Source organism: Adiantum capillus-veneris, chromosome 30 (genome assembly GCF_014529385.1).
Source record: "Adiantum capillus-veneris isolate H3 chromosome 30, ASM1452938v2, whole genome shotgun sequence".
Taxonomy (NCBI): Eukaryota; Viridiplantae; Streptophyta; class Polypodiopsida; order Polypodiales; family Pteridaceae; genus Adiantum; species Adiantum capillus-veneris.
Window position 1 is genome coordinate 47,508,061 of NC_140960.1, and position 144,179 is coordinate 47,652,239.

At 43.6% G+C, this 144,179-nt stretch overlaps 2 protein-coding genes across 2 annotated transcripts; one reads left to right on the forward strand and one right to left on the reverse strand.

Moving 5' to 3' along the window:
* The first annotated feature begins 12,121 nt into the window (after positions 1-12,121).
* On the forward strand, positions 12,122-18,055 carry LOC147417901 (uncharacterized). The gene is made up of 7 exons (XM_086506554.1): positions 12,122-12,364; positions 14,401-14,447; positions 14,540-14,743; positions 14,826-14,941; positions 15,035-15,142; positions 16,174-16,267; positions 17,564-18,055. Exons 1-7 carry the CDS (start codon positions 12,286-12,288, stop codon positions 17,678-17,680), a joined length of 765 nt encoding a protein of 254 aa, XP_086362680.1. The 5' UTR covers positions 12,122-12,285; the 3' UTR covers positions 17,681-18,055.
* Positions 18,056-49,854: 31,799 nt separating this feature from the next.
* Positions 49,855-106,673, reverse strand: LOC147417902 (pentatricopeptide repeat-containing protein At2g04860-like). Its single transcript, XM_086506828.1, has 2 exons — positions 106,284-106,673; positions 49,855-53,774 (listed from the first exon to the last, which is right to left on the reverse strand). Exons 1-2 carry the CDS (start codon positions 106,449-106,451, stop codon positions 50,145-50,147), a joined length of 3,798 nt encoding a protein of 1,265 aa, XP_086362954.1. The 5' UTR covers positions 106,452-106,673; the 3' UTR covers positions 49,855-50,144.
* Between the last annotated feature and the right edge of the window lie 37,506 nt (positions 106,674-144,179).

Below are 144,179 nucleotides of genomic sequence, written 5' to 3' on the forward strand. Positions count from 1 at the left end.
GAAATCTTTGCAATCTATGACTCCATATGAAGCATGGCATGATATAAAGCCATCTATTCATCACATGCACATTTTTTGTTATTTAACTTATGCTTGGATGCCACAAACGCAACACAAAAAATTGGACGATAAGGCTGTTGAATGTATTTTTGTTGGTTACAATACTGAAAGCAAAGGTTATAGGTTATACCATCCACAAACAAAGCGTATCTTGGTTTGACGAGGTAGTGTTTGTTGAAGATTCTATTCAACCCTTGTTGTCATGTACTAGAGACAGTAAGGTAAGCTCTTTTTAATGGTGGAAATTTGAATGTAAATTTGAATGAGGCAAATGTACAACCTATGGGGGTTTCAGAAAATGCTACAGATAAGCCTATTACCGATGCATATATACATGATGTACTTGATGTGGAAAGGGTTAAGAATGAGTAGGCTAGATGTATGTCAAATTGGTTGGTGCATACTTTGCGTGACAGTAAATTGGATGCACCTTTATCTAGTCGTACTTGTTCATGTTCTTGCCATGCATCTTATGTATCAGATTGTTATCTTTGGCTATTTCTAGTTTATGTGATGTAGAGGAACCTCTGTCTTTTGATGAAGCACAAAATCCAAAAAATTGGATGGCTACCATGTAATCAGAATATGATGCACTTATAAAAAATGACACATAGAATTTATATGATTTCCAATTGGGAAAAAGGCCATTGGTATGAAGTGGGTTTACAAGTTGAAATGTAAGCTGGATGGTGAGATTGATCGCTATAACGCTCGACTTGTTGCAAAAGGTTATGCACATCAGAAAGGCATAGATTATGAAGAGACTTTTGCTCCCACTTGTCGTATGACGACTATGCGTTTTCTATGTGCATTGGCAACTCATTTTGGATGGGATGTACATTAATCATAAATTGTTATTGCTTTCTTGAATGGTGACATATTTGGGGAAGTTTATATAACGCAGCCTCGCGGTTTTGTCATTAAAGGGCAAGAAGATAAAGTACGCAAATGTAAGAAAGCTTTGTATGGGTTGAAGTAATCTCCTCGTGCTTGGTATGAGAAAATTGACACTCATTTGGTTACAAGACTTTCGTAATAGTCCAACAGAAAGCACTTTGTATATAAAGTGTTAGGGTGATGTACTTCTCATCATCGTTCTTTATGTTGATGCTTTGTTGATCACTGGACCCAATGAGACTCATATTGATGAATTTAAGGCTGATTTGAATTACTTTCAAGATGAAAGATTTGGGGCTATTGCATCGTTACTTGGGCATATAGTTTAAGCAGTGTGATGGTGGTATTGCCTTGTGTCAAACATGTAACATTTAATGGCCTAGTAACTTGTGTGTAGCGAAATTAATATGAACATAGTGGTCATTTCATTAGAATAGATTCCTAATGAGAATTACAAGAGTGCTTGGGTGGACAGAGCAACAAAAAGCATAACACCTAGTTAAATAGCATGAACAATACTTTCAAAAGAGAGAGAAATTAAGCTATTGACAACAGTTGAGGACCGCATTTACATGGAGCCGATCCCCCCTCCAAAAGGCTTTGTATTATGGTTTCTCCCATCAAGAGAGACATTGTACAATACAATTCTTTGTGTTCCTTCAAGACTAGCTAGTGCAATGAAGATGAAAGCTTCATGCACTAAGCAAACACACTTATCAAACACAACATCAATTCTCTCCGGTCTCAGACCCAAGACCTCACACACCTTCGAAGATGGTGAGAGCTAGCAGGGTATGAGGGTAGATTGAGACGAAGAAGGAGTATTCTTACGAGAAAGATGTACATCACCTCACATAATCACTCATATTAGCATAGCTTAGCTTAGTAATTAGCATGGTAGAGGAGATGAGCATGCATTGAAGCTTGGCTCTTGGTTGGATTTGCATCACAAAGCCAAGAGTTGTTGGTGTAGGCCTCCCTTCTCACAAGCTTGGAGTAGGTGGTAAGCTTTCCATTAAAGCTTGAGAAGGAGAGAGAGTCTTCTTTACTTCACACACGAGATTGTGTGAGTGTGTGTGTGATAATGCCTTGCCAAAATCAGCCCCCTCTCTCTCTTGGCCGACCCCTCTTGCTATTTGCACATGCTACAGTCTCATTGGACCTCCCTAGGGCTAGCCAATGATAATTAAGCAGTATAAGTGATAGCCTTCTGACATGTGTCCCCCTTCCCCTTTTGTGAGAGCTTTATGTAATTAATAAATGCAACTAAACTCTCATTGGACCCCTTTGCCTCCTGGCCGATAGGAATCAGGCAAGCCATTGGGTTGTTGAATGCTCATTGGACCCCTTGGGAGACTGTCCAATAGTCTTCTAGAGAGATTAATTCTCATTGGTTCTTTTATTAAGTGTTTTTAAATTAATTAAACTAGATTTAATCTAGCCTAATTCTCATTGGTCCACCTCCAAGGCCATCCAATAGGAATTGGGTACACCCTATGGGCATATGGGCTAGGGAGCTGACATGTGTCCCTCATTCCCTTTGTGTAAAGGGAGCTTGTGTGTGTGTGTGTGTGTGTGAGTTTCTCTCTCATCCCCTACTCCCAAGGCTCGCCCCCTCTTATGTAGGGATTGATAAAGACTTTTGGGACACACGCAAAGCATCCAATTCCCCCCATGCTTGACCTTTGGACACAACCTTTGAATTTTGGAACCCTAGCATTTTGGAAGTCTTAATGGTCTGAACCTTAGGGTCTTTTAAGCCCATTGTTGTACATGGCTCTTTTGCAAATGGCCCCCCCTTTGGATCGCTATTTTCCCTCCTTTGGATCCCTATTGTGGCAGGTCTGCTAGCTTAACCAATATTCTAGCTTTTTCTCCGCTGGCACTTCCCCATATTAAATGATCAGTTTAACATGAGAAAATCATTTAGGAGAATTAGATATTGATTATTATGACATTACCTCTCTCTTGAAATCATAGTCGTCCTCGACTCTGGGGTAGAGAAGATAAAGCATATTCATTAGTCCCTTTCTTAGTGGGTAGAGGATCCCTATGTTACCCTACGACATCATTCCACAATGGATGACTAGTCCATTTGGCGCTTGAGAGCCTGAGGCTGCTGCAAGCATGTCTGCACATTAGTCCTATCAATCTTCCATAGTAGAGTGACAAGCTCTACTTGGTGTTTGGGAGACGTCGTCTCCGCAAACTTGATCTAAGCATGCATACTACTTCATTTTTGTGCACAATAAAGAAAAAGAGAGTCTTATAAGACAAAAACTGTGTTCATTTTTAACATTTTGTACATTTGCTTACTCTTGGGAAGCATTGTAAGCATTGACAAGGTTTAGGTTATCCTTTAATTGTATGCCTTGCATCCATCTAGCATCTTCAAAAGGATAATTCTTAAACTTAATAAGATATCATTGGATAGTCTTACCGCCTCTTAGTACCTTGTCTTCATGTTGGAGAATGGACTCGGGTTGCAGCACCTCTTCTTGATCCTCGATCTCCGGTGGGTCTTCAGTAGTTGGTTCTAGAGGTGGCTCTCCTTTGTAAGGCTTTAATAGGCTCACATGGAAAGCATTGTGTATGAGCCAATGATTGGGCAACTTGAGTTGATAGGCCATCTCATTGATTGGCCTAAGAATCTGGAAGGGACCATAGTACCTTTTTGCTAGTTTAGCATAGTACTTTTGGTGTCCCGTAGAATTCTTGCCCGTCGTGTGCCTTAATCGAGCCTTGGGAAAGGCTTGGGCTCTTCTGTGCTTGTCAGCAACAACCTTTTGTCTTTGTTGTGAGATAGAGATAGCATCCTTAATCTTTTGAAAAGATTCTTGTAGGTCTCGGCTATACTCATCTGCAACGAAGATCTTCCCATGTACCTTAAGTAGCAAGGGACTTTTTGATCTTCCCTCAATTACCTCGAAAGGTGCTTTTCCTGTGGAAGTATGTACAGTGTTACTATAAGCATACTCCACTAAGGGTAAGTACTTCTCCCATTGGGATCTTTGATCTACTTCCGTTACATAGGCTTTTAGTAGATCGAGAATTGTTAGGTTAGCTATTTCACTTTGGCCATCCATTTGTGGATGATAGGCCAAAGAGAAGTTTAGCCTTGTCCCTAAATTCTCAAAGAGACCCTTCTAGAAATTACTGGTCATTCTAGGATCTCTATCCGACACTATGGAAATTGGCAAGCCATGGTACTTGAAAATTTGTGAAATGAAGAGGGTTGCCATTTGATGAGCTTTGATAGTCTTTTTGACAGGTATAAAATGAGCTTGTTTACTGAACCTGTCTACTATCGTCCATATTCCCATATCCCCATGGATCGACTTAGGCAATCCAAAGATAAAATCCATGGATATGCTCTCCCATGGTGAATTAGGGATTGGCAAGGGTTGAAGCAATCCAGGTTGCTTCCCTCTATCAAATTTTGTCTTTTGGCATACCACACATTTAGAAACATACTCTTGTATGTTCAATTTCATGGTAGGCCAATAGAAATATGTTTCAATTCCCTTTAGGGTAGACGGAATCCCACTATGCCCCGCGTAAGGAGGAGCATGAGATTCATACATTACTTTCTCACGTAGTGAGTTAGTAACGCATAGTCTATTGCCATAGAGAAGATAACCATCTTGTAAAGTAAATGGTTCTTCTTTCTTCCCTAATGCAAGGGCTGAAATCACATCTCTAAAATCGGGATCAATAGCATACTCATCTATCATTGAAGATAGATCGTTGTGAGTTGCTATGGAAACCGCATTCACTCTCGGCCGTCTTGAGAGTGCATCTGCTACTTGATTATGCTTGCCAGCAATGTGAGCAATATGAAAATGAAATTGCGAAAGGAAATTTGCCCACCTCATTTGTTTGTCGAAGATCTTGGTCTGCGTCATGAAGTACTTAAGACTTTGGTCATCCATTCGCAGAATGAAAGGAGTCCCCAATAAATAGTGCTTCCATTAGTCTAAGGCATGTAGAACTGCAAGGAGTTCCTTTTCATATATGCCTGGAGCTTGCTCAACAGGGTCGAGCCTTCGACTTTCATAGCCTATGGCGTGCCCTCTTGAAGCAAAACAGCTTCAAGGCAATCACCACAAGCATCACATTGGACCTTAAATGGTTTTGAGAGATCCGGTAGTGAGCACAGGTTGAGAGATAAGCTTTTCGAAAGCATTGTTCTCCTTAGCAGACCATGTATACCTAACGTTTTTCTTTGTTAGGTCATGTAATGGTCCCACAATTTGTCTTTTCTATGAAGCATCTATAGTATGCACACATACCTATAAAGCTTCTTAGTACATGAAGATTCTTTGGTTTAGGCCATCCTTTTGTTACCTCTAACTTTGATGGATCCATTTGGATGCCATCTTGAGAGATAATGTGACCTAATACTGAATCTCTTGCAAGAAAAATTCACTTTTCTTTCGATTAACATAAAGTTTATTCTCTCTTAAAACTTGAAATATTACCTGGAGGTGTTGCTTGTGTTCGTCTAATGAATTAGAGTAGATGATAATATCATCAAAGAACACTCCAGTGAAGGTTCGATGATGCCTGAACAGCTTCTCCATCAAGCGGTTGAATGTGGCTGGTGCATTGGTCAAGCCAAAAGGCATGACAATGTATTCGTAAAGACCAAATGTGGTGCGAAATGCGGTCTTTACAATGTCTTGATCAACTATCCTTATTTGATGATGGCCACTTTTTAGGTCAATCCTACTGAAGTAGGTCGATCCTTGTAGCTTATCAATTAGGTCTTCTACCCGTGGAACGGGAAACCTATTCTTGATAGTGATCCTATTTAGTGCTCTATAGTCAACACACATACGATATGTGCCGTCCTTCTTTTGCACTAATAGCACAGGTGAGCAAAATGGAGATGAGCTAGGCCTAACCATGCCCTTCTCAACTAACTCATGCACTTGCCGCATAATCTCCTCTTGTTGAGCTTGAGAAACTCTGTAAGGAGGTTTGTTAGGCAGTGAACTTCCTGGAAGAAGTTCAATTGCATGGTCATCATTACCTCTTTTAGGAGGTAGCTCCCAAGGGATGTCGTCAATAAAAACATCTTGAAACCCCTTGAGAAAATTGGATAACTATAATTCCTTTTGGTTGCTTTTATTTTCTTTTGCTAAAGCATTAGGTTCATTTTGAGAATCTTTAACAAAAATCATGTATACGGAAATAGAGCTCTTTATTGACTTGTTGAAAGCTGGTGTATGTACAATGGGGATAGTGTTTCCCATTTCCTTAGCATCTATATACATGTCCTTTTCCCTGAACTTAAAGGAGATTCTCCTTTCAGGGAATTTAACATTGGCAGCCAGGCGATCAAACCATGGTGCCCCTAGGATTACATCCTCATGCTTGAGAGGAGAGATAAACAAGTCCTCTTTGTCCGCATAACTTTGGACATGGAGCCTCAATTTCGCGATTAAGGGAGTGACTAAAGCTTCCTGCCCCTTGAAAGCACTGTCTGCGAGAACATCTCCCATATCGTAGGCTTGTATGCCTAACTTGGTGGCCAACTCTATAGATATAAAATTGTGAGTAGAACCAGGGTCAAAGAGAATAAAAGCATCATGGTCTCTTACCTTTCCCCAAGCATGGCATAGAGGAGATCCATTGTGGTGAGTTTGGTGAGTCTCCTCCTCTTGGATTTCAACCAAGGTAGCTCTAGGAGGATCATGGCGGGTGTTCTATTGGGAACAAGCGCTCTACGCATGCCCTTGTTCGCCGCACTTGAAACACCGGTTATCCTTGCGATAACGCTCAAGCTCTTCAGGAGAGAGTTTGTTTTTACCTTTGTAAACTCCCTTCTCTTTAGCTTTGTTGGAGTTGCCCTTAGGAGACTTTTGGACATTGTCCTTCCCCTTAGGCTTGTTGGAACCCTTGTTTTCCGTGGGCTTATTATTTCTTTTAGCCCCCTTTTGGAAATTGATTCGAGAGGCCACCATAGTATGGTGTATTACCGTCGATATGGTACGTGGCCTTTGGGAGTTGACATACTCCACCATTTCTTTGGTTAAGCCCACACAAAATTGTTGATTTTGCTCTCCAAAATCCAACTTTTTGAAGACAGTGGTTTTGAGTTGTAGGTCCCAAAACTTGTCTACATATTTGTGGATGGATTCATAGGGAGAGAGCTTTAAGCTTCGCCATTCGGTGAGTACTTTGTCTTTGGCATCGATGGCCAAAAACTGCTTCATAATGGAAGCTCTTAAAGCTTTCTAGGTTCGTGGAGCTTCACCGTTGGCTCATAGGCTAGACCACCATTTCCTGGCGGACTTTTGAAAGTGCATAGCTACATGGCGTAGCTTAGAGGAATCCGTGAAGCCCTCATCTCCGAACGCCGCATCAAATTGTTGGATAAAGGTCAAGACTTTGTCCGTAGCACCAAAGGTGCCATCATAGGTAAGGAAAGAGATGCTCTTCCCTTCCTCTTTGAACTTCTTCAGCTTGGACGACCTCTTCCATGCAGCATAGGATTTACTATGGCCTCTTCTTTTTTATGGTTCAAAGGTTGCACCATCACTTTCTTCAGAAGGTGAAGAATTTGAGGAAGGTGGAGAAGAGGGTGACCTCTTTCTCGCCTTTTTCTTGTCTTGATCTTCATCGTCTTCACCATCACTTTCATAAGAGGAAGAGGATGAAGAAGATGGAGAAGAGGGTGTCCTCTTTCTCGCCTTTTTCTTCTCTTGCTTTTTGTCATCCCTCTTTGAATTATGGTGTGGAGATGGTCTTCTCCGTTTTGGAGGTGATGGAGAGCGTTTAGCCCGCTGTCTTCGTGGAGCCATCTCCGCCAAGGTGACGGGAGACTCACTTCTTTCTTGTTCATTCTGTGGAGGCTCTTGAGTTCTCCTTTGAGAAGGAGATGCATCATCAAGAAGTAAATTCTTGAGCCCTTCGTATGGATTCTCTTCTTCTTCCCGAATCGGAGAGAGACCTCTTTTGGAAGTCTCACAAGGAGGCTTCCTAGGTGTTCTCTCGTCATGGTGGGGAGCTTGGAGCATCCCATGAGCACGGAGTTGCCGCTACACTTCACTTTGGAGAGATGGATTGCCCATGGCTTGTTGAAGCCTAGAAACAAGATAGTTAACAAGCATTGGGGCATCATTAGTAACTTGCTCATTAGCAAAATCAAAGTTATCAACATTAATTTCACTCTCTTTACTATTGTCAACCGTTATAACAACTTTTAGGTGTAAACTTTTTAGGTGTACTTTGGCACTTCAAGCTCTAGTTCCTACTCCTCTTTACCCCTTTAGAAAAAGCACTCAAGCTACTGTACCCGTGGCTCGAATATCATTAATTGCAAGGAATAGAAGAGAGGGTCATTCAACACCAAAACAGCACCGGCTCCTATCAAGCTTCTAATAGCTCAATAGTGGTTAAGCCATAGGCAAAAAGCCATAGGCAAGCCCCGTAGGACTCCACTATCAAGACCATAGCTCTCGACGGTGATGCCCCGTTAGCTGCACGAAGGCAGGTGCACTGCAAGGCTGAAAAAACCCTTTTCTACTTACATGCAATTAATAATACCAACCATTTATAGCTAGCTTGAGGACCTCCCTTCTTAAGCAAGAAAAGATAAACCTTGTGCTCTGATACCAATGTAACATTTAATGGCCTAGTAACTTGTGTGTAGCGGAAATCAATATGAACATAGTGGGCATTTCATTAGAATAGATTCCTAATGAGAATTACAAGAGTGCTTGGGTGGAGAGAGCAACAAAAATCATAACACCTAGTTAGATAGCATGAATAATACTTTCAAAAGAGAGAGAAATTAAGCTATTGACAACAGTTGAGGACCGCATTTACATGGAGCCGGTCCCCCCTCCAAAAGGGTTTGTATTATGGTTTCTCCCATCAAGAGAGACATTGTACAATACAATTCTTTGTGTTCCTTCAAGACTAGCTAGTGCAATGAAGATGAAAGCTTCATGCACTAAGAAAAACACTTATCAAACACAACATCAATTCTCTCCAGTCTCATACCCAAGACCTCACACACCTTCGAAGATGGTGAGAGCTAGCAGGGTATGAGGGTAGATTGAGAGGAAGAAGGAGTATTCTTACGAGAAAGATGTACATCTCCTCATATAATCACTCATATTAGCATAGCTTAGCTTAGTAATTAGCATGGTAGAGGAGATGAGCATGCATTGAAGCTTGGCTCTTGGTTGGATTTGCATCACAAAGCCAAGATTTGTTGGTGTAGGCCTCCCTTCTCACAAGCTTGGAGTAGGTGGTAAGCTTTCCATTAAAGCTTGAGAAGGAGAGAGAGTCTTCTTTACTTCACACATGAGATTGTGTGAGTGTGTGTGTGATAATGCCTTGCCAAAATCAGCCCCCTCTCTCTCTTGGTCGACCCCTCTTGCTATTTGCTCATGCTACAGTCTCATTGAACCTCCCTAGGGCTAGCCAATGATAATTAAGCAGTATAAGTGATAGCCTTCTGACATGTGTCCCACTTTCCCCTTTTGTGAGAGCTTTATGTAATTAATAAATGCAACTAAACTCTCATTGGACCCCTTTGCCTCTTGGACAATAGGAATCAGGCAAGCCATTGGGCTGCTGAATCCTCATTGGATCCCTTGGGAGACTGTCCAATAGTCTTCTAGAGAGCTTAATTCTCATTGGTTCTTTTATTAAGTGTTTTTAAATTAATTAAACTAGATTTACTCTAGCCTAATTCTCATTGGTCCACCTCCAAGGCCATCCAATAGGAATTGGGTACACCTTGTGGGCATCTGGGCTAGGGAGCTGACATGTGTCCCTCATTGCCTTTGTGTAAAGGGAGCTTGTGTGTGTGTGTGTGTGTGTGTGAGTTTCTCTCTCATCCCCTACTCCCAAGGCTCACCTCCTCTTATGTAGAGATTGATAAAGACTTTTGGGACACACACAAAGCATCCAATTCCCCCCATGCTTGACCTTTGGACACAACCTTTGAATTTTGGAACCTTAGCATTTTGGAAGTCTTAATGGGCTGAACCTTAGGGTCTTTTAAGCCCATTGTTGCACATGGATCTTTTGCAGATGGCCCCCCCTTTGGATCCCTATTTTCCCTCCTTTGGATCCCTACTGTGGCCGGTCTGCTAGCTTAACCAATATTCTAGCTTTCCCCCCCCTGGCACTTCCCCATATTAAATGATTAGTTTAACATGAGAAAATCATTTAGGAGAATTAGACATTGATTATTATGACAGACAAGTTACATAGAGACATTGCTAAGTAAGTTCGAACTCGAGGACTGTAAACCTATTGCTACTCCCATGGGAACAACTTTGAAATTGAGTCTTCATGATGCCAATGATCCTGTCATTGTCACTCTTTACCAAAACTGATGTTGGATGCCTTATTATGTATGCAACAGAGGCCTAAAATTCACTTTGCAGTTTCAAAGGTCATCAGATTTATGCTCGATTTATGCATAGCCCAGGGTCTAAGCATTTGCAGGCTGTCAAGAGGTTTTTTCGCTACTTGAGTGGCACTTTGCATCTTGGCTTGTTTTATCCCAATGGGGATCATTGTCGCCAGATTTACATGCTTTTTCGAACTCAGATTGGGCTGCTTGTTGTGACATCGAGTGTCCACGAGTGGTTTTTGTTTCATGCTCGTTAGTTCATGCATATCATGGTTGAGCAAGAAGCAACATACTATGGACACTTCTAGTTGTGAGGTTGAGTACAGGGTAGCCTTCACAACTACGATTGAGTGTGTATGGCTCAGACGCCTTATGGCTGGTTTGGGTGTTGGATAGGACACTACCAACATCATCTACACTGATAGTCAGAGCGCATTTGCAGTTGTGAGGAACCCCATTTTTTCATGCTCGCTCAAAGCACATTGAGGTGCATTACCACTATGTTAGAGAGAGACTCTCAGCAAGAGAGATCACCTTAGCTTATGTGCTGACATAGGACAACTTTTTAGATCTTTTTCACAAAGGCATTGTCTTGTGAGAAGTTCAAATCTTTTCACAAAGCTTTGGGTTTACTCCCCTTTGTGGACTGATTATGTCCTCAAGGCATGGCACTTCCCTATACTCTATGTTTCAACTCTCGTTCACTGCATCACTCCCATGGGGATTTGTTACCATATACATGTGTTAGTGATGTGTGTGAACACACTTAGGACTGCCGGGGCATTTTTTATCTCACTAGGAGGTTTTTTCCCCTATGCATTGTGCATACGCCCATCACTCTAGGGGTATCTCATCTTTCCATTGCACACTAAGTAATACTACTCTATGTTATGTGCCTTGAGCTTCTTCATCTTCTCCAAGCTGTGTGTGTTTCCCTTCAACCTATCTCCAACATGCCATGCTGAGGGAAATGGGACAAAAAGGAAGAGACATGGCCATTCCAGACTCTGAGCTTGTGTGTGTGTGTGTGTGTGTGTGAGAGAGAGAGAGAGAGAGAGAGAGAGAGAGAGAGAGAGAGAGAGAGAGATCACGACGTGAGTGCAAAGGAAAGAGGGCATTGTTTCTTCTTCACTAACACTTTTCAGCCTCAATTAGATCGGCTCCACCGTCCATTTACTCTTATGATTCGACTCCATGTTTATCAAATTGGTAGAAACACAATAAGTTTCGTATTCTAGTTAAGTACAATGCATTTCTCTACAACCTTAAGATGCGCATTCACCTGGATGTTTTCTAATTTTTTGTGAGAGAGCCATTGTGTTGTTGTTGCTTGCTTCAGCTTATAGTTATCGATTCCATTTCTGTCGAGAAGCGTCAGAAAGGATTGTTGAATCTGAGAGTTTGTGCTTGTGAAAGGACTATTACCTTCTTAAATATAAGGCCAAATTTTTATGGAATTCCACATTCCCAAACTTTAGTAAGCGTGTTATTCTAACACGCTTAGGTGCAGCGCCCGTTTTAGTAGCATGTCTCTTATTGTGAGCACATAAGAGGAGTCAGACAATTAGCCAACCAATTTCAGGAGAAAAATCAAGGCCTGGTTTTCATAGCCAACCGGCCGACAAGTACTTTGGCAATAGCTTGTTGTGCTCAAACCAACAGGTGAGCGGAGGCCAGAAATATGATCGAGGAATTTCCTAACCTGCCTTAGCTATCTTTGGCACGGGCAACCAAGCAAGACTAGTTTTTTCCTATTGTTCCTAAAAAGTTCGGGCGCCCGTTTGCGTGTGGACTCGCACTTTTTTCAGGATCTTCAACCTAAACCTCTTCTGCACGCTGTCTGTTTGGTCGAAACGTGGATTCGCAGCTGCTGCTGCAGGGTTATCGTTTATCTTTGGCAGAAGGCGTCTGGAGCAGGTGGGTTTCGCTCTTCTGGAGTGGAGTTAATGGCTCCTTTTATCGCGCCTTCATCCGAGCTTGCGCTCAACATTGGCGACATCGAACGAAAGGTGGACATGTCGCTGGGTAAGCCTCTCTGCGCTTTCGTTCTTCCTTTTCCGTGATCCTTTCCCTGATAAGTACTTTGCTCTTAGAATCAAAAATCCTTTCTTGGTTCCACGGTTCTTACGGAGTTGGGTTGAGCTAACTTCCCCTTGAAGATATCAGCCGTACATGATGGTATGACAAGGATCACTTTGCAGGAATTTTAGAAGATTCTCTCCTCAGGTGATCTATGTCAGGATAACGAATCTCTCGAAGTGTTGAAGGGCGAGAGCTTCTGTATCGGGAGGACACAAGTGATGATAAGAGTTCAAGGAGACTTGAACTCACAACCTTCTTTTATGAGGCACAAGTGATACTAGGCTAGCTCATTTGGAAGAATAGTTAACAAAGTAGGATGACAATTTCCAAATGGCATCAACATCATTGCATTGTAGTCATAAGTAAGCAGTGGGTGATCTAAGGCTACTAGAATAATACTATTAACGCCAAGAAATCGATAGAACCCAGAGATCATATCTATGTTTGTTGGGTGAATCTGACTCTATAGGGCTATCAACAAAGTAACAGAATTTGCCTTGCTTTCAAGAAAAAGGTCCTTTGGAGACCTGAAAATATTCAACATATGCTTCCCTGGAAGACGGCGTACGCACAATCCCTCAATAAACACAAGTGAAACACTCTTTTGAGGATAGGGATAGGGAACGTTGGTGCAAGATAGAACAGGAAGTAACTGGGGGGTTTTCTTGCTGTGGTGCACAGCACTCACGTGGTATCTGTAAGTCCACTACATAGTTGGGGCCCCTTGATTGCGAATATATGTGGCCATGTGAAGAACTCGTTATTTAGATGCACTTGCTGTTGATTTTTGCAAATGTTGAATCAGAAGATTGATTGACTTTTGGATGGAGGAATTTGGTCGAAGAGTTACTGCAAAAGTTTATGGTCAAGGAACTTGTGCAGTTTGCCCTAAGTCAAGTCGTTCTAGAGGATTTGTTTGAACATGTGGCTGCACATGGTTTAGGAATAGAAATTTCTGGTTAGGAATAGAAGAAGTGGGACTTGTTTGGAAAACGAGGTTAGAGAGAGGAATTATGCATAGTAAAATTTGCCGTAGATTCCGTGTGATAACTCTTGCCAATTGATCCACCAGATGTTTTTAGACGATTAAAATTGCTTCAAATTTTGTCGTGATGTATTTATGTAGGCTGGGGGTTTGAGTCTTGAGATAGGAAAGATATCTTGTAGGGGTTTGAGTCTTGAGAAAGGAAAGATATCTTGTACCATTGCGTGATAGGTATAGGATGTACTTGTACAAAGCGAGGAAGGTACTGACCTATGATACCACATCAACCAGCTTCGGTGGTGGTGAAGTTAGTGCACTCTAGTAAACCCTGGAAAGGATATGGATAGGATATGCTATTTGGGGGGCTATGAACTGCCAAGTCAGTGTACCCAGGGCTAATTTCTTCTTGAATAGTATTTGATAAGAGAAACTATGCCTTCACACATTGAGAGCTGGATGCCCTGACGAAGGTTAGTACCAGATTGTGCTGCAAAGTGGCCTCTAGGGCTCTAGTTTAGGGCTCACTCACAGCAGAAGGTGCAGCAACTTGAACCTTTTCTTGTTAAATCAGCATTCTAATACTGGGATAAAGCTGCAGCACAGAAAACAAATTCGCAGTTAATGGACAGGAAAATCAGGCCATAGGGAACTAGTGCCAGTGGATTTTGTAAGGCTCACAGCAATGATACTCTCCACCACTACCAAGATGACCTTACTTGGGACTCCGGCTGGACCAAGAATCGTCTTAGGACTAGCTATGTATGGCCTAAAGTTTAAGTCATCAAATTTTGTTTTGAACAGTCTATTGGAAATCAGCATGTGTATGCCACTTTTATGTTTCTTATACTCTCTGCTAACTACTCTAGTTGTCACTCAGCACTGGCATATCATGTAACTTCTCTGTAATCAAGTGCGTATATTGTAGACCTTACCTAAACTGAAGATTATCAATTATCACACATGTGATTGGATTGTTTGAAACTTTGTCTCACAGATGACATTATCAAGCAGTCTAAAGGAATGGACAAGAAACATACAAAGGTGATTTAGTTTTGTTGGCGTTCTGCTGAAACGTTGGATCATATTTGCAGTGGTGTGGAGGTGCCAAGCCTTATTCATGTCCTTATGGGCAGGTGAAGGATTGGAATAGGACAAGAAACATGCAACCTGCTCAGGCTTTACACGCTCAAAAGTCACAGATAGAACAGCAAAAGGGACAGAGGCCTTTTAGGAGAGGATTACAACAGAAAAGGGAACTGCAGCAAGGAAGAGTTCCACAGCAAAGAAAGGAATTGCTGCAAAGATTTGTAGCTTTGCGATCTTCTGCTCTTCGGCAGGTTTAACAAGGATTACACAAGCTTTGCCTTCATCATTCTTGCACGAAAAAGCTGTAATCTGACGTGTCCCGTAAATTAACAGGAGAAATTGAAAGAGGCAAGGTCCCGCACTGGAGCCTCCATGCTTGTTACAAGTAAGCCAGCAGGACGGCAGGCCTTACCTGGCAATGTTATTGCCCCGTTAAATAGATTTGGCAGGTATCTGATGACATCTACCCGGCTTGTGAGGAGAGTAGTTCTGTTGCAACCAGGACGGTCCTTGGCTTGAATTGTCATTAAATTTGATTTCAGGAAAGCATCTCAAGGAAGCACCCGGTTGATTGGTGCCACAGCTAGGCAACCAAAGATTATGTCTGCAGCCAGGAACACGAAGACAGTGATTGTGAATCAGTTGAGCATGTGAGTGGTTTTACATGTATCTGCGCTGAGCTTGGCTAGTGTGATGGAAGCTTATTTGGGGGTCGTGTGAGAGGGTTCATCTTACTTATTCTTAACGGCAGGAAAGTTGCATGATGCCTATGTCCAGAGAGAAGGGTGCAGTAGAAGTGAATGCGTCTGCGGGCTATGGTCTCTGACTGCAAAATTGTTTCATGAAAGAGTGGTGTTGTGCTGGAACATTTTGAAGCCAACGGAGCTCATTTCTGTGTTTTTGGAGCTTCTTATATGTGTTATGCTGGTGTTCCGAGCATAAATACTGTGCCTTGAAGACGTAGGCATATGGCCTGAGGTTTGTGCCCGCTGCAAGTCTGAGTTGATGTGAAAGGCTCAAACTTCATGCCAGAAGTCCTGAGTGCTGTTTGATGATGTACCCTCTCTGCAGTTGTTTCCATGCCCTTGCCATAGCGTATAGTCCTTCGACATGTTCAAAAGAACGAGCAGAATGACTGGGCTCTCTTTGTACTGAGTTGACCAATGCATTATGTGAATTGGAATACATCGTGGCCAGCTGTACTAGCATGTAATGCAGATAATGCGGAGATAGCCAGAAGGAGACTTTTGCTACAGGGTTCACGATCCTTATTTAGTAGTTTATGGAAAGAGTGATATATCGAAGCAGCACATGTGCTCCATGCGCATGATTATGCATTGACTTGATGGGATCATTTACAGTCTTCTTCAAAGCTTTATGCTTCTATGCGAGCTTGTCAGAAGGAAAGTGGCATTGATTTTTTGAGTTCCATGAGATGATGACCTCCAAGTTAGAGAGTTATTGGACAGGACATACACCCTGTTTCTTCTGGTTGAAATGTTGCTAAAAAGTATTTTGTGCTATGTTGGTTATGTTTCTAGATATACATGCCGAAAGGTAGATATTTTATCCTGGTTTTATTGTGACTTGGAGGTATCACGAGATCAGGGATGTCCTCCTGAGCGGCTGTTGACATGAGTTTTGATGTCTAGTATCTGAAAGTTAGCAACATTTTTTCCAGGGCTGGAGCGACGAGAAGGCCTGCATCTCCACATGTAGTTTCCTTGGCGAGAGGAGGAATGCCAGCTCAAAGACAGAATTGGCGTCCTAACAAGGCAATTCTACTTTTGCTCATCATTCATCTTAGTTGTGTGTGTGCATACTCGTGCATGTGCTCATGACATAGTTATATCAATAAATTGTGTGTTTTGTGCTCTGAAATAGATTTTACATTGATTCTCTCTCTCTCTCTCTCTCTCTCTCTCTCTCTCCCCCCCCCCCCCCCCCGGGTATATGTTTTCTTTCCAAGAAAAGGAGGCTGATTTTATTACTTGAAAGTCCCCCAGATGGCCCAAACGGTGCCTATTCCAAGGGCAAGACATCACTGTGTACATAGCAGGCTCAAAAGCATTAAATGGAAAACTGGAAAAACTAGATATAATGAGCCACATGGCCAGTTGGAAAAACTGAATGCCAGGGGGAAAAACCGTTCTTAAAGAGAGTAAAAAGTGACCTGTCAAGATAATTGGAGAGAGGATGACAACAGCCTCTGAAATATAGGCACTTCCACCAAAAGATCAATCAGATGAAGAACCTGAACCACCAAAAGCCACCAACGGTGAAAAGTGACAATGAGCTACAGCAAGAGCTCGGGGTCGGGCATTTACCCGCCAACTGGTAAGATTTGACAGTGAGACAATGAATGAACAGAAGAGGGAGAGCTGTCGATGACGAAGATGAGGGGGAAGAGACAACTGACATCACCCAAGAAACTGCAAGAGGATGTCACGAGGTGGGTAACGAAGCGCTGCACTGGAGCCTGGCAAGGAGCTGTCTGCCAGAAAGTCCACTTACTGAAGGTGGCTCCTGAAGACCAGAGTTGTGGAGGCTTTGAATTTAAAGACAACGACCAGGTGAAAATCTACTCCAGAATCGTGGTAGAGCGGGTAGAGAGCAGAGCAACCAAACGAATCAGCAACCAACGCACCATGACAAACCACCTAAACCAAAACAACAAAATCCGGAAATACCTCAACAAGAAGAGGAGGAAAGACAGAAACAAATCAACAGAAATGAGACAGCAGAGAGGAAAAGAACTAACTTTCCTCTAACACACACTCACCCCCCGACCCTCCCCCCCCTTGCTACCCTTACCCCTGAAAGCAAGCCATTAGAGTACAACAAAACAAATGCACTATGCAGAAAAGCCTTGCATTACTCCCCCTATATATTCTTCTGATATATCCATTTGGATTTGTAAGTGGCTCTTTATTTGTATTTTGAATTTTCTAATAGTTTTATTGAAAAGATTCGGACGTTCGACTTACATGCATAACTTGTAATGCTGAGTCTTTTGTACAGATGAATTCTATATGTTTAATTGTGACATTTTCTCTCGGTAATCTTTTCAGGCAGTGGCCAACGCATCTGTTCGAAGGCCTCAAACTTTGGATTCTCGCTTTGCCAGTCTTAGAGAAGAGCGGCAACTGCAAAGCCAGTTTGGTTCTCGTTCGGGGTGGAGAAGATAATTGGGTTCTGGATTAGTTAGTGATCAAGGCACGTGAGACCTTTGCTGCAGAGAGTGGAGTGCTTTGTTCAACACAATATTAGACTGCACACCGTGCTTCTGGGGTTGAAAAGTCCACATTGCTGTTGGATGTCTTTCGTTGTGTTTTAGAACTACTAGGGTATAGGAGAAAATGTACATATGGGATAAACAGACTTTCATGAAGGATTGGAGGATCAAATCGTATCGATCAATGGAGTTGCCCGGCACTGCTTTTAGTGGCAATGCTTTAGTGCAAACTTGTGCGCATATTCCTTTTTTTGCTTTTTAAAATAGAATTACTTTCTTGATCCTTAAAAAAAGTCAGTAACATGCTTTTTGTAACTCCTTAACTGAATACTCTTGACCCTTGTACCTTTTGTGTAACTTTTTTTGTGGTTTCTGTCTACATATTCTATTGCATGTATGATTGTGGTTTCTGTCTACATATTACATTGCATGTATGAAGAATTGATTGATACAGATTTGCACAGAAGGTGCCTTCTTTTTGTGGTGATTGTGTATGTGTTGTTGCCCCTTCCTGCTGCTGGGTAATGACAGTGGCAGCAGTCTGAATAATTGCAGTAGGTCTGTTGTTATGTGTGCGTGTGCTTAGTTATGCCCATTTTATTTTTAGCTAGGTTGTGGGTATTTGGTTGGGTTTGGGATGCGTTTTTGGGTTTGAGATGGGTTTGGGTTTCTGGGGGAGGGGCGATCTTGTAAAAGTACCTCGTTTGAGAAGAAAAAAAAGGTTGGAAAGTGGTTTATGAATCCGGTTCTAATTATATTATAAGCAAGATTTTTATGAGGGCAAGTGCCTCTAGCGTTTAGGTGTCCACATTGCGCCTCCCTATTATAGTTTATTTCAATATCACCAAAATATGAGTGAAATTGACAACTTCAATCATGACTAGAAATTTGTTGAGAGAGCCTGCTATCAGCCAACGATGCCCCCTTCCCTCGGACTCCTGGGAGCGACTCTTCAACAATTAGTTGCTGTCGGAGAGGTTGTTTTGAGGACTTATAGGACGTTGTAAACTGCCTATGCCTACCTACAGATCAGATGAGCTCTGTCGTTGTTGCATTGAGTAGGCGAGAGGACGGGCCTCTCCCGCTTCCCTCGTTGCCACGAAAGCATCATCCATAGATCCTCACAAATTTCTCCGCACATGTCATACAGTATATACTCTTGTTCAAAATCATAGGGACATGCTACATACCATGTCATACAGTATATACTCTTGTTCAAAATCATAGGGACATGGTACATACTGCTCAACTTCAGATTTAATCACAGGAATCTTGCGAGATTCCTGTTCTCATCTCACAATGTCATACTTTGCTTATCACTACCAATTCGAGGTCAGGTATCGCTATATCATAAGCAAAACTTTTATGAAGGCAAGTGCCAGCTTAGGGCCCCCCCACACGAGAGGGGGTCAGCAGTTTTCAAGTTACCCCCTCAACTTCACACAAAAATCGATTTCCTCCATAACCAATTCTTCCTCACACTCACACGTAGATAAAGTTGAAGGGATGTGGACCTTGAATTCGTGAAGTGATGGATGTTCACTTTTAAAATAAACATTTTCACCTTGCAAAAGTTTTCCAGGCCTTTAAATAAAACAATATACAACCCTTGTTTAATATTTCAAGGCAAAGCGAAGTGACGTTGGAGAATTCCAAAGCACATTATTTCACATAACGTGCCAGGCTAGGGTTAACTACACCTCTTTGAGGTGCAGTTGGCTTACCCCCCACTCAAATAACGAATTACTTTTCCCATCATGTGTGGACGTGAGTTGGAAGGTGTAATTTCGTTCAAATAACAAATTACCCCCTTGCGTGTGGGGGGCCTCTTACTATTGGGGTGTGTAGACTTCTATCCACTTTGCGTCTCCAATTATTGTTGTTTTTATCAATATCGCCAAAATATAGGAAAGTGTGAAATTGAAAGCTTTAATCATGATTAGTCTTTTTTGATATACTATACATACTACTAATAAAGAAATTCAGGTCTTTATTAGATGTCGCCCGAATATCCTCTCGACCCCATAGAAAAAAGTCCACGTCACTGCTCTGCAGCGCCCCACAGCGCCCCACAACGACCGTGCTCCCATCTCCTCACCTTGGTCATGCCTATTTTACGTCTGCACCTGCCTCCCCACTCCACCTTCCTCACTCCCTGCCTCCCCGGACTGGAGACTAGCTCGCCACTCTTCGAACACGCACACACACAGAGGGTTTTTTTTTGCGCAGGAAGGTATGCGCCAGGTAGTCCCCATATTGCTTTTCCTATCATCCGCTCGCTCGGGGGAGGGGGAGAGAGAGAGAGAGAGCGGGGGACGTCACAAGCCTCTTCTCTGCCCTGCAGAGACACTCACCCCACACCCATCAACCTCCCTCGACCCCTCACACAGGCTGCGAACCAAATATGGAAAGCGTGCTGCGTGCATGAATGACAAAACACGCGTACAGGCGCACGAGGGATAGAGGGTTGATGCAGAGTTAGAGGGCTCCCCCATACACCCTTTAAAAAAACAATTAAAAAAAGGCCCTTCTAAAGTTTGAAGGGCCTTTCCAAAATTTCATTGTGTGCCCATATGCCCTTTGATAATAGGTTTTCCAGTGGACTGTGCAAGGAATTTTAGAGCACACCTTCACTTTTGACTTGTTAACCTTCTATAGCAAGTTGTAATGGCGTTTTTGAAATGTAAGGGGTGGTAGAAGGACCCCCTAAAACTTTTGTGCTACCTTTTAGGTGAAGCACCCTTTACTTTTCCGTAACCCTATGAGGCTCAAATTATTTTTTTGCAGGGCCCTCTAATAGCACCTTTAAAGGGTCTATGGGGGAGCCCTCTTAGACATGTGGACGCGATGCACAAGGAAGGAGAGAGAGAGAGAGAGAGTGTCAAATGTATCTTCTGAAGATTCCACTGAATTAGACTTTTTTCAAAATTGAGCACACATACTACTACTACTACCTATACGTACATTTGAATTTACTTGCCCTATGAGGTTAGAACATTAAAGTTCAATATTTAAAAAAAGTTGTTGTTTGTATTGGCTAATGGCGGGTTCGCTCTTTAATATTATTTTTCAATTTCAGACCATGAGGTTAGAACATTAAAGTTCAATATTTTTAAAAAGTGCCACTATCGTGGCACTTTTTAAACCCTTCCACTTATTGTCCTCCTGCAAACGAGTGTCAGTTGAAGGCAGTACCACGCGCATGTCGACATGCGATAGACGACAGTGTGCGACGTCTGTGTGCACGTGTAGGGGGGAGAGAGAGAGGGAGAGAGAGAGAGAAAGGGGGAGGGAGGCTCTCCCTTACAACATCGTTGCATCAGGCACCATCTGTGCAAGAGAAGGAGAAAGAGAGCCTTAAACAAAGCAACAAACGGGTTGGAGAGAGAGAGTGAGAGTGAGAGACAAAGGGAAGGGAAAAAATTTGGGGGGCGGTTACTTTTTTATTTTTTTAAGAAATAGAAACTTCTCTCCCCTTTTAATTTTGCAAACTGAAATAGGGTTCTCCGCTGAGGATTGCCTTAGATTCCACATACACTCACCTCCACGATGTGGGTGCTCTATTTAAAAATGGGTCTAAACCACCAAAATCAATTAATTTGTCATAAAAATTCTCCTCGAATCTTGTGAATTCAAAAGGAAAAGGCTTGCAATCCCACTTCACGCGCATGTATGCCTTGGCGCTCTTTGCGCGGTGTCTTGCATCTAGCTCGTTTAATCATGCCCTCCCTCTCGAGACATGAACAGAGTTTATACTTATCGCCTCACATTATCACCATCGCCTGCAACACTCGGATGGCAGCTTGCCATTAGCACCTGAATCGGTCCTTGTGTTCTTCACTTGCCTTCACTGGCATGAGCGTGATCACTCTCATTAGCTTGCCTTCACTGGCCTGAGCGCCATTGCTCATCCCCGATGTAGGCCAAGGACAATCCACGGATGAAATTTTGACTGCAGTCTCTCTCTCTCTCTCTCTACGCCACTTGGCTCCAATTCTCGAAAAACAGGGCACCCCCGGGTCCCTTTTCCTCACTGTGTATTCCTACTATCATATGCATGTCAGCTGTCATTATAGCCTACTCGGTTGCTCAGAGGCAAACCCCCCCTTCGCCGCACTCGGCTTCGCTGCCTCACCTGGTCCTCACTAGCTACACCTTCTCTTTACTCCACCATTGCTCGCAGCTGTCACAATGCAGGGAAGCAGACCAAGCCCAACCTTACCATGCCCATTCAACACAAGGAATGGCAGACACATTATGTCAAACACACCATGCAAGCAAACCCCTTGGCCCTCAGATCGTTGCTCTACGACAACGAATCCCTGCCTTTTCGGTGCATGTTGTACCTATGTGCCTGGCAAAGCTCATCACCCGCCCAACTTTCACCCTTATTGCGACAAGCTGCAGCATGTTGCACTCTCAAACAAGGTGAAGACTTCACGGTGGCCTCAAGAAGGTAACAATTCTCAGTGTAATAAATTGAGTGATTATTAGAACACTTTTGACATGTTAATGGAGGGGTAGAGAGAGAGAGAGAGAGAGAGAGAGAGAGAGAGAGAGAGAGAGAGAGAGAGAGAAGTCAAATGGCACGGGCCATACGAGTATATATGAGAAAGAACCTTACAAATGTATTGGCAATCATGTGAAGAAGGTAACAATTTTTGATGTAATAAATTGAGCGATTATTAGAACACATTTTATGTTAATGGAGAGAGAGAGAGAGAGAGAGAGAGAGAGAGAGAGAGAGAGATACAAGGAGAGAGAGAGAGAGATACACATGAGCAATTATTAGAACACATTTGACATGTTAATGGAGAGAGAGAGAGAGAGAGATACATGACTGCCAGCACATTTGTAAGATTCTTTCTCATATATACTTGTATGGTTGGTGGTCTTTGGCTTCTCTCTCTCTCTCTCTCTCTCTCTCTCTCTCTCTCTCTCTCTCCACCTTCCTCTCTCTATAGCTGTGCGCGCTATCCTCTGTAACATCGGAGCTGCAAGACACACTGGGCGGTTGAAGGAGGTTGTGACACGTGTTGGGGGTCCTTGAAATCCCTCCCCCTTTTATAATAGTATATATATACATATAATGTATATTTTGTGTGTGTGTGTGTGTGAAATAGCATTTAACATTGCATACTAGAAATTCAAATAAATATTCTTCATAGTTTATTAAGCAAACCAGTGTTCGAGAAAAATGTGTCTCAGCTTAATATCGTGTCGATTTCAATTTCAAAAATGCCGATTGACAACACGAAGAAAAGGAGAAATTGACAACACGAAGAAAAGGAGAAATTTCGTCTCAAAACAGAGAAAATAGTATAAAAAACTAAAAAATAAATCTAATTTTATAAACCTTTATACATTCGAAAAAATGATTTTATAAACCTTTATACATTCTAATTTTATAAACCTTTATACATTCGAAAAAATGATTTTTCTCGAACACTGGCAAACCATGATGTGAACAATCAGCTTCTAAAATTATATGGTGTGAATTTTTTTAAAATGATTTGAAATGTCAACAATCAATCAACTTCTAAAATAATATGGTGTGAGTTTTTTACAAAATGAATTGAAATATCAACAATGAAAGTTAATGTGATGGTGACAAATTGGATATTGAGAGGTGAGGAATTGCACTTTTTCTCTACCACTCCCATATGGCCTTCTTGGTCAAAAAGCCAAGACAATGAGATTCAAGCCATCCGTGAATTGCCCACCCCGATAGGTGAGAGAGAGAGAGAGAGAGAGAGAGGCCAGTCGGGGTCACTCCCTGGCGTTGCTTAGCATATTTGGACTATTGTAGCATGCAGAGCAATGATAGAGAGATTCGTGACACTGGACAGAGGGCCTCTTGTACAACATCGCAACACACCTTGTCTCTGTTCCACGCATCTTAGCAACGTGTTTGACACACATAGCATCCATCATTTTCCAGCATACTACACCTGCAGCACGATTTGATTAACATCAAAAATATATCTCTCTCCTTCTCCCTCCGCCTTCCAAGCTACCATCTGTCATATCTCTCTCTCTCTCCCCTTGGATCTCTTTGCGTGCCTTTTCTTTACTTTCAACTTTTCCCTGAAGGCATGGTAGAATCTCCCCTTGATTTCTTTTAATAAACCCCAAAACTCAAAACTTTTCCCAAAAGGCATGGTAGAATCTCCACTTGATTCCCTTTAATAAACCCCAAACTCAAAATTAGCACGGCCTAGAGATTCCCTTTGATAAACCCCAAACTCAAACTTTTCCCTAAAGGCATGGTAGGATCTCCCCTTGATTCCCTTTAATAAACTCCAAACTCAAAATTAGCACGGCCTACTTGGCTCACTAAAAAAACAATTCAATTTCGTAACCCGATACCCACGAAACACCCCCCCCACCCCAATCACTATATCAGACGAGCATGGTCAAATGGGATCAGTGGTGGAGGAGGAAAAGGCGGGGCGCGTCAATCATGGACCGTCAGATCTGAGGTTATCTCGATTTTACCAATTTGCTAATTTGCCCCGAATTTATTAATCGGCTCACATTTACAATATGACATACTCAAATCCCCTATATTTCAACGTACGCATGAGGGCGTAGTGGTTAGTCCACATGGCTCTTGGTGGAGAGGTTGAGGGTTCAAGACATGGGGCGCGGATCCGACCCGAATTTACAAATGTGCCTGAATTTACTTTTCTCCTCGAATTTACCAAACGTCCCGAATTTACCAAATGCGCATATGACGACCCAAATCACCTTAGTCGTCGATCCCATTTGAGCATGCCCGAGCGAGAGTATGAAGGCCCCCCTCCCGCATCGTGACCTCACGAGTCTAGAGAGAGAGTATTTTGTGCAGAAGGCTCTGTGTCGTCGGGTAGCCCCCCCTGCCGCCGCTGCAGACTGCTGCTTTTGCCACCATCCGCTTGCTCGCCGCGTTTGCCTTTGCCCTTAGGAAGATGGTCGTGCCATCATCTGCTAGGCTTCAATAAGAGCACCTAGCTGAGGCAGAGAACCCTGTTTGGGGTGGGGGGGGGGGGGGGGAAGAGAGAGAGAGAGAGAGAGAGAGCAACTGATTCCCCTTCCCATGCTTCTTCACGTAGGCTGCGAACAAGAAAGCCACACACGCAGGCTGAAATATAAACCTTCCAATCGCTCGACACCTCCTGCTCCGACGTACCCATGCATGAGTCCGCGTGTGTGTGTGAATCACAAAACACGTGCACATATTGCTTGCGGCGGTGGCGCACTAGGGACAGAGGGAGAGGCAGAGAGAGAGAGATCCGTGGGTGCAACGCGCACAGGAAGGAGAAGAGAGAGAGAGAGAGAGAGAGAGAGAGTGTGTGTGTCAGTCAAAGGTATCGCCTCAACATTCCACATCTTTTTTCAAAAGCGAACACACATATACTACTAGGTTTGCAATCCCCGGGTTCAAACTTACATACTTACATAGCAACGTCTCTATGTAACTTTTCTCGCACAAGACAATACCACCATCACTATGTTTAAATTGTATACCCAATTAATGATGCAACAACCCCAAATTTTTCATGTTGAAAGTTCAAATCAACCTTAAATCCAACAATATGTGTCTCATTTGGTCCAGTGATTAGCAATCATCTACATAAAAAACCACAATGAGAAAGACTCACCCTCACGCTTTACATACAATGTGCTTTCTCTTGGTTTGTTACAAAAGCCTCGCTTGACTAAATGAGTGTCAACATTCTCATACCAAGCACTTTTCATCACAGGAATCTCATGGGATTCCTATTCTCATCTCACAATCTCATAATACGTTGCTTTTCTACTCAAAATTTTGAGGTCAGGGTCGAACCAAGGCAGATCTTGCATCACTCAATTAGCCATAAGTTAAACCACTCATGCAAACGTGTGAAGTGTGAGTGACATGTTTTTTTGCAAATATAAATGATTTGCCTCCATGTGCCCCTCTCCCTCGCATGCGGCCCTTCGACTATAATTGGCTATCTTGGCCTGGCGATGATGCTCTTGTTGACGAATGTCAAGGCTATACCTTCGACTATAATTGGATATCTTGGCTTGGTGATGTTGTTGTCGTTGACGAGTGTCTCGGCTTGGTATAGCCCTTTTGCTCTCTATTGGTAGCGATTTTCCTTGTGCACCTTTGCTTGCTCATATCTCATATCGGACATCTTCAAAAGATTTTGGCCAGTTGGTATTTTATGAAATGTGGAGATCTTACTTTTGGATCTAAGTTTCGGTATTAAAAAATTTGGAAGCAAAAGAGTCTCCCCTTGTCGTCATCACCCTCAACATCGTTGGCACTATGCAGAGCGGCATGCGGTGCTCCCCCCTTTCCCTCTCGATGTTGCACAATGCTGGTTTCACTTTTGAATGCACCTTTACTCCTCAATGTTGCACGACAGTACACCACACTCTGGTAGGGCAAGGGGCGTGGAATGTTGCACGATGGTGCAACCAAAGCTTGTTGGTGCTAGAAGTGGGCACATACATAGGTATGGATGCTGGCAGCTGCAAGCCGGAGTGCAAAGGCAGGTGTGGAAGACTTGGGCAGTAGCTATCAACGCGATCCAGCTCATTCCACATGCCTTGCTCTCTGGGGATGCTTCCTTGCAAAAATCATGTAAGAAACGCGTCTATAGAGCCGGCCACGCCTGCCTCGGCTCACCCTCCAGAGCTTCAAACTATAGCTTAGCTTTACCGTGCATCACCAATGGGAAAGTTTGCATTTTAGTGTCCTCAATCATCATTCGCAGAGACATGCACAATATAAAATCTACAAGTCATTCATTTGAATTCTCTTCATCTATGAAAATCGGACCATAGCTTCGTGTCGCCATGCTTTCCAACACAAAAAACCGCTTCTTTACGTCAACTGAGGAGCAATCAATGCAACTCCTCGGTGAGGGCACCATAAGATGGAGAGGAAGAATGGGGAACACACCCAACACACACAAAAATGCCCCGATATAGCTCACGGTATTCACAACACCCCTATCTTCTCAAATACACCTTTAAAAAAACCACTCACGCCAGCCAGGTATTGCCTGCATGCTCCACAAGCTCACACACCCTATGGAGCACTATATTAGAGCACACTATGGGGAACACACCCAACACACACAAAAATGCCCTGATATAGCTCACGGTATTCACGACACCCCTATCTTCTCAAATACACCTTTAAAAAAACCACTCACGTCAGCCAGGTATTGTCTGCACGCCGTACAAGCTCACACACCCTATGGAGCACTGTATTAGAGCACACTCATTCTGCACTGCTCATTCCACAACCCTTTACTCACACAACACCTCTCTCTCTCTCTCTCTCTCTCTCTCTCTCTCTGCAACACACAACACTGCCGGTTCGGTGTACCACACATGCACACGACATCATGGATGGCACAAGAGCAGTCAAAAAAAGAAGGGGTAACGGACATGAGATATGGCAATGATGCTTCTCCTTGCTCAATTTTTTTTTTTACAAGACTTGTGCAGGCCAAACCGTGGCCTTCTCTCTCCTCACTCAGCTCCACCGAACTCTCAATCGTCAAAAAGCCCCTCTTATCTTGCTTCACCTCCAAAGAAAACGAAGAAGAACCCCCTAAAAACGTTTTTTACAGCCTCTTATATAGGGGTTTGCAACCTTTTGGAAACTTACATTTGATTCGTCCATCAAGGCACCCCTACTTGGAATTTTTGAAGGGTCGGTTAACCCACTCCCTCTCTTAGCATATGAGTCTACCCTTTGATCAAGGGGGGGCAACGACGGCGTCTTCATTGCCGCCTTGTAAGCTTTGTCTTTATGAAATCTTTTTTTTCGGGGAGGGGGGGAGCCCACCCGATGTGAATGCGCCCCACAACACCCTGCCACATCATCACTCACTTCACATGCTTGGCCGTGGCCACTACCGCCCAAAACCTCCACCAAACGCCTCTGGCTCCACCTGTGCAGTGCCCTCACGGGCTCGCCATAGCCACGCTCCAAGGGGAGCTCTCCCCCTCTCCTCTTATGACCATATGAGGCCTCACGACCCATGCCATATACGCCGTGCGCCTCCCCCATGGTTCCGCATATGGGACAAGCACTTATTTTTTTTAAAAAAAACCTTCGTTTCTTCTCACTTCAATGCTCTACCTTGTGGCGCCCAATGAGCGGATGGTCAAGCTCTAAAGTGTCCTAGACCGCCAAAATTGGAAAAAACCACCTGACATCACCTCGCCGCCAACGGGCGTCGACTTTAACCTTCCTTATCTTGATGATTCAAACTCCGACTGATGTGTCGTCAGTTCCAGTTGATTCCACGTGATGCCCACTACCTTTGAAAACTCTGGTGGATCCAAGAAAATTCTAGATGACATGCCAACCAATGTTGTCAATTTGGCCCATAACTGGCTCCCGACAAATCTTTGACTAGCCATATCTTGCCCGTTCGGGTTTCGATTGATGATTCAAAAAGATCGGCATGTTGGGAATTGTGGGCTTCGTCCTATGGTGGTGTGTATCTCCTCTATCCTATTGGGATACATAAGTGGCATAGAAACATGTGATGCATAGGTGGCAAAGAAACATGTGGTTACATGTTGAAAAAGGCACCCAAGGCATAATGTCATTTATAATGCCATATGAGAAGCTTACATTAGCTCTATGTAAAGAGCCCTCTTGTACACATTTCACAATTGTGTGATAAATATGAGAAGCATATATATATATATAGCAATTATCCATTTTTTGTTGTCTACACTTGATTAACTTCTCGTGTGTAATTAACCATAGTCATTAACTTTAACACCATGAATGGTTCTCTCTCCAGTCCCTCCTAAATCCAAACAATTGGTATCAGAGCCAACGGTTCCCCCTTGGCCTAATCATTTTTGCCACGAAGCCATTAGGTAGAAACCCCTAATCTATCTTACTCTCCCTCCTTTTAATCTCCCAGTTGCATACTTCATGTTTAATTGGTGTCCAATTGGTTATCATGGGCATGTTCTCAAGTTTCAAAACTCTTGAGTCACTACTCACTGACCATTGGATACTCAAATAGCATTAGGGCTTGCCAATTAACAATCAAGCACATGCATTAGTATTTTACTTGCACTTTTGACATCATTTTTTTGTGTTTTATTGCGTCCTCGTTAGCCTCTCCTAGCACAAGTAGCATTCCCAAAGTGTGTGTGTGTGTGTGCTTTTTTTTTGGAAGGCATTAAATGCTCATGATATTTTTTGTCAAAAGAAGCCTTCAACACCCTTTTAAATTAACCACATAATCACCATGTACCTTTGAAGAGGGGTCAACCCATATACTCTTTTGCCTCTTTTAAAAGGCTCCCAATGCCCTTTTTTGATAAAGGCAACTTGCAACAAAATCCCTTAAAAAGAAAAGAAAAAAAACTCCAAAGTGTAACTCAAAGGAAACCTTCAAAATTTTTCAAAAACTCCCATCAAGCAATTAACTCTCAAGGGGGAGCACCCACGGCAAGCCCGAGCTCTCTCTCACCAAAGCGCAAAATCGCAGCCTTTCCACATAGCTCGCAAAAAAAAAAAGGTGGAAAATTCAAAAGGAGTTCAAAGCTTTCCAAAAGGCTTCAAATTCAAAAAGGACCAAAGGAAGATCCCAAGGGAGATCTCACAAACATCAACATCGTTCAAGCTCCAAAGCCAAAAGGCTTTGTGTCTCAAACTTCAAAGGCAATAAGCAAGCTCAAAAGCTTCCAACTACTAGTGAAGGGTGACTTCACTTCCAAAGGTGAAGAGGTACTTCACAAGAAGCATCGGCCAAAAGGAAAAATTCTCTCTTTTCAATTTCAACACTAAAAATAAACCGCATCTTTGCACTAAATAAGGTCCTAGGCAACCTGTAACAACAACCATGGCAGCATCAACACCATTAGGAATCCGAGGCCCAAAGTTTATTTAGCGCCAGAAGACAAAGATGAAGATGAAGAAGAAGATGACAATAGTCTTTTAGTTTATTACGACATTCTCTAGCTTTTTGTTTTGCCTTTCCCCTTCAATTGTATTTTTTTGGAGATAGCTTGGACTAGCTTGATCTCACTTTGATACATTTGTTTGAGGAGAGTTGTTTATTATCTCTTGGATTAGGGATAATTTGTCTCTTAGAATGGAGATGTTCTTTTGCTCCTAGATTAGAGTGTACTAGAGATGTCAATCTCTTCGCTTCCTTCATAGTCCAAACCCCAAGGGGAGGGTTGTTTAAAATTGTAGGCTTCGTCCTATGGTGGTGTGTATCTCCTCTATCCTATTGGGATACATAGTCCAAACCCCAAGGGGAAGGCTGTTGGGAATTGTGGGCTTCGTCGTATGGTGGTGTGTATCTCCTCTATTCTATTGGGATACATAGGTGACAAAGAAACACGTTGTCACATGTTGGTGGCAAAGAAACATGTGGTCACATATTGAAAAAGGCACCCAAGGCATAATGTCATCCATGAGGCCATATAAGAAGCTTACACTAGCTCTATATAAATATGAGAAGCATATATATGTGTATATATATGTGTGTATATATATATGTGTATATATATATATATATATATATATATATATATATATATGATGTAATTATCCACTTTTTGTTGTCTACACTTGATTAACTTCTCTTGTGTAATTAACCATCGTTATTATTACTTTAGCACCATGAATGGTTCTATCTCTAATCCCCCCTAAATTCAAACACAACATGCTCCACAACTCGAGCACTTTGCATCCACCTCCTCATACCAGCCCTAACCATCTGTCCCCACTTGCCCTGGCCGTCGGGGATCTACAAAGCATCCCAACTTTAAACCGCAATATCTTTCATCCTGTAGCTCCGTTTGAGGAGCCGTTTGGACTGGCTTCTAGGGTACTCCAAACACCACATTCAAAGCATAATTCAAACACTTTGGACATCTATACATACATGAAATGAAAGACCTCAAATGACAAACATGAAATGAAAGAACTGAGAATATATTTAGATTTAGATACAAGGTTCATATAGCAAGGCTCTAGAGATATTAATTTAGAAGTACAATTGGTACAAAGCCCAACATTGAATGTTCTTAAACTCAATAAGATCTACGAGATACAAGATCAAGAATATGGGAGTAGCGACTAGCGACCAACGACCCCAAAATAGGATTAGTAGACCTATTTATAGGTGTTTGGACTGTGCTCTGATTGAGCGGAACTATCACACAATGTAGAGTAATTGGTGGTAACTCCGCCAGGTAACTTGAGCATCTTCCAAGTAAATACTTCAGAGATAACCCGTCATCCATGGCCTAAGGAATGGTTCCCACCTTCTACATTCTCCTCGGCTTTATTAAAATTTTCCATGTACAAAATTTTGTTAGATATCACCTTTTTTGCTTACACTGGGTTTTTTTGGAGCTTTCTGTACTCCAAGTTTTTGAACAAGTTGAGTTGGTGGTTGTGTAGGTTTGACCACCATTTGCTATTGGGGAGTGCTGGAGGTCGCATTTTCCTTCTACATAATTCGATAAACGGCCTCTTGCTCCAGCTGCTACCTCCTATCAGTTAACATCTCTACCTCATAGGGTGTTAGGGCATGCATCTGGATAATATAATGTCTTTTTTCCCTTTGTCAGTCTTGCCTTGTCTAGCTTGTGGCAGATTGTAGTCTAGATCCACCAAATTGGGTCTGGTTGATTGGCTTTGAATAGAACTTCAAACATCTCTCTACATTGTGGCTCTGAACTGGCTTTGCTACAAGTTTCTTTTTAGCTATTCTCAAAGCCTTGACTAACAACTGAAGTAATTCATTTCTGTACCTTATCAATTGGATGACCAATGATTTCCATTGGGTCATCATGCCTCTAAAGTTGATACGCTATGAGAATGTGTCTTTCTTTTCAGTTTACTAAGCACTATGCCACCCATAAAGCACTACTTTGCTCATACCATTCTCTAATATGCTCAAGATATATCTCTGTAGATCGAGTATAGAGCTGGATAGAATCTAGGTAGTTCATCCTCCTTCATGGGTAAGGCATAGATCAATATAGGCGAGTTGACATAGCCTCAATATAGTTCAACACAAACCGATTTTCTTGATGCATCATCTTCCTGAGGACTCTAACCAAATGGAATAGACTCTCTAAGGCTTGCTCCTACTCTCTCATTATCATCTTGGTGAGCTTGCCTTTGCTATTGGATTCAATGTTTTCATGTAGGGTAACGGCTTTGTTGTCCAACACCCTTCTAGCAATTTGTAATTTTAGCAAAGTCCCTTTGAACTCAGTCCTATTATCCTACATACATTTGTAAGGTGGTCTATTGCCTAGTAGTACTTTTAGTTAAATGTGTAGACTTTGCACATTCATTGTTGTCATCTTTTGTATCTGAGGATTCCCACTAGTGTCGTCCTGTGTCATCATTTTTATTTGGATATTTGGTTGAGCACTTGGACCACATTTGATGAGGAGGCAATTGGCATATTTATTCCTCATGGTAGTTCAAAGCCTTCCATTGCTTCACCATCCTCTTGGTGCTGACAAATAACATTTGATAGCTCTCCAAATTTTAATAAGCATCTTTATCTTAAAGATAAATTCGGATTTGGAGTTGTTTTTCTTATCTTAACTTCTTACTCAGACTGAGACACTGATTAGAGTTATGATCTGAATTTGGTTTCATCTAGACTGCTTTCCCCTTGTCCCCACATGTAAAGACCATTCGATGCTGCTGAGTATGATCGATATGGTTTGGGATTTGGTCTGCCTGGCTTCCAAGTGTTTCATCTAGCTGATTATCTAGTCTCTGATCGATTGGTAGCTGGAATTGATCATATGTATGATAGCTTGATTCGCTCCTTGGCTTTGATCTGGAGCATTTGTTTTATCATCATCTCATCATCGTGTTTCTTATATCAAGAGCTACCTCTGTAGTGCCATCCTAGTCATCCTTCTCCTCCTCCTTCTCCTCGTCTTGGCTTGCCTAGAGATGCTCCAAAAGTGCATGATTGGCTAAGGCATGTGTATATGTGGTGATTAATCCTCCAGATCCTGTTTCATGTTTGCAACCAAATTTTTGAGGTTTGCCAGATTTAGAGTTAGGTTTCCATCAAAATCTATGATATCTACTAAGGACTGGCATATATACTTATCCATTATTGCAGATTTTATTTCTTGGATTAGCCTCGTATTTTCTTGTGAGTTTTCTAATAAAAAGGGTCAAAAATAGAAAATAAATAGTAAACAGGCTCAGATGAAGAAATGTAAGATACCATGATGTTCAAAAAGCAAAGAAGAACGAGCATGCTAAATCTTGTTTAATTCTGATGATGATGATAGAAGGCCTAAATTGTGGGCCCGCAGAGCTTGATTTGATTGAATTCTCAGGGAAACACGGAAATTGGTGTCCAAACAAGGAAAATTTTTAAAGGAAAGTATATTTCACAGTCTAGTAGGACTAACCAGGGAATTTGGGAGGAATTGAGTCGGGAAGCCCAAATATGTATAGCCAAAGTAAGCCAAAAATAGCCTCATTTCTGCTTTATCTTCTTGGAGAGAACCCTCTGAGTCTTTTTTGCATGCGTCTTCTACTATTTCTACTAGCTTCCACACTACACTATCTTGCACAAGACATGAGGGGTAAGTTCCTAACCCACTAACGAGCTTGTTTGAACTTACTTTCGAGGTTGGGGTAGCTCAAAAAACCTTGGATTAGCATAAGCTTCCCAAAAAAGAACAAAGGGAAATTGATCGTAGCAACCGGATCTGTATACCAAACTTGACCAAACTTTATGTGGGATATAGCAAGCACCTATAGAAAATTCCCAACCAATGACCCATATGACCATTGGACTCGAGGCAAGGGGGGCTCTATAGATAATAAACTGGAATTTGGCTCGGAGTCTGAATCACATTTTGACTTCATCGAAGGCTTCCACATAGGTGTTATAACTAATGTACCTAGGTGGAACCATAAGAAAAGCTCAGCTGAGGCTCCAAACAAAAAAAATTGGCTCGTACCATCACAAAGCATCATTTTTGAGCTACGGCCTCAAAACTACTCCGAAAGGTACCAAAATTGAGCACCACATTTAGGGCAAGGGAACATCATGCACAAACACCCCATGCCAAGAGAATGCAAAAATGATGGAAAAATTGCAAGGTAGATAGTAAGCGCGCTTATATCTAGTGATGCCAAATGAAGACAAATTTGCAAATTCTTGTTACCATTATTTTCATCATGCCCTCACAAGCCTACACATCCACTTTGAGAAAATTTGGACACTCCAAAATTTTGTGCCAACACTTAGTCGTTTTCAAAAGCCTTTTAGTCGAAAAGTGATACCAACTAGGCAATTTTGAATCCAAATTTCTCCAAAATCTAGATCCAATATATTTTCAATACCTGCAACCCCTATGCATATCCAAAATCCACTTTTGTATCCAAAATGATGGCATAGATAATAATGGCGCTTATTACCTCTGATGCAAATTTTTTGCTAGTTTACCTTTTTAGTGCTCGTATTTTGTTTCTATGGATCAAAGTGGTGATAATTTGGCTTTAATACTGGAATTGACATGCTACTGCTCACTTGGGGATGATAAGAGTTTTTTTGCTTTGATGTGCACCTAATGCTAGTTCATGGTGTACTGACTCTAGGATCAATGATGAACTAACCCTTGAACTTAAAGAAGATGACCCAAAAGCAAAGGATTCTAGAGCTTCCAAAGTACCAGTTGGAAGAGGAGTCCATCAAAGCAATTAAAAAGACTTTTGTAGGAGATCCACTAGACAAAAATCATGTGGCCATCTTCCACGATCGATTCAGAATTGCAGACAACTAGGCAGTGGAGCTCCAAACGATGCCAAAAGAAGTATACAATCTGGCACGGAATCCGGAGTTCAGAGAGGCCCATAGAAAGCTCCACCTTCTATCATTCTATCAGATGGAGTCCTGTGGTGTGGACCTTCAAAGAGCTTATGAGTTGCTAAACTCTATCTAGGAAGATGAGACAGACCAAGTCTCTAACTCCACCGGCCAACCTACCAAATATTCAATATCTCAAAGGAGATTTTTGCTGAAGCCCTCAAGGGGGCCTACCGCAGGGGAGTCCATGAGGTCAAAGGAAAAGAAGAGGATGGAGGTTTTTATGTGCAACACCATGGTAGCTACTTTTCAAGATATGATCCACAAGCCTGCTCTGAGGAACCCACCCACCTGTTTCACCAACACTTTCACTTTTCAACCAAGAGACCACCACGGTACAAGTGCTTGAACCATGCAGTGGCATCAACATTCATTACTACTCTAAAGACCAAGCTACCAATGTAGATGGACCATGCCTCATATGTACTCAATACTTTGAAGAGCACCAAGATGTCAAAAGTCATCAATTACTTGGGAGCACTGGAGGTCGTGACATGGATTTCCTACCATGTTGTGGGAATGTCAGATAATCTACCACCTGCCCCATACCAAAATACTTGGTTGGAAGCTGGTTTGGAAAAATGAGGAAAATGTGGAAAAAGAAGAAGATGAAGACAAACCACCATCACTCATTTGGAGATCAAAGAGGAAATTGGCACAACAAGCTCCAATTGAGAGTGAAGATGAAAGTGATGAGGGTCCCATGGAGGAACCAGAAGACCAACACTTGAAGTGATCCAAATCCATAAATAGAGGAAGGGAGAAAATAACGGCCAAGGGAAAGGAGAAAGTAGGTGAGCGATCAACAAAGAGAGTCCAAAAGCCACCACATGTAATCATTGAAGAACTGGCACAGAGGGCAGTTGGACTTGAGAGGGGAAGGGAAGCCTTTGCCAGAGAAAGGGGGCCGCAAGGATGGATCTATGGAGACGAAGTGGGTACCTCTAAAACCCCCCAGAAACAAAGCCAATTGATCTACTGCCTTCTCCCACCACTACAAATGCACCCTCCCCATAACAAACTGAAGTGAGAAAGTATGAGGAAACCTGACAAGAGGAAAAGACAACATAACCAATGCCCATGGAGCCCAACACTACTAGAGCCACCCAAGAAGAAGACAAGATAGAGATGGAAACAGATCAAGAGCAAGTCGAGTTTCAAGAAGACCTAAAAGAATCCACCCCAAAGGATACAAACCTACTGACATAGATCAAGCAAAAGTCAAGCAAGATACACAGCAAGAGGATCAACAAGAGAAGGCTAGTACTTCCCAACTTGTCAGCATGCAAGATATAGAGAAATATGCACACTTTGCACACCACATAGTGGAAAAGATGAAGACTGTATTCTATGCTAGGGAAGAAAAGATCAAGAAAGTAGAAGCCACAAATGTACATTTAACTGCCAGATAGATGTGGCAGATGCATCTGTGGAAGAGTACAAAAACTTGTACAAGCAGTCCCAGGTGGAGTTTGCTAGTTTAAAGGAAGTTAGCACTTAATAGCTATTTGAACTACAAAATGACCACCTTGGTGGAACAATTGACGATAGCCAATGAAGGATATGAAAAGAAGCCACAAGAGGTCAATGCTACTTACATGACACTAATTCCCATGCTCTCAGTGGGTGCAGACTCAGCTAGATGTAGCAAATCTCTTAGCAGCACAAGCTGAAGCTAGATTGAAAGATCAAAGTGAGCTTCTTGAGAAAGTAAAGGCCAACCCTAGAGTCCTCACACTACGGGGGTCTAATATGAAATACTAGTGTTGAAAATAGGGTTATAGGGAAACACCCACAACTTGGAGAAGATGAAGAAGCTCAAGGCACACAACAGAGAGTATATTGCCTAGTGCACAATGAAAAGATAAGTTAGCCCTAGAATGATGAGCGTATATAAAATGCACGAGGGAAGAAACCTCCTAATGAGGGAAAAAATGCTCTGATGGTCCTAAGTGTATTCATACACATCAATGCCACATATATATGGTAACAAATCCCCTTAGGAGTGATGCAATGAACAAGAGCTAGCACATAGTGTATAGGGAAGCACCATGCCTTGAGGATAGGATCAATCCGCAATGGGGAATAAGCCCAAAGCTTTGCAAAAATCTTTGAACTTCTCACAAGGTGCATGTTAGGTTTAACTTCGATGGTCTCATTGTTGAAGAGCATAAAAACATTGGAAGGTTGCTTGCACACGAAAAGAAAGTGGGCAGAATGTTTACTTTGGATGTAAATGTGCCCGAGGTAAATGCTGCCATGTTTGCACGAGGTGCAGCTGTTGTTCCAGACATTGAAATTTGGCACAAATGTTTTTAGTCATGTAAATTTGCAGAGGTTGAAAATGATGGAGACCAAAGAGAGAGTTACATGTTTGCCTACATTTAGTGCTGTTGAAATGAAAAAAGCTTGTGAAGCTTGTCAATTTGGAAAGCAGGCAAAAGCATTCTTTCCTCATGATAAACATGTAAGCAAGAATGCGTTGGATTTAGTGCATACAGATGTATGGGGTCCGACAAATACTGCATCTATGGTTGGATGTAGATATCATGTGAGTTTAATTGATGACCATACGAGGAAGATATGGGTCATTTCATGAAGCAGAAACGTGAGGTCTTTATGCACTCTCAAAATTTCAAAATTATGGTTGAAAAATAGACTAGAAAGCATGTAAAGTTCTTGAGGTCAGATGGAGGGGCATAATACTTCTCATGAAATTTGGCACAAATGTATTTAGTCATGTAAATTTGCAGAGGCTGAAAATGATGGAGACCAAAGAGAGGGTTACATGTTTGCCTACATTTAGTGTTGTTGAAATGAAAAAAGTTTGTGAAGCTTGTCAATGGAAAGCAGGCAAAAGCATCCTTTCCTCATGGTAAACATGTAAGCAAGAATGCATTGGATTTAGTGCATATAGATGTATGGGGTCCGACAAAGATTGCATCTATGGGTGGATGTAGATTTTATGTGAGTTTCATTGATGACCATACGAGGAAGATATGGGTCTATTTCATGAAATAGAAACGTGAGGTCTTTATGCACTCTCAAAATTTCAAAGTTATGGTTGAAAAACAAACTAGAAAGCATGTGAAGTTCTTGAGGTCAGATGGAGGGGGAGAATACTTCTCAACAAATTCAATGGTTTTTTGAGAAAGCATGGAATTTAGAGGTAGTTTTCATGCAGGTGTACTTCACAGCAAAAGGGTGTTGTTGAATGGAAGAACATGCGCATTGCAAAAGTTATTGGAGCATTGATGAAAGAGAATAACATGCCTCATTGTTATTGGGTTGACGCTATTGCTACAAGTGTTTATAGTATGAAAAGGATCCCTAGTGCTGCAGTACAAGATATGACACCTGAAGAAAAGTTCAGTGTGGTGAAAAACCGGATGTATCAGATTTTAAAGTGTTTGGATGTATTGCTTATGTGCATGTGCCAGATGGGCTAAGAAGTAAGCTTGATCCAAAAGCAAAAAAATGCATGTTCATTGGCTATTCCCTTGAGCAAAAAGGGTACAAGTGCTACAATCCTGTCAAGGGTAAAGTGAGGGTGAGCAAGGATGTCATTTTTTATGAAATGGAAAGTTGGTATGCTGATGTAAAAGATGATTTGGGGGCTGATATAAGAGAGAATGTGGATGCAAAAAATACAGGTGCGTAGTCACAAGTTTTGAGTGGGCCGCAGGGGTCCTCTAGTAGTGCAAGTCATGGTGAGAATCCATGGAGTGGGTGGCAGGTTATGTGAAAGAGGCTAAGTCTTCAAATGTATCAAGGAAAGGAAATGAAAAAGTTGATGATGTCCCTCAGTTGCCAAATGTGAGTGATGGTTATGATGATGGCGATAGCAGTAATTCTAAGCAAAGTTTGGATGAGAAGTTTGACATACCCTCTATGAAGACTCCATGTGTAAGAAGGATACAAGCAAGGAACAAGGCACCTAGAAGTGATCCTAGACCACGCAGGTCAGAAAGAGCAAGAAATCATGTGCAAAGATTTATGATAGTTATGTGGCTCATCATTGTGCATTTATGGTGAAGATTACAGAGGAAGTAGAACCCACATGTTTTGAGGATGCTGTCAAGGATAAAAAATGGTGGCAAGCTATGAATGAAGAGATGGATGCACTTGATGCAAATGGAACATGGGAATTGGTGCCATTACCAAAGGAAAAGAAGGAAATTGGATGTAAGTGGGTTCACAAAAATAAAGCATAATGCTGATAGCAGTATGACTAGGGCTAGGCTTGTGGCCAAAGGTTATACAAAGACCTATGGGATTAATTATGAGGAGACGTTCAACCCCGTAGCTAAGACGGCTATTGTTCGTGTGTTTGTTGTAGTGGATGCCGCATTAAAATGGATGTAAAGAATGCATTGCTAAATGGAGAATTGGATGAAGTTGTCTATATGGAGTAGCCACAAGGTTATGCAAATATGAGGTTACGTGACCTTGTATGCAGGTTAAAGAAAGCATTGTATGGACTGAAGCAAGCACCTAAAGCTTGGTATGAGAGGATTGTGGCATTCCTCATTTCATTGGGATTTGAAATGCTAGTTGTAGATCATTCATTGTATGTGCACAAGAATGAGGCAAGAATTGTGGTGATATGTATATATATGGAGGATTTGATTGTGGGAGGTGATAATGTGGCTGAAGTAGAGAGTGTGCAGGCTATAATTATGCAGGAATTTGAGATGGAAGATTTGAGAGACTTGCAATATTTCTTGGGCATTAAAATTATTCGCACAAAAGAGGGTGTATGGCTGTCACAAAGGCAATATGCTTTGGATATGTTGAAAAAGTATGGTATGATTGATTGTAAGCCAATTGCAATGCCTTTAGATCAAAATTTGAAGTTGGAAAATGATGTAAATCAAGTGCTTGAGAATGCTACTATGTACATGAAGATAGTGGGTAGCTACTATGTATAGGAAGATAGTGGGTAGCTTGATCTACTTGACTATCTCACGTCTAGACTTGAGCTACACAGTTGAATTGATAAGTCAATTTATGCAGTCTCCCAGGAAACTACACCTTGATGCAGTGAGGCGCACTTTGCACTATATGAGTGCTACTTTAGATTATGCACTCTTTTATAGGGCTGATGTGGAATTGCAGCTCTATGGATACACAGATGCAAATTGGGATGGTAGTACATACGATCACATGTTTACCAACGGATTTATGTTCTCACTTGAGAGTGCTGCTATCACATGGAGCAGCAAGAAGCAACCTACGGTTGCTCCTTCGAGTACAGAGGCAGAGTACTGGGTGCTACAGTGGTGGCATGTGAGGTAGCATGGCTGGGCTTGCTACTTCACGACTTTCGAGTACAAGTACAGAGGCCGGTTTTCATCTACTATGACAACCTTAGCACCATACAATTGGCACGAAACCCAATGTTTCATGCTAGGACAAAGCACATTGAGGTGCACTACCACTTCATCAGAGAGAGGGTCTTAGCAGGCGACATCGACCTAGAGTACGTGGCAACGGATAAGCAAGTTGCAGATATCTTCACGAAGGTCCTTGGAGCAAAGAAGCTACGGCGATTTCAAGTGATGCTTAGCATACGAGAGATGGCGTTGAGCTTGAGGGGGGAGTGTTGAGATGTCAAGCTCAACTCTTGGATGACTAGCACTGATAGTCATCATCACTGGTGCGCCTTGGTGGATACACATATCTTCGCCAATGCTACTACATATGTACTACACCGAGCTGGTCTACCTACCGAAGTGATGGCACACTTATCTACTCACCTCACTCACTAGCGGTTTACATTAGACCATTGTACTTGTTTCCCTTTTTATGATGTATTTTCCCTTATATTTGTAGACCTCTTATCTTGAGTAAGTGAAGAAGAAGAAGTACAATCTTTTGCCTTCATCTTTGTGTGTGTGTGTGTGTGTATGCTTGCAAGAGCTCAAGCTCTCTCCTTCTCTATCTCTTGACAATTGGCAAAAAAATTCCTTAATACTATCAAAATGCCCCTTTGCATCTTTGGACCATTGGAAGACATGAACCTCTTGAACCATCTTCTGAAGAGAATAGACACATAGCAAAATCATCCTACTTCAAGTATCTTGCTTATCTCTTGCCATAAGTCCTACTACTAAATCTCTCCCACTCATCTTGAAACAAAAAAGGGTAACGATTACACTGTGTAGCAACATTAAGTGGCGTGTATAATCAACACACACCCTCCACTTACCATTCTTCTTGGGAGTTATAACAACCAAGGAAACCCACTTTGACTCTTGCACGGGATAGGTAATACCCGCTTCAAGTAGCTCGTTTATCTCTTACCATAAGGCCTTCTACTAAATCTCTCCGAGTCTTCATAGTTTTTGTGCCTTCGATGAATACCCCTCTTTGAGCCAAATCTTGTACTCCACCCCCTTTTCCCTCGTAGATATTTGTATTTTGTTGCAAACAACTTGGGATAGGAAGCACATAATTGCTCATAACTTTCCATCCCTTACTCAGTCAAGTCTTGAGCCAACATACCATCCACCTCTATTGCGTCCATAACATGAACATGCACATAACTTTCCATCTCCTGCTCATTCAAGTCTTAAGCCAACATACTATCCACCTATATTGTATCTAAACATGAGATGACTTACCTTTCCTTGTGTGGGGAGGGTATAGGAAACCCCGAACAAACCTGCATCAATCTTCAGAATGTCATCGTCAATAAATAATTGGATCAACATTGTCACCCGCTTTCATCATAAAGAAATCGATGAGGCATTCAATACTCATAATCTTTACCTTTACACCCCGAGCTATGTCCAAGCACCTTGCCTAGGTATGATTTTCCATCCTCATGAACACATTTGACTTGGCCACCACTTAACACCTGCATCTCTCATAGCAACCTCTGTCATGACACATGCCTGATCATCCCCATTTATATAGGCAGACACGTGCATCTTCTTTTCATTGAGAGCATCACTGAGAGGGAGTACATCAATGGGATTCCCTACCCTTAACATCGTATTCTACATAGCATGCACAATCTCCCTAGCTTGTGGAAGCTTAGTACTAACATTGGTAGACCACTATCTTTTCAATTTAGGATTTAGTGCCAACAATTGACCAAATCTGATATTCACTCTCTGACTTTTGACATCACTTACTAGTCTATTCATGATGGCAGTGTCCAACTTAGAAATTCATTTTCTTTATCCTACGACGCCTTCTCCTTTTATTGGTTTTTGTTTGGTCTTTTCCTACATCCACCTTCTCTTTCCCTTTGCGGCTTCAAATCTGTTGCTCCATCTCCGTCTTCCTTTCTCAACGAGCCCTTTTATTGGCCAACACATCCACATCCAGTTTGTCAACTCCTATAATATTAAACTGGGAGATTTCTTGATTTCTTGGAGGGGGAGGAGGTGCCAGATTATCAACTGGTTGCTCTCTTGGACATTTGAGCACCCCCCGCCCTCTACCTCTACCAAATAGTGGATACATGCATCCTCTTTCTTTGGTGGTTGTGGGCAGTTAGCATAGTGTCCCTTTTCTCTGTAATTATAGCATCGACCAAGCAAAGGCCAAACTTTGCCTCTTTCACCTCTCACTTGCTTTTTTTCCCTTAACACTTAATCGTAATTCTTGGATTTTTAAAATAGTTCTTGAACACTACGTACCCATTGCTGTGGAATAGTTGCCATCCCATGGTTTGCCAATTCTTCATTTGAGCTTCATTTTGTAAACTCTACAGTTGTGCAAAAGCCACCACTGTTGGGGTATAAAGCCCAATGTGGTCGCCCAGGTAAGTGGGCGGGCCGCCAGGTATGTACACATGTTCTTTTGTAAAAACCTAATAAGAACTCACTATGCTCTACACATTACAGCAGAGCGAGTTCACCATATCGTCATGCTCTTCTTCTCTCACTCTCTCTCGCGTCGCACTTCCGCTCGTACTCCTTCAACTGGTATCAGAGCTCAGATCGAGGCTCGGGGCAGCACTGCAGGAGGCTAGAGTCACCAGCTCAGATTGGAGTGAAATTTGATAGGTGAAGACACGGCCCCAAATCCTGTAGGTAAGCCCGAAGGACTTGGTGTTCTCAGAATTTCATTCTCAGGTCATCTCAGCCACCGTTCGGCTTCGACAAAGATCTGCGCAGGCCATTTTCGACTACGTGGTCTCGGCGGGTGCAGATCCGACTCTGCAAATTTGGGGTTTTCGGCCTACGACTGCAGGTGCTGAGGATATTGACACTCCCAGAGTGTTGATTTGTGGCTGTCTACACATCGAAGGACGGCTCACAGTTCTTGGAGGCGTGTCACATAGGACACGGGCAGACTGTAGGCGACATCCACTAGTTCATCAGGTAGCTTGTGTTTGCTGCTTGATATTCCAGATTTCATCCTGACATTGCAGGTACTTCCACAAGGGATGTATTGTCAGAGATGATGCATGTTTGTTGAGGGTTTGCTGGCTGTGAGTCACGCAGCAAACAACCGCCGCAGCGGTTACAACATACAGTGGGAAATTTGTGGATGTATGACTTTGTGGGAAGTCTACGTACTGTCAGATTTACTGCAGCCTTTGTTGAGGGTCGAGTGAGGTTTTATTGATCTGGGGGATTCTCGAATATTGAGATCCTTTCGGTGATATAGGTCTTGGAGCGATCCCTCGAGCACCCTTAGATAGGCAGCTAGGATGTATTGACTGTGAGGTAGACAGTTGGGATTGCATCTTTGCTTTACTGCCGTTGAGGCATTGTCACAGTCTATGCTTACAGGACAGTGACAGGATAGTGAGAGACAATACAGGTGCAGGACAGGTTTACCCGCAGCTTACAGTGTCAAAGAGACAGTGGTTTTTTGAGCTGTTTTTTGGTCTGTTTTTTGAGTACACCAGAGCCATTTTACAAAGGAGACTCTGCCAAAATTTATGCAGAATCTGAAGCTTTCTTGGTTCATTTGGCAGGTTGATATTGGTTCAGAGGTTAGTTTACAGGGGAAACTCTGCCGAATTTTTCCCAGGAAAGTAAACTACTGTGAAGCGTAGCTATGGCTGGATCACAGGACACTGCTCTTTACAATATCAAGAAGCTGGATGGAACCAATTTCCCATTGTGGAAGAAGCAGATTTGGCACGTGTTGGTACAAAAGAAGCAGATAAAACCTATAAAGCTCAAGGGGATAAAACCAGAAGATATGGACGAAGATGAATGGAGCGAAATAGATGAATTGGCACTTTCTACCATTATGCTGACTTTGGCAGAAAGCGTTTACTTCAATGTAGTAGACGAGATGTCGGCTTATCCCACATGGGATTTAAGGCACACATATGAAATGGATTGTTTTCTAAATAACAAATAATTCATACTCTTAAATAACCATAAAAAACTTCACTCATCAAATCAAAACACATTACAAAACATCCCTTTAAAAGATTAATCTTTTTGAACTAAAAAACTTATATGTGATATGAATGTAGTTCTATGCTTAAGCAAAATGTAACTTTTAAAAAAAGCACCATTCGTTAAAGCTGAGTGATCTTTATGAGAACAGAGTGCAGCTTCACAGGTATACTGGCTTAAGAAGCTTGTTGACTTGAAGATGAAAGAAGGGACACCTATGTCCAATCATCTGAATGAATTCAACACAATCTATAGTCAATTGTCAGCTCAAGGTGTCAAGTTTGATGAACCTGTTAGAGCTATGTTCCTGTTGATCACATTGCCGGAAAGTTGGGACACTTTTCGCACAGCTTTGAGTAATTCTGCACCTCCAGATGGTTTGAACATAGCAGGTGTAGAAGGAAGTCTGCTTACTGAAGAAACCAATAGAAAGACAATGGACAAAGGCAAAGTAACAGCCTTAGTTGTCAGGGGAAGGACCAAAGAAAAGTACAAAGGTGGAAAGAGGAATCAGTCTCGTAGCAAGTCCCGCAGTGCTAAAGGAAAGAGTGACATAGAATGCTACCATTGTGGCAAGAAGGGTCACATGAAAAGAGACTGCAGAGAATGGAAAGCAGAAAAAGGCAAAGAGAAAGCTAAAGACCATAGTGAGAAGAACAAGTCCTCAGTGAAGATTCAAGAAATAAATGTGACAAACACTGTTGTAGAGGATGACAGTCTAGTGTCAGGAGACATCTGCTCAGCCGAACGTTTCTTTGTGGCATAGCCGGTTAGGACATATGTCCAAGAAGGGAATGGAAATCTTGTCTCGTTCTGGTTATTTGCCTGGCTTTTCATTTAATGATTTTGAATTCTGTGAACATTGTCTGTATGGTAAGCAAACATAGCAGCCACATAAGCATAGAAGCAGTAGAAGAGATACACAGTTGGCACTTGTTCATAGTGATTTGTGTGGACCTATGCCTAACCGATCTCTAGGGGGAGCTTCTTACTTTATGACATTTATAGATGATTACTCGAGGAAAGTATGGGTTTACTTTCTCAAGCACAAGGATGAAGTGTTTAGTGTTTTCAAAACGTTTGTGACACTTGTGGAGAATCAGAGTGGCAAGAAGCTTAAATGCTTACGCACTGACAATGGTGAAGAGTATGTTTCAAAGGCCTTTCAGGACTTTTGTGAGTCAAAAGGTATAAAACGTGAACTTACTGCTCCTTACAATCCTCCTCAAAATGGTGTTGCTGAGAGGATGAATAGGACCATACAAGAGAAGGTCAGAAGTATGTTGTCTAATGCACAGCTGCCAAATGGGTTTTGGGCTGAAGCTGTATCAACAGCTGCTCATCTTGTAAATAGATCTCCTAGCAAGGTTTTGCAGAAGGATTCAGTGCCAGAGATGGTATGGTCAGGCAAAATGCCCTCATACAAGCATCTCAGAGTCTTTGGCTGTGAGGCATATACTCACGTTCCAAAGGAATTTAGGAACAAACTTGAGCCAAAGAGTAGAAAGTGCATCTTTCTAGGTTATGGTAATTCTGGTGAGATGGGGTACAGACTTTGGGATCCCGAATCCAGAAAGGTTGTCCGCAGCAATGATGTTCACTTTAATGAATCCAAATATCATTCTAAACCAGAGAGGGTTGAGGAGATTAGAAGAGTTGTCTTCCAAGAAGATGGACCTGCACGTGCAAGACAAAATGTCAGGGCTCAAGAGGAGCAAGGACAGGATAGAGTGGAACCACAGGTTGTGGCTGAGCCTGAGCCACCTATTGTGCGTAGATCTGGACGCGTCACGCGACCTCCTGATAGGTTTGTTCCATCTATGAACTATGTCATGTTGACTGATTGCAATGAGCCTTCATGTTACAAGGAAGCAGTGCAAATGAAGGACTCCGGAAATTGGCAATTGGCCATGCAGTCAGAGATGACAGCTCTGCATAAAAACCAGACATGGAAGCTAGTTAAATTACCACGGGTCAAAAAGGCTCTACCTTATAAATGGGTTTACAGGTATAAGATCACCGCTCATGATAGTCAGCCAAAGTACAAAGCAAGGCTTGTTGCCAAGGGCTTTAAGCAAGAACAAGGCATTGACTTTGATGAAGTCTTCTCTCCGGTGGTCAAGATGACTACATTGAGATGCTTTCTTGCATTGGTTGCCATATTAGATTTGGTGTTGCACCAAATGGATGTCAAGACAGTGTTCTTGCATGGTGATTTAGATGTGGAAATTTACATGCAGCAGCCAGAAGGGTTTGTTGAGAAAGGCAAGGAAGATTGGGTATGCCAGTTGTTAAAGAGTCTTTATGGCTTAAAACAATCACCGAGGGCATGGTACCATAAATTCCACAAGTTTATGCTTTCTCAAGGCTACAAACGTAGTGAGTTCGATCACTGTCTATATACAAAGAAGGCTAAGGATGGTAGTTGGCTGATCCTTATTTTGTATGTGGATGACATGTTGATTACTGGCAAGCACTTGGAAGAAATTTCAGCTTTGAAGTCAAAGCTGGCAAAATCGTTTGACATGAAAGACATGGGTGAGGCAAGTCATATACTTGGTATGCGCATTGAGAGAGACAGATCAAAGACGTTGATTTGGTTATCTCAAACAGAGTATATTGACAAGGTTTTGCAATGTTTCAATATGGAGAAGGGAAAGGCACTGAGTGTTCCATTGCCACCATATGTGAAACTTAGCAAACAAGATTGTCCTGTGTCTGAGGAAGAACAGGCTGAAATGGATAAGATTCCATATGCGTCTGCAGTGGGTAGTTTGATGTATGCAATGATTACTACTCGCCCAGACATTGCATACATGCAGTGGGAGTAGTAAGTCGATACATGTCAAACCCAGGCAAGAAACATTGGGAGGCAGTGAAAGGAATATTGAGATACCTGAAAGCTACAAAGAGTATGCTTATATGCTATGGGAGTCAGGAGCTAAGTGTAAAGGGTTTTACAGACTCAGATTATGCAGGTGACTTAGACAATCGAAGGTCTACGTCAGGGTATGTCTTTACATTGGCTGGTGGAGCAGTATCATGGCGTTCTAGATTACAAGATTGTGTTACTTAGTCTACTATAGAGGCTGAATATGTTGCAGCATCAGAGGCATGCAAAGAATCAATTTGGCTTAATCGACTAGTAACAGATTTGGGAATCAAAGAAGAGATGCCTGTGTTATATTGTGATAGTCAAAGTGCTATACAATTGGCTCGCAATCCAGTTTATCACTCAAAGACAAAGCATGTGGATGTGAAGTATCATTTCATCAGGGAAATGCTCGAGGATAAGCAACTTCAGCTTGTCAAAGTTCACACCACAGAAAATCCTGTTGATCTACTTACAAAAGGACTTCCCTCAGAGAGCTTTGCGCATTTTCGCAAGCAGTTAGGTGTAGGGTAGTACATCACTTCTCTACATCTCTTGTATATTAGCTTGTATAGTAGCTTCTCTCACACTTAAAGTACCACATTGGACTTTAAGTGGGAGGTTGTTGGGGTATAAATCCCAATGTGGTCGCCCAGGTAAGTGGGCGGGCCGCCAGGTATGTACACATGTTCTTTTGTAAAAACCTAATAAGAACTCACTATGCTCTACACATTACAGTAGAGCGAGTTCACCATATCGTCGTGCTCTTCTTCTCGCACTCTCTCTTGCATCGCACTTCCGCTCGTACTCCTTCAACCACCTCATACCCTAGTGCATCCTGATCAATCTTCTTGTTGATTTTATGGCTTTTTGATCAAGCAATTATCACTTCACCATTGTAACTTTTCAAGCTCTCAAGATCCACCTTGTTCCGCCGCTTAAGGTAAAAGCACGCCATAAATTTGTCGAGCTTAAGGTACAAGCGTGCCATAAATTTTCCATGCTTAGAGTATTCACCAATGGCTAATTACATAGCCTCTCCAACTCTAACATTCTTCAAAATGATTAAGACAAGTATTAAAATTTTCACTTAGATTCTATTTGAGGGCCTTCACGTCCATATCAGTTGGAGACACCTCCTTGCAAAAATCATGTAGAAATCGCATTTCTAGAGCCAACCACGCTTGCTTTGGTTCACCTTCTGACGCATCAAATTGGCTTGCCAAGCATCACCAATGGGACGGTCTGCATTTTTCTTTCTTCATTTGGCATACACAAAGACAACATATATGATTCAAAATCTACAATCCCGTGAAAAATCAGTCGATAACTTCACCGGATTCAAGAAACTCCTCCTCACTGGGGGGTACTAGAAGCTGGAAGGGGAAACACACTCGGCAACACATATTCACCTCTCTATATCTCATATGGAATCATTACATCCCGACCCTCTCATAAAAACAAGCCAAAATTCACCACAATACTTTGATCACCTTCTCTCAAGAATACAATCACTCACAAAAAACACAGCTTAACACATACCAATCTACACAATAGCTTCTTGATCTCTACTACACGCACCGCACCTCCCTCTGTGTGTGTGTGTGTGTGTGTGTGTGTGTGTGTGTGTGTGTGTGTGTGTGTGTGTGTGTGTGTGCGCGCGCACACCCACAATTGGCCTGGGGGGCTCACACTCGCACACAACCCGACACCACTACGTCGATGGTGCGTGTATGATGGTGGCCCAAGGAGTATGTGAAGATATGGTGTCACATTCATTTGCAGGAAAGACCATCCAAACCTCATGTTCCGGGCTTCAATCCCAAACATGTGCTCCACATTCCGATGTTCTCAAGGCCCCAAACTAACATGCCAAAATGGAGAAAAAACACATGTTCTGCTGAAACCACTAAAAGCATACACCTCTTGTTTGCACCTTGTCTTCATACTTGGTGTGGCACTCCAAAATATAGTTGTAAGCACCCATGACTCTGCTTTCCACCATTCTTAGCATCGACTCTTGTTGGCTACACCAATGTCTTATGTTTTCCAATTGCATGAAGCATCTATTTATCTTGTTGTTTAGGTTTTTTTCTTAGAGGGGTAAATGAGGACGATCACTCTTTCTATAAGAGGGGGGTATGTGACAATTTAATGACAAGTTGATGACATGGAAATCGTACGAACTAATCAATCTGAAATTTTCTATGCATGCTTTTTCCAGGTGAATTATTAGGCAAGTTGCTTTTGGTTTCAATTATTAATAGCAGCATTGTTCAATTGCTTTTGAGTCTGTTTCTTAGGATTAAGCTTATAAGTATGTGGCCTAAGACCCAGTTGTAACTCAAATCATGGTGAGTAGTCTCGCCCAATAGTTGTATCCAATTGTTAATAATAATAAAGAATCGCAGCTAAGGGCGCCCAAATTAGAGGACAGTGATCTTCGAGAGGGAACTTTGCCTCTTCCATATTCCAAAATTGAAGCTATATATGTTTTGTTCAATTGTTCCAAGTTTGTATCATTGATTTTCTGCCAACATGTGGTGTACTTAATTATATATATCACTCTCCTATTGGCTTCAAAAAAAAAAAAAATCACTACCTATATAGTGCGAAGACACACTCTAAAGAGAAGAAAACGCTAAAGGGAAAATAAGCAAAAGAAAACAATCGACCATCTCTTTATATAAACACAAAAAGTCTTTTGAATTTCCATTCTCATGGGTCTTTTCATTTCCTAAACTCACCCTTCACTTATCCACTTCAAATGTTTTGAAAGGCTTTTCATTTTTCCGAGATTGGGGAGACCTAATTGCCCTAAATTGTGTCGCACATCGATGGTAATTCATCTAAACTAATCCATTGAATATTCTTATTTCGATTTCATTGAACTATGTTAGACTATTGCTTGTTGCAAGTTAAACTTTTAAGTAGGATTTATGTAAGAGTTGCATTGACAAAGGTTAAGAAACATAAATAATGAAGCCTTGTCTTCAATGTTTATACCAAGGTCAGGAATTGTCTTAAATGTTTGTATGAGCTTCTTACACGAGATGTAATTTTTCAAGAACAAGTTGTAGAGCTTGACCAGCCCATCTTAGTGCCATAATCAACATGATCTGCGCATGATCGTTAATTCAGTTTGCAGAATGTTTCTGCATCAAAGGTAGAAACAGGGTTCCTTGCTAGCATGCACAAGAGAATGAGAGTTCCTTTAAATTTTCCAGCAGGCAGCAAATCCCTGCTTTAGCCATCTCCTCCTGCACATTATCCCAAAATTTCAATCTCCTGCTCATGTATGTTGGCATTAACAAAAATGTTGCACATGCATACATAAGCGGCAGCATCCGTATCATCCAGTGCCACTACATTCTCAAAAGCAAGTTTTCCGATTCCGACATTGCCCCACCTTTGACATGCCCCCAATGTACTATGCCATGCAACAATACCTGGATGACAAGGCATCCTGCTAATTACTGCCATTGCCTTATCTACTTGCCCTGCTCGTCCAAGAAGATCAACAATGCAGGAGTGATGTTCCAATGTTGGAATAAGACCATGATCACTCACAATAGCCTCAAAATATATTTGGCCCAACTCCACTGCCCCTGCATGACTACAAGCATTAAGAACACAACTAAATGTGACAAGATCTGGCAGCATATCCTCAGCTCGCATCTTTTCAAAGGTTTGAAAGACATCTTCACTCTGGCCATGCTGACCATATCCAGCTATTAAAGTGTTCCACGAGACTAGGTCCCTAGCTTGAAGCTTGTCGAAGGCATATTGTGCGGCTAGAAAAGCACCACACTTGACATACATATCGACCAACGTGTTGCCCATAATAAGCTCTCTCTCCAGCCCCTTTTGTACGGTCTCTGAGTGTAATTCTCTTCCTCTATCTGAAGCCACCATGCTACTGCAGGCTTTCAGGCCACAAATGAGTATTGAAACATCACTAGTGATGCCATCATGCCCCATCTGCTCAAAAAAGCCGAATGCATCCTCTACGCACCCAAACTCCACATATCCAGAAATAAACGCGTTCCATGAGACATTGTCTCGATACGGAAGGCTGTAAAAGACCTTTTGTGAATCCTCGAGTGCACCACTTTTGGCATACATGTCAACCAAAGCATTCCCGACTGAAAGGTGTGTCTCCAACAGGCCTCTTTTTGCAGCTTCAACATGTAATGCTTGGCCCTTTCTCATGGCACGTGGGTTGCCACATACTGTCAAAATGCATGCAAGAGTCACAGCATCCCAAGAGATCCCTTTCTCAAGCATCTTTTCAAAATAGTAGAGAGCCTCATCACCACACCCATGTTCCGCATAGCCTGCAAGGAGAGCAGTCCACGTAACAACATCCTGGGTTTCAAGCTTGTGAAATGTTTCATGTGCTTCTGGGAACAAGCCACACCTAGAATACACATCGACTAAGGTGTTGCCAACAAGAATGTCTTGTTCCAGCCCTTTACAAACCGCTTCACTGTGTATTTCCTGAGCTTCCGCAGTGGCTTTCAAAGTACCACAAGCTTTCAAGCTGCAACCTAGGGTGATAGTATCTGCTGATACAGGCTTGTGGTGCTCATGCTTGTAAAAATGAAGTACTTTCTCTTCACATCCACAGTCAATGTAACCTGATATGAGAGTGTTTAATGACATGACACCAGAGAAAGGAAGATGGTCGAACACATGCTGTGCATCACCAAGAGAGTAACATTTAGAATACATTTCTATAAGAGCATTCGCAACCTCACCATTCTCCAGCCCTCTCTCAACAATTTCTTTGTGCAACTCACGACCTTCATTGATGACTCCAATGCCAGTGCAAGCTTTCAAGACACAACTATAAGTTATAGCATCTGGTGAAATGCCTTCAGGCTCCATGAGTTTATAACGCCTCAGAGCTTCCTCACCAGACGTGTACTCTGCGTACCCTGCTAATAGCGCATTCCATGAGGCCACATCCCGAGCTGGGAGCATCTCAAACACACTCTGTGCTTCCGTACAAAGGCCACATTTGGCATACACATCAATCAAACTACTGCCCACATATGCGTCTTGTTCTAACCAACCTTGTTTCACCATCTCGATATGTATATGCCAACCCGTGAATGGGGCTCCGAGACGACTGCAAATTTTTAGGGAGGAGATTACGGTGCCAGCATTTGAGCATACACCTTCATGCTGCATCTGATCAAAACACTTCAACGCCTCCTCATATAGCCCAAATTCTAATAAAGCAGATATGAAAGCATTCCACAAGCCCGCATCCCTGACTGACGAACTTTTAAAGACGTATTGCATGTCTGTGAACCAACCACATTTAGCATAGACATCTACAAAGATACTGCCAAAAAAGACGTCACTGTCAAATATACCAAGCTTTACAACATAAGCATGTATTTCCTGTGCTCTTGAACCAGCTGCCATACTAGCACAAGCTTTCAAGCTGGAGATGAATGTAGCAGCATCAGGAGTGATTTCATCATGTTGCATTTGCTCAAACCAGTTGAGTGCCTTCTCACTGTAACCATACTCTGTAAATCTATTAATCAATGCATTCCAGGAGACAATGTTTCGAGCTGGAAGCTTGTCAAAAACTTCCTGAGCTTCTACCAATGAGCCACACTTGGCATATGTATCAACCAAGCTGCCACCAAGGATTATATCACCTTCTAAGAGCCCTTTCTTCAGTATTTCAGCATGTATTTCCCTCACTCTGCCAGCATCTCCTTTGTTGCCACAAGCTTTTAAACTACAGACAAGGGTAACTCCATCTGGAGAAATCCCATTACGTGCCATATGTTTATGCCAGCCCAGAGCTTCATCACTACATCCGTGCTCAGCATAACCAGAAATCAATGCATTCCATGTAACAACATTCTGTACTCGGAGGTTATCAAACACTTCTTGTGCCTTAGCAAGATCGCCACATTTTGCATACATATGAATCAGGGAGCTTCCAACATAAACATCTTTCTCCACTACTTCTTTATCCAATTTAGCATGTATGTCCTCACCTGTGTTAATGTCTTTCAGCTCAGTGCACGCCTTCAGTAAAGCCAAAGACACAGGTGCAGTAAGATTTATGGAAGCCTTGTCCTGCATTTTCTGGTACAAATTGAGGGCTTCGTGTGGCTCTCTGCATTTTGCATAGCCTGTAATAAGAGCACCCCACACAGATGCACGCTGACTCTCAAGTCTGTCGAAGAGTTGCTGGGCGGGGTTCATGCATCCAGCATCTACAAAGGCCAATATGAGACTTTCTACCAATTCATTTTCTGCATCAAGGCCATACTCATGCATACAGTGTTGCAAAGCATAAGCTGAGTCTTTTTCCTTTCTACATTTGTGCAGAAGATTACCAAGGTTTACAAAAGATAAGTTGCTACCTTTAGAATGAGAGTCCAAATCTGTGTCATGAAGGAACTTACGTTGATGGTTAACGAGCTTGTCAGAAAACAGCGTGGAGGAGAAAATGCCTGGATTTGAGAGAAATGGTGCTGCAACAACCTTCAGTGTGTCATCAGATGGATTGGAATGTGAATACGAGGCATGCATGCTACTCTCCAATGCCTTCTGTTTATAATCAAGGCTGTCGAGACACGGTTGCAATACATGCTGGTGGGGCCCAGTTTTAACGTTATCTTGGATCTGCATTGCATGCAGGCTTGAGCTTCGCAAGACTTGGCATGTCTCCTTCAAGACTGAGTTATTAATGGGCATGTAACAAGGTATTTTGTGCCCATTGCAGTAAGCTGCAGTTAAAAGAGGTTCTTCTGTGTTGCTTAGTCTTAATTTGTCATGTACCCAGCTGGGACTGAACCGGGAGTCCAACCAAAGGGGCTGATTTGTGTGTTTGTGTGTGAAGTCTGGGGCCCTAGGATTTGTCTATGACAAGAAATGAAATAAAATTACATCCTCTCCAAGAACATGCGTGTGTGTGTGTGTGTGTGTGTGTGAGAGAGAGAGAGAGAGGGGGGGGGGGGGGGGGGGGGCGGGGGGCGCATATACACCTAGATGCCGAATCCATGAAAAGTCTAGATTCAACCGTAAATGTACCTGAAAGCTATATATTCATGGTACTAGTTTCCATGATGTTTCGAAATGTTTCGTATGGAACGAGTTTCAAAAGTTTCGAAACAGTTTGCTAGATTAAGAAACACCACCACAGAAGTTTCATCAGCAACTATGAGTGACAAGCCAATATAAAGCCTTGACGCGGAGATTACTTATAAAAGTTTCGAAACAGTTTGCTAGATTAAGAAACGCCACCACAGAAGTTTCATCAGCAACTATGAGTGACAAGCCAATATAAAGCCTTGACGCGGAGATTACTTATAAAAGACTAGGAGAGTGTCCATAACTCCCCTTGAGTTGAGGACACAGTAAGTGTGTAAGACTATGTGACATAAGAGACTAGCAAGAAGCATTCACATTCGAAACCTTTTGCGAGAAGTTTCGAAATGTTAGAAACATTTTGTAAGTTTTCTCATTTACAAAACGAGTTTCTTGGCGGCCCCCTTATATCACCATTGTGCCCAATAAGGGGGGTGTATGACTACGTAACATATTATGCTCTCACACCTCGTGCGTATTCACTCACACACACATAAACACCACGTTCAGCGCACTGAGTTTCTATCACGTTCTTGGAGGTGCACGACACTCTTGTCATAACAAAGCCTAGTTGTTATGTGCAGCGGACGTGTTGATGGTGATAGCTCAAGATGAGTGCTCAGTATGTACACGAGGTTCCTTTCACTTAATAAGAGAGATGTGCAATGGAAAGAGAGAGAGAGACGAGAGAATAGAACCGAGTGAAGGTCTGTGAGTGAGAGAGACAGAAAGAAGACTAACACCAGGATGGGGTCCCAAACACCCCTCCAAGGGCCCCCACTCTACTGCTAGAGCGGTGTTTGCTTTAGATTGCACAAATGCTGATACAATGGTTCTAGATACTGCGATGCATGGGATCATGCACTGGACGCTTGAACTCAACTGTACGGAGAGGCTAAGGGCTGAAATCAGAAAATGCTAATGGAACTCACTTGGATCTGCAAACTCTAATGAAGCTATGGGCTGAAAACTGAAAACGCTGGCTCATCTGATGCAAAAACGCTAATGCTTCTGATGTCTGGAATCGTTGATGGGGCTGATCTGTTGCCATGAGGCTGAAAGTGAACGCTGGCTGATCTGCTACTAGTCGGTAAAAACGCTAGGCTGATGAAAAACGATGAGGGTTGTTGAGGATGCTAGGACGTTGTGTGCCCATCTAGTACTTGGTACTGAACTGATGATGAAATGCTAAGCCAAGGGGTCACCTTTATAGCTTTGCAAGGTGGGGTTGAGCAGAGGCCAGATAAATCCCCACAACTTCTTATATTGATGTTGGTCACTTATTAATAACTAATAAGAGCTGATTCATATGCACTAACCTAACTAGGCTTATTCTAATGGCATAAGTCCTATAATGTGAACACACCCCTGTGCCTACACCTAGTAGACACCGGGACATGCACGTTCTGTGAACAGGCTCACAAAGGTGCCAGAACATTTCCTAGGCTATCCTAAACCCTAGAAGTAGGAGTTACACCTTGTTCACATGCACATAGGGTTGTGACATTCCCCCCTTTGAAGGTGAGGTACTGGTACCAAGCTGCATGGCTTCCTTATAGTCTGCCAACAACTCTGGGTCATCTGCGAAGAAATCTTCATTGACCCCACACTGCCTTGTGGGTTCCTTGATCCTTGCACTTCAAAAAGTACCGCCGTGCTTGCTTCTTTGAAACATGCCAGAAGCGATGCAGTAAAATCTCCTACGGCTCCATGACTTCAGTTTCATCGTCGATCTCGGGTTCATCCTCTTCAAGAATCTCCTATGGGGAATTTCCTTGAAACAACTTTAACCAAGAAACATGGAAAACGTTGTGCATTGACCAATTTCATAGACACATCATTTATCTTTCTAATGATTGGAAACGGACCATATGACATACATTCTTCCCCTTCCTTGATAGTAACATCCCGATGATGCTTATTAGCCTACCTTGAATAAGATTCCCAAGCCTTGCTTAGCCGAAGCTTCACACTCTTAGTAACCTCTTCTAAGGACTGGCTCTCAGCATTCGCATCAAGCAACTGACTAACCAATCTAGTCAACAGAGACTCAAACGAACAGCCAAATGCTGCCTCATATGGAGTCATATCCATGGCTCTAGAATAGGAGTCATTCAAGAGTGCTTGTACCAATGGGAGATATTGTTCCCAGTGAGACTGTTGATCATGCACATACAACTTTAAGACATCAAAGGCTAACTGATTATAAATCTCAATTTGACCATCTGACTATGGATGAAATGTAGATGAGAAATTTAACTAGTGCCAAAATTTTCAAAGAGTGCTTGCCAACAATGTGACGTAAGTTTAAAATATCTACCTGAAGAAATCGACTTTGGCAAACCACAAAGGGGATACCAATGCTTAATGAACAAATGTGCTACATCTTGTGCTATTACTACAAGGAATGAGCATGCAGAACTTACTGAATCTCTCTCGTGTCGTGACAGAATCTAGACTTGGGGCTATGTCACAAAATGGTGATGTGGCAGGTGTTGGCAAGCTGCTGACATGGCAGAAAAGAGTATGGACAAGCTGACGTGGCAATCGCTGTACGGATTCCCATAAATCACGCTGACATGCTGATGTGGCGTAGCGTAAGAAATTCCACTTTTTGCGCTAACATGCTGATGTGGCCTGCTGTACGGAACTACGAAATTTATGATGGCTGCTTTTGGCAGATTTTAGCGCCAATTGCTTTTAGGACTCGCTGTTTTTGAGTTTACTGCTTTTAAGGGCTCTGCTTTTGGCAACCCTTTGTAAGAATAAAAGAAGCTGAAGGGCCTCACTTGTCAGAGCATCTAGACATAGAGTCTGAGAGCTGAGGACCCACGGGAGTTGTACTTTGCTCAAAGATTAATACAAAAAGAAATACCGAAAGAGGCACCAGTTTTTGGGGCTAATCTCTCTTGACACGGAACTATGTCGGGCCGTGTCGACTCAATAAATTGTGAAGTGTTTTAAGTGAATCTCTCTCTTGTGTCGCGACAGAATCTAGACTTGGGGTGCCCAAGTTTGTTACAGGTACCACTTTCTGAGTTTGCTGAGTGGCTAGCTCGGCTTCAAATTCTCCACTCTGTGAATCGTAGTCAAAGTCCATGTGCTTGAGGAAGTCGAGGTGGATGAAATTCTTGGTGGCTCTCGAGTCAAAGAAGATAAGGGCTTTCAAGCCGTTATTACGTAGGACTTCTCTGTTTTGAAGAAGGCTTAGATATTGTATGAGAAGTGAAAGTAGTATAATCAGGAGAGTATGATGGAGAAGAGATAGAGACATCCTTGCATTTGTTTAGCAGAGAGAGTTCTTTTTCTTGGTCCTTGCTCTTGCAAGGCCGTTGGTTCCAATCCGGAGATCCCTTCTGGGCTTCGACACCTCTTTCCACGTTTTCGTCTTGCCGGTTGTTACCACCGGCAGGATTTTCCTGGCGCCCATCGACATCTGTTCCTTGTGGCTTCTTGATTCCTTCCAAATCCTTTTGAACAGCCGACAACGTGAGAAGCTGCTTCAATTCCGCGAGTTGAACTCATACTTGTTGAAGTTCATCTTCAGCTGTTTTGTCGTGGCTCGTCATGCTTCTTCTCGTTCCTTCCTAGAATCGTCGTCCTTTGCAAAAAAAGCGAGGCGTCGGAGCAGCACACAAACAAGAACAAGAACCAGAGCAACCCCTCCGATCTTATTCTCAGACTTGATAGTCAATTCGTTCAAGAGCTGCACATTCCGAGAGGCGAGCTCTCAATTCCGTCTGCACTTGGAGTGTAAAACTCTGCAAACCGTTCTTGATTCCATTCCCAGAATCCCCGAGCGTAGGCCGAGGCCTTCTTACTCCTTCGCAATGGAGCACCTACAAAAAGGAAAAACCTAAAGCAACAACTTGTGGAACGTATTCACAAACTTCACATGTCGCTCCTTGCACAGAAAAGTGAACTACGTGCTCCGTCTTACCGCAAGCATTTGTAGATTCCCGGCTGTAGTACTCCTTTACCCTAGCGCTGGCAACACTGATTTGAAAGAGGGCGCTCGGTGTTGCTTTTATAGCCTCCTGGCAGCGGCAGGAATAGCTGGCGAGTCTACTATAGGAATAGCGAAGCCCATAGGGCGCTTGGAATAGCCAGAGGAGAGAGAGAGAGAGAGAGAGAGAGAGAGAGACCTTGCGCCAAGTTTAGAGAGAGGAGAAAGAGTGAGTGCTTGCATCAAATTCAGCCATAAGAAGAGATCGCTGCCTTTTTTCTTTTGTTTTCCCTTATAACTCTTGCTTTACTTTAAGTGGGTAGCTGATCACTTTTCTTTAAAAGGTGTGAACCTGGACAAAACTCCAAAAAAACTCATGAGCTGAAAATGGATGCTTACACAGACACGTTCCACGCGTCCCCGGATGCAGTTCTCATGCACAGATGTTACGCAAACATAGATTCCTCGCGGGAAAGCATCTGCCTTCCTAGAAAGCACTTAAAATTGTCCTGCCTTTTAGAAAAAGCTTCTCAGAACCCATCTTTATTCTTGTGCTTGTGTCTTTACTCGTATTCTTTTTTCCAGTTTGTATTTCCTGCCAGACCAATGGAATATTCCCTTTCCGATGTTCCTGTTGTCACAAATTGACCCTAAAAGTGAGGTGCATAACACAAATCAACCTTAGAAAGTGTGGTGCCCTTCATTTTATAAGCCAAGGGATGGGACAAATGAAAAGCCAAAGGTCGGATAAATGAGAAGCCAAAGGTCGGACAATTCAAAAGCCTAGGGTCAAGGGCACCCAAAAAGCTAGGCTTTTACCTATATAAAGGCCTCTTGAGAGCATTTGTGGGGATCATCAATTTTTGGGCGATCTCTCTCTTTGGGCATTTCTTGAAGACGACAAAGACTTGAGTCTTTGAAGATCAAGAACGCTTTGAGCACTTGTGACAACAACTTGTATACGCCATCTTTTGCAATATAAAAGAAATATCCTGGGGCGTGCTCGTCTTGAGCACCAACGCTTCTAGGGAATGAATTCCGCCTTCCTGTGTCTCATGTTCGTGTCTCATGTTTGGTCTCTCTCTCTCTCTCTCTCTCTCTCTCTCTCTCTCTCTCTCTCTCTCTCTCTCTCTCCCCCTCTCTCTCTCTCTCTAAGAAAGGAAAGACGGTTGTTGGTTTGGTAGCAGATATGATGGGAGTGCAAGTAGAAGATGAGTCCTCTGAGCTTTGCATAGCTTGGGGAAAAATTAGAGATCAGGAGGTCCTTATCTTTTTCGACAGCGGAGCCAAGGCTAACTTCATTTCAACAGAGTTGGCAGCTAGATTGGGGGTGAAACCAGAGGAGATGAACCAAAGGAGATGGGTCCCCAAATGGATGCTTCGATGGCAGCACCTGACAGAGAACTGGCAGTTACCCCTTTGATAGGCAAGCTTCGGTTGCACGTCCAAGGGTATGTTGGAAAAGAGGATTTTTTCATTATGCCCCTTGTGGGATGTGATGTCCTATTGGGAATGCCATGGCACTACACGAGTAGTGCAATGATTGATACCAAGGCAAAGAAGATTTTACTTCAGCACAAAGGAAAGGATCTCACTCTGGATGTAAAAATCAAGGGCAAGTATATCCCAATTGTATCTGTTGCGGCAGTTTCTAAGTTAATGAAATCTCATATTTTTGCTTGATTTTTGTTTGAGACAGGTCTCAAGATGAAGGTAATTCAAATTTATCTACTTTAACGACAGAGAGACTTGATTTGTTGAAACAATATCAGAATTATTTTTCAGAGAGCCTACCGGGGGAGTTGCTCTCTAAGCGTCCTGAGGATCATACCATTGATCTGATTCCAAGAAGATCACCTCCTAACAGACCCCTTTACAAAGTAAGCCCAACACAACAGGATGAGATCATGAGTCAAGTCAATGATCTTCTCAAGAAAGGATTGATTCAACTTAGTTTGTCACCCTTCTGTTCACCAGTTTTGCTTGTTCAGAAGAAGGATGGATCTTGGCGAATGTGGCATGTGCATCGACTATCGTGCACTCAACAAGATTACAATCAAGAACAAGTTTCCTATACCTAGGATCGACGACATCCTTGATCGACTTCAAGGATCAAGTCATTTTAGCAAGATTGACCTTAAAAGTGGCTATCATGAGATCCAGATTGCTCTTGAGGATGTTCACAAGACAACATTTCGTACCACTTTTGGACTCTATGAGTTTTTAGTGATGCCTTTTGGTGTAAGATGCAGCGGAAGTGAATGTTGAACTTTGCTCAAGATGAGTGCTCCGAACTGTGCTCAAGGTTCCTTTTACTTAGGGAAGGGAGAGCCTTCCGTGCTTTAGTGAGAGAGTGCAAGTGATCACAAACAAAGTGAATAGACACTGTGCGTGAAGGTGCATGAGACTGAGAGATAGAGAGAGCACATGACACATCCAACCCTATGTGTCCGTGGACAAGCTACAGCACGACAAGGGTTCAGTCAGTCCAGTCAGTCTAGATTTAGTAGTGATTGGCATTTGTGTGAGTCTATTCGTAGACCGTGCATGCCCAGTCACTTAGTATAGATGCATATCCTCTTGGTTGCACACAGCATGATCATCAGTATTCCCATCAGAATCCATTAGAATCAATTAGGGGAATTTTCCAGTGCATTTAGCCTATTTTCCCTATTTTTGGTATTTTCACTTATTATTTTTAAGTGACTTTCCAACAAAAGTAGGTAGGACAATTTTGCTAAGTTAATATATAAGCAAACCCAAATTAGCACTAAATGGCAGAAGAGGCAGCAGTAGCACATGCTCAACAAGCACCTTCTCAACAGAACCCCAACAGTAACCCCTTGGCGTTTTTGGTTCCTCCATCCTCGCCATAGAAGAACAGCCAGCGTTTTTGGATTCCCTCAGCACCTCCCCAACACCTAGCGTTTGCAGATTCGCTTGATCGCCATCAACAGATTGCATAGCGTTTTTGCATATCATCAGCAGTACCAAATTTCCCAAGCGTTTCTAGCCTCCCCATCATCCCCATGATCCCAGCATGCTAGCGTTTTTACTAACGCTACCATCAGCCCCCAGCGTTTTGGTTTTCAGCCATAATTGCCGCAGAAGATTCAGCGTTTTCAGCATGCATTAGAAGTAGCAGATTCAACCCTAGTTGGTTGCAGAAGACCCTCATTTTCAACCCTTGAAAACGCAGCCAAAACAGTCATTTTCAGCCACCGAAACAGTCCCAAATTTCAGTAAATAGAAGACCACAGATTTCAGCCCTAAATTTGTCGTCGTCATCGGCATAGTCCCAGATTGCATCAGTCCATTGCATCGTCATTGTACCACTTTGTGCAATCAATAAGTAGACCACTCTCGCTGACGAGAGTGGGGCCTTCGGAGGAGGGTTTTACAACGTCTCTGGTGTTGTATCTCTCTTCTCTCTCTCTCTCTCAGTCTCATACACTTGCACGCACAGTGTCCATTCACTTTGTTTGTGATCATAGCACTTTCCATTAAGAACGGAAGGCTCTCCCTTTCATAAGAACTAAAAGGAACCTTGAACACAGTTCGGAGCACTCATCTTGAGCAAAGCGCAAACATTCATTTCGCTGCACCTAACATTGGTATTAGAGCTTTGGCAGTGTTCTGTATCACTCAAGGAAAGAACCACAAGAATCACAAGATTTTTATTTATTTTTTGCTTGTTGAGGTCGCACGAACCCAAGTTCGCTTGGGCGTGTCGATTCCTAATCTTGTTTTTTGAAGAGTGACAGGAATCCCAAGAAAGAAGGGCTTGTCCAGCCTCCCCTTGTGTCTCTTTTCACTCATTGAAAGCGGACCATGCACTAGGCGGCCGGCCAATCGACGTGAGGTGGGAAAAAGCAACCTTGGTGTGAGCGCAAGGCCGCCAAGGGGTGCGCCCGCAGAAAGGAGTAGAACTCGGGTGAAGAGAAGATCCTTCTCAAACATGGTTTGCAAGCGAAAGAAAACCTCAAGAACCTCAAGACCCTTAAGAACCCAAGTTCCTCGTGAACTTAAGAAACCGAGACCCTCAAGAACCCAAGTTCCTCGTGAACTTAAGAACCCAAGCCCACAAGAACCCACAACTTCAGAATGGTCATCACTCGAAGCGGAATGGATACTTCATCGCTTGGAGGTGATGAGCATGAGAGAGGCGAAGAAGAATTTTCCCCACCAAGAGGTTTTTCTGACCCTTCCCCATCTACGACAAGGATTGCACTGACTCCTATGGAGGCTTTCGACAAGAGGATGATGGACAAGAAGTTAGAAAGCGAAGAAAGAATAGCAGCCATAGAGCGCAAATACCAAGAAAGCATGGCAGCCATAGCGCATGAGAGCGAGCAAGCATGCTTGGAAGCCAAAGCAAGAGAAGCAAAATTTGATTGCAAGAACAAAGAAAGAGAAGCAAGATTTGATTGCAAGAACAAAGCAAGAATACAAGAGTTCTTCCGACTCTTTTCTCAAGTTAAGGCACAGATGCAAGAGAATCAGGAAAAGGAGACTCTCTTAGTCTCTTCTTCTCCAAAGCATGACACACATGATTTGCATGATGATTTGAATGATATTCCTAAGCATGATGATTTGGATGATAATGACAAGCATGATGATTTGCATGATCAAGATGTGATTTTTCACAAGCATGAGGTGGCATGAAGATGATGTGATTGTTCACAAGGATGATGTGTTAGTGGATGCTTTTTCTAGCGAAGCTAACCTCATTGCAGATTCGATCAATCACAAAGAATCGATCTTGGCTTTCGAGTTGAGGTCCAAAGAACCCCCACAAGACAATTCGATCATTCAGGAAGAACTGATCTTGGCTCTCGAGCCTAGGTCCACAGAACCCTCACAAGAAGTATTATGTGTTCGCATGATTGATACGCACGCATTGTTCGAATGTTTCATTCGTGATCGTTTCCTGTATTTTAGTCAGCATCGTTATGTGATCCCTTTTCCTAGGCATGACATATTGTATGTTGAGCACGTTTCTCTCATGGATGAGCACGAATGTATGCGGATTTTCATGAAAAGCTGAAAAGTATGTATGTAAGGAAGTCACATTCCATGTCTCTTCCTTGGCATGACACAGTTTCCGAACGAGCACAGGACAGTATGAGCACCAAGCATGGGCATTTCCATTGTGCATTGCCAAAGTTGATTGCTCTAGATCATAAGAGAAAGATCCGATCTCATTGTTTGCATGTGTTTGATGAACGGGTGTTCACTCCGTCTCTAGGCTCATCTACATTGCATGCACAGTCTTTGAGGAAGACAGGATTTTTTCCACCCACTTTACATGGAATAGATATGTTCATGGTTTTGTGTTGGAAATGGTTTCGTGTTGGAAATGGTTTCAGGAATTTTCAGCCATGGAGATTCTTGAAGAAGAAAGAAGCACGACTCTCGATGAAGTTGAAGCATTGATGGAGCCACAGAAGACTTTGTGTCGCTTTCGGCGCGGCCCAAAGAAGCAAGCGTTGCAGACCTTTATGAAGTTCAAGTACCCAACGACCCACACATCAGAGTGGGCCGGCGAAGAGTCCCTTCCAGGATTCCGGATGCTATTGGCGATCTCCCTCGACGCCATACAGTTCGGTATCAGTACCTCACTTTGAAAAAGAGGGGATGTCACGTGACACATCCAACCCTATGTGTCCGTGGACAAGCTACAACACGACAAGGGTTCAGTCAGTCCAGTCAGTCTAGATTTAGCAATGATCTGGCACTTTTGTGAGCCTATTCGTAGACCGTGCATGCCCAGTCACTTAGTATAGATGCATATCCTCTGGTTGCACACAGCATGATCATCAGTATTCCCATCAGAATCCATTAGAATCAGTTAGGGAAATTTTCCAATGCATTTAGCCTATTTTCCCTATTTTTGGTATTTTCACTTATTATTTTTAAGTGACTTTCCAACAAAAGTAGGTAGGGCAATTTTGCTAAGTTAATATATAAGCAAACCCAAATTAGCACTAAAAGGCAGAAGAGGCAGCAGGAGCACATGCTCAACAGGCACCTTCTCAGCAGAACCCCAACAGTAACCCCTTGGCGTTTTTGGTTCCTTCATCCTCGCCATAGAAGAACAGCCAGCGTTTTTGGATTCCCTCAGCACCTCCCCAATACCTAGCGTTTGCAGATTCGCTTGATCGCCATCAGCAGATTGCATAGCGTTTTTGCATACCATCAGCAATACCAGATTTCCCAAGCGTTTCTAGCCTCCCCATCATCGCCATGATCCCAGCATGCTAGCATGCTAGCGTTTTTACTAACGCTACCATCAGCCCCCAGCGTTTTGGTTTTCAGCCATAATTGCCGCAAAAGACTCAGCGTTTTCAGCATGCATCAGATTCAGCCCTAGTTAGTTGCAGAAGACCCTCATTTTCAGCCCTCGAAAACACAGCCAAAACAGTCATTTTCAGCCACCGAAACAGTCCCGAATTTCAGCAGATAGAAGACCATAGATTTCAGCTCTAAAGTCGTCGTCGTCATCGGCATAGCCCCAGATTGCATCAGTCCATTGCATCGTCATTGTACCACTTTGTGCAATCAATAAGTAGACCACTCTCGTCGGCGAGAGTGGGGCCTTCGGAGGAGGGTTTTACGTCTCTGGTGTCATATCTCTCTTCTCTCTCTATCTCTCAGTCTCATACACTTGCACGCACAGTGTCCATTCACTTTGTTTGTGATCATAGCACTTTCCATTAAGAACAGAAGGCTCTCCCTTCCATAAGAACTAAGAGGAACCTTGAGCACAGTTCGGAGCACTCATCTTGAGCAAAGCGCAAACATTCATTCCGCTGCAACTAACATTCGGAGGAGGGTTTTACAACGTCTCTGGTGTCGTATCTCATTCCACTGCACCTAACATTCGGAGGAGGGTTTTACAACGTCTCTGGTGTCGTATCTCTCTTCTCTCTCTATCTCTCAGTCTCATTCACTTACACGCATAGTGTCCATTTACTTTGTTTGTGATCATAGCACTTTCCATTAAGAACGGAAGGCTCTCCCTTCCATAAGAACTAAAAGGAACCTTGAGCACAGTTCGGAGCACTCATCTTGAGCAAAGCGCAAACAATCATTCCCCTGCACCTAACATTGGTATCAGAGCTTTGGCAGTGTTCTGTATCACTCAAGGAAAGAACCACAAGAATCACAAGAATTTTTTTTGCTTGTTGCGGTCGCACGAACCCAAGTCGCTTGGGCGTGTTGATTCCTAATCGTGTTTTGTTGAAGAGTGAGAGGAATCCCAAGAAAGAAGGGCTTGTCCAGCCTCCCCTTGTGTCTCTTTTCACTCATTGAGAGCGGACCATGCACTTAGCGGCCGGCCAATCGACGTGAGGTGGGAGAAAGCAACCTTGGTGTGAGCGCAAGGCCGCCAAGGGGTGCGCCCGCGGAAAAGAGTAGAACTCGGGTGAAGAGAAGATCCTTCTCAAACGCGACTTGCAAGCGAAAGAAAACCTCAAGGACCTCAAGAACTCAAGAACCCTCAAGACCTCAAGACCCGCAAGAACCCAAGTTCCTCGTGAACTTAAGAACCCACAAGAACCCACGACTTCAGAATGATCATCACTCGAAGCGGAATGGATGCTTCGCTTGGAGGTGATGAGCATGAGAGAGGCGAAGAAGAATTTTCCCCACCAAGAGGTTTTTCCAACCCTCCCCTTTCCACATCTACGTCAAGGATTGCACTAACTGCTATGGAGGCTTTGGAGCAATTGTTACTGAAACAGAATTTAGAACGCGAAGCAAGAAATGCAGAAAGAATGGCAGAAATGAAACGCAGACACGCAGAAGACAAAGCAGAAAGAGAAGCCGAAAGAAAGGCAAGACAAGAACGATGCGACCAATACATGCAAGAGTTCTTGCGACTCTTGTCTCACGTGCCGGCACACATGCAAGAGATTCAGGAGACGGAGACTCTCTCAATCTCTTCTTCTCCAAAGCATGATACACAGGATTTGCATGATTGTGTGAAGCCTGATGATGATTCGATTGACAATGACTTGCAGGATGTTTTGAACGACAATGATAAGCACAATGATTTGCATGATGATTTGCATGATCAAGATGTGATTTCTCACAAGCATGATGAGTTGCATAAAGAAGAGCTGATTGTTCACAAGGATGATGTGTTAGTTGATGTTTTTTCTAGCGAAGCTAACCTCGTTGTAGATTCGATCAATCACGAAGAATCAATCTTGGCTTTCGAGTCGAGGTCCAAAGAACCCCCACAGGAAGATTTGACCCCTCAGGAAGAATCGATCATGGCTCTTGAGCCTAGGTCCAAAGAACCCTTACAGGAAGTATTATGTGTTCGCATGATTGATACGCACGCATTGTTCGAGTGTTTCATTCGTGATCGTTTCGTGTATTTTAGTTAGCGTCTTTATGTAATCCCTTTTCCTAGGCATGACATATTGTTCATTGAGCACGTTTCACTCATGAATGAGCACGAATGTATGCAGATTGTTCATGAAAAGCTGACAAGTATGCATTCAAGGAAGTCATAGTACATGTCTCTTCCTTGGCACGACGCATTGGTAGAACGAGCACATGAAAGTATGAGCACCAAGCATGGGCATTGCCGTTGTGAATTGCCAGAGTTGATTTTAGATCATAACAGAAAGATTCGATCTCATTGTTTGCATGTGTTTGATGAACGGGTTGTCACTCCGTCTCTATGTTCATCTACATTGCATGCACATTCTTTTAGGAAGCCAAGATTTTTTCCCTTCACTTTACATGGAATGGGTATGTTCATGGTTTTGTGTTGGAAGTGGTTTCAAGAATTTTCAACCATGGAGATTCTTGAAGAAGAAAGAAGCAGGACTCTCGACGAAGTTGAAGCATCGAAGGAGCTGCACAAGACTTTGTGTCGCTTTCGGCGCGGCCCAAAGAAGCAGGCGTTGCAGACCTTTATGAAGTTCAAGTACCGCACGACCCACGCATCAGAGTGGGCCGGCGAAGAGTCCCTTCCAGGATTCCGGATGCTATTGGTGATCCATCTCGACGCCATACAATTCGTTACCAGTACCTCACTTTGAAAAGGAGGGGATGTCACGTGACACATCCAACCCTATGTGTCCGTGGACAAGCTACAGCATTATCAGGGTTCAGTCAGTTCAGTCAAGTCTAGATTTAGAGGTGATCTGGCACTTTTGTGAGTCTATTCGTAGACTGTGCATGCCCAGTCACTTAGTGTAGATGCATATCCTCTGGTTGCACACAGCATGATCATCAGAATTCCCATCAGAATCCATTAGAATCAGTTAGGAAAATTTTCCAGTGCATTTAGCCTATTTTCCCTATTTTAACATTTTTCACTTATTATTTTTAAGTGACTTCCCAACAAAAGTAGGTAGGGCAATTTTGCTAAGTTAATATATAAGCAAACCCAAGTTAGCACTTTCTGGCAGAAGATGCAGCAGGAGCACATGCTCAGCAAGAACCCATCAACCCTAGCGTTTTTGGACATCCTTAGCACCCCCCAGATCTCTGGCGTTTCCAGTGTTGGCATCGCCTACAAATACTCAGCCCTAGCGTTTTGGTCCTCTCCAGCAATCCCCAACTTCTGGCATTTGTAGAGTTCCATGATCGCCAGCAACAAATCCAGAACAGCCTAGCGTTTTTGCTAGCGACAGAGGCAGCCCCAACGTTTTTGGTTTTCAGCCTTGATGCAGCAGAACAGCAGCGTTTTCAGCATTAGACACAGTAGCAGATTTAACCCTTGAAGCATTGCAGAAGATACCTATTTTCAGCCCATAAAAACGCAGCCAAAACAGAGATTTTCAGCCACCGAAACAGCCCTGAAATTCACCAGATAAAAGACCACAGATTTCAGCCCTAAAGTCGTCGTCATCATCACTGTCGTCGTCATCGGCATAGTCCCAGATTGCATCAGTCCATTGCATCGTCATTTGTACCAGATTGTGCAATCATAAGTAGACCACTCGCTGACGAGAGTGGGGCCTTTGGAGGAGGGTTTTACAACGTCTCTGGTGTCGTATCTCTCTTCTCTCTATCTCTCAGTCTCATACACTTGCACGCACAGTGTCCATTCACTTTGTTTGTGATCATAGCATTCTCTCATTAAGAACGGAAGGCTCTCCCTTCCATAAGAACTAAAAGGAACCTTGAGCACAGTTCGGAGCACTCATCTTGAGCAAAGCGCAAACAATCATTCCGCTGCACCTAACATTGATTCGTGCTTTGATACCAATGTAAGGTGCAGCGGAATGAATGTTTGCGCTTTGCTCAAGATGAGTCCTCCGAACTGTGCTCAAGGTTCCTTTTGTTCTTATGGAAGGTAGAGCCTTCCGTTCTTAATGAGAGAGTGCTATGATCACAAACAAAGTGAATGGACAGTGCGTGCAAGTGTATGAGACTGAGAGACAGAGAGAGAAGAGAGATACGACACCAGAGACGTTGTAAAACCCTCCTCCGAAGGCCCCACTCTCGTCGGCGAGAGTGGTCTACTATTGATTGCACAAAGTGGTACAATGCGGATGCAATGGACTGATGCAACTTGGGACTATGCCGATGACAACAACGGTGATGACGACGACGACTTTAGGGCTGAAATCTGTGATCTTCTATCCGCTGAATTTCGGGGCTGTTTCGGTGGCTGAAAATGACTGTTTCGGCTGCGTTTTCGAGGGCTGAAAATGGGGGTCTTCTGCAACCAACTAGGGCTTAATCTGCTGCTAATCCTGCATGCTGAAAACGCTGAGTCTTCTGCTGCAAAAGGGCTGAAAACCAAAAACGCTGGGCAGCCTTGTTGGGTCTAAAGGCCCTCTTATAGCCTCTCTTACTCATTTATTCATTCTTTTATACTTGGGTGTGTTCACACCCAAATGCCATTTAAATGGTCATAAGTTTGTACCCTTACATAATAATAAAACATAGGGCTTTTAGTTGTGTGCCCAAGAAACACAATAAGAAATCGTACGCTCTCTCCCTCTCTCTGCAACAGCGCTCGCGCTCTCTCTCTCTCTCTACTCGTGGGCTCTTCTACACCCATCGCTAGCCCCTCTATCACTTCAAACTGGTATCAGAGCCAAGTTCCCTACTCCCGCGCGCATTCCCTCGCGAGAAATCTTCATTTTCTCTCTCCTGCGCAGTTTTCTCTCTCTAAAAACAGCAAGCGCAGCTGTCTTCTCTCTCCCCCCGGACTCAAGGAAGACAATACCTCAGCCCACAAGTGCTTATATGCTGAAAACAGGTTGAAAACAGGTCATTTCGGGCTGTTTCTCTTCAAAAACAGGTTTTTTCTGTTAATTACAGCAAGCACAAGTGTTACAGGTACATTTGGGACACTTTGGGCAACACCAATCCACCCGGAGAATTGGGAGTTTTGCCCTATTTGCTGAAATTTCAGTAAATTTCAGCAAGTTGTCACTTTAAACTTGGGGGTTTTGCACATTAGTGCAAGATTATTCAAGTCTACGTCTACAGGTGTAATTACAAGAGAAATTCTCAGGGATTCGAGTTGAAAAATTCAGGGCTTTTGCTTATTTTTCAAAAATTTCAGCAAATTCTGCAGTAACTTTTGGGGCTTTTGCAAAAGTGATGCAATTCTAGACATTTTGTGTCATGTATTGCAATTTGTGGTACAATTGAGCAGAGTTTGAGACCTCTCTCACATATACAGGAGGTTTATGTGACAATAAACACGTGTATTTACTTGTGGATGCTTCCCATTGAGTCTATGTATTGCTGAAAATACATTTTGCAGCAGCTTTTATCTCAGTTGCAGGTTTGAGGTTGTTGCAAATGCACTTTGGTTTTACTGCTGAAGTGGGAGCATTCATGCACAGGATGTATGCTTCATGTGTGTGCTGAAATTTCAGTATTTACTACTGAAATTTCTCTCTTTTATTGCTGTACACTTTGGATAAAGTGTTTGTAACCCAGTGTTACGTTTCCTTGCACTTCTATAGTGTTCTCTGAGCCTGTAAGAGGCTAAAATTGCAACTTGTAGCCTGTTGTTATAATATTACAGCAGTGAATTTTTGGTCTATTTTGCATCGAAATGGCTTCCAATGCATATCTACAAGTAGTAGTGAGTCAAAGTCTTTGATGGAAATCAAAAGATTTGATGGCACTGGCTTTGATTTGTGGAAGAAAGAATGCAAGGCATTCTATTCCTTAAAGATTGCGAAGATGCATTGCTCTTCGCAGCAAAACCTGAAAACTTGTCAGATGCAGATTGGGCAAAGTTGAACAAAAAGGCTATTGCTTATATCAAAATGGCCGTGTCAGATAATGTGCTTATTGATATTAAGCGTCTTGACACTGCACATGCTATTTGGCAGAAGTTGACTAGTTCGTACGATAATAAAACTCCTGTGAATCAAGTTCATCTCATGCGGAAACTTGTAAACATGGAATTGGATGAGGGAAAGCCTGCATCTGAGCATTTGAATGCGTTTACATGTGTTTTGAGTCAACTTCAGGATTCAGGGCTGCAACCATTTGATGACGAGTTGAAAGCTATTTTTCTTTTGATGACTTTGCTTGATAGTTGGGAAGCGCTTGTTGTGTCATTGTCAAACAATGCCGCTTTAACCTATGATGGTGTAAGAGGCTCCATTCTCAATGAGAAGATTAGCAGGAAAGCCAGTGGTGAAGGCAGTGGCACAGCTTATCATGTAAGGGGCAGGTCAGAGAAAAGGAACAATGTAGCTAACAGGGGCAAGAGTAGAAGTAAGAGCAAGGGAAAATCTCAAGATACAACTTGCTATCAATGTGGACGCAAAGGGCATAAAAAGCCTGATTGCAGATTTTATAAGCAAGAGCTTGAGAGGAAGAAGCAGCAGCAGAGTAAGAAGAAGAAGGATGCAAAAGATGCTAAAGGTGACGATGACACCTCCTCTTCTTCCAACGATGTTGGCAAGGCCAATGTGGCCTCTAGTGTGGTCATAGAGGAAATTGTTGATGTGGACGAAGCACTTGTCGTAGCTTCGAGTGTCTTTGATGATATTGTGGCTATGGCAAGTGATATGTATATCACGAAGCCAGATCTTATTGACGCTTTGCTTTCAACACATGATGGGCTGTCCCAGTCTTGGATAGTAGACAGTGGTGCCTCATTTCATGTAACTCCTTCTTTGGAGTCTTTTGCCACATACATTGCAGGTAACCCGGGTAAAGTTTACTTGGGTAATAACTATGCATGTGACATTGAGGGTGTTGGCACCATTCACTTGGCTTTGGAAAATGGCCAAGAACTTGTTTTGCATGATGTTAGGTATGTGCCTGGCATTAAGAAGAGTCTGCTATCAGTTGGCCAGCTGGATGTAAAGGGCTACTTCACTACTTTTGGTGGTGGCTAGGTAGCAAAAGGGGAACTTTATACTCTTTGCATTGCAAGGCCTTACCTGGCAAGTTTGTTGCTATGGCTGAAGTTCATTGTCCAATGGAACTTTGGCATAAGAGACTTTGCCATATGAGTGAGAAAGGACTACAGGTTCTCTCCTCTCTTGGGAGATTAGGTCCTTGTCTTGAATTTTGTAAAGATTGTATCTATGGTAAACAAGTGAAGTTCTCTTATTCGTCTGGTGTCTCTAAAAAGTTGCCAGCTCTTGATTTAGTACATTCAGATGTATGCACTATGCCTGTGAGCTCACATGGTGGTGCACGCTATTTTGTATATTTCATTGATGATTTCAGTAGAAAGACTTGGGTGTATGTACTTAAAAACAAGAGTGATGTTTTTGACGCTTTTAAAAGATTTCATGCTTTTGTGACCACACAAAAGGGTCTCAAGTTAAAGGCCATAAGAACAGATAATGGGGGAGAGTATGTATCACGTGAATTTAATGTTTTTTTGTGAGATGCATAGTATTAAAAGGGAGTTAATAGCCCCTCATAATCCATCATCTAATGGCGTGGCTGAGAGATATAACCGCACAATTTGTGAGAGGATACGTTGCATGTTGTCCACAGCTAATCTTCCGCAAGAATTTTGGGGAGAGGCTTTGAAAACTGCAGTTCATGTATGCAACTGTTCTCCAAATCGTGCTTTGGACAATGGCATCCCCGAAGACGTTTGGTATGGCAAACCTGCTTCATATGACCATTTGCGTGTTTTTGGCTGCGAGGCATTTGTGCATGCGCCTGTAGATCAGAGGACTAAGCTAGACATGAAATCCATCAGGGGTTATGGAGATGAGGGTGAGATGGGTTACAGAGTATGGCTACCTGATTACAGGAAGGTTGTACGCAGCCGAGATGTAGTATTTAATGAGGCTAAATTGCTCCAAAATGCTACACATGTAGACCATGATAAAAAGAGGGTCAAATTTCATAATGACCAGCCAGCCATAAAGCCTTCCTTGGCTGAAAATATGGTGCCTATTGATGCTGAAAATGAGCAGCAACCATTTGTGCAACAGCCATAAGAGAATGGACAGCAAATAGATGCACAAAATGGGGTAGAACACAATGATCAGCAGGCTGAAAATGATTAACAGCAGGATATAAATGCTGAAAATCAGCCGCTAAATGATAACGGAATCATTCATGAGGATGTAGACCCTTTACCGGCAAATGTAGATCATTGGGTGAGGAGATCTACATGTCAGAGACGTCAACCAGAGAGGTTTCAACCATCTTTGGATTGTGTTTCGTTGACTGATGAGGGAGAGCCTCTTACATACAAAGAGGCCCAGTCTTGTGACGACAAAAGTAAGTGGGAGCTTGCTATGAAATCTGAGATGCAATCACTGTATGCAAATAATACATGGGAGCTTGTGCATTTGCCCAAAGGTAGGAAAGCTATTCCTAACAAGTGGGTTTATAAGATCAAATGTGTTGATGACAAACCCAAATACAAAGCGCGTTTAGTTGCTAAGGATTATGCACAGAAGGAAGGCATTGACTTCCAGGAAATCTTATCACCTGTAGTGAAGATGTCTACTCTCCGTGTGTTGTTTGCTCTATGTGCTATCTTGGATTTGGAGCTTGATCAAATGGATGCGATCACTGCTTTCTTACATGGTGACTTGGATGAGGAGCTGTATATGCTGCAGCCTGAGGGCTTTGTCATTCCAGGCAAAGAGCATTTGGTATGCAAACTAAAACGCAGCTTGTATGGGCTGAAACAAGCTCCTAAACAGTGGTACAAAAAGTTTGATACTTTTATGCTCAATCATGGTTTCAAACGCAGTCAAGCAGATCACTGTCTTTACACTAAAAAGGCTCCTGATGGTAGTCTTATTGTGCTAGTCCTATATGTGGATGACATGTTGATTGCTGGCAAGCATAAGGAGACTTTGAATGCTTTGAAAAAGGAGCTGAATTCAGCTTTCTCGATGAAAGATTTGGGTGCAGTTGAACATATTTTGGGTATGCGTATTAGGAGGGATAGAAAGAAGCGTCTTTTATTCCTTTCTCAAGACAAGTACATCAAGAAAGTACTTGAGAGTTTTAATATGGTTGATGCTAAGCCTCTTGGTGTGCCCTTACCTACGCACACAAAGCTTAGCAAGCTTGATTGCCCAAAAGATGATATAGCTGCTCATGCTATGAAAGGAATTCCTTATGCTTCAGCTTGTGGTTCATTGATGTATGCCATGGTTGCTACACCACCAGACATTGCTTATGCAGTGGGAGTTGTTAGCAGGTTCATGTCTAATCCTGGCAAACCGCATTGGGAGGCAGTGAAGAGCATATTCAAGTACTTAAAAGGTACACTAGACACATGTATATGTTATGGCAAGGGTACGCTATCATTGCGGGGATTCTGTGATTTTGGACATGGCAAGTGATCTTGACACTAGAAAGTCTACCAGTGGGTATGTATTCACACTTGCTGGAGGTGCTATTTCATGGTGTTCAAGGTTACAGAAGATTGTGGCACTGAGCACTACAGAGGCTGAATATATTTCAACCCCCACAGAGGCTTCTAAGGAAGCTATTTGGCTTGGTAGGTTGGTCAGAGACTTTGGTCTTCCTGCATATGCTCCAGTGCTTGGTTGTGATAGTCAAAGTGTTGTATGCCTGGCTAAGAATGCCATGTTCCATGCTCGTACCAAACACATTGATGTGCGGTACCATTTTATACGACAGGTATTGGATGATGGCCTTGTCACACTGACAAAGGTCAAGACACAGGATAACCCTGCAGATGTTCTCACTAAGTGTCTTGCTAAGACACAACATCAGCATTACTTACACTTAGTGGGAGTTACTTTAAGGTACCACATCGGGCCTTTAAGTGGGAGGTTGTTGGGTCTAAAGGCCCTCTTATAGCCTCTCTTACTCATTTATTCATTCTTTTATACTTGGGTGTGTTCACACCCAAATGCCATTTAAATGGTCATAAGTTTGTACCCTTACATAATAATAAAACATAGGGCTTTTAGTTGTGTGACCAAGAAACACAATAAGAAATCGTTCGCTCTCTCCCTCTCTCTGCAACAGCGCTCACGCTCTCTCTCTCTCTGTGTGCTCGTAGGCTCTTCTACACCCATCGCTAGCCCCTCTATCACTTCAAGCTTGCTGTCGCTAGCAAAAACACTAGGCTGTTCTGGGTCTGCTGCTGGCGATCATGGCTGAAAACGCTAGGGGATCTGGTACTGCTGATGGTATGCAAAAACGCTATGCAATCTGGTGATGATGCAAACTGAAAAACGCTGGGGCTGATGTGTAGCGAGGATGGGGGAACCAAAAACGCCAGGGGTTCCTGCTGGGGTTTTGTTGAGAAGGTGCCTATTCAGCATGTGCTCCTGCTGCCTCTTCTGCCAAAAAGTGCTAACTTGGGTTTGCTTATATATTAACTTAGCAAAATTGCCCTACCTACTTTTGTTGGAAAGTCACTTAAAAATATTAAGTGAAAATCACCAAAAATAGGAAAAATAGACTAAATGCACTGGAAAATTCCCCTGATTGAATCTGATGGATTCTGAAGGGAATACTGATGATCATTAAGTGAAAAATACCAAAAATAGGCTAAATGCATTGGAAAATTCCCCTGACTGAATCTGATGGATTCTGAAGGGAATACTGATGATCATACTATGTGCAACCAGAGGATATGCATCTACACTAAGTGACTGGGCATGCATGGTCTACGAATAGACTCACAAAAGTGCCAGATCACTTCTAAATCTAGATTGATTGGACTGACTGAACCCTGATCATGTTGTAGCTTGTCCACGGACACATAGGGTCGAATGTGTCACGTGACATCCCCTCCTTTTCAAAGTGAGGTACTGGTACCGAACTGTATGGCATCAAGAGAGATCGCCAATAGCATCCGGAATCCTGGAAGGGACTCTTCGCCGGCCCACTCTGATGTGTGGGTCGTGCGGTACTTGAACTTCATAAAGGTCTACAACGCTTGCTTCTTTGGGCCACGCCGAAAGCGACACAAAGTCTTCTGAGGCTCCTTCGATGCTTCAACTTCGTCGAGAGTCATGCTTCTTTCTTCTTCAAGAATCTCCATGGCTGAAAATTCCTGAAACCATTTCCAACACAATACCATGAACATACTTATTCCATGTAAAGTGAATGGAAAAAATCTTGTCTTCCTCAAAGACTGTGCATGCAATGTAGATAAACAAAGAGACCGAGTGCCAAATGGTTCACCACACACACGCAAACAATGAGATCGAATCTTTCTCTTCTGATCTCAAGCAATCAACTGTGGCAATTCACAACGGAAATGCCCATGCTTGGTGCTCATACTTTCATGTGCTCTTGCTACAACTGTTTCGTGCCAAGGAAGAGACATGAAATGTGACTTCCTTCAATGCATACTTTTCATCTAAGTGAAATGTGCTCAACGTACAATATGTCATGCCTAGGAAAAGGGATCACATAATGATGCTGACTAAAATACAAGAAACGATCACAAATGAAACATTCGAACAATGCGTGCGTTGTCGTGTAGCTCCGCTGCCATGTAGAGAAAAAGAGCAGAGAAATGCAAACTAAGCTTCTTTGAAGCCTACACATTTATTGAGCAGTGATCAGGACTTGATAACAGGCCAGGTTTAATGATTAATGTATGCCAGATGCGGCTTAAAAGGGCCAACAGATGCCTCAATGATGCCAAAAATGAGTATGCTTGCAGTGACCACAGATGAGAGATTATGATCTAGAACTGTAGTGCTTAAAGTGCTTTACCAACCTGTCTTTACGGCTCGTCGATTGGAGTCACAGTGAAGAAGTTATGGCACTTTGAAGTTTAAGTCGATTGCAGATCCGTACCGGATTGAGCAACTGCAGCTGAGGTGACAAAAATGGGATGAATGCACGGGCCTGAAGTGCTCACTTTGTGGAGCGCGTTGGTCTTCTCAGATCAATGATCGGAGACCCGGCCGCCAAGATATTGGCTGATAAAGATTCACCAGGGACCGGTTCCGTGCCAGACCAGTCGACTCGACCAGAGTGCCATCTGGGAGATTTTGGCTCGCTCGGATTTTGGAGTGCAGCAAAGTAAGTGCTCGAGGAGAATCTTGTCCAAAATATTATCTCCTGTAGTGCATTGATAGCAGCTACATGTACGTCAAATGTGGTGTACGTCTCATTAAGTACAAAAACTGCTTGAAGAGCTTCATGTGATCTCATGGAAAGCATTGATTGCGGGATTGACCCCAAGGGGAGAGAATCCTTGATGCGAGTATTGGCAAGGACTGCTCGAAAGAGATGTCGTGCTTCGCAGTGCTTTGGCCGACATGTATGCTAAATGTGATGCCCTTACTATGGCCGCCCAAAGAGGCCAAATTCAAATGGTCCAAAGCTAAATTAATAAGGCCGCCCGCCCAATGGGTAACTTAAGGGCTTAAAGGGTGTGAAAAACAAAAGAAATGGGGAAAGCGTCGTGCAGGCAACGGGCGAGCGCAGGCAGAAGAAGGGGGAGATGTAGCGCGCAGCACGAAGCTCGGATGGGAGAGCCGAAGAAGCGAAAAACGACAAGCACCTCAGGGCGCCCCCTTTTGGTCTTTCTCCCGGCGGTTTCCGCGCTACCTCATCCAACCAGTGCCACGTCATTAAGAGCTGTTTTTTACACCTCCCTAGCAGCGACGGCGCCGTCGTTGCTAAGGGAGGTAGGGAGTTATAATTAGAGGGTTTTTTTGCATGGAAAGGGGTATTCGAGGCAAGTTGAACGAGGGCAAGAAGAGAGCGAAGTAAGAGGCAACGAAGGAGATCAACAAGAGGAGCGTCATCAAGAGAAAAAGGAGGAAACGAGAGGCAAGGCCGGGAGCTCGGAAACAAGGCAAGCTCGCTCTTAATCTCTCTCGCCCTCGGCTTGCAAAGCAACGACTCTCTCTCTCTCTCTCTCGTGTTGGGGAGTCAAAGCAAAGGAGGATTAGCAAAGCAAGAAGGGGAGAAGCAAAAGAAGATACAAGCTCTCCCTCTCAAGCCACGGAAAAGACGAACGAAGCAAGAGGAAAGAAGAGGTAATAGGAGAACGCGTAAGCAAGGAAGGGAGTCGAAAGGCGAAGAAGAGGAAGGTGGAGAGGGGTTGTAGCGAGGAGCAAGCTCCCTCTCTCCCGCTCTCATGCTAGGCAAGACAAAGGAGGCAAAGCTCTCTCAAACTCTCTTTCAATCTCGTTCTTGAAGCTAAGCAAGGGAGTAAACTTGAAGCAAGCAAGGGCGAGCTTCGTCGAAGCAAGCAAGGGTTTGAAGTAAGCAAAGGAGAGCTTCGACGACTATAAACCCCTAAGCTATCGGGGCAAGTTTGGCAGATCCCTTAAGGGGAAGTGAAGGAGTAAAATTGAGGATCTATGAAGGAGGTGAAGACCACGAAAGACGGGGGGGATGTTGAAAGATCTCTCTCAATCTTTCTCTCAATTAAGCAAAAAGGACGACAGAGGCGATCAGAGGATGCTACATAGAGATAGTTTGCAGAGAATTTGGCAATAATTGAAGCATAAAAATTGAGGCAATGAGCAGAATTAGGTAAATGAGGCACATAAAGCGACAAAAGGGAATCTCATCACCGACATCAGTCCGAAGTTGATTAAGCATTTTGTTAAGTCCGGTGTCGTTAACAGCCCAGTTAATCCTGTAAACGGGAGCTTAAACTCCTAGTTACCAGATGATCCGAGTGACGCTGCTGCTAACAGCCCGCCTTGGCTAAGAATTAAGTTGTACTCAAAGCTTTAATCAATTAATTGAAGGGTACGGTGATTTCCAGATTCAGTTGCATCTGTTTCTCTCATTCTCTCTCTTTCACACCTCTCACAGCCAGAGACCCTGCGCCTGCCCGGCTCACGTTTCGAACACATATCCCCCGACATCTTTGTGATGCCCTTACTATGGCCGCCCAAAGAGGCCAAATTCAAATGGTCCAAAGCTAAATTAATAAGGCCGCCCGCCCAATGGGTAACTTAAGGGCTTAAAGGGTGTGAAAAACAAAAGAAATGGGGAAAGCGTCGTGCAGGCAACGGGCGAGCGCAGGCAGAAGAAGGGGGAGATGTAGCGCGCAGCACGAAGCTCGGATGGGAGAGCCGAAGAAGCGAAAAACGACAAGCACCTCAGGGCGCCCCCTTTTGGTCTTTCTCCCGGCAGTTTCCGCGCTACCTCATCCAACCAGTGCCACGTCATTAAGAGCTGTTTTTTACACCTCCCTAGCAACGACGGCGCCGTCGTTGCTAAGGGAGGTAGGGAGTTATAATTAGAGGGTTTTTTTGCATGGAAAGGGGTATTCGAGGCAAGTTGAACGAGGGCAAGAAGAGAGCGAAGTAAGAGGCAACGAAGGAGATCAACAAGAGGAGCGTCATCAAGAGAAAAAGGAGGAAACGAGAGGCAAGGCCGGGAGCTCGGAAACAAGGCAAGCTCGCTCTTAATCTCTCTCGCCCTCGGCTTGCAAAGCAACGACTCTCTCTCTCCCGTGTTGGGGAGTCAAAGCAAAGGAGGATTAGCAAAGCAAGAAGGGGAGAAGCAAAAGAAGATACAAGCTCTCCCTCTCAAGCCACGGAAAAGACGAACGAAGCAAGAGGAAAGAAGAGGTAATAGGAGAACGCGTAAGCAAGGAAGGGAGTCGAAAGGCGAAGAAGAGGAAGGTGGAGAGGGGTTGTAGCGAGGAGCAAGCTCCCTCTCTCCCGCTCTCATGCTCGGCAAGACAAAGGAGGCAAAGCTCTCTCAAACTCTCTTTCAATCTCGTTCTTGAAGCTAAGCAAGGGAGTAAACTTGAAGCAAGCAAGGGCGAGCTTGGTCAAAGCAAGCAAGGGTTTGAAGTAAGCAAAGGAGAGCTTCGACGACTATAAACCCCTAAGCTATCGGGGCAAGTTTGGCAGATCCCTTAAGGGGAAGTGAAGGAGTAAAATTGAGGATCTATGAAGGAGGTGAAGACCAAGAAAGACGGGGGGATGTTGAAAGATCTCTCTCAATCTTTCTCTCAATTAAGCAAAAAGGACGACAGAGGCGATCAGAGGACGCTACATAGAGATAGTTTGCAGAGAATTTGGCAATAATTGAAGCATAAAAATTGAGGCAATGAGCAGAATTAGGTGAATGAGGCAGATAAAGTGACAGAAGGAAATCTCATCACCGACATCAGTTCGAAGTTGATTAAGCATTTTGTTAAGTCCGGTGTCGTTAACGGCCCGATTAATCCTGTAAACGGGAGCTTAAACTCCTAGTTACCAGATGATCCGAGTGACGGTGCTGCTAACAGCACGCCTTGGCTAAGAATTAAGTTGTACTCAAAGCTTTAATCAATTAATTGAAGGGTACGGTGATTTCCAAATTCAGTTGCATCTGTTTCTCTCATTCTCTCTCTTTCACACCTCACAGCCAGAGACCTGGCGCCTGCCCGGCTCACGTTTTGAACACATATCCCCCGACAGCGTATCAATCATGCGAACACATAATATTTCCTATGAGGGTTCTTTGGACCTACGCTCGAGAGCCAAGATCGGTTCTTCCTGAATGATCGAATCGTCCTGTGGGGGTTCTTTGGACCTCGACTCCAAAGCCAAGATCGGTTCTTCGTGATTGATCGAATCTACAACGAGGTTAGCTTCGCTAGAAAAAGCATCCACTAACACATCATACTTGTGAACAATCACATCATCTTCATGCAACTCATCATGCGTGTGAGAAATCACATCTTGATCATCATGCAAATCATCATGTTTGTGATTGGCATCCAAATCATCATGCTTAGCAATATCATTCAAATCATCATGCTTATCTTTGTCATCCAAATCATCAGGCTGATCATTGTCAATCAAATCATCGTGCTTCTCATAATCATGCAAATTCTGTGTATCATGCTTTGGAGAAAAAGAGACTGAGAGAGTCTCCTTTTCCCGAATCCTTTCAATCTTGTCCTGCATATTAGCAATGAGAGATGGAGAATAAGCAATGTCCTCTCCATGAATGACAATAGGAGAATCACTGTCAGCATTGAGAGTTATAGTGTTAGCCGCAAATTTCATAAGAGCGTCATTATCACGAAACCATCGAATGCCCAAAATCATATCACATCGTGAGAGAGGAGAAACAACAAATCTTCTAGTGAAGGCAGTCTGTTGAATTGCAAACAACACATCAAGGCACTCCTCCGTGATGAGAGCGTCCATACTGGGACAAAAGCCAGAGACCTCGATAGGAGATCTCGGACTAACTTCGAGGCGGGCTCTCTCAACAAGAGAGGAACTGATCACATCATGCATACTACTTGGGTCAAACAATATGACAAAACGGTGCCCCGACGTACGACCCTAACATTTAATGAGAGAATCATCAATAGGAGGGTCCTAAGAAACTTGGGGCACACTTGTGTTATCATTAATTGCATTGACAAAGGAAATGGGTTCTGTGAATTCTTTACGTTTATTCGATTCAAGCTTAGGACATTTTCTTTTTATGTGACCCTTAATGTGACAATGAAAACAACGACCTTCCTTAGAATAAGTGCTTTGCTCTTCCGACGTGATGTATCCTCCTACAATTCCTTGTGCTACCTTTTCAGCTGGAGTAAGCTTAGGTTTAGCAATTGTGTTAGCCTTACCCTTAGATTCATTGGAAGAATTCTTTTCTGAGAGACTGTTGGAAGATTGGTTAGAAGAGTTACCATTCTTACCGTTCTGAGGGTTCTGAGAAGTCTGCGAGGTACTTGTGGAAGTCTTGTTTTCCTTGGGCTTTCCCTTGTTGTGCTTTATCTCCTGTGCGAGAACAATCGCTACCGCCTTGTTGAGATCGATTGGATCGAGCACCTCGACATCGTACTTGATATACTCGTCCAATCCAAAAAGGAATGCCTCTTTGCGTTCATCATCCGACTTGCGTAATTGGGTACCTAACTGCAAAACACGATTAGAAAAAGACAACCGGCATACCATTTTTCTTGAGAGCGCGCCAATCGTCCTTCAATCGTGCAAGGTACTGAGGTGGCATAAACCGCACCTTGAGCTTGTCTTGGAAATCAGTCCAATCGAAGGAAAGGCGCGTGAATCCGTCAGCTTCCTCTAGGTGCGCGGCTAGCTGTGCCTCTTACCGTGCGTGGTACCAATTAATGGCATCACCGGCAAGGTACATAGCTGCCGTCAAAACTTTGCTATTTCATGTCTTCTTAGTTGTTGCAAAATAAGCATTAAATTGATGCAACCAAGAATGAATAACTGTAGCATCCATCCTACCGTCATACTTACTGAAAGTCAACTTCTCTGTGACTGGATGGTTGGAATCCGCATCGTGGCTTGCACCACTTGAGGAACTCCCACGATCTTTGGGTGGTTCGGTCTTCGAGGCTAGCACTTGTCGAAGCAATTCTTGAGTGCGTAGCTCTCTTTGAGCGGCACGCTCGGCCTCCCTTTCTGCTTTTCGGTCATTTCTTTCATCGTGCTCGCGTTCGAAAGCAAGGCGATTGGTTTCTTGTTGTGCCAACGCAACTCTATTTGCTTCTTGTTGTTGTATTGCATTTCTTTCATTTCGTTCCATCGTAATGCGAGTCGCTTCTTGTTGTGCCAGCATCATGTCCATCATTGACTTGACCATCGTCTCCATAGGAGTTAGTACAACTCGTGGCGTAGCTGGCGAAGGGGGAGGGTCAAAAAAATCTCCTGGTGGGGAAAAATCTTTGCTGCCTCTCTCATGCTCATCACCTGTATGTGAAGTATCCATTCCGCTTCAAGTGATGACCATTCTGAAGTCGTGGGTTCTTATGGTTCTAGTGGTCTTGGGTTCTTAAGTTCACGAGGAACTTGGGTTCTTGGGGTTCTTGAGGTCTTGAGGTCTTGAGGTTCTCGAGGTTTTCTTTCGCTTGCAAATCACGTTTGAGAAGGATCTTCTCTTCACCCGAGTTCTACTCTTTTCCGCGGACACACCCCTTGGCGGCCTTGCGCTCACACCAAGGTTACTTTTTCCCACCTCACGTCGATTGGCTGGCCGCTAAGTGCACGGTCCGCTCTCAATGAGTGAAAAGAGACACAAGGGAAGGCTGGACAAGCCCTTCTTTCTTGGGATTCTTGTCACTCTTCAACAAAACACGATTAGGAATCGACACGCCCAAGCGAACTTGGGTTCGTGCGACCTCAACAAGCAAAAAAAATTCTTGTTGAGTGATACAGAACATTGCCAAAGCTCTGATACCAATGTTAGGTGCAGCAGAATGATTGTTTGCGCTTTGCTCAAGATGAGTGCTCCGAACTGTGCTCAAGGTTCCTTTTAGTTCTTATGGAAGGGAGAGCACTTTCCATTAAGAACGGAAGGCTCTCCCTTCCATAAGAACTAAGAGGAACCTTGAGCACAGTTCGGAGCACTCATCTTGAGCAAAGCGCAAACAATCATTCCGCTGCACCTAACATTTGACACCAGGGATGTTGTAAAACCCTCCTCCAAGGGCCCCACTCTCGATGGCGAGAGTGGTCTACTATTGATTGCACAATCTGATACAAGGGCTGATGCAATGAGTCTAAATGCTGTGATGTCGATGTCGACGGTGTGGACGACAAGGACGAGGCTAATGCTGAAAACTGAGTGCTTGAACGCGGACTTGCTGTTGTTGCAAAAACGCTAGCTCTGCTTGCTTTTTGTCGCTGTTTTGCTGCTAAAAAAACGCTGTCTTTATGGTGCTGAGATGCTGCCCTAAAACGCTGTGTTATGGTGCTGAACTGCTGCCCTAAAACGCTGTATAGGCTGTCCAAAAAACGCTGAGGTTGCTGGTTCGGTTCTTGCTGAATTCCACCGCTGAAACGCTGCTGCAATCACTGCTGAAAACACCAAGCTGCTGGACTGAAAACGCTGGCCTTTCCTTGCTGAAAACGCCAAGTTGAAGTGGGGTTTGTTCTTGCTGAGAAGGTTCTCCAGAGGCCTGCTGCACTGAGTGCCTGTTGCTCTCCTTCTTCTTCTGCCAGAAGGTGCTAGCTCTGGTTTGCTTATATATTTAATTAGCAAAATTGCCTTGCCTAGTTCCCAACAAAAGTCACTTAATAAATAAGTGAAAAATGTTAAAAATAGGGAAAATAGGTTTAATGCACTGGAAAATTCCCCTGATGGATTCTGATGGGAATGTTGATGATCATGCTGTGTACAACCGGAGGATATGCATCTACTCTAAGTGTTTGGTCATACACGGTCTGCGAACAGACTCACAAAAGTGCCAGATCACTTCCTATTCTAGACTGACTTGACTGAACTAAACCCTGGTCATGCTGTAGCTTGTCCACGGACACATAGGGTTGGATGTGTCACGTGACATTTGGCCTCACTAATGCTCCAGCTACATTTAACCAAATGATGGATATCGAATCTTTCGAGAGCACCGGCAATTTGTGGGGACATTCTTTGATGATATCATTATCTTCTTCAAGTCGGAAACAGAACATCAAGAGCATCTTGTAAACGTCCTTCAAACTTTGCAAGATCATAAGTTGATTATCAATGGCAAGAAAAGCAAGTTCTTGATCCACGAGATACGCTTTCTTGGACATATTAATTCTCCAGAGAGTGTCAGGATGGACTCAGCCAAGGTTGTAGCTATTTAGGACTGGCCACCTCTTAGGGACGTGCATGATGTGCACAATTTCTTGGAGCTATATTCTTACTACAGAAGGTTCATTTTCAAATTTGCAGAAATTGCAGCACCTTTGCATCATTTGACAAAGAAGGTGTTCCCTTTTCTTGGAAACAGACACAAATCACAGCTTTTGAGCGTCTAAAAGAAAAGCTTATGACTAGACCAATCCTTGTGCTTCCCAATCTACATAAACCTTTTCAAGTGCATTGTGATGCATGTGGCAGCAGTTTAGGAGCAGTTTTGCATTAGGATCGCCATATGATAGCCTATGAGAGCAGATTATTCTCTAAGGATAAGCGAGTTGCACAGATTTATGAGAAGGAACTTCTTGCAGTAATTCACGCATTATCTACTTGGAAACATTACCTTCTTGGAGTTGATTTCACAGTTCATATTGATCATCAGAGTTTGAGATACTTCTTGTCACAACCGAAGCTGTCAGACAAAAGAAGCCATGTGGCACTTGTTCACCCAAGAACACAATTGTGAGGTGATGAAAACGCTGCTGTCCAGTGATTTTTAGTGTGCTCGTAAGCTCCCCGCATGGTCCGGAGCGGTGCAGAGGGTCTAGGGAGGGTGGGGAATCAAGGTCACAACCTTTGGTGGCTGAAAACAGAGAGAACAGCAGGGAAGTATGGCTGAAAACAATGGTAGAATCATAGGAATCTCGCCAGCAAGGCACAAGATGCCGAGCCGTGTAGGAGGCAAGATCTAGTGGGCCAAGCCTGACGCTGCCCCCCTCTGCTGAAAATGCTGCCGAATCGGCCCTGAAAATGCTGATTTGCCCAAAAAATGCAAATCTGGCTGAAAAACGTAGGTGGAGCAGAGGGTTTTTCTGGCGAGGAAAGTGCCCAAAAAGGTAGCGCTGGCAGCCAGATCTAGTGATCGCCATGTGTGGAGACAAAAAACGCAAGTGGAGGTGGGGTCCTCTACGACAGAAACCTCCATATTCAATCGCGTGTCTGGCAGATTGCAGAAAATGCTGGCTGATTTGATCTTCTTCTTTGGAGGAGAACCTCTGTAGGTGAAGCACCAAAACATGAAGAGCCTGCAGCTGCCGATACCATGTGAGAGTGCACGTGTACGGAAGCGTGAGAGAAGGGGGGTAAAGAGAGACAGAAAACCACAAATGCTAGATGTAGGAAGAGGGGGCGTTTAGTCCCCACACTGACCATAGACTGAAACCGCCAATGAAAGGCAGTGTACAGATAATATGTGGGTGCCCCCCCTGGCCCCATTTATAGGTGCCCAAGGGGAGGTCGAGCAGTGCAAGGGATGCTCCCACGACCCACCCTAAAAATACCGTGTGTAGGGCGCGTGGACAAAAGGTAAGGTGGTCGGCCCAAAAGTGGGCAGCCTAACAATGCAGTCTAAATGCATATGCAAAGGGTGGCCAACCTGGAGGCACATTAGCCGTACATGCATGCCCTAGACCTGTGAAGCAATAGAGTGGTGTAAATCTAACATTAGATTGAGATGTAGATAGAGAATTAGATTGAGACGAAGAAATTTGAGAGTTCTTATTGTTATCATTCCCATTAGAATTTTTGTCCGTTTCTTTAGAGGAGTCACGAGAGGAAGAGTTACCATTATCGTAGGCTGTCTTGATTTACCCTTCTTGTGCTTCATTTCTTGGAGTTGAGCCAAGCGTATGGCCTCTTGCAATGTCTTTGGATCACCGGCTTCCACATCAAACTTGATTGAGTGGTCCAATCCAAAGAGAAAGGCCTCTAACCTTTCCTCATCCAATTTGCTCAATTGTCCACCTAACTGAGACACACGGTTAGCATACAACATCACACGTTTACCTTTGAGGCAAGGCCCGAAAATCCTCCTTCAATCGCTTCAAGTGCTAAAAAGAGGCAAGAAGTGAGTCTTTAGATCCTCCTCGAACTCCTCCCAACTAAGCTCGAGAGGGGGAACGAGGAGAGACTCCTGTGGACTTCCTCCTCCTTCTCCTCCTCCAGCCACTCATCCTTCCAGGTGATGGTATCACCTGTGAGATGCATGGAACCCAAGAGAACTTTGTTATTATCAAACTTTTTAACAACCACAAAATAGGATGTAAATTGATGCCACCCAGAATAAATGACAATAGCATCCATCTTACCGTCATACTTACTTAACGTAATCTTCTCGAGAATGGGATCATGTCGTCCATATAGCATTCGTTGCCTCCGCGATGGTCTTAGGTAGCGGAGCGGACCGCCAAAGTGGTGATGAGATCACGCTTGGCTTCCCTTTCCTACCTACAAGCAATGTTTGCCTCGCGCTCCCATCTACGAGCCTCGGCTTCGGCCGCCAATCGACATTTCTCTCGTTCCGCCACTTCCACATGCTCTACTCAACATACTTCTTCTTGTCGCATCAGCATCCGTATCATGGAATCCATGGGATTGGGTGGCAAGGATGGGGGATAGGGGGAGGACTCGTGGAAGAATCCGTAGGTGGAACTTGCTCGCCTTCTGAATTGGTGGAGGTCTTCATACGGCTACGAGTCTTGACCATGCAAGGATTTTTACTCTTGGCTCAAAAAAGGTTGCAAACTAATCTTCAAGAGACTATCTACCCCCTTGTTGGCGCACCCCACATGCAACACTCGGTATACAAATGGTTGCTATTTTCCGACACTCAAGGCGCACAGTCCCACGCACAATGGCAAGCCTGCTATTCCAAGAGTGGCCCGAGTATCACCGAAGGGCTACAAACACAACCAAAAACAAGAGAGAAAAAAAAAAACGTTTTGGAGATTAGCGAATTAGTGCAAAATCTTCAAAGCTCTGATATCAATGTCAGGTGCAGCGGAATTGAAATGGTGAAGATCTAGGGTTTACACTTCCACAAATCTTTTACGTCTTTCCTTGCGTTAGTGATTGCTTTTAGCATCAATGATGGTCTCGGAGACTATTGTCTCAGGCATGCCATGTAGTCAAAAAATCTATGCAATGAATAGTCTTGCTAAATGATCCGACTTGACTGTTTTCTTCACTGAAATGAAGTGAGCTTGCTTGCTAAATGTGTCGATGACAGTCCAAATGCCATCATGCCCACTCTGTGTCTTTGGGAGATCAAAAATGAAATCCATTGCAATACTTTCCCAGGGGCAGGTGGAATGGGTAAAGGCTATAGTAATCCCTGTGCCTTATGCCTGTCAAACTTCACCTTCTGGCATACTAAACAACTGCGAACAAAGTCATCCACATCTTTCTTGAGTCTCAGCCAAAATAAGTAACGCTCCACACCTTTCACGGTGGTGTCGATGCTACGATGACCCGTAAAAGGTGGACAATGGCACTTAGTCAAAACCTTTTCCCGCAACAGTTGTGTGACGCACAACATCGTTTTCTTCATCAAGTAGCCATCCCGTATGGAATAGCTTGCTACTACCTCCTCATTCTGTATTCGAGTGAATACATTGGAAAAATTGGGATCTGTGGCGTACTCATCAACCATGTCCTTGAAGCTTCTATGATGAATCGCGGAAATAGCCAAGACTAGGGGCTTTCGAGACAATGCATCTACCACCAAGTTTTTCTATGCTTAAACCTGGACAATCTGGAAGTGAAACTATGACAAGATGTTAGCCCACCGCATCTGCTTTTCTGAAAGCTGCTTCTGTGACAAGAAGTAGCGTAAACTCTGATGATCAGTAAAGACCGTGAAATCGGCTCCGAATAGGTAATGTCGCCACTTAGTAAGAGCATGGATCATTGCCAAAAGCTCTTTCTAATAAATCTATGTTGTCAATTCTGGCCTGGAAAACAATAGCTTTCATAAGCAATCACATGGCCTTCTTGCATTAAGACCGCTCCCAACCTACGACAACAAGCATCACAATATGTCGGTCCCCACGAGAAAGGGACTTCTTTCTATGTCAATATGTGCAAAGGGGAAGCTACCCCTGCAAACTTTCGAATGGACCGCCGGTAGTAAGAACACAAGCCAAAGAAGCTTCTAACTTCATGAACTGTCACGTGACACATCCCAACCCTATGTGTCCGTGGACAAGCTACACCATAGCAGGGTTTCCGTCAAGTCCAGTCAAGTTAGATTAGAAGTGATCTGGCACTTTTGTGAGTCTATTCGTACACCGTGCATGCCTAGTCACTTAGAGTAGATGCATATCCTCTGGTTGCATAAGCATAAGCATAAGCATTTCCATCAGATTCCATCAGAGTCAGTTTGGGGATTTTTCAAGTGACTTTAGCCTATTTTTCCCTATATTTAACATTTTACACTTATTTATTAAGTGACTTTTGTTCGGTACTCAGTAGGGCAAATTGGGTAAGTTAATTTATAAGCAAACCCAAGTTAGCACAAATTGGTAAATGAGCCAAGGAGCACAGCAGGCTACCAAGCAACAGGTGTTCTCTCCCTCTCTCAGCAAGACCCTCTCCAAGCACCTTGGTGAGGCCCATTCCCCCGCATCATCCTCATCTTGGAATCGCCCACTCTTCTGGCCTGCCTAGCGTTTTTCCTCCCATGCAGACATCGTCAGTAGAGCCTGAAAGCTAGCGTTTTTCCACTGGTCACTTCAGCGTTTTTTGGCCACTACTAACGCCAAGCAAACCTCAGCAAGTTCAGCGATTTCATCAACAAATTGCAGCAGATTACCACGGCGGGGTAAGGAGTTATTAACACTTGGAAAACTGCCATTTTCAGCAAGAAGTCCTCTGCTGCCACAGCGTTTTTTCAGCCAAAGAACTTCTCCAAAAACGCAGCCTAAAGTGCAGGAAAATCAGCGTTTTGCCCTCAGCAATTCAGCCATTGAATCGTAGCAGATTCTCAGTGTTTCAGCCGGCAGTAGTACCTTCAAAAACGCAGCAGAATCCTAGATCCTTCAGCGTTTTTCATCCTCAATTCAGCCCCGACAAAAGCAATATTTTCAGCCACAAAGAAGGTCACAGATTTCAGCCTAAGTCGCCGTCGTCGTCATCGGCATAGTCACATTGCATCAGTCCATTGCATTCACATTGTACGCTTTTGTGCAATCAAGTAGACCACTCTCGCCGACGAGAGTGGGGCCTTCGGAGGAGGGTTTTACAACCTCTCGGTGTCGTATCTCTTCTCTCTCCTTCTCTTAGTCTCATTCACTTGCACGCACAACATCCACTCACTTTGTTCGTGATCATAGCACTCTCCATAAGACGGAAAGCTCTCTCTTTCCCTAAGAACTAAAAGGAACCTTGAGCAGTAAAGATCACTAATCTTGAGAAAATACAACATTTATTCTGCTGCACCTTACATTGGTATCAGAGCTTTGGAAGCGTTCTGCATTACTCAAGGAAAAGAACCACAAGATTTTTTTTTGCTTGTTGCCATCGCACGAACCCAAGTTTACTTGGGCGTGGCGATTCCTAATCGTGTTTTGTTGAAGAGTGACAAGAATCCCAAGAAAGAAGGGCTTGTCCAACCTTCCCTTGTGTCTCTTTTCACTCATTGAGAGCGGACCGTGCACTTAGCGGCTGGCCAATCGACGTGAGGTGGGAAAAAGCAACCTTGGTGTGAGCGCAAGGCCGCCAAGGGGTGCGCCTGCAGAAAAGGGTAGAACTCGGGTGAAGAGAAGATCCTTCTCAACACGATTTGCAAGCGAAAGAACCCCTCAAGAACCCAAGATTCTCCCGAATCAAGGACCTCAAGAACCTCAAGACCCTCAAGAACCAAGTTCCTCGCGAGCTTAAGACCCCAAGATCATAGTGCATGGTCGTCACCTGAAGTGGCATGGATGCTTCGCATTCAGGTGATGAGCATGAGAGAGGCGACGAAGGATTCTCCCCACCAGGAAATTTTTCCAACACTCCCCCTTCGCCATCTACGCCAGACCCTATGGAGGCAATGGTCAAGCAGATGATCGCCATGATGGATAGACAAGAAGACAAGCACCTTGCCTTAGAACGGGAGCGCCTTGCTCAGGACCGTGAGCGCGACGACAAAATTGTAAGAATGGCCGCCGATCAAGCAGCCAAGGACCGCGAGCGCGACGAAAGAAACGCAAGATTTGTCGCACAACAAGAAGAAAATCGGCTTGCTCTCGAACGCGAGCGCTGAACAAAATGAACGAAAAGCAGAAAAGGAGGCCGAGCGTGAAGCTCAAAGGGAGCTTCGCAATCAAGAATTTATTGCCCAAATCCTAGCCTCGAAGACCGAACCACCCAAAGATCGTGGGAGTTCGTCAAGTGGCGCAAGCCACGATGCGGATTCACACAATCCAGTCACAGAGAAGTTGACTTTCAACAACTATGACGGTAAGATGGATGCTACTGTTATTCATTCTTGGTTGCATCAATTTATTGCTTATTTTGCGACAACTAAGAAAACAGGCAATAGCAAAGTTTTGACGGCAGCTATGTACCTTGCCGGTGATGCCATAAATTGGTACCAGGCATGGCAAGAGGCATAGCTAGCCGCGCACCTAGAGGCAGCCGACGATCTCACGCCCCTCTCTTTTAGTTGGGCTGATTTCCAAAACAAGCTCAAGGCGCGGTTTATGCCACCTCAGTACCTTGCACGATTGAAGGACGATTGGCGAGCTCTCAAGCAAAATGGTATGCCGGTTATGTCTTTCTCTAATCGTGTTTTGCAGCTTGGCACTCAATTACGCAAATCAGATGCGAAGCGCAAGGAGGTATTTCTTTACGGATTGGACGAGTATATCAAGTATGATGTCGAGGTACTCGATCCCATCAATCTTAACAAAGCGGTAGCAATTGCTCTCGCCCACGAGATGAAGCACAACCAAGGAAAGCCTAAGGAAAACAAGACTTCTCAAGGAACCCCGCAGAATTCTCAGATCACACAGAATGGTAAGAACGGAAAGAATGGTAATTCTTCTAGCCCTTCTTCCTCTAATTCCTCGGAAAAGAACTCTAACAATGAATCTAAGGGTAAAGCTAAAGCACCTGCAAAACCTAAGCTAACCCCTGATGAAAAAGCTTCACAAGGAATTATAGGAGGATACATCACGGCTGAAGAACAAGTGATTTATGCTAAAGAAGGTAGATGTTTTCAATGTCACGTTAAGGGTCACATTAAGAAGAATTGTCCTAAGACAGTCCCACCTAAAGAACCAAAGGCACCCGCAACTACCACAAACTCTGTCACAACACAACCTGCATCTTCTCATGACTCTGACACACACATTGATGAATCTCTCATGAAGTGTTATGGTCATGTAAAAGGACAGCGTTTTGTCGTATTGTTTGATCCAGGCAATATGCATGATGTGATTAGTCCCCCTCTTGTTGAGAGAGCCCACCTAGAGGTTAGTCAGAAATCTCCCCTCGAGGTTTCTGGCTTCGCTCCTGGTATGAACTCTCTTATCACAAAGGAGTGCCTTGATGTGATGTTTACCGTTCAGCAAGCTTCTTTTTGTAGGAAATTTCTTGTGTCTCCTCTCTCAGGATGTGAGATGATTTTAGGCATTAAATGGTTTCGTGAACTTGATCCTGACATTAAATTAAGTGCTAACACGATCACTTTACATTCCGATACTGATTCCCCTCTCATCATTCGTGCTGAGGAGGGCTTGCATTCTTTGCCTCTCATCTCGCATGTACAGGTAAAGCGTGAATTACAACGAGAAGCACAAGCGGCATTCATTTATGCTGCTCCAGTTTCCCAGAGCATTCAGGCTCCACGTAAGTATTCGGAGTTGTTTACGAAGTTTAAACATCTCTTTTTGCAGGATGATCTACCACCTCGTCTCCCACCGAAGCGGCCGGAGGACCACCGCATCGAGCTTATGGAGGGAGCGCAACCGGTCAGTAAGGCTCCCTACCGTTTGAACAAGTCACAGGAGGAAGAGTTAGAGCGACAACTCACGGAGTTGGTGGCTAGAGGATTCATACGTCCTAGTGTAAGTCCTTTTGCTGCCCTATTTTGTTCGTTCGCAAGAAGGATGGTTCGTCTTGGTTGTGTGTTGATTACAAGGCATTAAACAAGATGACCCGTCAAGAACAAGCTTCCGATGCCTCGCATTGAGTATATCTTGGATAGGCTCAATGGAGCAAAGGTTTTTAGCAAGGTCGATCTCAAAAGTGGATACCATCAGATACGGGTATTCAAAGGCGACATTTTCAAGACTGCCTTTCGCACCGAGCGAGGGCAATGGGAGTATATTGTTATGCCTTTTGGATTGACAAAGCCGTGGGTACGTTCAATCGTCTCATGGTAGGTCGTTTCAGCGCCATGGTAGGTGTATGTGTGTTCATCTTTTTAGATGATATTCTCATTTTTTCTGCATCGTGGGAACAACATAAAAGGGATGTTGAAAGGGTATTAACTCGTTTGGATGAGTGTCAGCTGTACATTGCAGCTAAGAAGTCTGAATTTTTTCTTACCGAAGTCACTTATCTGGGTTATATCATTTCTGCAGAAGGCGTCAAGCTAGACCCCGCGAAGGTGGAACAGGTTCGTAATTGGGATTTGCCCACAACTGCATATGATGTGCGTCCTTTTCTTGGTTTATGTCAAGCATATAGTTCGCACATAGAGAATTTTGCACGCATTGCTGCACCTATGACTGATGTTTTGAAAGGGATAAAGACTCGCCGTCAGCGCGTAGACTTGCCCGAGGCGGCCATTGAGGCTTTCGCAGCTCTCAAGGTTGCGGTGACAGAAGCACCGTGTCTTATCCTTGCCTCTTGGGATGACCCCTTTGAGGTATGGACGGATGCGAACAATGTCACCATAGGTGCTATGCTCCAGCAGCATGGTCGCCCAGTAGCTTTTCTTAGCCGGAAGCTCAATAGTGTGGAAAAGAATTATTCAGTTTATGATAAAGAACTTTTGTCTGTCATTCACTCTCTTAAGCATTGGAAGCATTTTTTGTATGGTAGAGAGTTTACAGTGCGCACGGATCATCAAGCCGTCAAGTGGCTACAGTCTATGCCTAGTGCACATTGGAGTGATCGCCAAGCGCGGTGGTCACAATTTTTTGAGCAATTTGGCGGTTTGATTGAGTATGTGCCTGGAAAAGCTAACCCTGTTGCAGATGCGTTGAGTCGCAAAGGACAGATTTTGGCTCTTCAGTCAAGAACCACATTTTCTATACAGGGTGAGTCTTTTGACAGCATGAAGAATCAGTATGCAGATTCGGAGTTTGGTAAGTATTGGTTGCAGGCTCTTGCTTCCCAAGGGCCCAGCAACTATCTCATTCGTGATGGATTGTTATTTTTTCGTCAACGTCTATGTGTGTTGCCCTCTCTCAGGCCAGCCATATTGCATGATGCACATGACTCTCTCACGGGTGGGCACAGGGGTATGAACACCGCATTGGAAAAGATTGAACGATTTTTCTATTGGCCTAAAATGCGAAAAGATGTGTTTAGTTATGTCGCACATTGCACTATATGTCAAAAAGTAAAAGCTCCTCGGGGTAAGCAGCAAGGCCTCTTGCTTCCGCTGCCTATTCCCGAGGGACCTTTTCAGGATATCTCTATGGATTTTGTGACTAACTTACCACCAAGTCAGCATTCAAGGACACTCAATGTTTAACTATTGTTGATCGTTTCAACAAATTCTGCATGTTGATTCCTTGTAAGGCCACAATTACTGCACAAGATGTTGCACGATTCTTCATAAAGCATTGGTACCTCCTCTGTGGTTTGCCGAAGTCCATTGTTTCAGATAGGGATGTTAAGTTTACGTCCAACTTTTGGCGTGCACTCTTTGAAAATTTTGGCACAAAGTTGAATTTTTCATCCGCTTTTCATCCACAGTCAAATGGTCAAACGGAAATTTATAATCAGTTGGCTTTTGATGTGTTGAAGTCTTATGTTCATGATCAGCAGTCTCAATGGAAGCTCCATCTCCCATTGGTACAGGCTATTCTCAATGATTCCTTCTCTTCTGCTATTGGTCGAACTCCGTATGAGGCAGCTTTTGGCCGCCGATTCCAGTCACTATTGACTCGGTCAGTCAAATGCCTGATGCCAATGCTGAAAGTCAGTCATTGGATGAGATTTCTGAGAGTGTGAAGCTTCGGCTAAGCAAGGCTCGAGAATATTATTCTCGATAGGCTAACAAGCATCGTCAGGAGGTCTCGATCGAGGAAGGAGATTGGGTGTATCTACAAATTATGAAACAGCGTCTTAAGCAAGTTGGAAAGAAATGTCCTAAGTTATCTTTTCGTATGTATGGTCCATTTCCAGTCATCAAAAAGATTAATGAGGTTTCAATGAAATTGAAGTTGCCTAACTCATGGTCAATGCACAACATTTTTCATGTTTCTTGGTTGAAAGTGTTTCAAGGAACACCTCCAAAGGACGTTTCGGAAGAAGAAGAACCGGAGATCATCGATGAAGCAGAAGTCATGGAGCCGGAGCAAATCTTGTTGCATCAGTTTCGTCATGGTTCGAAGAAACAAGTACGACAATATTTTTTGAAGTTCAAAGATCGAGGAACCTATGAAGCGGTGTGGGTAGACGAAGAGTTCTTCAAGGATTATCCAGAGTTGTTGGCAGACTACAAGGAAGCCATGCAGCTCGGTACTAGTACCTCACTTTAAAAAGGAGGGAATGTCACGTGACACATCCCAACCCTATGTGTCCGTGGACAAGCTACACCATGGCAGGGTTTCCGTCAAGTCCAGTCAAGTTAGATTAGAAGTGATCTGGCACTTTTGTGAGTCTATTCGTAGACCGTGCATGCCCAGTCACTTAGAGTAGATGCATATCCTCTGGTTGCATAAGCATAAGCATAAGCATTTCCATCAGATTCCATCAGAGTCAGTTTGGGGATTTTTCAAGTGACTTTAGCCTATTTTTCCCTATATTTAACATTTTACACTTATTTATTAAGTGACTTTTGTTCGGTACTCGGTAGGGCAAATTGGGTAAGTTAATTTATAAGCAAACCCCAAGTTAGCACAAATTGGCAGATGAGCCAAGGAGCACAGCAGGCTACCAAGCAACAGGTGTTCCCTCCCTCTCTCAGCAAGACCCTCTCCAAGCAACTTGTTGAGGCCCATTCCCCCGCATCATCCTCATCTTGGAATCGCCCACTCTTCTGGCTTGCCTAGCGTTTTTCCTCCCATGCAGACATCGCCAGCAGAGCCTGAAAGCTAGCGTTTTTCCACTAGTCACTTCAGCGTTTTTTGGCCACTACTAACGCCAGGCAAACCTCAGCAAGTTCAGCGATTTCATCAACAAATTGCAGCAGATTACCATGGCAGGGTAAGGAGTTATTAACACTTGGAAAACTGCCATTTTCAGCAAGAAGTCCTCTGCTGCCACAGCGTTTTTTCAGCCAAAGAACTTCTCCAAAAACGCAGCCTAAAGTGCAGGAAAATCAGCGTTTTGCCCTCAGCAATTCAGCCATTGAACCGTAGCAGATTCTCAGTGTTTCAGCCGGCAGTAGTACCTTCAAAAACGCAGCAGAATCCTAGATCCTTCAGTGTTTTTCATCCTCAATTCAGCCCCGACAAAAGCAGTCATTTTCAGCCACGAAGGTCACAGATTTCAGCCTAAGTCGCCGTCATCATCATCGTCGTCATCATCGGCATAGTCCCATTGCATTCGCATTGTACGCTTTTGTGCAATCAAGTAGACCACTCTCACCGACGAGAGTGGGGCCTTCGGAGGAGGGTTTTACAACCTCTCGGTGTCGTATCTCTTCTCTCTCCTTCTCTCAATCTCATTCACTTGCACGCACAATATCCACTCACTTTGTTCATGATCATAGCACTCTCCATAAGACGGAAATCTCTCTCTTTCCCTAAGAACTAAAAGGAACCTTGAGCAGTAAAGATCACTAATCTTGAGAAAATACAACATTTATTCCGCTGCACCTTACATGAACATTCAAATCTGGCCAATCACGTATAGTCTCAATCTTGGACGGGTCCATCTGTACTCTGCTGCTCCCAAAAAGTGTATCTCCGGCAAGAAAACTTCATTCTTTTTGGCATTGATAACTAACTTGTGATCCCACAATGCTTGAAAGACCTGTAGCAGATGGTGTCGATGTTCTGCTTCATCCTTGGAGAAGACTATAATGTCATCAAAGAAAGTGCAGACAAAAGATTGATACTCTCGGAAAATCCTATCCATCATTTGGTTGAAAGTCGTTGGAGCATTGGTAAGGCCAAAAGGCATCACCAAAAATTCATACAAACCGAAACTTGTCTGAAAGGCTCTCTTGTAGACATCTCCCGGAGGGATTCGGATCTGATAATAACCACTTTTCAAATCAATCCTGCTAAAACAAGAGGATCCCTAAAGTCGGTCAAGAATATCATTGATCCTTGAATCGAAAATCAGTTTTTGATAGTGATTTTATTGAGAGCTCTGTAATCAATGCACATTCTCCAAGATCCGTCTTTCTTTAATACCAACAACACCAGAGAGCAGTAGGGTGAAGTACTCGGCTGGATAAGACCCTTTTCAAGAAGGTCTTTCACTTGGTTCATGATCTCTTCATTCTGGGCTCGGCTAACACGGTAAGGTGGCTGGTTCGGTGGTGTGCTTCCAGGAATCAGATCAATGGTATGATCCTCACTATGAGATGGGGGTAACTCGCCTGGCAGGCCCTCAGAGAAACAATCAGTATGTGTGTGGAGAAAATCTTGGCGTTCTTTGTCAAGCTCAGACATGTTCGTTCTTTGTTCAACATTTAACTCTTTCAAGTAGATCGAGTAAACAAAGAGACTGGATTTCATTTATTTGGAAACGGCCGAGGCCGATACAATAGGAACGGACTCGCCCTTTAGTTTTATATCAAGAACAATTGTTCGGCCCTTTTCATTAGTCAAAGTCGCTTTCTTAGCCTAATAGTCGACCACGACGTTGTTCTTATGGTACCAAGGGACTCCTAGGAGGGCGTCACAGCCTTCCAAAGGCATGATGTAGAAGTCCTCGTGCCCTAAATACCCCTGACAATGCAGTCGAAGTTTGCCAATGACAGGTGTAGTGGCTATGTCCCATAGGTGCGCCGCTAGGACTGCCTCTGCTGGTGGTTCCATCCTGTCGAGTGTAATCTCGAGCCGCGCCAATTCAAGTGAAATGAAGTTGGCCTTGGCTCCTCCATTGAAGAAAATCAGGGCTTCTTGATCTTTCACTTTGCCCCATGCTCGGCAAAGTTCTGTACTTTCATCTATTAGGCTTGGGTCAATACCCATGCAATCTGATACCAGTCCTGCTTTCATCTTTCCTTTTCTACCACGTTCCTCTGCTACTCTCGAACTCTCTGGCCCGGGTCCTTACTGTGCCTTTTTGGGGCACTTTGCGGAGATGTGCCCATGTTCCTTGCAACCAAAACACTTCCCCTCTTTGATATAGTTAACTCTTTCTCGAAGGGTCAGTCGGGGTCGTGCATCCTTATCCTTCTTTTCTTGGGAACTCTTTCTCTTTCTACTTTCATTGTTGGAGGTCTGTCTGGTTCTTTGAGCCAAGATCTCATCAATGGGGTAAGTCGAATTCCCTGAATGTATCAAGAAATCCCATTTCGCATGACCCATTAATTCTTGAATAGAATTTGACTTTTGTTCAAGGTAGTAGTTTCGAATCTCTGTAGGGTGTCCGCTCAATCTATTCTTTAAAGGTGACCTTCTTAAATGAAGAGGTTGGTAGAAAAGAGTCCCAAAACCTCTCGAAATAAAAGCGTCCAAAGAATCTCCCTTGGTCATCCAAAGATGGTTCCAAGTGATTCCTATATCCCGTTCGTACTCCCAAGTCAGCCAAGAAGAAATAAAGAGCCTTTTGAGTTTCAACCACTTGACTGGAGCTTCTTTCCTCAAAAGAAGGGTGGACCACCAAGTTCAAGCATTTCCTCTAAAAAAAGATGCAGCCCTCCTATTCTTGGAGTGCTCTGAGTAATGCCCTCCAAAGAAGGCTATGTCAAACTGCTGGATGAAGGCCAAAGCCCTCAAAGCATCTCAGAATCCAAAAAAGGATTCAAATTTTATCGACTGTCCATCTTCTTTAAATTCTTTTGCTTTCTTGCTCTTGTCTTCGAAGAAGTCGTACAGGTTGGCTCTGTAGAAGTCCTTCTTTGCATAAAACATATGGTCATCGGAGTCCGAACTGTCAGAGGATGACTCCTCCGTAGAGCTATCAGAAACTGGTTGAAATCTGAGTTTCTTTGCCTTTTTCTTGCTCTTTCCGAAGCTTTGCTTTTTGCTTCGCTTTTTACCCTTTCTGTCCTCCTCGCTCGAGTCAAAAAAGCTAGAAGAACTGTCAGAAGAAGCGGAAGAAGAAGAAGAACTGGGTAGTCCTTCAAAGCGTACACACTTCTGCTTTCTTGCAGATGCAAAAGAAGATTGACGGCCCAAATAACCAGGGTAGTCAGTCCCCTTCTTGCGCTTTTTCGATTGCTTGTTGGATTGATTTTTCGTGTCCAAAAGCTAACGATCTGAGTATGAACCACCTCCTGAAGTTCTTGTTCTGTAAACATCCTCGGACAAGGAGGTTTCTTGATTGCCGGTTTGATTGGTGGTTCGGTGGCTTTCTGCCACTGAGTGTGCACTTCAGCGATGGATCTGAGACAAAAATTTTGCAAACTAAGGGTCTTTCGCAAATTTAATCATCTGCTTTGTGCACTCGTCAACCTACTGTCGACGCTCCATCTCTTGAAGTTCATACTGAGTAGGCTGAGGTGGCCCATACTCTTCCTCTGTTAATTCGTTTAAATCTTCTGCGTGATCTCCTCCCGCATCAGCAGATGCAGAAGAAGTCAACCGATTCTTTTCAGAATCCATGAGTGTCTCGAAGTAAGGGATCGGATTTCCCGGTAGAAGAGAAATCGACCGTGCTCTGATACCACTGTAACAAACTTGGATACCCCAAGTCCAAGATTCTACCGTGACACAATAGAGATTCACTTCAAATTAGCTTACAAAACACAAGAGAGACGACACGGCCAGGTGTAGTTCCGTGCCAAGAGGTATTGGCCCCAAAGACCGGCGCCCCTTTCGGTATTTATTTTTATATTAATCTTTGAGCAAAGTACAATGCCTTGCCGGCCCTGATCCTCTTCGTTTACAACAGTTTTCAGCCTTTAACCACTGCTGTTTTCTCCGTTCTCAGCCCACCTGGGGCAATGACTTTGATTCACCACCATCTCCAGACCCTCTGCACAGCTCCGGAGCATACGAGCACGCTGAAAATAGCTGGACAGCGGCGTTGTCATCACCTCGCAGTTGCATTTTTGGGTAGACAGCAGCCACATGGCTTGTGTTTTTCACAGAGGATGAAATTACCTCCTGCCATGACACCGTCCAGTGGTGGTCCGTGCAGTCTCTCAGTGACTGTTGTAGTACACAGTATCTTCGACATTGGCTTGATCATCTACGGGCGTACGATCCTTGGGAGATCCATTCATTCCAGCCATCATTCAGCAGTTGCGCACTCCAAAGGGGGTGGTGACTTGTGGTTTGTTTTGGACACACCTATGCCCTCATCAGAGGAGTTCATACGAGATATGGCCATGCTCATGGCATATGGGATTCCGACATTCCCAAAGAAGACACCACCATCTTGGGTGGACAGACACTTACCACTTGACCTTGAGACGTCAGATCACTTGCTTACACAGGAGCATCTACATGGATCTAGGGAGACGATCTTGGATCTCTTCTTGGCCAGGTTTATTGCTTGGATCTACAGACTGGAGTGGGACTTCACTCCTTTGGACTCTCTTGGAGAGTTTACCCGCGAGATGCGGGAGATCGGGCATCATTACGCGACTACATCCGGAGTCACCTGAAGCTTGGCTTGGATGGTAGTGTAGTTGCTCTTCTACACTCCTGATCATTTGTATTGCTACATTCAGAGTTGCTTATACTCACCCTCGGTAACCTTATAACAAACTTATCCCCTGACCTGGGCAATAGGACGCTCCCAGCTCATTCACATTGAGAGCCACACCGAGATGCGGTTTGGTGGCATTGTTGGCGCGAATTCTGTTTGGTTTGACATCGAAGGATCGGAGCCAAGACGTACAGGCGAGACGGTGCAGACAAATTGGTCTGACCACTTCACTTCACAGCGCAGACTACTCAGTCTGGCTTTCCTACTTCTACAGGATGATCACGGTACAGACAGCTTGGTCTGACCACACCTCTTCTCAGAGGCCCTTCACAACACAAACTGTTGAGTCTGGCATTCCCCTCATCTTGGATTACCCTACCTACTGACAGGCCACCATCCGATGGTGGTCCATGCGGTCTATCGGTGACTGCTGCAGCTTACAGTAGCTTCTACAATGCACACTGTTTAGTTTGGCTTTCCTTGTTTTGGAGGACGTTTACGACGCAGATTGCTACATCTGGCCTTCCTGGTGTTTTACACAGCTTAGCCACCTGGCCACACTGGGTTACAGGTTCATGCATTGACAGGCTTCCGGTCATTCTCATGACGGTTCCTAGGCTTCCCCATTTTCTCCAGACGGACTACAGACACCACAAATCCTATTTGGCATGACACTGGCAAGTTTATTGGCACTTCTTTTATGACAAGAGTTGTTTTCACACTCAGTTCGGGATCTCCACGCAGTATCTTTACACTGCATTAGCAGAGTACAACAGTTTGCTACACTGCTCGTGATAGCGTCTTTCCACGGAGATTTCTCGACGGTTGGGACATCCCAGACTGCTGCTATACTCGTGGAGTATCCTTCAGTGGACATCCCAGCACATCCCAGCAGACATCTTCATCATTTGCCTCACATCTTTGGCTTCATGCGGTTTGTTCAACGTCAGGTGTTGAGAGGGGGTGCTAGATTTACACCACTCTGCTGCTTCACACAGGGCTAGGGCACTTCCTTGTATGCTAGTGTCTCCGGCTGGCCACCCATAGTCCAGGTTGTACCTTGTCCGACCGCCCACATTTGGGGCCTGCCGCCCACTTGAGTTGGGCGCCCACCTTGGGCACTCCTATATATGGAGTCAGAGGGGTACCCATTTCACATAGTCTGACATACGATTGTATTGTGGGTCTCTTGCTTTGGTAGTCATGGGGGGCTGATCGCCCCCTCTTCCCCTACACCAACATTTTGTGTTGTGTCTACTATCTCTCTCTCTTCTCTACTCTCTCACGCTTCCGCACACACGCACTCTCACACCAATCAAGAACCTTGTCGTCGACATCATCGTCATCGACATAGATCCATCAGTACCTTGTCGTCGACATCATCGTCATCGACATAGACCCATCAGTACCTCGTCGTTGACATCATCGTCGTAGACATAGACCGCCGCCGTCGTCATCATCGTCGACATAGAATCTCTCAATACCTCAGTACCTCAGTACCTCAGCATCCGGAGTACCCACTATACCATCAATACCCTGTAGTACCCAACATCAGTAGCATCAATACCCATTAGCATCAGTACCTTGGCAGTTAGCATCATTGTAACGGCATTGTGCAAGAATAAAGAAAGTACTTGCTCTTGCAACAAAGCAAGGGGGCCCTTGAGGATTTGGGATCTGACATCCCGGTGTCGTCTCTCTCTCTCTCTCTCTCTCTCTCTCTCTCTCTCTCTCTCTCTCTCTCTCTCTCTCTCTCTCTCTTTCTTTCAGTTCAATTCCATCAAGTGAAGTAAAGTGTCCCTTGTGTTTGTGCGGAGTACTAGATCCGAGCTAAATCCATAAACACTTCTGTTGCACCTGACAAAATTGCTCGATTTTCTGCTTAAAACTGAACTTTTTAAAGGATGAGACAGGTAGAAAATCTCTCGCAATAAGTATCCAAAGTATCTACCTCGGCCATCCAAAGATAATTCCAAGCAGTAATCACGTCACATTCGTACTCTTGAGTGAGCCACGAGGAAATAAAGGTCTCTTGAACTCAAGCCACTTTGTTGGCGCTTCTTTTCGTAACATAAGGACCACCCTGTTAATGCATTTCCTTTCAAACAGAAGGCTGCCCTTCTAATCTTGGAGTGCTTTGAATAGGGCCCTCCAGAAAAAGCTATGTCAAACTGTTGAATAAAAGCGAGGGCCTTGTGCGCATCTCAAAAACCTGAAAAGGTATCAAATTTTATCGCTAGTCCGCCCTCCTTGAATTCTTTCGTCTTCTTGCTCTTATCTTCGAGAAAGTCGTATTGATTGGCTCTATAAAAGTGCTTCCTCTTAGAATAAAACATCTAGTCATCAGAGTCCGAGCTCTTAGAAGAGGATGAATCCTCCTCAGAATTGTCACAAAATTTCCAAGATCTGCGGTGGGATCTGCATTTCTTGGCTGCCTCCTTGTTCTTTCCATGTCTTTGGTTCTTCTCTCGTTGCTTGCCCTTGCTATCCCCATCAATGGAATCAGAAGAGGAAGCACAATCAAACCTGTCACAAGAGGATGAGGAAGAACTGGACACTCCCTCCAAGCGTACACGCTTCTTGGCTTTTCGTGCATTTGCAAACGAAGACTGTTGACCCAAATAACCAGGGTAATTTGTTCCCTTGCTGCGACTCTTTGGAGGCTTCGTGTTCTTTCAATATTTGGTTAACTCGTCGTTCGATCACATCATCAAGTTCGTCTTCAGTGTACATTCGCGGGGCAAGTGGTTTCTTCAGTGCAGACTTTAATGGTGAATCGATGGCTGTATGCCATCGGAAATGCACCTCATCAATCGGGTGTCGGGTCAAAAAAATTGCATACTAGGGATCCTTCGAATACTGTAGCATCTACTTGGCACATGCCTCAACCTGCAGATCACACTGCATCTCCATTCATTCATACTCCGTAGGCCGTGGAGGCCCATAATCTTGTTCCGACTCGTCACTTGAATCCATGTGTAATATGGGGTTCTTTATGGCTTATGGCCTATAAGACAGAGCGATGAGGACCGGAGCGCGCCCGATGCGCGATGAAGCAAGGGTGGGAGTGGCTAATAAGTCCGGGGTTAAGACACGAAGATTCTTTAATAGAATTTCCAATAAACTTTGGAGGACCGGTATGCTTTGAGAAAAGCACACGCCTCAAGCTCTAATACCACTATTACAGACTTGGACACACCAAATCAAAAATTTGGCACAACACACGAGAGAATCACTTTATTTACCTCACAACTTTAACACAGTTCCGTGCCCAAACGTAATGGCCCCAAAATCTGGCGCCTTTTTTGGTATTTATTTTTACATTACTGCTTCAGCAAAGTCACAACTCCCGTGGTCCCTCTGAAACCGGCCCGTGGGGCGGTAGGCGTTGGCTTTCACCCGAAATTCTTTACTGTAGACACACACACAGAGCACTTTGCAAAGAGAACCTGTGACGGGAATTAACACTTGAATACACACACGGCTCGGAAGCTAGAATGCCCCGAGCAGACGCCGACAACCTGTAGGCCCCAAAATTGGCGCCCCTTTCGGTATTTCTTTATTCTTTGAGAGGGTAAATTACAAAGTAGAGTCCTAGGAATCCTTTACCTATATCCCTCTAGATACTACATGGTTTGGCCAAATTTCGGCAACATAACACCCCCAAAACTTGCGCGAAACCAATTCCCCTGCTAAAACTCACTTCTACAAGCGTATACCCTCTGATTCCAGCCCAAAAACAGTAAATTCAGCTCGCTGTATTTACTGGTTTTTGCCCTGTTTTCAGCCCCAAACAGTCCCCTACCTGTCCTTTGCCAGTGGGGCACGATTCCCAAGGGTTCTGGCGTCCGTATGGCTGAAAAACATTCAATTTTCTGCCCATACACAGCGCTGAATTTGCACCTGTACGGTGAGGTTATGACCCTCACCGGTGCCTGCTTTGGAGTAGCAGCTAGCTACCCCTGTTCCTACTCAAGGAAGCTCTTGCCTCAACACAAAAGCATGAACCCACACAGCTGTACGTCAGTCAAATGAAGAGCCCTCTTTTGGGGCATCACATAACTGCACGTAGGGGGGAGAGAGAGCAGTGTGTAGCGTGCACGGCATCACTCCTAGCACCACACTGTACATGGGAGGGAAAGAAAGCACTCCATAGCTCTTAACCTGTGACAAAAACCAAATGAAGCCTCCTACCAGCTTAAAATTCAGCGCCACTTCTTCTGCATGAGGCAGGTGCACAAAAATGTGCCACTTGGCGCATTTACAAGCATTTTCTCGTTTCGGGTTTGCCGCCTAAAAATATTCCGACTGGTTGCCCAGTTGACTTCGCGGCAGAGTTGTAAAGTGTTCCCCTAGTCATACCGGAGGTAATGACGCGGACACATTTCGCGGCCCAAAATAGCAGTTCCCTAAATTTTAGGAAATGATTCCGTTGGGCTCCCAGTGGTCATCTGACCATCTATCCTGATTGGGACCGGATCCAAAAGTGCAATGTGGCCCAATTGTCAGATACTTTCTGTTGGTAGTCCCACCTTGACTTTATGCCTTTATTGAGTTCACTTCCTAGTATCCACCAACTTGCTAAGTGCGACAGGGGGACCTACATGATCTTGCTCTGAGCCTAGACATCCTCTTACTATACAAATTCCAATGCCGACCACTATCCATCTGCGGGTGAAACTACCGTTCACATTGGCCATACAATGTCCGACCGTTTGCTACTTCAAAAAGAGGGTCTCAAAAATAAAACAAAACCCATTAGAAAGAAACCAACAACTAAAGTTAGCAGTTGCTACGTCCTCGTAACATAGTTAACAGCTCCCACGTCCTCGTGACACCCTCTCTACTCAAAAGCTCGTCAGCTAACTGAGTAAAAAGAGTGGCCTTGGGTTCTTATTTGAAGGCCCTTGGCCATCAAACTCAAAAGCTACTACATGAAAAGCTTCAAACTCAAAAGCACTTGCCCAAAAAGCAACCAGCGTGAATTGAGGAAATCCAACCGCCTGCCACGTGGCATGTCAACGCCAAACGTGGAGATCCGTACTACTGCCACATCAGCATGTCAATGCAATACGCGGGATTACGTACTACCACGTCATCAGTTTGTGACATGGTGCTACCTGCTCTGATACAAAACGCTTGCCCTAGCCGCTCCCTTTACAGGTGAGATCTGTTGGTTATAAACTCTCTAAGGCTTAGGTAGGCCAAAACCTCTGTCAAACTCTTATAAAATAAATCATTAAAATGATTTATTAATAAGTTTGACGAGGGCTCGGTTTCTGGGTAAAATTGTCAACCCAGAACCTGTCACACATGCGTCGACTTCCAAAGTCAGTTTTCCACCTATCCCTAGATAGGAGTGTCTAGAATCCTAGGAGGATTAGTACTGGCAATTTTGTGAGTGTGTTCACAGGACCTGCATGTCCAGATGAGTCCATTAGATTAGGTTTTCCAGGTTTTGAATTCTCTTGCATAAATGGTTTGTACAAGCGTTTTGAAAGGTGTTGTTACACTACGGTGGGCATCTGGCAGGACGAGCACGTAGTTTTAGGTTAGAGGAATCCAATGAGCCATTCCCCGCATCAATCGGATTCCGATGAAGCATGTCCACGTGGCACACAGAGCCATGTGCACATGACAGAGCTCCACGCACATCTAGGTCTCACATCTGTGAGGTCTCTTGGGATTGTTGCTATGACATTATAAACTTCTCCTCTTCTTCTCCTCCTCTCGCTCGCTCGGTAGACTCTTGCAATCAACATGGTTCTCTCAATCTCTACCACCCCATTCCAATTCATCCTCTCCACTACACCGAGTATAATTGTGCCGGCACTCTTACCTAATACCTTATATGACACAACAATAACTCGGTCTTGCCTCAAATGAAGTTCTTGCTTTTATCGGCTAGCTATCTTCCCTTCATGTCAAGTTTGCTTCTCTCCTTGGGTAAGCCACTACTTGACGCTTGAAAATCCTCAGCCTTTCATTGTAGGCAAAAAAAAATAGGAGTCCATCCAATAATGCCTAACATGGTTAATCAAAGTTAAGGTTTCTAAAGTGGGCATGCAAAAGCCGCTAATGAATCAAAAAAGATTATGGTTGAGTGTTGAACAAAACCTAGCTCCTAATACCCCTCACAAAATGAGTGTTAAGCACATAAATACCTAGCTCCTAATATGAGTGTTAAGCACATAAATACCTAGCTCCTAATACCCCTCACAAACCATTTCAACTTCTAGGGCGTATTGCACTTGAAATGGCCATAAAAGCTTGAGCCAATTGATACCTCACTACCTTGACCTACAAGAAAATTTTGAGAAGATTTTGGCCAAACATTATGGAGAGCCCACCACTAGCAATAGCACTAATGGAAGTTGGTAATCAACATACTACAGCCACAAATCTCTTCAGGTTATAATTAAGCCTATAACACATGCAGAGATGGAATACATGCGGATAAAATTCTCAACACGTATACAATAGAATCCAGCTCTAATTTGCACAGCCATGGACTCTTTGAATTTCTCACCTTGTCTAATCAGCCAACTCTCTCTCTCTCTCTCTCTCTCTCTCTCTCTCTCTCTCTCTCCCCTTACTTTGGTGTTTCTATTATCTTTCCAAAGAGAGGGATCCTTTAAGAATTCGCTCCATAACCGCGCTTGTGCAGCCTTGCGGCACGAGGCCGCCATAGCTGCTGCTGCGTCACTGATTGAAGAGTCGCCTTGTCCCACAGGCCGGAACAAGGTAGCGGTCAGACTGCCCATCCCCAACCTCCATTTTCTGATGTGGGCCAATGAAAAGACAGTTCCCTCGCTCTCCCATTTGCACAAAGCATTTTTCACCTGCCCGACATCCAAGCTGGCATGCTGACTCGCGTCCTACTCGGCACTGAGATGTTCCGGGGTGGAAAGCCCGCCCGATGGCGCCCATGGCTTGAACACTGAGCCTACAGCTACTGAACAAGGAGAAAATTCACTATGGCCTACATAAAGCTATTGAATACAGTTTCTCTTTTTTCTTTTTATAATAGCAAAACTCACAATTGTGAGCGAATTATATTGAACAGCCCAAAAAATTACAAGGTCTTGTCATACTCTTGTTAAGCCATGACATCATCCAGGGACCATACTTACATCGCTATCAGGGCAGCCACCCCTACCAACCCGCCCCCTCATCCTTGATACACAAGGTCCATAATCTTGTCTTCTGAGATCTTTTATTTACCGATGGCCAAGATTTGCCCCCATCCTAGGCATTCCATCTGCTGACAACAAGGCACAAGTAGTCCTAAACCAATCCTCTGAGTGTTGCTTGCGTCCGAGTGTCCATATTAGCACTTTGCTTTCTTGTATAATTTCTGTGAAGCTTGCCACCTCACAACCTCCTTCAAACACACAGCGGTTCCTTGTCTGCCATACATTATGTAAAAGGAAGTATCTGACGATCTGAGTGCTGACGAGGAGTGCAGAACTACCTGAATTCTTACCTCCAAGGAATAGGTCAGTCTTGAAAAAACTAATTTTCCATGTTCTTTGGACGCACTTGCATATTTTCCCTGCGAGGCCTTTGATAGTTGGGCAGTCCATGAATAGGTGGGCTAGATCTTCACTAGCCAACCTGCACCCCAAGCATGGATCTGACCCAATCCCTCTCTCCTGAATCTTCACCCCCGTCGGTAGAGCACCCCACATAACCTTCCATAAGAAAACCTTCATGTGCTGCAGAACCTTTGGCTTCCATATGTTCTCCATTACATGCTCCCACCTTGCCTCCGGCCATTGTTTTTTCCATAGCTGGTTAAGAGGGCTAGACCAATTCTTCTTTTGCATCATTGTTTGATAAATGCTTTTAGTATGGGGTTTCCATAAGAGACTGCTTCCGGGCCATCTCCAGGCATTCCAGTCCAACTCCGAATTGTTGGAATTAGGGTTGCAAAGAAACGCACAGCTTGGAGAAGACGAAGGAAGCTCAAGGCACACAATAGAGAGTGTGATACTTAGTGTGCAATGGAGAGATGAATAGCCCTAGAGTGATGGGCGTATATACAATGCACGGGGGAAAAAACCTCCTAAAGAGGGAAAAAATGCCCCGGCGGTCCTAGTGTGTTCACACACATCACTACCACATGTATATGGTAACAAATCCCCCCTGGAGTGATGCGATGAACGAGAGTTGGCACATGAGTAAAGGGAAATGCCATGCCCTAAGGACGTGATCAGTCCACAAAGGGGAGTAAGCCCAAAGCTTTGCGGAAAGCTTCAACCTTCTCACGAGACAATGCCTTTGTGAAAAGATCTGCAAGGTTGTCTTGTGTTGGCACATAAGCCAAGCTGATCTCTCCTGCTGAGAGCCTCTTCCTGACATAGTGGTAATGCACCTCAATGTGCTTTGTGCGGGCATGAAAAGCTGGGTTCCTCGCAACTGCCAATACGCTCTGACTGTCAGTGTAGATGTTGGCAGTGTCCTATCCAAACACCCAAATAAGCCATAAGGCGTCTAAGCCATACACACTCAACCGTAGCTGTGAAGACTGCGTTGTACTCAGCCTCACGACTCGAAGTGGCCACAGTAGGTTGCTTCTTGCTCAACCATGATATACATGAACTGCCAAGCATGAAACAAAAACCACTTGTGGACACTCATGTGTCAAAACAACCAGCCCAATCTGAGTCCGAAAAAGCACGTAAGTCTGGCAGCAATGATCCCCCCTTGGGATAAATCAAGCCAAGATGTAAAGTGCCACTAAGGTAGCGAAAAATCCTCTTGACAGCCTGCCAATGCTTAGACCCTGGGCTATGCATAAATATGTTGACCTGTGAGATTGCAAACTGACTATCTGGCCTCGTGTTGCATACATAAATGAGGCAGCCAACAGCAGTTTGATAAAGAGTGACATCAGCAGGATCGCCAGCATCATGTAGACTTAACTTCAAACCTGTTTCCATGGGAGTGGCAATAGGTTTGCAATCCTCAAGTCCAAACTTACATAGCAATGTCTCTATGTAACTTTTCTGACACAAGGCAATACCACCATCACACTGCTTAAACTGTATACCCAAGTAATGATGCAACAGCCCCAAATCTTTCATCTTGAAAGTAGCATTCAAATTAGCCTTAAATTCAGCAATATGTCTCTCATTTGGTCCAGTGATCAACAAATCATCGACATAAAGAACTACAATGAGAAGTACATCACCCTCACGCTTTACATACAATGTGCTTTCTGTTGGACTGTTACGAAAGCCTCGTTTGACCAAATGAGTGTTAGCTTTCTCATACCAAGCACTAGGAGATTGCTTCAACCCATACAAAGCCTTCTTACATCTGCACACTTTGTCCTCTTGTCCTTTTATGACAAAACCGCGAGGCTGCGTTACATAAACTTCCTCAAATATGTCACCATTCAAGAAAGCAGTAACAATGTGTCTGATTGATGTACATCCCAACCAAAATGAGCTGCCAATGCACATAGAAAACCCACAGTAGTGATACGACAAGTGGGAACAAAAGTCTCTTCATAATCTATGCCTTTTTATTGTGCATAACCCTTTGCAACAAGTCGAGCCTTATGACGATCGATCTCACCATTCGGCTTGCGTTTCAACTTGTAAACCCACTTCATACCAATGGCTTTTTTGCCAGGAGGCAAATCACATAAAGTCCATGTGTCATTTTCTATAAGTGCATCATATTCTGATTGCATGGCAGCCATCCAATTTTTTGAATTTTGTGCTTCATCAAAAGACAGAGGCTCCTCAACATCATGTGAGCTAGACACAGCCAAAGCATAACAATCTGATGCATAAGATGCATGGCGAGAGCCTGAACGAGTACGACTAGACAAAGGTGCATCCAATTTACTGTCACGCAAAGTGTGCACCAGCCATTTTGGCATACCTCTAGCTTGCTCATTTTCAGCCCTTTCCTCATCAAGTACATCATGTACATCTGCATCAATAATAGGCTGATCTGTAACATTTTCAGAAACCCCCATAGGCTGTACATTTGCCTCATTGGAACTTACATTCGTATTTCCACCACCGAAAAGAGGCAACAAAGTGTCATAAATGTCCTGTGAGTTTACATTATTGTCTCTAGTACATGAAAGCAAGGGCTAAACAGAATCTTCCACAAACACTACATCCCGTGAAACCAGAATACGTTTTGTTTGCGGATGATACAACCTGTAACCTTTGCTTTCAACACTATAACCAACAAAAATACATTTGATAGCCTTATCATGCAATTTTCTGCATTGTGTTTGTGGCACCAAAGCATATGCCAAACAGCCAAAAACATGCATGTGCTCAATAGAAGGCTTTCTATCATGCCATGCTTCATATGGAGTAATAGACTGCAAAGCTTTCGTAGGACACCTGTTTAGTACATAAGTGGCACACATGATGGCCTCAAGCCAAAAAGAATGCGGCAAAGCTTGACTTTTGACCATACATCGTGCCATTTTCGTAAGTGACCTATTTTTCCTCTTAGCAAAACCATTTTGTTGAGGTGTATAAGGCACTGTATATTGGTGTTTTATCCCACGACTAGCCAAAAATGCATTGAATTCATGAGACATATACTCCCCCCCTCGATCGGAATGGAGGGTGCCCATAGTACATTTCGAGACATTTTCAGCCATAGCAAGAAATTGCTTGAAGCACATAAAAACTTCGGACTTCGCTTTAAGTAGAAATACTCGTGCATGCGTGGAGTAATCATCAATGAAAGTCACGAAGTAAAGGTAATTGCCCAAGGACGGAGTTTGCATGGGCCCACAAACATACTATATATAAGCTGCAACCTCTCATGTGGCCCTAACTGAACCATCCTTTGGAAACTTAGAACACTGCATCTTACCCAAAATACAACCTTCACAAACATGTTTGGCAGGTGCTTCAAGAGGTGGCAAAGAAGCACCCATATCAGATTTCTGCAAATGCAGCAAACTGGCAAAATTAAGATGACCAAAACGTGCATGCCAAAGTTTTGCATCTGAAATAGCCCTTGAATCTGCAACTAGCATTTGCAAAATTTTGTCCACACTTGTCATACAAAGTGAGCTTATACAGCCCACGGCACAAAAGGCCAGATGCAACAAATTTCATCACCAAAACTGAGATCATGAATTGTACATCTGTCATCCACAAATTTGACTACAAGGCCAAGTCTAGCAAGTGCGGATATAGACGAAAGATTCTTCTTAATCCCAGGTATTTAAAGTGCATCAACAAGTGTGAAAGAACTGCCATTTGCAACAATAAGCACAATCTTTCCAACCCCCTGAATCGGATAAGAGGCATTGTTGGCACAACTGACTGAATTCCCATGAGGGACAGACTCAAGAGAGGTGAACAATTCACAACGTGAGGTAATGTGCTTTGTAGCACCGCTATCAAAATACCACACATGTGAATCTGTAGCAACTGTCATACATGCATCATGGACAACAAAATTGTAAGTGCATTTTGGACTAAAAGCCCATTCTGCATCAACATCAGTTTCATAGTCTCCTTTCACAGAAGACTCAACAATGGCTGCATTTGTAGTGGAGCCAACATTTGCAGTGAAACCACCCTCTTTCTTCTTAGCCTCTTTGGCCTTCAACTTAGGGCACTGCTTGATCAAGCGATCATTAGCTTTATGATAATGGCAACGCATCTTCTTTTTGCCCTTATCACCAGAATTTCCATACGAATTGCTGCCAGCAGAAGCATTAGGAACAGAAGTTTTGCCACTCGCAGCAGAACCATAAGAAGTGGCTGCATTGGTGTTACCACCCTTTCTTTATGATAAGCAATAAAAGCCTGTTCAACTGCACGCTGCCTAGTCCTGTTTTTTCTGGGAAGTGACTCTTGCAACAGCAATGTGCATAATGCATCAAACTTGACAACTTCTGGATTTCCTTGGGTCATAAGTCTCCAAGTACTAGCAAAAGTCTGGTATGAATTTGGTAAGGCATCAAGAACAGTCTGCACAAGGGAACTATCTGAAATGACTGAAGGAGTACGAGCGGAAGTGCGACGCGAGAGAGAGTGCGAGCAGAAGAGCACGACGATATGGTGAACTCGCTCTACTATAATGTGTAGAGCATAGTGAGTTCTTATTAGGTTTTTACAAAAGAATATGTGTACATACCTGGCGGCCCGCCCACTTACCTGGGCGACCACATTGGGCTTTATACCCCAACAACCTCCCACTTAAAGTCCAATGTGGTACTTTAAGTGTGAGAGAAGCTACTATACAAGCTAATATACAAGAGATGTAGAGAAGTGATGTACTACCCTACACCTAACTGCTTGCGAAAATGCGCAAAGCTCTCTGAGGGAAGTCCTTTTGTAAGTAGATCAGCAGGATTTTCTGTGGTGTGAACTTTGACAAGCTGAAGTTGCTTATCCTCGAGCATTTCCCTGATGAAATGATACTTCACATCAACATGCTTTGTCTTTGAGTGATAAACTGGATTGCGAGCCAATTGTATAGCACTTTGACTATCACAATATAACACATTCATCTCTTCTTTGATTCCCAAATCTGCTACTAGTCGATTAAGCCAAATTGATTCTTTGCATGCCTCTGATGCTGCAACATATTCAGCCTCTGTAGTAGACTGAGTAACACAATCTTGTAATCTAGAACGCCATGATACTGCTCCACCAACCAATGTAAAGACATACCCTGACGTAGACCTTCGGTTGTCTAAGTCACCTGCATAATCTGAGTCTGTAAAACCCTTTACACTTAGCTCCTGACTCCCATAGCATATACGCATACTCTTTGTAGCTTTCAGGTATCTCAATATTCCTTTCACTGCCTCCCAATGTTTCTTGCCTAGGTTTGACATGTATCGACTTACTACTCCCACTGCAAATGCAATGTCTGGGCGAGTAGCAATCATTGCATACATCAAACTACCCACGGCAGAGGCATATGGAATCTTATCCATTTCAGCCTGTTCTTCCTCAGACACAGGAAAATCTTGTTTGCTAAGTTTCACATATGGTGGCAATGGAACACTAAGTGCCTTTCCCTTCTCCATATTGAAACGTTGCAAAACCTTGTCAATATACTCTGTTTGAGAAAACCAAATCAACTTCTTTGATCTGTCTCTCTCAATGCGCATACCAAGTATATGACTTGCCTCACCCATGTCTTTCATGTCAAACGATTTTGCCAGCTTTGACTTCAAAGCTGAAATTTCTTCCAAGTGCTTGCCAGTAATCAACATGTCATCCACATACAAAATAAGGATCAGCCAACTACCATCCTTAGCCTTCTTTGTATATAGACAGTGATCGAACTCACTACGTTTGTAGCCTTGAGAAAGCATAAACTTGTGGAATTTATGGTACCATGCCCTCGGTGATTGTTTTAAGCCATAAAGACTCTTTAACAACTGGCATACCCAATCTTCCTTGCCTTTCTCAACAAACCCTTCTGGCTGCTGCATGTAAATTTCCACATCTAAATCACCATGCAAGAACACTGTCTTGACATCCATTTGGTGCAACACCAAATCTAATATGGCAACCAATGCAAGAAAGCATCTCAATGTAGTCATCTTGACCACCGGAGAGAAGACTTCATCAAAGTCAATGCCTTGTTCTTGCTTAAAGCCCTTGGCAACAAGCCTTGCTTTGTACTTTGGCTGACTATCATGAGCGGTGATCTTATACCTGTAAACCCATTTATAAGGTAGAGCCTTTTTGACCCGTGGTAATTTAACTAGCTTCCATGTCTGGTTTTTATGCAGAGCTGTCATCTCTGACTGCATGGCCAATTGCCAATTCCCGGAGTCCTTCATTTGCACTGCTTCCTTGTAACATGAAGGCTCATTGCAATCAGTCAACATGACATAGTTCATAGATGGAACAAACCTATCAGGAGGTCGCGTGACGCGTCCAGATCTACGCACAATAGGTGGCTCAGGCTCAGCCACAACCTGTGGTTCCACTCTATCCTGTCCTTGCTCCTCTTGAGCCCTGACATTTTGTCTTGCACGTGCAGGTCCATCTTCTTGGAAGACAACTCTTCTAATCTCCTCAACCCTCTCTGGTTTAGAATGATATTTGGATTCATTAAAGTGAACATCATTGCTGCGGACAACCTTTCTGGATTCGGGATCCCAAAGTCTGTACCCCATCTCACCAGAATTACCATAACCTAGAAAGATGCACTTTCTACTCTTTGGCTCAAGTTTGTTCCTAAATTCCTTTGGAACGTGAGTATATGCCTCACAGCCAAAGACTCTGAGATGCTTGTATGAGGGCATTTTGCCTGACCATACCATCTCTGGCACTGAATCCTTCTGCAAAACCTTGCTAGGAGATCTATTTACAAGATGAGCAGCTGTTGATACAGCTTCAGCCCAAAACCCATTTGGCAGCTGTGCATTAGACAACATACTTCTGACCTTCTCTTGTATGGTCCTATTCATCCTCTCAGCAACACCATTTTGAGGAGGATTGTAAGGAGCAGTAAGTTCACGTTTTATACCTTTTGACTCACAAAAGTCCTGAAAGGCCTTTGAAACATACTCTTCACCATTGTCAGTGCGTAAGCATTTAAGCTTCTTGCCACTCTGATTCTCCACAAGTGTCACAAACGTTTTGAAAACACTAAACACTTCATCCTTGTGCTTGAGAAAGTAAACCCATACTTTCCTCGAGTAATCATCTATAAATGTCATAAAGTAAGAAGCTCCCCCTAGAGATCGGTTAGGCATAGGTCCACACAAATCACTATGAACAAGTGCCAACTGTGTATCTCTTCTACTGCTTCTATGCTTATGTGGCTGCTATGTTTGCTTACCATACAGACAATGTTCACAGAATTCAAAATCATTAAATGAAAAGCCAGGCAAATAACCAGAACGAGACAAGATTTCCATTCCCTTCTTGGACATATGTCCTAACCGGCTATGCCACAAAGAAACGTTCGGCTGCTCAGTTACATTGATTACATTTTTAGAGACATTTGATACATAAATCATGTAAAGTCTTCCAGAATTTACTCCATGTGCTACTGTCATAGAACCCTTGGATATCTTCCACATGTTTTGTCCAAAAGTGGTGACGTAGCCAGCATCATCAAGTAAACCTGTGCTGATCAAGCTCTTTGTAATTGCGGGAACATGTCTCACATTCTTCAGCGTGAAAGAAGAGCCATTCTGAAACTTCAATTGAACATCTCCAACACCTAAGATCTCACATGTCTGCCCATTGCCTAGCCGAACATGATCTTTAGTGGTCACATAAGAGGTAAACCACTCCTTGTTTGGAGACACATGAAGTGATGCCCCTGAGTATATAATCCAGTCACTCAGTGCATTTCCATCAGATGCTGTAAGAAGAGCTGAGTCCATTGTATTCTTCAAGAAGTAGATGTCTCCTGACACTAGACTGTCATCCTCTGCAACAGTGTTTGTCACATTTATTTCTTGAATCTTCACTGAGGACTCGTTCTTCTCACTATGGTCTTCAGCTTTCTCTTTGCCTTTTTCTGCTTTCCATTCTCTGCAGTCTCTTTTCATGTGACCCTTCTTGCCACAATGGTAGCATTCTATGTCACTCTTGCCTTTAGCACTGCGGGACTTGCTACGAGACTGATTCCTCTTTCCACCTTTGTACTTTTCTTTGGTCCTTCCCCTGACAACTAAGGTTGTTCCTTTGCCTTTGTCCATTGTCTTTCTATTGGTTTCTTCAGTAAGCAGACTTCCTTCTACACCTGCTATGTTCAAACCATCTGGAGGTGCAGAATTACTCAAAGCTGTGCGAAAAGTGTCCCAACTTTCCGGCAATGTGATCAACAGGAACATAGCTCTAACAGGTTCATCAAACTTGACACCTTGAGCTGACAACTGACTATAGATTGTGTTGAATTCATTCAGATGATTGGACATAGGTGTCCCTTCTTTCATCTTCAAGTCAACAAGCTTCTTAAGCCAGTATACCTGTGAGGCTGCACTCTACTTCTCATAAAGATCACTCAGCTTTAAACATGCTTGATAAGCCGACATCTCGTCTGCTACATTGAAGTAAACGCTTTCTGCCAAAGTCAGCATAATGGTAGAAAGTGCCAATTCATCCATTTCGCTCCATTCATCTTCGTCCATATCTTCTGGTTTTATCCCCTTCAGCATTATAGGTTTTATCTGCTTCTTTTGTACCAACACGTGCCAAATCTGCTTCTTCCACAATGGGAAATTGGCTCCATCCAGCTTCTTGATATTGTAAAGAGCAGTGTCCTGTGATCCAGCCATAGCTACGCTTCACAGTAGTTTACTTTTCTGGGAAAAATTCGACAGAGTTTCTCCTGTAAACTGACCTCTGAACCAATATCAACCTGTCAAATGAACCAAGAAAGCTTCAGATTCTGCAAAAATTTTGGCAGAGTCTCCTTTGTAAAATGGCTCTGGTGTACTAAAAACAGACCAAAAAACAGCTCAAAAAACACTGTCTCTCTGACACTGTAAGCTGTGGGTAAACCTGTCCTTCACATGTACTGTCTCTGACTGTCCTGTCACTGTCCTGTAAGCATAGACTGCGACAATGCCTCAACGGCAGTAAAGCAAAGATGCTATCCCAACTGTCTAACTCACAGTCAATACATCCTAGCTGCCTATCTAAGGGTGCTCGAGGGATCGCTCCAAGACCTGTATCACCGAAAGGATCTCAACATTCGAGAATCCCCCAGCTCAATAAAACCTAACTCGACCCTCAACAAAGGCTGCAGTAAATCTGACAGTACATAGACTTCCCACAAAGTCATACATCCACAAATTTCCCACTGTATGCTGTAACCGCTGCGGCGGTTGTTTGCTGCGTGACTCACAGCCAGCAAACCCTCAACAGACATACATCATCTCTGACAATACATCCCATGTGGAAGTACCTGCAATGTCAGGATGAAATCAGAAATATCAAGCAGCAAACACAAGCTACCTGATGAACTAGTGGATGTCGTCTACAGTCTGTGTGTAGATGCGCCCGTGTTGTATGTGACACGCCTCCAAGAACTGTGAGCCGTCCTTCGATGTGTAGACAGCCACAAATCAACACTCTGGTGATGCATGGTTTTTAGGACCCCTTCTGAAGATGCAATAAAGGCACAGTCAGTTGTTGGGGAGATGAGGATACTCTAGTCCAAGGGATCTCGAAAGAGAAGAAAAATCTACTTCACAAGCACCAAAGAGTAAAAAGTGCCATGGACAGAAGATACGTGGGAACGAGCTCTTATGCATGCCTGCAACCTATATCTTACAGAATAGCCCATTCTAGGTGTGAATTTCTAGTGAAATTTACACGAGGATGTTCGTGTGGACTCACAGCACAACATACTCCATTTTCACTTTTTTACCGACAGTAAATATTTTTTACCACAGTAAATATTTTTCCCCTACATGGTAAATACAAATCACCTTTTACCTACAGTAACTTTTTTTACCCATGGTAAATATTTTTTACTGCATCATAAGTATTTGGTAGGTAACAGTTCACTGTTACTAGAAGCAGTGATTGGGCATCAACAATGCAGTTACAGGAGGAGAAAAAGGGAAAATCTTATGGTAAAGGTGAGTCAACAGGTATAAAGACTTTTGAGTTGAAAAGAGACATGCTGATTTTTTCAAAGAACACATGTCAAAAGAAGCCATGGTTGAGGATTTTTTGAGAATTTGATATTCAGGAGGACCCAGCTGCCACCTCCCCCCCGCAGGTCCCCCCCTGACATGTGCAGAACCTCCAGTTTCAACAACCACCTTACCTGCTCTTAAATGCTGGTCAAGGCCTTATCCCCATGTGTCACAATCAGAAAAATCAGCATTTACCCTCCCCTCTCACATCACTCTAGAGAATATCTTGATGGTGACATATCAGGTGACCTCAATTTGTTGACCACCCTAAGCAAAAAGTAACCCCAATCAACGGATTTAAGCATGTTTATTCCTAATCCTAAACCCTCTCAGAAACCTATATAAGGAGGCCTTCTCTCACTCAAAACCAACACTTCACCCACTTCACCAAGCAATGAAGCTATGACGACATTGCTCACAACGAGGAGCTATGGGTGGAGCTCTACTCTCTCTCCCTCTAGTATGCTACATTACTAGCCCTAAAACCTAAATAAGGAGTCTTCTCTCATGCTCCATGGCCACCATCCTCGCCATCATTCTCTAAGGTATTGATGTGTTGCTAGTAGGATCATACCTACTTGCTGGGTTGATTGTTTTTGACAAGGGATTATGCCATCCTTGGCTTGCTTCTCTATATCCTTGTTATGTATGATCAGATGCCGTTGTATTGTTAAGCTGATGTCTTGTGTATATATATGCTACATAAGGTCCCTAAGCTTCGTTTCTATGTGTTTTGCCATATGTTTTGATTCCATCATAATGCCAGAAGTCTCACTTACCTATGTGCACTATGTGTGAGGTCCCTAAACCTCTTAATTTAGGGTGGTGCCCCCTTTGTTTTGTTCTTTGCTTGTTTGCATGAGGTGCGGTTTGTGGAGTGTGCACGAGTACAGAGGCCACCCGATTGCACTGCTCTTTTTCCCGATATCATTTTGGTGCCCCCACTGAGGAGGGCTACACAGACCTTCAGTCCACAAGCAATGAAGATGTGCAATCTACAACATGGATGAATGGCGTGAGGAGTTTGCAAATTGGAGAACAGAAGAGGAGGAGGCTTTAGAGGCCTTAAAAGCTTTCATCGAGGTCTTGTTACCAGGTGGAAGATCACCTCTACACCTAAGTGGCCCAAGGCCGCAGCGCGTGCTCAAGCGTAAGGTAACATTTGGCTTAATCTCATTAATAAGGGATTACATGACCACTACAGGCAAGAAAAAGGCTGGTGAGCAACCAACTTCAACCTCCAACTTGCAACCACGACTCTCACCCCTAAATCCTCCTGAAGCAAAGAGGCGAAGGCTTGCCTACAAGATTGCTGCCCGTTTGCGAGTGCTCCCAGTGCACTTTGTGAATCCATACACCACCAATCCCAAGCCAACCTCCTGTCCGCGTGAAGATCACTTTGGATATTGTCCAAAGTGCTTTGGAGACCGGGTGAAAAGCCTCCCTGCCCTACCTTTGCTGCTAATTTTCAAGAAGTTATCTCAATCTAAGGAAACTATCTTAGTTGATGATGTGCTGCACATTAATGGTGTCACTTTCATTCGTCATGTTGATTATGGTAATAGCATCCAATTGTTGCTTGCTAAAAGGCTCAGCATTGTACAAATTGTTGCCATCACGCCTTACGTCTTCACAGATGCATCAGGAAGAGTCGAAGTGATCCGAGGTGCTGACCTTCTGTGGCTGATCAGGCTCATTGGTCCCAAGGTGGTGCAACTAAGCTAGGCTCTTGTGTGTAAGTATGGATGCCAATAATGAGAATGATGATCCCCGCATGTTTCCTTTCCATTTTGTGCGTCATATCCGTGTGAATATTTGTATTGATAGAAAAATCTTTTATCAGCAAAGAATAGCCCTGTTGTTTGGAGCCGAGAGACTTGGGGAAATCTTGCGCTCTCCTCATCCTGTCATTCTACCCTTACTAGACTATTACCATTCCTTTGATGTGTCGATCTTCATCCTATTGTGAGCTAAGTTGTGCTAAAGCTCCAAATTGTAATTACCATACTCTATTGGAGCTGTTTGTGTAATTGTTTACTCTCTCACTTATGGCCTTCCCTAATTTTTATGGTAAGCCTGGGGAGGTTGCTCCAGACTTTTTGGATAATTTGGAAATGGCCTTTCTGGTATCGGGAAGGGATGACGAAGCTACTAAGTTAAGGGCCTTTCCTTTGGTCTTGAGGGAAGGTGCAAAATTATGGTATCAAACTTTGGCACCTGAAGAAAGAAGAGACTGGGAGTCCTTAAAGATGGCCTTCATCGAAGAATTTCGCCGCCATGAGCCTCCAGAGGAGATATGGAGACAGCTCTTAGAGCTACGCCAAACATCACCCAATGACTATAGAAGCTATGAAGGAAAGTTTTCCAACTTGTGGGAGAAATGGTGTGCATCACTAGGTGAAGGAGAAAGGGCGCCAGAATGCCTAAAGAAGGACTGTTTCCTGGCAGGGCTTTACCCCATCCTTCGAGAAAAGGTAAAAGGTAAATTCCCAGATACCTTTGATAAAGCTATGACTTATGCAAGGGAGAAGGATAGGAAGTTAAAATTCCAAGCTCAACTACAAGGGGGAATGGATCCTCCACCGCTAGCTCAACCTACGGCAAGGGTAGTAGCAGGGACAGGAGCAACAGACCAAGAGTCCTCTCAACAAGAATTACTTCAACAAATCACCAATCAACTAGAGAGCCTGTCCATCAATCTAGTTCAAGGTGTAAGGGCTCCCCAGCCAGGAAATGAACGAAATAGACAAGAAGGACAAAGGCAAGCACGTGAGTACATTTGCTACAACTGTGGAGAGGTAGGTCACGACATGTATTATTGCCCCCATCAAGGAAATGGTAATCAAAGACGGCCTCCTCGCCAGCAAGTCACTCCTCCTCGAGCTAGGCCACTAAATGGACAAAATGCACACGTGGCTCCACCAATCCAAATATTGAGACCCCCTCCTCCACCACCACAAGCACCAGCAGAGATCCCTCCACTACCATCGGGAGGGGAGGACAGGGCTGTCTCTATCATAAGTCTTGACAATGGTAAGGATAAAGGGAAAGAAAAAATGGAGGAAGCTGTTGCCATGCCAATAAAGAGAGTTAAGAGACAAAGAACTGATGAAATGGAAGCTTCAGATCCGGATAAAGGGAATGAGGGTTCCTCCCAAGTGATAGGAGACAAGAAAAGGAAGAGTAGGTCAAGGAGGCACATAGGAGTAGAAGACTTTCCACTTGGGGTAGGATCCATACCTTACGACCTGGTAGCATATGTGAGTAAGCAAGGACCAAAGATTTCATGGCAGCAACTCCTCCACCTTTCCCCAAAGATGCGTAGAACCTGGTCTAAGATGGTCAGCACCAGGAGGGCTAAGGCAAAGTCAGTTGGGTCTATTAGTGCAAGAGGCATGAAGGATATCGTGCCAGCCATTGATGCAGAGATTAAGAGTCAGCGAGTCTCCAATGTGTACGTAGATGGTGGAGCCGAGATTTGTGTTATGACAGAGAAATTTATGCACAGGTTGGGTTTGGAAGTAAACGAGCAAACTTCCTTACAAGCTAAGATGGCAAATAATGTAAGGGTGGCTTGTGTGGGAAAGGTTAATGGAGTGAAGGTTTCAGCTTTTGGTGTGGCAATCTCAATTGATGCTTATGTGATCCCAACTAAGGGGGAGGGCTATCCGCTAATCCTTGGAAGACCTTGGCTTATGGCCATGAAAGCTAGGCAAGATTGGGAGACAGGTTCCCTTGAGTTGCGACCAAATCATAAGGTAGGTGGCAAGCAACAAAAAATTGTGTATGACATGAAGCAGGGTAGACAACAAGACCTAGAGATGGAGACTTCTATGGATGAATGGAGCACAAGCAGCTGCTCTTCATCTGAGGATGAGTCATCTGAGGAGGATGCTAGCTCTTTGGAAGTCATGGGTATAATACTGCGAAACCCAGAAGGAGAAGGTGGTCAAGACTCTCTAAACAAGGAAGAAGCCACAGGCTTAGAGGAGATGCTAGCTAAGGACCTACTAGAAGAAGAGAGAGAACCCTATTTGCAGGTACTAAAGAAGCATGCTGGCCTCTTTATAACTGATTACGAGCACATTAAAGGAGTGACAGTAACCCAACACCATATCCAATTAAAGGAAGGTGCCAAACCAGTGGTGCAAAGGCTAAGGAGATTAGGGCGAGTGCGACAAGATGCACTCTTAAAAGAAGTAAAAAGATTACTCAAGGCAGGATTTATCTACCCAGTGGAAGATTCTGAGTGGGTGTCTCCAGTTGTGGTAGCACCAAAGAAAAATGGGAAGTGGAGGGTATGTGTGGATTACAAGCCTCTAAACGCAGCCACAAAAAGGGACCATTTTCCTTTGCCTTTTCAAGATGAAATACTAAATGAAGTGGCTGGTCGTGAAAGGTACACAGTGTGTGATGGGTACTCAGGCTACTTCCAAATCAGAATTGCAGATGAAGACCAAAGAAAGACTACCTTCATAACACCTTGGGGGTGTTTTGCTTATAGAGTTATGCCTTTTGGTTTAACTAATGCCCCAGCTACTTTCCAGAGGTTTATGAACTTGGTGTTTCAACCTTACTTTGGTAAGTCCATACGAGTCTTCATTGATGATTTTTGCATTTACAGCTCTAGGGAAGTACATCTGTCCAAGGTTGATGAAGGTTTCACCCGTCTGGCCCAATTGGGTGGGCAATTGAATAAAGACAAGTGCCACATAGGTGAGAGCAAGGTCACTCTACTAGGCCATGTTGTGTCTCAAGATGGTATTGAGGCTGACCCTGAAAAGGTAAAGACATTGTTAGCTTTACCTACTCCTTCAAACGTGAAGCAAGTAGTCTCCTTCATTCAAAAGGTTCGCTACATGGGACGATTCATACATCTCCTTTCTCAGGCAATCTATCCTTTGCAGCAGCTCACTAAACACACTACATTGACATGGAGTGAGGAGGGTGAAAGGTGCTTTCAAGAAGTTAAAACCATTTTGAGCTCATTGCCTGTCGTCCTACAACCCACATGGGGTGAATTATTCTATGTAAATCCTAGTGTAGGTCCAGAAGCTCTAGGAGCTGTCTTGATGCAAAAAGACCCAAAGACATCTCTCATGACACCAGCCTACTTCTCTAGTAGAGTGATGACAGCTGCTGAAAAGGGTTTCAGCGCAACTAAGCAATTGGTGCTAGCTCTTAAGTTTGCAGTGGAGAAGTTTCGGGCTTACTTACTTCTGAGACAATTTGTGGTGATCACAAATGAGGAGGTTTTTCCATATGCCCTACAACACATGGAATTGTCTCAAAGAATAGCAAAGTGGGTGGTGCAGCTTCACGAGTTTGACTACACACTACAAGTAGAGGATTCCACCCGTGCTTATTTGGCAGATGTCCTCAAACAAAGGTGTTATGAGAAGGCCAAGAAAGAGGCACCTAGTAAGGTACCGCCTATCCTGGAGCCTGAAGTTCTACTGGGAGCACACAGTCTGTATTTTGATGGGGCTTACAAGAGGACCAAAGACAAGGCATCAGCAGGCATAGTAATATTAGGTCCAGAGAAGGAGAAGATCTTTGCAAAAGGGTTTCATCTAAAAGAGGTTCATTCTAACAATGAAGCAGAGTACCATGCCCTTGTTTTAGGGTTGCAATGTTGTCTTTCTCAGGGCATCACAAAGCTAAATGTTTTTGGTGACTCCATGTTGATTGTTAAGCAAATGGTTGGTGTATGGGCCTGTAACAATGACAAATTGTCTGTTAAGATGAGGGAAGCAAAGGCCTTGTTGAAGGGTTTTAAAGAAGTTCGAGTGCACTTTGTACCTAGAGATCAAAATCGAGAAGCAGATGCCTTAGCAGGTGAAGAACTACAAACTCTCATAGTAGGTGCTATCCTTGTGAAAAGTCCTTTATACCAGGGAAAGGAGGAGCTGCATGATTTACTTTACTTTCTTGAGCATTGTGAAGCACCCTCTGGTATGAGTAAAAGTGAACGTAGGTGGTTGGCAAAAAAGGCTACCAGCTATAGCTTAGTGAATGAGGACTTGTATTGTAGAGGGAAAGATGCTGTCTTAAGGAGAGTTCCTGCATCCCAAGAGATAAAGGATATTTTGTTTAGTTCTCATGAAGGTGTGTGTGGTGGCCACTTTGCACAAGAGATTACTAGCCGAAAGATTTTACAAGCAGGGTTCACGTGGCCAAGCCTCCATCGAGATGTACAACATTGGTGCCGCACATGTGAGGTTTACCAAAAAGCTGGACCAAGGCGTCTTACCCATGAAAATCAGCATCCAATCAAAACCTATGGGCCATTTGAAAAATGGGGGATAGATGCAATAGGGCCACTACCTTGCACTCAATCAGGGAAGGAATACATCATTATGGGGGTGGAGTACATGACCAGATGGACAGAAGCTCGTCCCACAAAGCGCATCACAGCCAAGGACGTGAGTGATTTCATTTTTGAATGCCTTTGTTGCCGTTTTGGCACACCTTTGGAGATTCTCTCGGATAGGGGACCGGGATTTCGAGCTGATTTAGTCGGGCAATTGATGAGCAAGTTAAAAATCAAGCGCAGGCACTCTACACCATACTACCCTCAGTGCAATGGTCTTGTGGAAAAGGTAAATGGTCTTATATGTAAAATCATCACTAAGCAAGTGCATTTACATCCTAAGGCATGGGACAAACACCTAGATGCAGCACTTTGGGCCTACAGAACATCCTTTAAAACATCCTTGGGGTATACACCTTTTCACTTGGTTTACGGGCAAGAGGCACTATTGCCTATAGAAGTGGAGCTAGCGAGCCTCCGAGTTCTAAAAGCACATCAAGAGGATAGTCAAGAGAAGCAGGTGGAAGGAAGAATCATCGATTTGGAGAGGTTAGGGCTAGATCGAGAGTCAGCAGTGAAGTACTATGCAGCCCAGGCAGAGAAGAAACGAAAGAAGTTCAATCGCAACCTTGTCAAGAAAGGTATCAAGGAAGGTTCTTTAGTGCTCAGATATGACAATCGCTTTGATCGCAGGAAGGATGGTAAGTTCTTGCTTAAGTGGGAAGGCCCTTTTGTAGTGATATAGAGATTCTCAAATGGTAGTTACCAACTAGGTGACCTAGATGGTAAGGTACATCAGACCCCGGTAAATGGTTGGCGATTGAAGGCCTACCAATGTCGTCTTTCACAGCCATATGCTGGTGAAATCAATGCTAAGGATGGTTCAGAGGAGAGCTCATCATATTCGAGCTCCAACTAAGGTAACAATCATGTACATAGTCGTTTCAAAAAAAAAAGAAAAAAAGGAGAAGACAAAAAAAAAGAAAAGAAAAAAAAAAGGAAAAAAAGAGAAGAAAAAAAGAAAAAAAGAGAATGCTACCAGTGAAAGCGGATATTGACAATGGATGGGGTATGGCTTTCAAGGGTCTAGGAGACCAGTTGTTAGTCATGGATGGATACAATTATTCATCAGAAAGGACTAAACAGGGTGCATCAGCCAAGAAAGCAGTAACATGGCAAATTCAATTGGTACCAGGTGGGTAAGTATTCAAGAGAACCCTATTGTAGCACAACCTACAGCTAGAGGCATCAAATACCTCTAGCTTAAGGGGGAGGGCTATATGATGCATGGTTTTTAGGACCCCTTCTGAAGATGCAATAAAGGCACAGTCAGTTGTTGGGGAGATGAGGATACTCTAGTCCAAGGGATCTCGAAAGAGAAGAAAAATCTACTTCACAAGCACCAAAGAGTAAAAAGTGCCATGGACAGAAGATACATGGGAACGAGCTCTTATGCATGCCTACAACCTATATCTTACAGAATAGCCCATTCTAGGTGTGAATTTCTAGTGAAATTTACACGAGGATGTTCGTGTGGACTCACAGCACAACATACTCCGTTTTCACTTTTTTACTGACAGTAAATATTTTTTACCACAGTAAATATTTTTTTACCTACAGTAAATATTTTTCACCTACATGGTAAATACAAATCACTTTTTACCTACAGTAACTCTTTTTACCCATGGTAAATATTTTTTACTGCACCATAAGTATTTGGTAGGTAACAGTTCACTGTTACTAGAAGCAGTGATTGGGCATCAACAATGCAGTTACAGGAGGAGAAAAAGGAAAAATCTTATGGTAAAGGTGAGTCAATAGGTATAAAGACTTTTGAGTTGAAAAGAGACATGTTGATTTTTTCAAAGAACACATGTCAAAAGAAGCCATGGTTGAGGATTTTTTGAGAATTTGATATTCAGGAGGACCCAGCTGCCACCTCCCCCCCGCAGGTCCCCCCCTGACATGTGCAGAACCTCCAGTTTCAACAACCACCTTACCTGCTCTTAAATGCTGGTCAAGGCCTTATCCCCATGTGTCACAATCAGAAAAATCAGCATTTATCCTCCCCTCTCACATCACTCTAGAGAATATCTTGATGGTGACATATCAGGTGACCTCAATCTGTTGACCACCCTAAGCAAAAAGTAACCCCAATCAACGGATTTAAGCATGTTTATCCCTAATCCTAAACCCTCTCAGAAACCGATATAAGGAGGCCTTCTCTCACTCAAAACCAACACTTCACCCACTTCACCAAGCAATGAAGCTATGACGACATTGCTCACAACGAGGAGCTATGGGTGGAGCTCTACTCTCTCTCCCTCTAGTATGCTACATTACTAGCCCTAAAACCTAAATAAGGAGTCTTCTCTCATGCTCCATGGCCACCATCCTCGCCATCATTCTCTAAGGTATTGATGTGTTGCTAGTAGGATCATACCTACTTGCTGGGTTGATTGTTTTTGACAAGGGATTATGCCATCCTTGGCTTGCTTCTCTATATCCTTGTTATGTATGATCAGATGCCGTTGTATTGTTAAGCTGATGTCTTGTGTATATATATGCTACATAAGGTCCCTAAGCTTCGTTTCTATGTGTTTTGCCATATGTTTTGATGCCATCATAATGCCAGAAGTCTCACTTGCCTATGTACACTATGTGTGAGGTCCCTAAACCTCTTAATTTAGGGTGGTGCCCCCTTTGTTTTGTTCTTTGCTTGTTTGCATGAGGCGTGGTTTGTGGAGTGTGCACGAGTACAGAGGTCACCTGATTGCACTGCTCTTTTTCCCGCTATCATCTGGGAGTGTCGATATCCTCAGCACCTGCAGTCGTAGGCCGAAAACCCCAAATTTACAGAGTCGGATCTGCACCCGTCGAGACCACGTAGTCGAAAATGGCCTGCGCAGACCTTTGTCGAAGCCGAACGGTGGCCGAGATGACCTCAGAATGAAATTCTGACAACACCAACTCCTTCGGCCTCCCCCACAAGATTTGGGGCCGTGTCTTCGCCTGTTGAATTTCACTCCAATCTAAGCTGGTGACTCTAGCCTCCTGCAGTGCTGTCCCAAGCCTCGATCTGAGCTCTGATACCGGTTGAAGGAGTACGAGCGGAAGTGCGACGCGAGAGAGAGTGCGAGAAGAAGAGCACGACGATATGGTGATCTCGCTCTACTGTAATGTGTAGAGCATAGTGAGTTCTTATTAGGTTTTTACAAAAGAATATGTGTACATACCTGGCAGCCTGCCCACTTACCTAGGCGACCACATTGGGCTTTATACCCCAACAACGACTTTACCTGCAGAAATAAGTTTCTCATTGATCTCCTTGACACTAGCAAGGAAAGTGTCCATATCATCTTCCTCATGCATAATCTTCGACTCCAGCTCTTTACGCAGCAACGCAATTTTAGCTTCATTGCGGCTTGCATAAAGACCTGCAAGAATATCCCAAGCCTGTTTTGCAGATTTTGCTGAACGGATGTGAGGAACAATGGTGCGCTTCACAAACAACGCAATCAATGCATGAGCCTGCACATCCTTTACATCCCAACGAGCTTGTTCTACCGTAGGCAAAACAACTCTAATAGCAGCAATCCTTGCAGCAAGACCTGCAACATCCTCAACATCGCCTACAGCCTCAGAACCAAGACATAGATCAATGCCCTGCACAATATTCCAGACGCCCTTTGACACAAGAACGTGTTGCATCATATAAGCCCACATAGGGTAATTGTCCCCATTCAACCCGTCCTCAGCAGCAAACATCTTGAACACATCTGTGTTGTTGTCAGCCATGGTAAATGCTGCACCTGATGTGAAAACTGCCCAAAAATAGGAGAAACGGAGCGGGAACAACAGATGCTATATAGCACAAACCGTAGAAGACTGTAAGGCACATGTTATGCAGAAATTGGCATTGACAAAAATTCTGCACAAAATGACGAAATTGCCTGTGCAAACTTGCTTGTAGTGGAAACGCAGGCCGAAATGAGCCCAAATAAAAAATCTGAGCAGACAGAGCTCTATGAGTTCTCCCAAAATATTTGTCGACCTGAGCAGGCGTGTGCTGTGTTAGGAAATAAGACGTAGCTAAATAGATAATTGAGTAGATTACTTAATGGAGAGAGACAGATTTATATACACGAGATTATAGAGTAGAGAGAGAGAGAGAGAGTACACACGATATACGTGGTTCACCCAATGTGGGCTACGTCCACGGGAAAGCAGCCACTCAATGGCTTTAGTACTTCAAAACAAGAAGTAGTTTACAAAGGGATTATACCCTTAATGGAGCTCCCGCCTTGCTTCACTCTCACCACCTCACACTCACCTTGTTGCATCAACTTCACACTATATCAAATGTGTGTAGAAATGGCCTCCTTTTATAGGCCAAAAGGGTTGCCCTCTCTTATGAGAGACAGCCATGTATAGCCACCCTTGTGCGAATAAGTCCAAATCGGACCCTCCAATCCGCCCATGTGTGGCCGCCCTTGAGAAGACAAGTCCGCTTTTGAATTCGGCCATCGGCCACCGGCCATTGACTTCCGACCACCGGCCATCGGCCATTGACTACCGGCCACCGGCCAACCGACCGGTTGTTTTCCGACCACTTTCCGGCCGCCGTCCGACCATAATATTCCGGCGAAAAAAAGTCTCGGGGGCCTCCGCCCCCGAGGCCTTTAAAGTTGCCCCTGATTCTTGTTCGTGAAAATTTTGGTTTCCGGTGAGTGATTTTCCTTCACGCACGATGGCTTCTCCTCATAATGGGGGCCTTACAAATGTGCGCTTTTACCACAGAAAATTACAAGGGTAAATCAGGTCCATACTTAACAATCTCCCACTTGGAGACTGATCTCCAAACCAAACCTGTGACTGCTTTCCATTCTGGCTTCTTATCCTTGAATGCCGATTGAAGATGAGCAAAAGCTCAACTTCTCCTTGTTGACCACCTTTGTAAACATGTCTGCAGGATTTTCACTTGTATGCACCTTTCCTAGCTTTAGTTGTCCCTCTTCCAAAAGAGTGAGTATGAAGTGATATCTCACCTCAATGTGCTTTGTCCTTGAATGAAAGGCTGAGTTCTTCGCAAGATGGATAGCGCTTTGGCTATCACTATACAAGACACAATTGTCTTGTTTGAATCCAAGCTCTTCTAAGAATCTGTGAAGCCACATAATTTCTTTGCTTGCCTCCGTCATTGCTACATACTCTGCTTCCGTGGTAGAAGGTGAAACCACTTTCTGTAGCTTTGAAGCCCAGCTTACTGCTGTGCCTCCAACCGTGAACACATAGCCAGTAGTGCTCCTTCGAGTATCTTTGTCACCTGCCATATCTGCATCAGCATACCCTTCTAGAAAAATATCAGTTCCTCCAAAATACAAAGCATTTGTTGTTGTCCCTTTTAGATACCTAAGTATCCACTTCACAGCTTGCCAATGCTCTTTACCTGGGTTGTCCATGAACCTACTCACAACTCCCACTGCATGTGCAATGTCTGGCCTTGTCCAGACCATAGCATACATTAGAGAACCTACCGCTGCAGCATATGAAACTTTAGACATATAGGCTATCTCCTCTTGTGTCTTTGGACACATATCCTTCGTTAGTTTAAAATGACCAACCAAAGGTGTAGAAACTGGTTTTGCATTTTGCATTGCAAACCTTTCTAGTACCTTCTTGATGTAATCTTCTTGAGATAGCTTTATTATCTTCTTCGTCCTGTCCCTTGATATTTTCGTACCAAGTATCCTCTTTGCAGCACCTAAATCTTTCATTGAAAAAGATTTAGACAGCTCCTCTTTTAGGTCTTTGATGTCCTGTATGTTAGCACTTGCAATCAGCATGTCATCAACATACAACATTAGGATGATGAATTTCCCATCTCCCAAATTCTTCGTGTAGACGCAGTGATCCAAGTTGCATCTCTGTGAATCCATGATCCAACATCCATCGATCAAACTTCAAGTACCATTGTCTTGATGCTTGCTTTAAACCATACAAGCTCTTCTTTAATCTGCAAACCATTTTCTCCTTACCTTTTACTTCATACCCCTTTGGTTGAAGCATGTAGATTTCCTCTTCTAAGTCACCGTGAGGGAATGCCGTATTTACATCCATTTGCTCGAGATTTAGATCATGAGCAGCCACAAGGCTTAAGACAAGCCTAATTGAGTTCATTTTTACAACAGGAGAAAATATTTCATTGAAGTCAATACCTTTCTTTTGAGAAAAACCTTTTACCACAAGCCTAGAATTGTACCTTTTCTTCCCACCTTCTTCTTCCTTCAGCTTGTACACCCATTTGTTTTGAAGTGCCCGCTTACCTTTAGGCAACTCAACCAACTCCCATGTTTGGTTGCAATGTAGTGAGTCCATCTCCACTTGCATGCTCTTCGTCCATTCTTCTTTGGATTCATGTTGCATAGCTTCTTCGTATGATTCCGGCTCTCCAGAATCTGAGATCAAGAGATGGTTGAAGGAAGGAACAAACCTTTCTGGAGGTCTACCTGCTCTTGTAGATCTTCGGGGAATAGGTTGAGGCTCCTCATTTGGTTGACGTTGTTGCACATTGTCACCGTTTGCAGTCCTTGAGTCTTCACCATCCTCAAGCTCCATGTACTCATCACCTGTTTCTTTTGTTTGTTTTCTTTCCAAGTAATCTTTGTACATATTTTGTTCGTTAAAAATTACAGCCCTACTCCTTAAGATTTTACCATCTTCAGGATTCCATAGGCGATACCCAAAGTCTCCTTCTCCATAGCCAATGAAGAAACACTTTTTGAACTTTGCATCTAGCTTTGATCTTAGGCTTCTATCTATGTGCATGAAAGCCTCACACCCAAACACTTTGAGAAATGCATAATTCACCGGTTTACCTGTCCATGCCTCTTCTGGAACTCCCCCATCCAATGCCGTTGAGGGTGACCGATTGATTAAGTACACAGACGTACTTACAGCTTCCGCCCAAAGCTCAAGCGGTAGGCCTGCATGTAGCCGCATGCTTCGTGCTCGTTCCATGATTGTCCTGTTCATCCTTTCCGAAATCCCATTTTCTTGAGGTGTCCTTGGGGTTGTCCTTTGCCTCCGAATGCCATTGCTAGCACAAAAGCTTTCAAAAGCTTGGCTGCAATATTTGCCTCCATTGTCGGATCTGAGGCATTTAACCTTGGTACCTGTTTCATTCTCCACAAAGGCTTTCCACCTTTGAAATATGGAAAATACATCGGATTTATTCTTCATGACATAAACCCATGTTTTTCTAGTCGCATAGTCTATGAATGTTACATAGTACAATGAGCCACCAAGTGATGGTGTACTTGCAGGACCCCAAACATCAGAATGAACCAACTCAAGTTTTTTATTTTTTCTTTCATTTCCTGATTTTTGAAATTTTACCCTCTTTTGTTTACCATAAACACAATCTTCACAGAACTCTAAGTCCACTTCTTTCAAACCTGGTAGAAGCTTCTTTGTTTGAAGGATTTGCATTCCTTTGGCACTCATATGCCCAAGTCGGTAGTGCCACACTGCACTCTCAACTTCTGTAGTTGCTGCACAAGCTGAAGGTTGCGTGCTAACAGTACACAAGTAAAGTGTACCGACTTTTTCACCCTTGGCAACCACCAAAGATCCCTTTGAGATCTTCCATCGTTTGTTTCTGAATGCAATGTTGTGACCCTCATCGTCCAATTGTCCTGTAGAGATCAAATTTTTGCGAAGAGAAGGAACATGCCTAACATCTTTAAGCTTCCATTCATTTCCGTTAGCAGTTTTGACAGAAACTGTACCTTTGCTGACAATCTCACAAGCTTCATCATCTCCCAAGTATACATACCCAAAATTACCTTTGGTGTAGTCTTGGAAATGTTGCTTGTGTGGTGTCGCATGGAATGAAGCCCCGGAATCTACTATCCAGGAATTAGACACATTGTCTAATGAGAGAATTAGAGCATCTTGCTCTACTTTACCTGCCACATTGGCCTCCGATGTTGGCTTGTTGTCTTGAGACTCTGTCTCCTTCTTCTTCTTGGACCAGCAATCCTTCTTGACGTGGCCCTTCTTGCCGCAGTTCCAACATTCAAGAACTGACTTTGTGCGTGACTTGCTCCGCCTTAAGCGATCACGACCCTTTTGGTTTTTGAACCTCTCCTTAAGCCTTCCTCTGGTTTCCACTGATAGTGAAGCACTTGATGATTCTCGTGTGCTTCTCCTTCGCATTTCCTCGCTTAGGAGAACACCCACAACATCATCAAACTTAAGAGTACTTGTGCCAGAGATAGAATTACTTACAGCCATCACAAGGCTGTCCCAACTATCTGGTAGAGATGATAGTATAAGGAGAGCTCGCACTTCGTCATCGAAATTGATTTTCACTAATGGAAGTTGACTTATGTTTGTGTTAAAGTCATTTAGGTGTTCTGCAACTGAACCATTCTCTGCCATCTTTAGATTGAACAAGTGCTTCATAAGAAATACCTTATTGGATGCCGATGGTTTCTCGTAGAAGTCGTCAAGTGACTTCATCAAGTCCTCCGTGGTCTTCATCTCCGAAACATTGAAGGCCACCGTTGACGCCAAGCTTAACCGGATTGTTCCCAATGCCTTTCGATCAAGGACAATCCATGCTTCATCTGCCATTGTTGTGGGCTTCTTCGCAAGACCGCCTAGTGGCAAATAGAGGTCCTTCTGGTAGAGATAGTCTTCAATATGCATCTTCCAATGTTGGTAGTTTTTGCCGTTGAACTTCTCAATCTTGAGCTTCCCTTCCTCCGCCATAACTCCCACTCAATTCAAGGAAATCTTTCCTTGAGATAATTTAGCTACGAGCAAACCTTGCTCTGATACCAGTTGTTAGGAAATAAGACGTAGCTAAATAGATAATTGAGTAGATTACTTAATGGAGAGAGACAGATTTATATACACGATATTATAGAGGAGAGAGAGAGAGAGAGAGAGAGAGAGAGAGAGAGAGAGAGAGAGAGAGAGAGAGAGAGAGAGAGAGAGAGTACACACGATATACGTGGTTCACCCAATGTGGGCTACGTCCACGGGAAAGCAGCCACTAAATGGCTTTAGTACTTCAAAACAAGAAGTAGTTTACAAAGGGATTATACCCTTAATGGAGCTCCCGCCTTGCTTCACTCTCACCACCTCACACTCACCTTGTTGCATCAACTTCAGACTATATCAAATGTGTGTAGAAATGGCCTCCTTTTATAGGCCAAAAGGGCTGCCCTCTCTTATGAGAGACAGCCATGTATAGCCGCCCTTGTGCGAATAAGTCCAAATCGGACCCTCCAATCCGCCCATGTGTGGCCGCCCTTGAGAAGACAAGTCCGCTTTTGAATTCGGCCACCGGCCATTGACTTTCGACCACCGGCCACCGACCATTGACTTTTGACCACCGGCCATTGGCCATTGACTACCGGCCACCGGCCAACCGACCGGTTGTTTTCCGACCACTTTCGGGCCGCCGTCCGGCCATAATATTCCGGCGAAAAAAAGTCTCGGGGGCCTCCGCCCCCGAGGCCTTTAAAGTTGCCCCTGATTCTTGTCCGTGAAAATTTTGGTTTCCGGTGAGTGATTTTCCTTCACGCATGATGGCTTCTCCTCATAATGGGGGCCTTACAAATGTGCGCTTTTACCACATAAAATTACAAGGGTAAATCAGGCTCCATACTTAACATGCTGAAGCAGTTGGCGACTAAGCTCGGGAGGACGTAACCTGCTCTGATACCAATTGTTGGAATTAGGGTTGCAGAGAAACGTGCACAGCTTGGAGAAGACGAAGGAAGCTCAAGGCACACAATAGAGAGTGTGATACTTAGTGTGCAATGGAAAGATGGACAGCCCTAGAGTGATGGGTGTATATAAAATGCACGGGGGGAAAAACCTCCTAAAGAGGGAAAAAAATGCCCCGGCGGTCCTAGTGTGTTCACACACATCACTACCACATGTATATGGTAACACGAATCACATATTGGCATCACTAGATGGTCAAGCTCTTTCATCACTTTGTGAACAAGCAAGACCTCCAAGCTATTGAGTTGGTACTGGGTAACTATAAGGTCAATGGTTTTCCTACTCTTGTTGCCACTGTCCCAGAAGTGCCCAAGTCGCTTCAGACCCTTATTATTCAGCTTCCTGGCTTTCTCAATCCAATAGGGATTTTGTGGTGAATCTATAACTTTGGAAAGCCAGGGGGTCCAATGTAGAATGGAGTTCTTGAAGCATGTGGCTTCTTCCCCCCACTTTAAGACTCCTGCTGCTCTATTGCATTTTCTTACCAATTCTCTCAAGCTGCCCCCCAGTCTTAAGGTAGACCACACCGAGGCTAGCAGTTTGTCATGAACCTCCACCCCTCTCCACTTTCCACCCTTTGAGCCAAGTTTAGCTGCTTCTATCATATCTCTGATCATGACAGCCCAAACTTGATCCTGTTTAGCCAAGGAAACAACAAATTTGGCGCAACAAGCTTCTGCATGGGCAACAGGGTTGAGAACTCCAAGGCCTCCTTGATTCCCGGGTCGAGCAACTAAGAAGCGGGCTAGTGAAGGCAATATAAGGAATCATAAAGGCATTCATCACTTTTATCCGACTTGGGAATGGGAGAAGAGCATACTTCCACCTACTCATTTTTGTTTTGATTTTTTCAAGCACCCACTCAAATATTTGCTTGTGAGTTACGTCCACCCCCAAGGGGGCTCCCAGATGTCTAAAGATATTCCCTTTTGTGAGAATCTCCCCCGACCAAATAGAAGGGTCAATGAGTCATTTTTCGATAGGGAGATCAGCCTTGACTTCTCTATATTACACTGGGACCCCGAAGCTACTGAGAATATTTGTACAATCTCCAGAGACCTGGGGGCACGCCTTCAAGAAGAGGAGAGAATTGTCAGCAAAAAGTTTCACTAGGAGTTGGCTATTCCTTAGATAGGCAAGGCCTTGCAACTCCCCTTGTTCCGCACTAGCTTCGAGCGTCGTGATGAGAGGATGTGATCCTATGGCGAAAAGTAGGGGGGCTAGAGGGAATCCCTGCTTAATAAACCTTTTAACCTCAAAAGAGCCCACAATTCTATCGTTGAATAGGAGCTCTGAGTGGCTTCCAACCCCCCTTACACGTACCAGCCGGCATAAGCGAGGCCCAAAGGCCAGAGCTTCCATGACAGCTTCTATATATGTCCATGTTATTCTGTCATAAGCCTTGTCCATGTCCAACTGTAGTAGAATGAACTCTTGCTTTGTGACAATTGTGTATTCGATGCCCACCATTGCTGCCAAGATGTTATCGTAAATGGACCTTCCTTTGATGAACCCATGTTGATGGGGTGAGATGATCTTGGTTAGTAAGGGGGCTAGTATGAGGGCTACTACTTTAGCTATAATTTTGTAGGCCACCGACATCATCATTATAGGGCACCAATGCTTCAGTTGAGAACAGCAGATCCGTTTTGGGATGGGTTTGATAAGCCCTCTCTTAACACTTATCTCCAATGACCCTTCGACCATGGATTTATTTTCCAATCTTGTGATTCGGGCCTTGAGATCATCCCAAAATTCTCTATAGAATTCCACCGTCATCCCATCCCAACCAGGGGAAAAGTCCTTGCCAAGGGCTTGCAATGCTAGTGAACATTCTTCTTCGGAAAATGCCCGTTCCAAGCTATTAGCTTCTGAATGGGGATTTTCCTTCTTGACACTGTGAAGTAAGGTCCCTCTGGCTTCTTCCACTTCTTGGGACTGGGTCTCCGGTCGTCCAATGATTTCACTAAGATAGATTAACATTAGACCATCCATTTTGTCATGGTTATGGAATGCTGTCCCTTTCTCATCATCGAGCGAGCGGACGTGGCCTCGGCTCTTCTTGATTTTTAGAGCCCTAAAAAATTGATCTTGATTGGAGGCTTCAGGTTGAAGAAAAGTCTCCCTGGAGAGAAGCCTTGCCTTTCTGATATCTTCTAACTGCTCATTAGCAAGGTTAGATTTGTCTCCGAGCCATTGTCTGTGCTCCTCCTCAGTAGCATGCCCATTGGCTTTTATGGAGGTAAGCAATTGTACCTCCGATGTAAGATGCAGAAGGTGTACCTCCCTAGCTTTCTTGATTCGGGGGCCCGAGGTTTTGATTGCTTTCTGGATGCTCCAAGCAAAGAGGTCCCAGGCATTGTGTTTATTGAGTTCGACATCTTTTTTGAGCTTACCCAGTGCTTTCTTGGTTAGATTCCTGAAAAGAGGGTCTTTGAATAGGTGTGCCCCTGTTACTAACAAATTTTTCTCACCTCGCTCTTGGGGTCTGCTCCTCCTCTTTATTCTTCTTAAAATGTATGTGCAGAGGAATGTGATCCGAAAGGCTTTTTGTTGGGACTACCTTCATCTCCATCAACGACGGTATCCAGTGAGCTTGGTGCGAGCAATAGCATCTGTCCAGCCTGGAGGCAGTGCGGGCATGCTGGAGGCTTGTGTAGGTGAAAACAGGCATCTTGTTCCACGGGCCAGCTTCCCATAAGTCGATCATTGCCCACTTTTCGCACAAACTTTGCCATTTAGACCTTTCTGAGCCAGCCAACATACTGGAGGATCATGTTCTATCCCCGCTCTTTTCTACCATATTAAAGTCGCCAACCAATAGCCACTCCCCTTCAATAGGAGTATCTCTAAGATGCATCCTTAGTTTAGCTCTATCTTTTGCATTGCAAGGGCCGTACACATTCACAATGGTGAAGGGATGCCCTTCCCATCTGATTCTAATCCCCAAGATTCTACCGTGTGGGTGGTTAAGAACCAACTTCGACTCCAATTCTCTGTCCGCAATGCTGAGGACACCACTGAAACCGTTACTTCCTTCTCCATAGAATACTAGTTTCTTTCCTAGCACTTGATTTCTTTTGCTATGGGCATCTAGATGGTGTTCCTGGATGGCCCAACAGTTAACTATCTTCTCCTTTTTTATTTCCTCCCAAAATAGGGTACTCTTCTTACGAGTTTTCAACCCCTTTACGTTCCAAGATTGGATAGTGAGAGACTCCATCATTAATGAGGGGTTCATTGGGATAGAGGAACGAATTCTTCAGCATCCAACTCCTCCCCCCCCCCCCCCCCCCCCCCCTTTCTCCTTGGTCTTGGGAGAATCCCGGGGTTCTAAGTCAGGGGATTCCTTTTCTTGCAATGCTGCAAATGGATTGTGTAATGGGACAATGAACCCCCCTCCTTTCAAAGGGGTGGAGGATGAATTAGATCCTTTCACCTCAAGTGTTCTCATGACTTGAAGCACTTTGGAGTCTCTTGCCACTACCTTCACTCTTTTGGCTCTGTTCAGACCAGGGACTTGGATAGCCGTCGTCGTTGTCATTGTCATAAATTTGGGGGTAGCAGCAGGAATAATGATCCTATTATTATTGCCTGCACTTTCGGAAGTTCTTTGTATGGGAATCGATTCCTCCACAATCTTTTCCTGCATCTTAATATCCATTTTCTCACATTCCATATCTCCTTCATTCTTCCCTGCATTTGTCCCTTCGTTACCGTTTCCTTGCTTCTCCAGCCCTTCCATCGGAGATTCCATTTTATTGGGGGCCTGTGCTGCCGGAGCTGCAATATCATTAGACTTCAAGGGACAATCCTTGGCGAAGTGCCCAAAGTTGTTGCATTTAAAACATGCCCCAAAGTATGTTCCAAAGTTTAGCGGAATAGTAATAAGCCCAGCTCTGACATTGATAACCATGCTCTTAGGTGGCGTATTAGACGCATCCCATCCTATACAAACCTTGTTTGAGGTTCTGCCAAACCCTCTCTTGCTAGGGATAAATAAGGGAGTGCCCAGTTGGCTAGCAAGCATCCTGAGTTTTTCCCACAGCCAGCTAGGAAGTCCCACAAACTCAACCCAGACAGGATGAAACTCTTGTAGAGATTCAGCTGAGTCGAACACTGGCTCCCAAGGCACCACACAAACTGTAGTCCTATTAAATACTAGGGGCCCTTTGTCAAGGATCTTTTCCACATCAGAGGCCTCTTTGAATCTCACTGAACAAAATTCTTTAGCTAGGTAAAAAGTACTTTCAACTGCTCCTCCATGACCAAGAATTTGAGGGCCTGAAGCCATTGAAGTATCTCAAACCTGTTCCGGATTCTTCCATTGAACCCAAATACAAGCGTTAGCTTAGCTTGCCTGGCTAACTGTTTTTTGATAAGTGTTGGTGGAATCGCTATAGTAATAGCCTCGGCAACCTCCACTTGCTGTGGCAAAGGCTTTTTTAAAGCAGAAAAGGCTCGATCTACCAACCCGTCTTTTACCAGCCCACTGTATTCTGTTTGGGAGCAAGTTCTTTTGTTGTCGTTAGGACCGGACTCAATCATTTTGTTGACTTCCATGAGCTCTTGTTGAAGTCTAGCTTTTTGATATCTCCTTCACTTGACATCCCTTCTGCTCAACCTTTTTCATAATCCTCAGAGTTAGGCCCCTTGAGTATACTAACGAACGAAATACCTGGCCTGCAAGTAGTAGATGCACTTGACTCTTTATTTACGTTCGCACAGATGGGACCCTGAGGAACTCTGTCTTTGAGGGTTTTTACCTCGAATTTGAACCCTTGTGCTGAGCCCATTTTCTCTCTTGTTTCCTCAGAGGGAACTTTTTTAGTCGGGACAGTTTTGACCTCTTTCATGGTTGAAGACTTTGGCGAGTTGGGGCTTGACTTTTCCGTATCATGTAGCGGTCTCAAGACCGAGCCACTGCCCACATCCATCGGCACGGCTAGCTCAATTTTGGATATTTTCCCTGTCGCTAACATCCTTGAAAATTTGACAATATCCTCACTTGCGATCAGAACGTCGAGTTCCATTATCAAGTGTCGCACCCTTACAACCCTTGATTAAACTCAAGACCTTAAAGGCACATAGGCAAAGAGACACAGAGGTAAATCTCGCTTGCTTGATATAAACTTAAGGCTAGATTTTGGGAAGCAAAGTGGAACTTCTTAATTTAGATCACCAAATAAGAAAAAAAAACAAAACGTAGGCATGAGCTGATTATCGCGATTATTGACAAGAGATAATAATCGTTGTTAAAAACGACAATTATTAGCAAGAACAACAGCGAAAGAGGGAGCAGGGGCGGCGAGAGCACCCGTGAGCGAAGGAAGCGGGAGCTGCACCCGACCACTGGGAGGTGTACTAGGGGAGAGAACTGAGCAGCACCTGCGTGAGTGAAGCTTATTGGCAAGCGCTACGAGAGAGCAGCTAATAGGCACTCTATATCTGGGGCTAGGGGCGCATCAAGCAGCCTTCGCTACCGAAGACCTCGCATGCCATCGCCCGCCTAGTTCAAGCTTAGGGTTCCTGGAGTCGCCATCGCTGATTCTTAAAAACATCTTTCGCTTCGGCACTCAATCTTTCATATTCCATGCCTTTCTTCTTAGGCTCAAAGCAAAAACAAAACCTACAAAGAGTTTCCTAATAAAAGCTTCTTTGTGAGAGGAAAGAATAAACACTCACGCTAACATATGGTATCACAATAAAAGATTGCTTTTTTCTTTTTGAATAAAAAAGTGTGACAACAATCAACTATTTAGTTTATAATATATTACAAAAGCATAGAAAATAATGTTGGACACAATACTCAATGCCCCTCTTTAAAGAGATGTACACAAATGTCAACACCCTCATAAGTTCTTAAAAGAAATAATTTAAAATAAAAATTAACTTATCATGTGGCATTAATCGGCAAGATTTTTTTTTCGAGGAAGGTAGAAGATTAAATTACTGAATGAAAAATAGAGTACATGGGACCCACAAGTAGGGGGTGGGTTAGCCCCAAGACAAGAATATTACACCATAGAATCTCTGAATCTAAATATAGGGGCTAAGTAAATCCTAAGAAGTAAACTCTTCCATTTTTGCCATCTATAAACCCTTTGAATTTGGGGCAGAGACATTTCATGTGAATAGTCCTGGATTAGATTACATGATAGAGTAGCTGTCTTATGCAACTCCTTTTTTAACTCTTCAAGGTTCATGGAGTGAGAAGAGCAAAAAATGGCATCATTTCTTTGCAACCAGATGTTCTAGATAACTATACCGCTCTAGATATTCCACAGTAGAATATCTATACCTTTACATGGGCCTAGTAAAAGACTCTGTGCAGTGAGGGGGGCTAATGTGACCTGCCTCCATGCTTGTTGAAGCAAGTTGATGATGAGTCCATTGTAGCTGCAGCTATAGAACAGATGGGCACAATATTCTACAGAACCCTTACACCTTGGGCACCTGCCATTGCTCGCTCTGGCTTGAAGGGCTCTCTTGCAAGTCCAAATTCCTTGTTGGATTGTTAACCATAGCAGGTGGTTGTGCTTGCTAGCTATAGGAAAAGCCCATATACATTTGAATCTGTACTCCCACTGTTTACAGCTCCATTGGACTTTCCACTTCTGATTGAGTCTCTTCTTCATGCTTTCCCTCCCCTGCTATTTAGCTGCTTGTAGATTTCAGCAGATATGGAAATTGCTAAACTTAGTTGTTCTTGTCTTCTGTGAGGGAGGAACAACTTTCCAACACTTTGTTAGCCCTAGCTAGGCACCATTGAGTTGTAATGCCAGGAATACCATACCCTCTTGAAGTTCTTCTGGCGCCTTTAGTCTGTGGTTATGAAAAAAGTCCTTCCAGTATTTGATTCCCTTCTTATGACATCTGTGGGCTCTTCTACCCAGCTCAGCCTTAAATCTACATGCAAAAAAGCCTAGCCAACAAGAGTCATTCAAAAAACAATGCATGTTAGAAACAAACTCTTTAGAAGGTTTCCAAATGGTTTCTGACCCAGTTCCATTACTTCCGGAACCTACATACCAGAGGAGATCCTATAGGGATAATGCCCACTTTTGAGATAAGTGTTTCCCCAGCTCTAGAGCAGACCAGGCTTTGTATCCTTCAAGTTTGAACTTGCCAAGCTTTCTTTTGAGTAGAAGTGCCCAGTAATCATTGGAGTTGGCTGCCCTTCATATCCATTTTGCTCCCATCTTCTTGGCCAAGTGGTCCAAGTTGAGCAGACCAAGTCCCCCTAAAATCTAGGTTGTTGACATACCTCCCAAGCAACCTTTGGGATTTTATGAGAATCCAAATTACCCACGAGAGAAAGTTCCTGGATAGTGAGTAAACTTGAGCTAGTTGGAACTTTGATGGGGTCTGGCAAGACAGAAAACATATTAGACTAGGTAAAAGAAAATGATTTTAAACAAAGGCTGTTGATGCAATGGAGGGGCTATGGTATTGCCATCTGAAGACCTTTTGTTTGAACTTGCCCACCTCTGTTTCATAGTTACGTCCTTGAACCCCATGGGTATGCCCAGCAATTTGATCACTTGCCCTTCTCTGATTGGCTTACATCCTGCATCTACTATTATCTGAGGGATAAAACCATTAGAACTTAGAGCCACTAGCTGCACAAAAAATCTCTGGGCATTGCCAAAAAGAGTTAACAGTTTCCTGTTCATTTGACATAACTCCAATAGTATCATCAGCAAACTGCTCCAGACAAAGATCCTTAACTGCATGAGGGATTTTGATACCCTTTATCTCATTTTTTTCCATTGCATCCTGCACTAACCACCCAAGAGCATCTGAACAGATAGCATAGAGAAGGGGGAATATGGGGCAGCCCTTTCTAATGGAATTGGTCAAAGAGAATACATGTGACAATTCTCCATTGTTTCTAACTCTGGCACAAGCATTACCAAACAATGTTTGAATGCATCTGATGAACTTCCTACCAAAACCAATGTCAAACAGAGATTGCCAGATAAAGTCCCACTTCATTCTATCATATGCCTTATCAAAGTCAATTTTGAAAAAGACAAACTCCTACCCAGTTTCCTGAGCATGCTCAATAGCTTCCCACAGAGTGATAATAGAATCAAGCATAAATCTATTTTTTATGAAACCTTCTTTCTCAGGCAAAATAATTTGGTGCATGATAGGACTAATTCTTCTCGCTAGAGACAGAGCAAAGATTTTATATAAAGAAGTCAGACGACATGTGATGGGCCTCCAATTAACCAACTCCTCCTTGTCCCCCCTTTTATGAATGAGCTTTACTACTCCAATGTTTATACAAGTGGAAAGGGATCTTGTTTTTAAGGCTTCCATCCATATGGCCATGATGTGGGGGCAAAGGAAGTCATAATACTGTTTAAAGAACTCACTTGGGATTCCGTCAATACCCGGTGACTTGCCTGCCTTTAAGGCAAAGATGGAGTCTTTGATCTCCTCTGTTGAAAGGGGATGGTCAAAGGACTTGGACAAATTACCAAAGAGAGTCTTTTTCCTTACCTTGGCAATGTTTGCTCTTGCATTCACCTGACCAGCCCCCCTCACAGGAGGAGTAGAGAAGATTTCAACATAATAGTCATGGACATATTTGCAATGGTCCAAATTTGCAAGATTTTTCCAATGGTTTAGATTTTCACCCAACAATCCACCCTTTACTAAGGCCCATGTCACACTGGAACACACAAAACACGACCCAACTGAAATGACGAGCGCTCATTGGCTGTGCAAAAAGGCAAAGATGGCCTGCACAGCTTGTCAGAGGGACGGCCTCCCCAACCCGGCCAACTTTCGCTTTGCCTGACCATGCTCAAAACGTAGACGCGCGAAAGCTCTTGACAGGCGTTGAGCTCTGTCACTCAGCGTCAACTGCGCAGAGTCAACCACTTGGCTACTTGCCATTTGTTGCAAGAGCAGGCCGAATTTTTTTTCTAACTCTAGTGTGACACTGTGAAGCCGCCCACAGCTGAAAAAGAAAAGGAATGGGTGTCCCAGTGTGACAGGGGCCTAAGGACTACTTATGTAGTCCAAAAAGACTGAGCATGCAGAAAAAGTGCAGGAAGCTCAGGATCCATGAAGCACAGTGTGAATAGCTAGCTGCCCTCCGTCGTAGGCAAGGACTGTCCATGGCGAGCTTGGACGCCCATAGTGTCACACAAGGCGGACATTATTAATGAAGACAAAAAAATTCAGTTTACTGATTAGCAAACCAACGTAGCCGAGCAACACATAGCATCATATGCTCAATCCAAGTAATAAGGCATGCTCATGTGTGACGTGGCGTGAAATATATATGCGGCCATTAGACCACCCGCTCATCCGTCCAAGTTTGTATGTCACACGAAGTGGCTCCTACTTATTTGTTGTGCAAGATTATCAACCGTTATTGAAACGTTGATTGGTTAGATCTTCATCTGGGCGATGATGGTCGAGCATGACCCCTTGGACGTACACTTACTTGCCATGGACGTGAGTTGGCACACTATGTCAGCATTTGTGCTGCTTGACCACCGCTCTGTGTGATTGCAACACCTTCAAGGTGCTGATTGTAATTCGCCCAGCTCATCCTTTCGTTCATTTGTCTGGAAAAGTGTGACAGGGGCCTAAGTATTTTTCATGTCCACTAGAGGAACTTTCCCCCTAATTCTTGGGACTTTTCTTACCAAGTGGAGACACCACAAACACTCACATACTTGTTTATGTTCACACAAAGCAAGCATGTTCTACCTTGGACATGTGGCCTAGTCAAGCTTAGTAAACAAAGACTGGAGTCAACTTACTAAATGAGGAAGGGCTGATCTAACCTTAGTCTTTAGATTTTCCCTTTCATTTAAGAAAAATCATAAGCTTACCTTTTAATTAAATAGCTCGGGTGTAAGACCTTTGCATAAACCTTGGAGGCTTATGAACTTGACCCGAGGCTACAACCTACTACCTGCTAATTTAGGACCTACTAAATTAGGATAATCTTTGGCAAAAATAAAACTCACCCTTTGGGCTTTAAAACTTTCACCTTCTGTGCAAAACCTTAGCACAATGCTTTGGAGATGCCGCTAAGCTGCTCCCATAACCTCCTAAATTTAGATATTTGGTGGCAAGTTAAAATTTTACCATAAGGATTTCCTGACTTCGTACTTGGAATCTAAAGAGTTATTTTAATGATTTGAGCTTAGCACAATCACTTTCTATTTTTAGACTCCTATAATTGCTCTCGATCATCTCCTTTGTCTTTTTGTACCTTTGATCAAGGCTACTCGAGATACATTTATCCTTCCTTGACTTGTACCTCTGATTGAGATAATAAATTAGCAACTACCCTTGCTCTTTTTTGGAATTTACCCCTTTTGGTCCCAAGCCTTGAGCGGTTGGTCCATTAACACTTAATCAATTTCACTTGTTCTCTTTTTATTTTCACTAGACTTAAGTGGCCAAATTAAGTTGGAAAATACTTTTAGAATGTTAGAAATTAATATTCACGACACATACACACCTACATAGTCACATTATATGATGAGTCATGAAAATTAGAAGAAGGAGAGGACAAGACAACAGGACAGAAAGTGCCATGTGCACCTCCTAATCTAGAGTACTATGTATGCATATAAGAGGGGAGATACAAGACTGAGAGGAGATGCCACCAAATTTAATTTTACGTTTGCTTAAATTATCTTCTCTCTTTAGAATGGCCAGGGTCTTAGGGTGCCAAAAGATTGAAGCAAACTTCGAGAGTGCCAA

Bases quoted from the DNA above. Each gene is read 5' to 3' on its own strand.
- LOC147417901 (XM_086506554.1), top strand. From the start codon at position 12,286: ATGGCTCCTTTTATCGCGCCTTCATCCGAGCTTGCGCTCAACATTGGC. The intron at 12,365-14,400 runs GTAAGCCTCTCT...TTTGTCTCACAG, and splicing joins AAAGGTGGACATGTCGCTGG to ATGACATTATCAAGCAGTCT. The intron at 14,744-14,825 runs GTTTAACAAGGA...GTAAATTAACAG, and splicing joins GATCTTCTGCTCTTCGGCAG to GAGAAATTGAAAGAGGCAAG.
- LOC147417902 (XM_086506828.1), bottom strand. From the start codon at position 106,451: ATGGGCAGTCTGACCGCTACCTTGTTCCGGCCTGTGGGACAAGGCGAC. The intron at 53,775-106,283 runs GTAAGGGGAGAG...TTCTTGTCATAG, and splicing joins AAGATAATAGAAACACCAAA to ACAAATCCTAGGGCCCCAGA.